Genomic DNA, 144,179 nt, shown 5'->3' on the forward strand with positions numbered 1-144,179 from the left:
TTACGAATGGATCTGTACCCCCGGGATAGATAAACCTTTTGGATCTTATTAACCAAAACCAATTAGACATTTCATCCAAAGAGTGGATTTCATTTCGCATAGCATTTTCAAATCAATTATTTTTTATATATCGCGATGGAAACCCGTCCTTAGTTCAGATTGCAGGCTGCAACTCACCTGCATGAAGCTGGAATCACTAGTAATCGCCGGTCAGCCATACGGCGGTGAATTCATTCCTGGGATAGATATGGGCGAATTCATTCCTGGGATAGATATGCCCAGCAATGTACGCATTAGGTTCAGCAATAATGACATCTCCAAACATCCGAAAACTAGCTGTTACTCTAATTGTAGGAGATGTAAGGATACAGCTTTCCACAAAATTCTATATGTATCTAAAATTGAGTTCTAAGAAATTAACTGCATCTCCTTTTTATATTAGATACACATTTATTTTATAACAGATTACGTATAATTTACATAAAAGGTGCAAATAAGAGCTAAATCTTAGTATTACTAAACCTATGATAAGAGAAGAGATAAAAGAGAAAAAAATCTATTTAAAATGCTAAGAGAGAATGATGAATTATTATATCATAAATTATTGTTTAGTTACTATAGTAAAATAAAGAGACTTATTTTAAAATAAGTCTATTCATATTCCACAAATAAACAAAGAATAAAAAATTAAAGCCAAACCTTTTAACATTTAAAGTAGGGCCATAATGCCGCTAACCCACTTTATAAATAAATTTGAACGGTAGTCTATTTTGGTACAATATTTATGAAACAAGACTTAGTTTGGTCGAAACTTTACTAAGTAAAGCTATTCCCGATTTAGAAGAGAATAAATTATTACGAAGATGCTAATAATTATTGCAAAATTGATAATATGAATACTGTAAAATTGGATGATGGAGGTCTAGCTTGCCATTCCATGGGTATAATCCCTAGAAATTTGCAGCATATAAGCTAGGATAAACTGCATCTAATGGTACATGGATATTCCACTTTTTATAACAAAACTCGGCCAAACTGTTGTACTGGCGTTGACGCGACTAGAAAATATAAATCTCTGGGAAACAAATTCTGCAGTTGATGTCATTATGATTTCTCGACATGATTTCTCTTTTCTTTCTTTCTTTTTGTTTTGAGAAAAATGCTGCGGATGATTTCTTATCAATACCGAACAGCTATCACTCACAATTCATCAGCCAAACAACACCCAGAGAAGAACTCTGCTGTATATAAATAAGAAATAGATAGATCTGTACTGGTTCCGCAGTAACACAAACTAGCTTTTCACTCAGTAATGGGTGAATATAGTTTGAAAATAATGGATAAAACACAAGTACGATCAAACCAGCAATAACACATTGCGATGACTAAGAATTAGAACTCATCTTTTGTTTCTCTGATATGAAATGAGCCAGAACAAATCAAAGGCAGGCAAAAGCAATGATATAATGGAATCATGTACCCCCCCTCAGAACTTTTGACGGCTCCTTCCAAAGGAAAATATCTGCCAACCAAGTAAAATATGAATAATGAAAATATAAAGAAAAGAAAACAAATTACGCTACCAACTACATGGGTCAAGGAGATGGCTGCACATTTTATAATAAGATCAAATTTATTCCACCAGCATCACCTTCTGATGAATTAGTAAAGAGAAACAATACTTACCATCAATTCCAAAATTGTATTAGGGTGTAAATGTCGAGCTTCCCATAGGTGGAACTGCAACGACTTTCCCTACTGCTACTGTTTTTCCTGTAAAAGAATAAAACTATCATTAATTGACACAGACCACTGATAATCTTCTCCGAAAAGAGAAAAAAGATTATTAGTGAAGCACTCTTAAGTTGCACCTTCGGTTCGAAGAGTAAATCTTCCCAGTTGAGGAAAATCAGCAAAATTCTCAATGCATATCAAGTTATTCACCTAAATTGAAAATTTCAGTACAGAATTAGTACTAGTAAGTACTAATGTTCACACTCGTTTATATTCATTGTAAGTGACACATACCTGAATGCGGCAAACAACAACAGCACCATTCTTCACAAAAAGAGGCTTCCTCTTTGGCTTCTTTTTCTTAGGGTCAGTTTCTTTCTTTTTCTTCATATCAATTTCTTCTATAAGCTCTACAATCTCACACTCCTCAACAACTGAATGGATATGCAACACTGCCTTGTAGCCAGCAGTAAAGATTGCCTGGCACAATAAAAGACCAGAAACAACTTTTATACAGATAAATAACCAAACCTGGAATTCTTACAAAACAAGCAAAACTAGGAATAGATGTTCACAAAAGTCAAGCATGGCAAGTGAACCAGAATATCTGATCAAAATTGTTATCTGCAAAGGAGCAAACTATAGATACAACTGAGTTAAAAAGGCCAAGTAACAAGAGAAGGTTTTCAGCTCTGAGGTGAATAACAATATTGTAATGAGTTTGGTACTACTATCTGAAAGAACTGAAAAATGCTGAACTGTTTGTAATGACACAAGAACATTTCAAATTTTGAAAATATGTTTGTAAAGATATAGTATAAAAAATATTTAAAATTTCCTCGTAAAGATATTTTAGCAACATTTAAACATCATGTATATTTGGGAGATTTTAAATAAGGTCATAGAAGGATTGAATTTAACCCTAATTAGATCTCATCCATATCAACAAGGTAGACACATTTCAGTTACATCCAGATCTCGAGTCAACACATCCAATCTCAGATTGGTAGTATTCGGGGGGCTTACATTGTCGAGCAGCTCCAGAATTTGCAATTGGGCATTAAATTCAAAAACAGCACCAACCGGATTTGCTGCATAAAATAGGCAGTTCTTGTGAATGAATGATACAAAATACTATAAGCATTATCAATTGCAAAACAGTGAATGCTATAAGCTTCCATATGCTGAATTTTATCCTCATGAAAATAAATAAGAAACAAAGTAATATTCAATAAATAACTTAGTTATATCATGCCATTTCAATGGTTCACACACATACATGGAGATGTACGGATGCATATTGATTGCAACAACACTTGCCAAATCTCTTAATGAGAATGCCATCTATACCGAAAACTAAAATGAGCAAATATCAGAACCCGTCTAAAAGGAACCTAGGGCAAGATTTCCTAGTTTGGAGGTAGTACCGATACATTCATGAATTTTAAAAGAGGCCACCAAAAAGAGGTCTTCTTAAAACAGTAAAAAAGACAAGCTTCTGACAACTTACCGACACTTGAAAGAACAAAGCCAGACAAGATATCCTCATCATCAATCCCAGACAACTTAACTCGAACATTTTCAGCAGGCCCAGCACGTCTTACTTTATTTTCATCATTATATATGGAAAGCACTTTAACATTAGCCTGTAGATCAGCAAATTCACCATTAATTTCCCTAAGCACATCCAGAAGAAATTAAACTAGAACAGAAAAGATATAAACAAAACGTACTTTGTTAGGCATGACCAACAAGTTATCGCCTTCACGAATGCTTCCAGACTCTATTTTTCCCATGACAACTGTTCCCATGTCTTTGTATTTATCAATTATCGGCATTCTGCATACAAAAAACTGTGACAAGTTAACACAAATAGGATAAGTAGGAGGCAACCCATTCTCTTAATAAAATATAACTGGCTTACACCCACTTCTCCCAACACACGAACACCAAAAAAAAAAGAAAAAAAAAACAGAAAATGAAAAGGGAACAAGTGGGTGACGAAAAGGCATCTTGAAATTTGGGCAACAAATGGATGCAAAATATGGATCATGTAAACAAATAGGGATTTTTATATAATTGCTGCCAAAACTTTCAAAATATCATAATTGCCACCAAAATTAGTGAGCCCTTTCAAAAATGACACCCCTTCAATTAAATCTGACTAATCACAATTAAAACAAAACTTACATTAAAAGAAAAGATTATTTTGCCTTTGTATAAATTGCTTGGGGGAAATTATATTTTACTCCCTTGTTGTTAGGCCTAAATTCATTTCACCCTCCCCTATAATTTCAGTTGTCACTTTATCCCCTTTGTAATATTCAAACTAAAACTATTACTTTTTCTATCATATTTGACAAATCTACAGATCGAATTTGAAGATACAAAGTTGTAGATAATTAGATAAGTTTTCCACACATATTAAAATTACTGATCAGATTTCGAATAATAAATATATGAAAATATATGTATGTTTTCGTTATATCTTTGTCATTTGAAATCTAATCAATATTATTTTAGATGTATAGAAAAACTTACCCAATTATTTACAACTTTGTCTCTAATAAATATTTTCAAATTTGACCTCTAAATTGGGCAAATATGATAGAAAAGTAACGATCTCATTTTAAATATAACCATAAGGGGATAAAGTGACACAAATAAAACTATATAGGAGTGAATGAATTAAAGCTTAATTACAGGAGGTAAAATGTAATTATCTCAACTGCTTAAATGGTACTAAAGCTATATAATGATACCAATATCATAGTAGAAGAGAAGAATATCTTCTTTTGTAAGAAAAGAGTCGGTGATAAATATTTTAGCTTTAAAATTCAAAGACATTTAGTTATCTACATGTATTTGTTCACCTTAACAAGTAATTGCTAGGAATATTCTATCAAAAACTAACCAATATAACAATTTTGAAAGAGTTAAAACTTAAAAGATTTTTAGTAGCAATTATGATATTTTAAATAATGTAGTGGCAATTATGATATGTTAAAAGTTGTGTGTCAATTATGTAAAAACCCAAACAAATATAAAAAAGTAGAATCATTCTTATACCTGAGTGGGCCTTTAGGATCTCGTAAAGGAACCTCGATGGAATCCAGAACTTGAAAGAGGCATGGACCATTCCACCAATTACAAACACTTTTATCTAATTTTGTCTTCATATTGGAACCAACCAACCCAGAGATAGGAAGAAATTGGACATCTGTATGGGTGTGCATACAAAAAGGAAACAAGCAGTTATATCATGTTATCATGAATTGAAGTTATATATCAATACTGGCTGATTTATTTAAGAAATCATTCACATGCTGCATGTAGACTTAGAACAACAACATACTTTAATATCTATGAGAACACCTGAGAATACAATATTTTTGTATGAGGATTCACATAAATCTTTTCTACATCTAAGGAAGCATGTAGTAATTATTAAAGGACTGACCTTCTCCTTACTAGTAAAATGAAAGAAAAAAAATGCTTCAGCTAACAAGAAAAACCCTCAAGTTAGTTTCCAAAATTGTTACTACTTTGCTACCTTGGCATCAAATCAAATGACAAGATCACACCCACTAAGAGGAAAATAATTAATTCCACTTGGTATACTATAAAGATTTATCTAGCCTATTCTGAAATATCGATCATTGATTGCAGAGGACATAATTCTCCTTACAAATGTATCAAGGGACAAAGGAAAACCACCAATAAAAGTAGAAAGTAGCATTTATCTGCAAATTACAAAAAGATAATGACCACTGATAACCATTGGACCTTTAGTCAACAACCACTTGGGGAATCGGGTATATAGGTTATAAGCAATTTCTTCTCTATAAGGGATAATTACACTTAAAGACATTGTCTCCCTGTAGGTGGGGATAATAGCTTGCTTCACTTTTTGCCCCTCTATGGTGGTGATTATGGGCAAATCTGAGATGGATGGGATACTTGTACTTGAATGCCACCTTCTTGAGTGCCCAAAATGGAAAAAAAAAAACAATTAAATATGGCTCTTGGCCTAGAGATCTTCTTGCGAAGACCCAGTTCTCTAGCGGAGCCCAAAAGGGGAAATAAAATAAACTTATTGCTTATTTCTACATGCACCCCCATCTTTTTTTTTTGTATATATTGACTCCTAAACTATGAAAAATCTCTCACCTCCCTGATAATTAATAAATGGTTTATTTTACTCTCATCTTTCTTTCCTTTTTTCCTCTAAAATAAGGGTAAAATGGACCATAGAGAGTCTAAAATTGATCATGTGACACATGATACTTTTTAATGGAAGAATCTAAAGAGGCATTTCGGAGGTTTATATAGTTAAAGGAATCGATGTGTCAAAAAAAATGAGAGTCCGTAGAAATGAACAATTCAAGGGGTCTAGGTGTTCCTTAAGTACTATCAGTAAATTGCACCTAGATGCGGTCATTACTTATTCTATCTTGTTAATCTCTTTATCATCCATTTCCTCATCTCATCATGCTCTATTTCTACGTATGTCATTTTCTAATTATCCAACAATCTGCTCCATAAAGCTTATCTGGTCATATAGAATTTCCATACTATTGATTAAAAATGACTTTCATATTTATAACTTAGCGCCTTTAACTAGAAAATACAAGATTGTTAACATTATACAAAAACAAACTACTGAGAGATGTTAAAAGAAAAGCATTGGCTAAAATTTGTTTTGGAACCTATGATTTACTACATTAAAAAAAGGACTGTGCCCAATGCTCAAAAAATTAATCTGGGAATGCTTTGTGATGCGAACATCAATGACATTACACAGGCACATATATCAATGCAGCATCAGTGCAGTTCATCTTTCAAAAAATTAGTCTTAAGTTAATTATTTTTATTATACATTTGTCATTTATGGTGTTTAAGATTATATTTATTTTTTTGCAATTATTTAGGGTGTTATTTGCTTATTGTCATTTGTAAGGCCTATATATATGCTAGCCTTTTAACTCAATCAGAGTTAATTCAGAAATAAAAAAAGATTAGAGATTTATCTCCGATTTGAGTTTTGGGTGTGAAACTCTAGTTAAGAATGGATGTATAAAATTCGATTCCTTTTCTTTTTTTAACTATAATCTTTCATAAAATCCCAACGATCCCATTGTTTCACATCATTTTGGTATTAGAACAATGACTTTTTAGGATTCAAATTTTCTCCAAACTACCTTTTCAGTTTCTATTGCCCATTAATTTACCCATGCTACCCATCTTCCCCAACCTTTATCACCATTTCCACTGGGCATAAATGGCCCACCTTTCAGGTTCTATGTCGCTCTACATGTCCTTCGTTCATCACTTACATCACGAATGTCGAATCATCACAAACTCCACCACATGTCAAGTACGATGAGTTTCAACTCGCATGAGGAGATCACCGTTGTGGAGGAACGAGAAGAACCAGCCATCATTACAAAATTGTAAAGCAAGATCAAACTAAATGTGGAGTGTTTGTGCAATATTCAATAGTCCATTATCACCTAAATCAACCTTCTTCTCTATCATAAACTCCTCATAGACAGCAACTTCTCCACTGACGTTGTCGCTGCAAGCAGTGCTCTTCATTGATGCCACCACTGCTAGTGTAGCTTTCCACAAATGCCGACACTGCTGACATCGCTCCACCACCGCCAACGCCATCTTCTTTTAACTCCACCACCTACCATCGCCTGCTTGTAGCCACCAACCCCCATCCACAGCTATCGCGTCCCCATCAACTTCTCTCGTCCTCATGATCGGTGCCCTTTCTAAAATTGAGAATTAGTCTTGACATCAGGAAAATTTAGATTTATAAAAACCTAGCTTGAAGGAGTGAAATTGTGAAGCATATCTCTAAGGCTCTAAGCATGATGATATTTGGCTTAATTAAGGTGACTTGGAATGGTAAGAGCCTTATAGGCTAGAGCAATATGAAGAAAGTCTTAGTCCATTGCTTGAATTCACTAAAAACAAGTCTTATCATATAAAAATTTTGGGTGTGAAACACTTATCTGAGGGTGGTATGAAACACATCCCTAAAATTGATTATATTTGGCTTGATTGAAGTGACTTGGAGTGTTAGAAAAATATGGGATTGGAGTAATATGAATACTGCATGGGACACAGTTGAGTTCTCTCCCACTCGGAGAGAATGATGTGGGCATCACTGACATATTACACGGACACATGTAAGTGCAGTTCCTCCTTCAGAATATTATTCTTAAGTCAATTATTTTTATTATACATCTGTTACTTATGGTGTTTAAAATTATATTTACTTTTTTGCAATTATTTAAAATGGTATTTGCTTATTGTCATTTATAAGGTCTATATATATGCAAGATTCTTACTCAATCAAGGTCAACGAAGAAATGAAATTTTTTGAGATTTACCTCCAATGTGAGTTTTAGGTGTGAAACCCTAGTTGAGAATGGAGGTGATTCATTTTCTCTTTCTAACCATCATCGTTCCTAGAATCCTAACGATATCATTGTTTCACATCACTTTGCCTTATGTATTACAGAAGCCTTACGTATCACAAAACCAAAGTACCTCAATTCCAAAGCAATTGCCTCGGGTACATGAAGCTTACAATGTGCCAACCATTTGTACACTTCACAGAAATATGAGTGATGTGCATACATTATGGTTGTTCTACTCGTCCTTAAAATAGAAAAGTAGATAGATTTGGTAGACATTTCCTTATGCCTTTATAATTTTCTACTTTTTTGTGGCAAAGAATCTTGTTATATAGTTATAAAGTAGACAAGACCATTATTTCATTGCAATGGTCTTATCCACCAGAAATCTAATAGAAAGAAATCAAACAAAATTTTTGAAATTTCCCTTTTATAATTTAAACTGAGTATTCAATTATTTAACAAAATACATGAAGCTCACATACTGAATTATAAGGGTTATGCCATCGTCAGTTTGAATATATTGCTACTTAGGTGAAACACTGTGGCATCTATTTTGGGCAGCTACCTGGAAATCAATGTGGCCTAATTCATAAAGGCTTCTCGCCAAATTTATTCAATGTTTATAATTTTGAAAAATAAGATCCCTAATTCAACATTGATAATCTGCATAATCTGAACAATCCTTAGATGGTGTCTTCACTGAACTTGAATCAACTTGATTAAACTTGAACAAGTGCTGCATAATGGTTACCAAATATCATATCTATTAAAAAAGTCACTCTTTGTGGAAGCATTTCGAAGCAAATGCTTCCACAAGGACTTTAAGAAAGCATAAGCACTCATTCCCTCTGTAGCTCTCAAGTCTCAGCTCATCAATAAAAAGTTATCAAAGACTACTCAAATATCCAACTCCATGACAAGGTTCAGAGTTCGAGGCTCAAACTGCTACCCTACGACACAGGTTCTTCAATTTACTAAGCAAACAGTCTGTCATCTGAAAAGCAATTTATTAACATAAACAATAAAGCTTTAGCAGCACAGTTTTTGCCTAAAGCAAACATTTCTTCCTTGCTATCAGAAATAATTAATTGAAAACTAAACACTGGAGTTTCATAATGATATACTTGACGATATCATCACTAGAAAAATAAGTTATTCTACTTTCTTTGATACTCCACTCATCTTGACCAAATCTTAAAAATGATACCATATAGTTTATAGATGTAGTAGTAATAATAATGAAAGACAAATTGATCTAAAACATATTAAAGAAGTTATTATTCAAGTTAAGCATATTGAGACTAAATATGAGCCAAAAAGCATATCAAGCAAATCAAACTAGAAACTTCTAGATAACTGATTCTTTCTCTATATCTGCATGCTTCAACAGGAACTCCAATTTAATGAAAATAAAGATATGCTAAAGATGCTATGCAGCACAGTAAAAATGAAAAAAAAAACTGGTGCCATTGTGATAGCTTTTACCCAATATGATGACAACATCAAAGGGTGATAAGAAAACAGAAGAAATGATTGGTTAAGGGGGTGAAGGCTACCTTTTTATTTTTTTTCTCAGAAGACTACTAGAACTCAAAATAGGTAAATAAATAAATAGCACCAAGGAACTGCATCAAACAATCAACGAACATTTGCATTTGGTTGCATAACTAACATTAAACAGAGAAAGAAAAGATATTGAGATATATCATAAGAAATTAGGTCATCTTACCTTTTTTAACATTGTAACCTGAAGACCTCAGAAAAGGCACCATCTTAGATTCTATCTCATCATACCTGACAGGAAATCAAGGATCCCTACCTAATTTTCCAATTACTTCCAAAGATGCTGAAGAATAAAAAAACTGATGAAACAAACCTTTCTTTAGACCATTTCACAGTAGGATCGTCCATTTTGTTGACAACGACAACCAACTTAGCAACACCCAATGTTTTTGCAAGTAGGACATGTTCACGGGTTTGTCCTCCTTTTTCATATCCCGTTTCAAACTCACCTTTACGAGCAGATATGACCTTTACAAGAGATATAATAAGACTGGTTAATGGATAATTGAGTTGCAACATAGAGAATAATTTATGTCCTACACGCTTACCAGAACACCTATATCAGCTTGAGATGCACCGCTTATCATATTAGGAACATAACTTTTGTGGCCCTGCATTTAAGATAATTGGCCAAATGAAAAATAATCAAAGAAAGAAAGAAATTAGAGAAATTTGTACTTAATATACTTTTTTGGAGTTTTTTGATCGACTCCTCTGTTTTGATTTTCATGTCCAAATAACACTACTATCTACTGGACAAAAAGAAAGTTAACTCGCCTACTGGGTTACCTAACCAAAAATGAGAAATTTCAAATATATCCTCACCTTTTATGATCACCCCAACCTGATAGGCTTTTACAAAACCAATAGGCCAATAATTATCCAACATGATAGGCAACTTTTTCTCCTCTTAAACATAGCACAAGAAAGGTAGGTAGATGACTATTTTTTGAAGGATATTTAAATATTCTGACTCTTTCATTAACTGTACCATCCTCAATTTCTAAAGTTAACACGGGGTATTCTAAAGGGGGGGGGGGAGGGAGAGAGAGAGAGAGAGATGAAAAAGGTAGGGTCTGCAATATCCCCAAGGAATTAAATAACACGCCAAACTTAAACCTTGGACATCTAAGACTCGATAGAATAATGAAACATAAAACATGATAGATCGGCAAACATGGACACCACAGACACCGAAAAGAAGACACAACAGCAAACAGATCCTCCATGACAAACTGGAAATAATAGCAACGTAGCAAGCTAGCAACTATAGATGAATATATATCACTTTGTCTTTCATGGCAAAAAAATAAGTACGCAGCAGGCACAAATGATCAGTCTGGCCAAGCACATAGATCTTCCTGACCCTCCACATAGGCAGGTCTTTTGGAACCCGGTCATTCCTGGATTGAGATTTGCCAATTAAACTCAAGAAGGGTTAGCGAGCGCTAAGGGTCAACCAACCCAACCTAACCTTACTAGAGTTGGAATATATATCAAAGACAATGCTCTAAAAGGCATGGGGCATAAGGTGGTGCATATTTAGGAGCTTATAGGTTCATAATTAATAATAGTGAACTTCATAGGTATCCATTAAATAAGTAGGAAAATACCATAGCAAAATCTTCAATAAAATGTGGGATACCTACATTCTTGTCTATACACTATACAGAGATCTAATAATATCTGAAAATAGGAAACTATTGTAGTTGAAAATGATAAGGTTAATGGTCAAATAAGCTTTGGGTGATCTTATCCTGGATTGGCCCTAAACAGAGGAACTACCCATAAGTAACAGAATCCTAGTTGTTCCTGAGGCTCAGAGACACAATCTTTGTTTTTTGTCTCATTGTCTCATCCCTGAGATTACCCAAGGTTCCACTTAGTCAGATGCCCTACTCTCATTGCAAAGATCTACTGTGTAGCTAGCCATGAAGTTCAACTCAACACACTTAAATATGTAACCAAATCAAATGCTTAATGTAATAACTCATATATGAAATCATCTACAGAATGTCAAAGCACATTCCAAAAAGATGGAGAGCTACCGGAGCATCTAGAATTGTGAATCTTGTGCTTTCAGTCTCAAAATGAGCTCTTCCAACCTCAACGGTCTTCCCCTGAAGTACATAAAATAAAAAAATAGTAAGCAAAAACAAAACACTGATAGCAGTGATAATCCAGGTGATGATGATAAGTAATACAACTATAACAGAAAATACACACCGCTTTATATGCATGTGAACTAGAGTGACCTAAAAGAGTAAACTCAAACTCTAATAAGTGCACCACGTCATGTGTGCAGATGTGATTAACCAAAATAAGAACACTCAGAAGATCGAAAGATACAAAGTTCAAGTCCCAACTCCCAAGTTTTATGACCATCTATGCGTAGCGTAGAAAAATTTAATGAAAAGATAACTCTAGTGACCACCACAAAACCACATAAAGAGAAAAGTCAAAAACAACAGTGAGATGAACTAAAACAGTATGAGAAATTGCTGGCAGTAAATAGACCTTAACGCGCTCCTCCTCGTTCGTATCCATAATATAAGCCATGTACCTACAAATACGGAAGAACAATGAAATCATAAGAACCACACTGGTATTTTACCCTAGTCCCTCATTCTCTGGATATTTGAACATGAGAAGCAACTGAAACTACAAAAAATAGCCCACCTGATAATTACAATATAACTTCAAAACTAATTATGTGCTTGCAATTAACCATATGACTATCATGGTTAAATCATACAGTACCCATGCAAAGTCATATCCACTCTTTAGCCCTCAAAATATATACTATTTTTACATGTAAAATACCTTTCATTTTGTGGTTAATCATCATCTGACAAGTCACAGTAGTAAAATTACTAGCCAGCAATCAGGAAAAAAAAATTTGAAAGCTGCTCAAGTGGAGTATCTTGCATGAATGCTACAAAAGAACTAATTTCTCTTTTCAGCCTTTAAAAGGTTATCTTCTAATTAGCTATAGTGAATTAGCCAGTGCATAATAGTATAATGGGAAAATTGTATTCTAACCCCTTCTTTTGCCTAATTTATTTTGAACACTCCTTTATCTCCAATCTTAATCAGCCATTCTTCCTTGTCATAGGCCTTTGAAAAAGCCCCAGGTTGTCTTTAACTCAACAGAACCTGACTAAATGGCATCTCATGATGAATACTGTTCCATTTTCAACACCCAATTTCTGAAATACCAAAAATCCCCAAGGATCCCTGTACTAATTTGCTTGCTTTAGCTTATCAGTATAGGGTCCCAACTCTAGAAAATACAATTAGCATGAGCTCATGACAATGTAATGTTCAACAAATCTACAGGGCAAGACATATTGTAGGAAATTCTGAGAAAAAGGAACCTATTTACCAACAGTGAAATGAGCAAATAGTTTGCACACCCACTTGTCCAGAAAAATGTTTGCCTGCAGTAGACAGGTGGATAAGAGGCAATCTAATGACTAGGTGCTATCGTGTTAAGTGGGTGCTAGACTAACGCACAGAAATAAAGGTTTCTTCAAAAGTAAACTAGAAAAAAATTGATGATTAGAAGAACGTTAGTATCAGGACAACGAATAGAATAATATCTTTGTATCTCTACTAAGAAGTTAAGAACCATATCAAGCCTTTTAAAATTCTCAGATCTAACATCTACAATGAACTTCAATTTCAAGATTTACCTACACTTAAAAGAAGATAAAATATACTGAAGTGGACACCCCTAAACAGACCTAAACACATACTCAACCTAAGGCAGTGCCTAGGCTGTGAGATTGTTGTTTTCTTAAAATAAAGGCCCATAAGAAAATGGCACGTGTATGTAATACACAATATAGAACACTTATAAGTTTATAACTTTTAGTAAGAATAAGGGATTCAAACAATAAATTTTCATCTATAAATGGAAGAAGACTTCAATGATGATAGAACATAAACAATATTTAAGCAGCAAGTTAGAACTGCTATGATTCAAGAACAAACATGCATCATTTATTCAAACAAAAATAATCATACCAGCTTTCTCGACTTTTGTCCTTTGCTTCCTTCTCATACTTCTGAATTGTCCTGTCATCAACCTGACCACTTAGAAAAAGAATCTGCCCTCCAGTTGTTGACTTACCAGCATCTGTATCCATAGATAAACAGTAACAGATGAGCACTAAAAATATTGTAATTTCAGTATTTCATACAAACATAAGCGAACGTGAAAGTCCAGAGCTCACAATCTGTGAGCATTTGCATGGTTAAACGAAGCACAATCTGCAGAAAGAAAAGATCAACCGATTTGCATCTAACTTTTGCACAGATTGAAGCATTTTGTTAAAAAAACTTTTAACAGAAAAGATAAAATAAAACCAAAAAATCTCTGCAGAAAACAGAATTTATGTTAGAAGTCATAAAAAAGCATAGAAACACAAGATTGTTAAAAACGAGTTATTAGACAATTACAATAGCAACCAGCAAGCAATGATTTAAAAACAATATAGTGTACATCTTGGGGTATAAGAGTCAATGTTTAAAGTTGCATTCAAAATTGATTATATGGAAAGTTGAAATCAAATTTACTTCAGTCAGAATTATCCAAAACTGAAGATGTTTCAGAAGTATCATTTATAACTGAGTTCCAACTGAAATGGCAAAAGTGACCAGATTCCAGCTGAAACTCAAACTTTGTTTGGCTAATCTCATGCATTAGGCTGATAAAGGCAAAAAAATTGAACCATGGATCAATGAAATCCAAACAATTTGAAGTCTGGAAAACACATTAGGCATGTAATCACAAGATTTCATTTTGCTCGTGATGAATTTGGGTTTTCTCCCATTTTTAGAGTTGAATATGTAGAGAGCCTGCCCTTTTTGATTTTATTGGTTAGTAAGATTATGAGTCCATCTAACATCATTTAAGTTTAATGTGGGTTCAGTATTAGTTTGATTAAGGTTCAAAAAATCAAAATCGGGATCGGCCTTCCAAAAGAACGATACGTATCGGCCAGATTGGCCGTATTGGTTGCCCGGATCAAAACGGTTTTTTTTAATTACGTAAAATTCTAAATATTATTAAAAAGACAAAAACATTTCTAAAAATATAGAAAAAATGACAAAATAATAAAATAATAATAATTATTCACATATGAATCCTAAAAGTTGAAAAAAGATATTAACTTACTCAAAAGTCAAAAGTTCGACAAATATAGAGCTGCCTCTCATAAATCTCTATGGTAATCCTCTTCATAATTTGCAAATGGGTCCTAACTTTAATAATTAACTATTATTATTATTATGATTGTTTTTTCCTCATCAGTCGTACTCCTCTATTTGTGAACTGTATCTGTGGCTTGTTTGTTAATCTTAGCTATATCACATAATAGATAAATGAATGAATAAATCGTCATCATCATCTTTGCCTCTGAAGTACATAAAGGTACCACTGCTCCTTTCAATATCTATTTCTAAAATTTCTCCTCTTGTATCACTTGGCATGAGAGGAGAGAGAGAGACATTTATTGAAAGGAGGAGAGGAGTACCTTTTTGGCTTTTGCATTTCACCCTTCTTACCTACGCCAAAATGGTCCCACTGCTCTCGATCCGAGTCGACCAATTCTATACAATCCGGGCAGATCACAATCATTTGACTAGGATCGAGCCTGGATTGGGATTGACCGATCCTGCTAACCATGGTTTGATTTGAGTAATTTTGTTTTACTTACTACTCAACTCAACGGGTCAACTAGTAATTGGCTAATGATATGGGGAACGGGGTGAAACTGAATTGGACACGAACCAGATAGTGGCAAAATCATATCCATTCATTATTGTTTTTTTCCCCAAAAAAGAAATCTAGAAATTGGCTTATTGTTTTTTTTCCCAAAAAGAAATCCCTACCTTTAAAAAAGACCCATTTAAGTTAATTTTAACTCACATCACTTAACATAAACAAATCTAGAAAGAAATACTTGATCTTATTCAATGTGATATTTTTAAATTTCTAAGTTACCCTCATAAATACCCAAAAGACCTCATGTAATGGTTTTACCCTCACAATTATATAAGTTTGTTTAGTTCTTCCTACTAATTTTTATATTTCTATTTTAGATTACTTATATCAATGGGTATTCAAACTATTATCTCAACAAGATTATTTGATAATTTGAGAGTATCAAACTATTATCTCAACAAGAGTATTTGATAATTTGAGAGGTATAATTACTTAGTTTGTAATGCGATAATAGTAACAGTAGCATAGTTTGAAGTTTCACCGGAGATGGAATAATAATGGCCAAAACATAATGAAAAGTAAAACCAAATCATTCTATTTTGGTCTAAAATATTCATTTTTTTCTAGGGGTCAAAACTGAAAACCTAAACTTCAAACCATGAACAATGGGGCGTTAGTTGGATAACTTTTTGTAAAAGACAGGGTTCCTTATAGGAAAAATGATAAGGTAGGGTTTCAAACCATAAAAAGTCCCTAATGTAGGGGTTTCTTGAAAATTTCCCTATATATATAAAAAAGGTGTTTGTCAGATTCCCATAAAAATGCATAATCAAATCTTATTCTAGTTTCATGTCACTATTTCACTATCTCCATTGTACTTTAAACTACATGGATAAACAGATATAGATTCAGATATCATATTTCAACCCATATCAGTATCGACCTAGGACACAAAACTCGGATAGGACCCCTGATTCAAATCTGATCAGATATGACCCGACCCCTTTCCAGACCTGTGGACATCATCTGCACCAAACCTATCTAGTAAAAGATCAATCTTTTGACACAGAAGTTGGGTTAGACCTAATTCATGAAAGGATTTGTAAGGCTATCAGGAAAAGTAGCCAATCTTTTGTCATAGGAACTAGATACTTGTGGGAGCCGCACTTGGATGCCAAAGAACCTCAAAAACCTACATTAGATACTGCTATTTCTTTTGAGGCTTGTATGGTTGCAATTACGCTTGTCAATCTAGGTTGTAGCTCGCAAATAACTCGTGTTAGGCTCAAACTATGTCTTGAGATTGACTTGCTACTTTAATAAATGAGTCAAATACGAGCTACTCAAAGACAAGCAATCTTTAACTCAAAACTCAAATCTAACGGTTGAAATTTGGTTAGTAGTGAATAGGTATTCTAGCCATCAGATTGAGATCTAATAGTTAGATCTTTTATTCCCGCGCTAAACGAACTTGGCTTAGCTCACCAAGTCAAATGAGCCAACCATAAGCCGGCTTGAATTATTTTCGAGCCAAACATGAGCTAGGATTTTAGCTTGTTTTTTCAACTTGTCTTGTGCTCAAGCTTGATAAATTTAGTTCCAAGCCGAACACGAGCAAAACCTAGCTTGCTCACCCCTAGAATAAGGAGGGATGACTCGTACTAATTCAAAGAAACGGGCAGTATATTGCAGTGATCCCCTAAAGTTTAAAATGCAATAATTAGACCCCTAAATTACAAGGGTTGAGATGGAGAAGATGTGTTAACATAAAATATGAAATTACTTTTTTCTCCTTATCCACATGACATTGTTCTACATTTCTATTAGTTGATATCATATGGGATGTAATTTGATTGGGCAAGGATGACAGCAAGACAACTTTACTCTCTCACATCTCCTCTTCTCTATTTTGAAACCATCTCTCCCATCTACCCTAATCTTATATCCTTTCTCTCCTTTTCATTTCGAAATCTACTCTAAACACATCGCCCATCTTGTAACACCACCTTGCAAGTCACCATATCTTGGACGAGATTGCCAACATCAGCCAAGATCAATCTCCATGCCATCCAACACACCGACAAGAATGCCCTTGTCAACATCTCCCTCCATTTCCTTGATGCACGACAATGTCTCGATTGCAGAGTTGAGAAGTAGGAAAAATAATTAAACCCGTGGAATCCACCAACTGAGGTGTCGGAATCCACCGACATTGGAATCCACCAACAAACACTAAATATGTGAAACGATTACAAGCCTTTATATAGGCAAAATAAAATAAAAGACAAAAAAATGAAAATAGCCTTAGAAGGTGGCTAGTCACAGCACTCGTTAAGCCAAAAGACCACGGGTGCAACCATTTTGTGCCTACGAGAATAAACGTGACGAAAAGTAGTGTCCCCACCAACTCTCCCGGGGTGGAAGAAACTCGACTTAGTCGTGTGACTCTAATAGTACTCCAAAATGTTATGGTCAAGCTAATGTAACTCCTCGCGAGTGATCCACGTACAATTAGACTCTGGTCGCCCGTGCCATCGAACGAGAAAATGGTGAACCCCTCCTTCTGTAGTAAATGTTATTTGATCATCCAAAATAGTGTCTATTTTTTCTTGTTATGTGGATGGGAAAGAAGAAGTGGTATGTGGCACATCAAGGATGTCTGGAAGAGTAGCAGATGTAGCCTAGGGTTCGGTAGGAATGTGCATAGGTGGTTGGTAGGCTGCTAGATCCTCAATATTAAAAGTACAACTAATGTCGTAATCAGGGGGAATATCAATGGCATAAGCATTAGCATCTACATGTTTCAGAACTTGAAAAGGTCCTGCACTACGGTCATGCAACTTTCGAACAGCTCCTGAAGGGAATCATTCGAGTCTGAGACAAATCATAACATGATCTCCAACATCGAACTCCTTGGCACGTTTGTGCAAGTCAGGATGTATTTTATACTGGCGATTGCTCGCCTCAATTCACTTAGTAATCTCCTAATGCAACGAATGAACATGATGTGCAAATGCTTCAGCAAAACTCGATACTCTAGCATGAGATGACATAGGCAACAGATCTAAAGGTTTGCGTGCTTTAAAACCATGAACAACTTCAAATTGACTTATGCCAATAGACCTATTAATGGAGTTATTATATGCAAATTGGGCTATAGAAAAAATGACATCCCAGTTTTTGTTATGATTACCCACGAGACAGCGCAGAAGATTTCCAAGATTACGATTAACGACCTCGATTTGACCGTCGGTTTGCGGATGATAGGCTGTAGAGAATTTCAATTTTGTGCCAACCATGTGCCATAAGGTTTTCTAAAAATAGCTCATAAAGCGAACATTCCGGTCGAAAACAATAATTTTTGGAAGACCATATAAATTGACTATATGGGCAAAGTATAATTTGGCCACATGTGACGCATCAGAGGTCTTAGCATAAGGAATAAAATGGACCAAAGTTGATGCAAGACAACGTCTCGATAGAAGAGTTGAGAAGAAGAAGTAGGGAAAATAATCAAACTCATGGAATCCACCAATTAGGGTGTTAAAATCCACCGACATTGGAATCCACCAACAAACACTCAATATGCAAAAACTCTCAAATGTTCATTAATCTATAAAAGATGATTACAAGCTTTTATATAGGCAAAATAAAATAAAAGATAAAAAGACGAAAATAACCCTAGAAGGTGGCTAGTCACACCCCTCATTAAGCCAAAGAGCCACGGGTGCAACCCTTTTGTGCCTACGAGAATAAACGTGATGAAAAGTGGTGTCCCCACCATTCCTCCTCAACATTAGCACCTCCATTAGCCTCCACATCACCACCATATGTGAAACATGCAATGGTCCCTCCCTTGCATCGCCCTCTCCATCACCGCCTTCCCCGTCCTTGTCAAGTTGAAGCTCCTCTCAGTTGACCTTGGCCACATAAACATGTTCTCCACAATGCCTCCATAGCAATCCCTAGTCCCCTCGACTCCTCCATATCTTGTTTTCTTCTTTTGCCTCGCTGCATAATCTCCTTCCTTGCATCCTTCCCCACCTCGCTTCAAACGGAATAAGTGGGAGCGATCGCCATAAGGACAACTAGTGGCTACTATCGATGACGTCTCTTATTTTGCTTATGTTTCCCATCAGCTTTTTTTCTAGCTTCTTTGCAACAGCTTGAATCTAGTTTTGGCCTATTCGACAATAGTTCAAAATCCATCAAAGTTGGCTACTATTGATGATCATAATCTGGTTTAAATTGTAATGTCATCAAGTAATGTTGAGTTGTGAGTTTGAGATTATGAGATGTTTTGAAAGGTTTACGTTGGGGTTGAGAGGGAAGAATGGTTTGGATTCAGTTTAGGGATGTAAAGGAAAAAGAAGAAATGAAAGGTATTTCGATCATATAATAAAGTAATTTTCTATTCTAAAGGCATAATTGTCATAAAATTGACTAAGGCCCCTCACGCAGCACAATATTTTGGGTCAAAAATAGAAATGCAGGTATAGCGCAAAACTGCAACACCCGATTAGCTTAAAGGTGTTTTGGTTGTCGCATTTTAAACTTTAAGATATCATGCTGTTATTAGGCTATAGTTTAGAGGGTGTGAGTGTATTTAAACCAATGTAACAATATCGATTATTTTTTAAAATATTATTGATTATCTCAAACTTAAATTATATTGTTTAATTCGTTTTACATTTCAAAATATAAAATAGGACTTGATATTAAATAGTTATTTTTTTAACAAAATCAAACATTATAGAAAAGTTTTTAATTCAAATTAATTATAATTTATACTAGAAAAAGAAATAATAAATAAAGGCAACATAAAATGAAAATGTAGAAAAATAAAAGTAAAAAATAAAAAAATAAAACTTTTAATACAGTAATACTTTAAATTAAATAAATTTTGAAGAGTCCTAATAATAATGGAACATTATCCAACTGAATATGGTCTATTTGAAGATAATCTAGTTCCTGAAAATTAGGGGAAATCAAATCCAAGTTCATAAAGAAAAGGAAATCCAGCACCTCACTCAATTCTAATAAAGCTTTACATAGATTTAACCTAAGTTCACTTATAAATATAACCCAACAGAAACCAAAATACAGAACCAAGTGAATCACAAAATTAAGAGTCAGACACCTCTCTACCTTAGCATAGTACTAATCTATTCTTACCTCTTGTTCTTTCTCTTTTCTCTTCCACTTTCTAAGGAATAATTTTTTCAGTACCCATCTAACTTATGTACTTATATTTTGTCCCTTGCAACTTGGCACCAAAGTTTAATGTCTCACCCAATATGCGCATATTGTGCCAGCATGAATATCATGGATGTGTCATGAATTTGCTTTAAGAGAGAGAGAGGATTTAACTTATGTACTTATATTTTGTCCCTTGCAATTTGGCACCAAAGTTTAATGTCTCACCCAATATACGCATATTGTGCCAGCATGAATATCATGGATGTGTCATGAATTTGCTTTAAGAGAGAGAGAGAGAAGCATCATGATGTGAATGCTAGGATTAGCCATCATGTGAGAAGAGGAAGAAGATGATGATAATACCTCAAGTCAACTATAGGTCTGACCAAACTAAAACTTTACTAACTCTAAGGTACTAGGACTCCAAGTCGGGCTAGAATCGTTCTAACCCAACCCAAACGAACTTGAAACAGTATTGACTAGGGTTAATAGGATTCTTAGTCCAGATCTGGTCCAAGATATAATCCTCCTCTTCTTTCTCTCTCCTCATCATGATGCGATGCAGGCTATACTCATATACTCAGTTGTGAGCATTAAAGATACAGTCTATCAAAGAACACATGTATTCCTTGTCCTCTATTTTTCCTCATGTCTCCATCTTTCCTCACTCTGCTGCTGCTGCCTTCTTTTCTTCTATTACTGTTATCACTGCCTTGCCCCTATATACAGATGAATTGCTGATGCAAATCAAGTTTGTCCATGCCGTAAAGTGAAGAGAATATGCAGGTTCAATCTCTACACATAGATCTCTCTTCTGAAGCGACTTTTCTGTCTTTAATGCTTCCATAGTTGCTTCCTGTTGAATCTTGTTTCTTTCAAACCCTAGACCTCTTAACTAAAATCAGTCAGTTATTCAAGTGGTTAATTCTTTTAATTTCATCATTCCTGCATTAGCTTTCAGCTTTTATGTCATTTCTATCTAGTGGATTAAATCCCGCAGTAAGAGATGTTCTCATTTTCTTATGGATCTGAATAGTTTGATCAAGTAGTTTGCTTTGTTTGCTAAATTTTAATTGATTTCTTTGAATATATAAAGAATGTATAGCAACCTAGTTTTACTATCCATTGTTATCAAGAATTAACCTCATTTGCATTAGAATTTGGAACTAGTATCTTCATGTTAAACCAATTAGTTGTATGTGGTATTGAAAGCAATGAGATATAAGTTATTTCTAGTTAACATATTTCACTTTATATGCATGGTGCAACATCCTTATTCGTTACGAACTAGTATTGAAACTTCAGTATTAACTTCCTATATATTCATGATGTATCATGGTAACTAGATGTATACAACTATAAGTTTTGTATATTAATAAATATGTGCACATTCGGTAGTTCAATCTATGATTTATCATTCATGGATGTTGATAAGATCCTTCCATTTAGCAGCACCTTAGAATGGCATAGCCTTAATGTTAATGGCAAGGTTGTAGATTAAAATCGACATCCATATAAAAAGTTCTAGCCATCCATCAAATTTCTGACAAATTTCTATAGCTTCTCCAATACTCCTTGTTAAAAATCAAAAGTATGGAAACTGTCAAAACTGCCAAAAGAGTGAAAAGAAAATACTTTTACTGAGTTTCCCCGACAAAAACTAAAACACTTTGATAGGAACTTCCACCACAGAACAAGATTGAGAAGTGATTCAAATAAGTCTCACATAAAACAGGAATCAACAAATATAGAATGAAAAATTCTGCAAAACTATCTAAAAACTTCAACAAAAACAACCAAGCAACTTAAAAAAAAAAGCAAGAAAGGCAAGAGTGTCAGGATTAAACTGACAAACTTACCAACATGACCAATGAAAACAACATTTAAGTGTCTTTTTTTATCATCTTCCTGCTCATCCAACTCTTCAACTTCCTCAGTTGTAGCCAACTCCTCATCTTTCACTGAAATTGCATAAGAAGCAATATTAACAAGGGGAAAAGAAATAAAAAGCAACTGACTACCCACAAAAGTTATGGAAAAACTCCTTCAAGGAATATATATGAATAAAGATATGGACATAAGGCAAGTGTCCAGAAACCAAGCTTTATCACTAACTGAATTATAAAGAAAAAATGGAAGAAGACTATCAATATAGCTGGTCGATGCAACATATGTTTGACATTCCTGTCCTAATAACTGTTAAAAGTATGCAATATAGAAAAGTACAAAACTACCTCTTGCTTCCAACTGCATTGACTGAAGACTTTCTTGAATTTCATTAACATCTAAAAATGAACAAGACATAGTTAGCATCAGAGGATAGTGAAGCCTGGCTAAGAAAAACTACTAGAATGCTAAAGCTCATCACAATTGAAGGAAACAGAGCTTAATTATAAAGTACTAGAGTCAACGAAGCACGAATACGGATACAAGATACTGATTTAGCGATACAGATACATACAGGGATACGGCAAATTCTCAAAAACTAGGATATGATATGTCTAGGATACGGCAATGAATAAATTATATCAAAACAATTACATTCTAATAACAATCTATACAAGTTTGTGTGCAAAAGAAGTTATATTCTAATGACAACCTACACATAATATTATTCAATATTTCAATATATCTATTATCTATAATAAGCATTTAATAGTAAAAATGAGAGCAGTAGATATCAAAGACAATTAGACAAAGAATACATCAAAGTACAACAATTAATGCACCAAAATGATAATAGTATATATCATTGCATTCATATAATCATTTATCTACTAATTTAACAGAGAAAAGCAGAGAAAACCTAGTATTTTCTCTGTTTTACAGAGAAGTCTTGTTCTCTGAAAAAGAGAGAAAGATTTAGAAAATAAAAGAAGAAAATAAAAAGAAACGGAGGAGAACGGTGTGAGTGAGAGGGGAAAAATTTAGAGAGGAAAACTGGCGTGAGAGAGTGAGATCGGCGTCGAGGGTGTCGTCATCGGCTGGTTCGTCGAGAGAGAGAGGTAGCGGCGCCGTCGGTCGTCGGGAGAGAGGGGCTAAGGCAAGTAATTTTTTAAAGAGGAGGATAACAAAAAGGGGGGGGTGATCATCAAACTTTTCGGAACATTAAATTACCACCTCTCTGTCTTTATTTCCAAAACAAAGGAGCATTACGGGGGACAAATAGACATCAAATTTGAAGAAAAAAAACATAACATCTCTAGCACAGAATCCACTTAAATCAAAAGATCCAATATATTGGAAAGAAACAAGAACAGATCCAAGAACTCGAAATCAAAAAGGGTTTTGGACCTTCCGAGGGGGCGGCAAAAGGGGCTCGCGTTTCGGGGGCAGGGGGTTGGGAATCCTCCATCAGTTCGTCGTCCTCTTTGCTCCAATCGTTTTTCTCGCCGCCGTCGACGAGGGCAGGAGGGTGAGATGCTTCCTCCATTATACGCGCTGTCTAGATCGAGGAAGGCTCTCGTGCCTGCTGTGTGTCTAGGGTTTTATACGATACGAAGAATCGGGAGAACTGCGACGGCAGGAGGCAAAGAGATAGAGGCGGTTTTAGCTACAAGGATAGTTGCCCAGTTATGTTTTCTGAGTTTTTTAGGTTGGCAAACCCCACTAAAATTCAGAATCCTAATATTATTATAGTTAATTTTCATAAGTATACCCACGTTCCTATGAGATAGAGTTCAAATTAAATTTGATTCTCTATCTATACAGAAGATAGAGTTCAATTTAAATTTTTTTTATCCTGTATCTCGATATATTATCAAATTTTAATTTAAACCAGATCTTAAATTATTAAAAGATACATATAATTTTTTTAAATCAAAATTATAATTAAGAAATAAATAACCGCATGTTTAACTTAGTTATAACTTTCAATTTTTTAGTGATTTTATTATATCCTTAAATATATCGAACAACAAGATCTCTTTTTTTAATTAATTTTTTATTTCTGAAATTTAATGTAAAATATTCATGCAATAGAATAAATCTACTTTTATGTTTAGAAAAAAATAAAATAAATATTATTTAATATATAAGAATAAAAGGTTTATCAACTCTAGTTTGCGAGGCACGCCGAAGCATAATTATCCTACAGAAAAGTTGTATCATTTTATGTAAGTTTACCTACCTATTTTTTCTCCAAAGTACAACCTAAAACCTATTTTTGATGTCGTCATTTAATATATTTCTTAGACACTTCTATATGAGAATAGTATTGTATTTGACAGACATATTTTTTAGACACTTCTTAGACACTTCTATAAAAGAGAAATAGCCAAAGTTTTGTATTTGACGTGAAATTTTATGATAGACAAAGATATATATGTGTGTGTGTGTTTTTGAGGTTTTTTTAATTTCTCCGATACTTGTAATCCCCAAATAAATTCAACTTATTAACTCTTTAACCAAATAAATTCAGCTTATTAACTCTTTAAAGCAGTCTTTATAGATGTTGCAAAACTTTTTTGAGTATTAACCTTTAGTTAATAATTTAAATTGAAATATAATTCTAAAATTAATAACATTTTACTCTAGAAAGATAAGGAGGTTTTATATTTATTTTAAAAGTTAAATATATTTTACCCTATATACTTATCCTTAAAATCACTTTACCTCTATGTACTTCAAAAAGTCTCAAACCGATCCTTATACTTATAATTAAAGTGAAACTGTTAGTTTTTTTAGCTAAAATTATTTAAATGACATCAAAATGACTAAAATGCCACTATCATATTTGTTAGAGAAGATATGCAAATTTTGATATAATACAATTAAATTATTAAAATAGTTATGATACTTAGTTAAATTTAATAGAAAAACTAGCAGACTCACTTTAGTCATAAGTATAAGAATTGGTTTAAGACTTTTTAAAATATAGGAGATAAACTAATTTTGGGCATAAGTATAGAGGGTAAAATATATTTAACCCTTATTTTAAATGAGCAAGTTGCTACAAAAATATACATGGTTTTGCACTTTGCAAATTCACTCTTTTTATTTTTCAAGGGTGATTTACATAATAAATCAATATCATTTTCCTTCTTGTACTCCTACCTATTTGTTATCATTTTTTTTTATAGTTTCACCCATTCTAAGTATAAAATATGAATAGTTCTATTTTCACCTCTTAAACTGTCACAATTTTCTATAGTGACTCCTAAACTACTGAAAATATCTCACTTAAACTTTCCTTAAGGTTCATTAATCTATTTCTATTAATAAATTATCATGTGATAATTATATGACAACAATATGATGAAAATATTCCTTGTAAGCATGTGCAAATCATGAACAACTAAGAGAAATTTTTATGATAATGAAAATACCCTTTATATAGCCTCTATTTATCTCACGATCACTAGCTCCTCCATCGAAATAACCACTACACATACCTCCTCCTATGCCACCATTGGTGCAAAACTCTCCACTCTTTACCCTACACACTGCCGCTGCCACTACCACTGCCAACTCCACCACCACCGCCACTAAATCCTCTTCCTTTTTGTCCAACCCCTCTTACACCACCATTACCAACTCCACCTTCGACACCAAATACTCCACCCTACTCATTACCACTGCTAGCTCTACCAGCTATCACCGTGGCAAATCCTCCTCCTCATGCAACCCCTCCTACGCCACCACCATCAACTCCACCTCTGGCACCAAACCCTCCTCTATGACCACTTCCACCACCAACTTCTTCACTGTCTATTCCATTCTTTTCTCCCTTTTAAACTAAAAAATGCTAGAGAAATATCTCCGGCTCCTTTCCTCTATTTATGAACTCGCATTGATATCTAATTTTGGACCAAATCCTTAACCTCTATTATCTTCTTCAATCTTTGTTGAATCCTTCAAAACTAATGTAAGTGATATAATAGAGAAGATCTTGCTTTTTATTTATCTTTTTGCTAGCTTATCAATGGATTTTTATTAGTTTATCTATTTTAATTATGACCTATAAAATTTGTAAGTTTTGTTAGTTTGAAATATAAAATTATATAGGCTTATGTTAATTTATCTGCAGATTCTTATTTGTAATTGGAATATATAAAATATTATTATTTTTTATTACTTTATCTATATAGATTATACAAGTTTATTTATGCAATTATGATATGAGGAATTCTATAGGTTTTTGTTAATTTATCTATGGAATAATGCATTATTATTTTAGAATTCAATGTTACTATTTTCATATTCCATTGTTAGTATTTATGGAATCCAATATTAGATATTAATCCATAGATAATATTTTAACTGGATCATTTATTATACAGATATTTTATATTTATTATGAGTCCTATTCACAAAAGAAGTAGACTAAAGAACTCAAAGAAAGAAGATGAATCTGAATCACAGTTGTCAGGACAAGATTGAAGGTTATTTTGTAAAAGTTTATATTGTGATCTATTACAGTTTGGAACAAATAAAAGTTTATTTTGTAATGCTCTATAATTTGGAACAATAAATTTTTTAATATAGTATAATTTAATCTATAGTTTGACAGCCTAGTTTGTTTATAAGATAATATGTAATTTCACACATTACAATTTAATAGCCAAGATTGTTTAAGTTTGTTACAATTTATGTTTTCGCATATAATAGTGTAACTCAAGTTATATCCAAGAGTATTTATAATTTATATATTAACACTAGAATAATTCAATCTATAGTTTGCTACCTTAATTTATTTCAATATATATATTAGTAATCCATAAATATATTTATGGAATCCATAATAATATTATTGGATTCATAAATAATATTCTCATAATCCATAGATATAATACGAAATCCACATATATTATTGCAGAATCTAAAGATAATATCCTGAAATTTACGGATAATATTTTAATAATCCATATACATAATTTTAGAATTTGTAGAATGTGACTTGTTTAAATCACATTAAAATAATATTATAATAATCTATGTATTTATGAAATCGGCAAATATTATCATAGAATTCATAGATATTATTATGAAATCCATAGATATTATCGCGTAATCCATATATATTATAATGGAATCCATAAAATCTATTTTCAAAATCTATAGATAATATTTTACTAATCCGCAAATATAATTTTAGAATCCATAGATAATAGCTTAGTTAAATCACATTATACAAATGTAATAGATAAATTCAAGATGCACATCAATATATACATGAAGAAGTAGATTGACAAGAATAAAAAAGAAAAACATTTGAATGCCATGATGAATGTTAGAGCTAATGGTATAACAAACACTTAGTTATTAATATCATTTGGAGGTATCTGCAAGATTTTATATTGTGCCTAATAATTTTACATCTAGAATATTTTCCTTCTTATATTTGTACTTTTGTATTCGAATGATCTTCTGTTCTTATGTTTTCACATCAATCTAATTTTACTATTAGAGATAGCAATTTAATATTTGAGAATTGAGAACATGCCCTCTAGTGCAAATTCTCTTGTCCGTCAATGTATTAGATTTAAATTAAATTGTTAAATAAATTTCTTTCTTGAAATAATTATTATAGAAATAATGAGTTGAAATGATTATCGATGAGATTTTTATCTTAAAGACAAATAAAAAGTTTGTTGAACAATAATCTCGAAGAGAACAAAATGGAGTTGTTTGTTGCTGCTGTAGAGAAGAAAAGGAAAATAGTAAAAAGTAATTGTTGTTTATTGCTGCAGAAAAAAAGAAAAGAAATTTAAGTAGTATTTAGTAATTTCCCTCCATATTAATGCCATCTTTTCATGACAAACATAAAAGACAAAATAAATAATTAGTGCCTCAGTAAAGATGGGTAGACTTGATCAAACTGCCGAGCCCGCTCATGCCCTGCCCGGTTTGGACCGAGCTAAGCCCAGCCCGAACCTGGTTTAGGCCCGGCCCGAGCCCGAACTACCCATGGGCGGCACGGGCCAGCCCCTTGCCCGCTCGACTCGGCCCGGAAGCCTGCCCGATTAGCCCGCAACTAGTCCCGCCCGTTTTGCTACAGTAGCCCACCTCTATAGTAATTTGCCCGTTCTGCTATAGTAACTTGTCGTTATGCTATAGTAAAAACCAATGAAAAATTTGGTATTGTACCGTTTTGCATTATTTCAAGCACACCTTTAAAATTTTTTAATTTATTATTATTATTTTTTAAATGGAGGAACATAAATATTTTTTTGAAAAATAAGCTAATAGTAAAAAAAATTCTAAAAATAGCTAAAATGTGGGTTGGGTTAGCCCGGGCTAAACTATTCTAGCCCAGCCTGAACTCGGCCCGGCTCAAGTGATTCGTGGGTCGGGCCGTGAACAAATACTTAAGCCCAGTTGGCCCGAAAAGCTCGACCTGAACTCGGCCCGGCCTGCCAGATGATTATGTCTAAAGATGGGAATGATTATTCTTGTAAAAATACATAAAGTTTTTATAATCATATATACATAAAATGAGTAAAATGCAATTGGTAAACTGAAATGAATAAGAGCGGAAAAAGAAAATTCATATTGATTTTTGGTGCAAATCACCTTGTATAGTTTGCAACCATAGTTCACTAAATATTTTCTGTGATAAGGAATATTTTTTTTTTGATATTTGGTTTACAGTGAATTTATTGCTAGCCATTAAGTATTACTTAAATATGATATTAAGGAAATAATTTAGCTTAAGGTATCATGTATACATAAAAAAATTATTGTAAACTTTGAAGGTTGTTTGTTAATGTTAATTATTGGCGTGCAACATACTTGATATGATTGCAATTTGAGTATTGTTTATAATATAGATAATGGTATGCATATATTACTAGCATAAATGATCATGATAGCTAATATTGGTTATAATATATATATATATATATATATATGAAGAATTATTTATCAATATAAAGTTACTTAGTTTCTATCTCAATTGCATACAATTTTGTATATCAAATATAGATTTTAATTTACATATCTAGTTAATTTTAATTCATATTCTAAGATTTGTGTGTGTGCCAAAGTGATATCAAGATGCCAAATATATAATTATATCAAATAGATGTGGTATTAATAATACTTATACTCTAAAAACTGACACAAATATTTGTTCCAATGGAGAACAAATGTGATTTAGGTTTAGAGTAAGAGTAGGATAGTTACAGTTCTATATTTTATATCCTGAGAAAGTTAAGTGACAAAAAAGTGTTATTCTCTTTAGCTTGAGAAGTGAGGCTTATTATTAGTTTCTATAGGTAAAACCGTACCACCAACTTGAGTAAATCTAATCTTGATTTTAACTCAATCACAAAGGAGGTATATACAATGTCACCATCTATATAAGTAAATAAGGATTTCTTATATATATTTGGATTCCCTTAGAATGTTTCTTAGTACATGATTTGAAATTTTTTCAGCTATTTCTCCTATTTTAGTTTTTGATACTAATAGTAATATTCCTAATGTTAATGGCTCAAATTTTACTAAACTTAAAATAATATTGAGAGATCATATAGTCACTAAATCTCTTATTGTGTGAATTCCATATGACATATATTTTGATATAACTCTCGGTAAATTGATTCATGAGCAATAATCCATATTTCTACAACTATATAGTTATTTCTGAAAACGGAATGTATTTACATTTGAAGTTTATAGGGATATTTAGACTTATTTTGGACACCGACCTTCATTTAAATCTTATACTCTCAAGTATTTCAGGAACTTAATTTCTATTATCAAATTAGTCCAAGTTAGTTATTAATTTAATTTAAATAAATGTGGTTTTACCTTTTATTTTGATTCCCAATTAATTAGTTCTGAAATATTGATTGATGGTCTTTATAGATTACATCTGGGTAGTTCCTATCCTATTACAAAACCTATTTAGTTCTACATAGAATTGCTAAGCGTGGAAGAATAATTAAGAAACCTTTCATGTTATAAACATAGAAGGTTAGAACATATTTCACAAGAAAGAATGCATTGATTAGTCAAAGATAGAATCTTATCTTCTCTTGACTTCTTTGATTTTGGGATATGTGTGGTCTATAAAAAGAATAAGCAGCGTAGAGTCTTCAAAAAAAGTGTGAAATGACATCATGGAATGTTGGAGTTGATTAGTACAAGCATTTGTTACCCATTTTCTCATTGCATAAAGTGGGATATATATTTCCTCACATTTACTGATGACTACTCTAGATATGGGTTAAATATATTCTCTCTCTAAGAAATCAGAGGCTCGTTAAAATTTTCAAAGAAAGTACTAAAAATGAATTGGATAAATGAATTGAAGTAGTCAAATCAAATCGGGTGGTGAATTTTATGGTAGACACACCAGGTTCAGTTACAAGTCCTTTTGAGTAGTTTCTAGATGAGTGTAGCTTTCAAGTCTAATACTTGGCAAACCAAGTTAAAATAAGAAAAAAGAAGGAACCTAACCCTAATGAACATGGACAGGAGTATGATAACTAATTGTTCACTTCCTTTTGTTTTGTAGAGCGAAGTCTTAAAATTGCTATTTATTTGTTAAACAAGATTCCTTCTAAGGTTGTGTCTAAAACTCTTTGTGTGTGAAACCTAGTTTAAACTCCCTTCACACATATGGATGCCTACCAGAGACTAAGCTATATAATCTACATGAGAAGAAGTTGGACCCAATGATAGTTTAGTGTATATTTTATTGGATATTTGGAGAGATCCAAAGGGTATGTATTTTTTTGTCATTTACTCTCATCCAAATTGTAGAAATTGATATAACCAAAGGGTATGTATTCTATTGTCCTTTGGATACTCGGAGAGATCTAAAGGGTATGATTGAAATGGGAGAAATGAAGCATATTTTATAAGTTTTTACTATTATATTGGTAGCCTGATATACTCTCAAATGTGTACACATCCATATTTCATACAAGAGGAGTACATCTTAGATACCAAAGTAAGCCAAGCATAGCATATTGGAAGATTGCTAAAAATATTATTAGGTATCTTCAGATTAGTAAAGACTATATGCAGACATATAGAGTCAGACAATCTTGAAGTCATTGGGCACACAAATTTAGATTTTGTTCGATGCTTAGATGACCACAAATCAACATATGTGGCGATCGCATCCGATGAGATAGGTGAGAGGGGGAAGCTGAGTAATCCCTAGTGTGTGAAGATTCAAGATATAGTCAAATTTGAACATTGCAAATGACAAGTATTTTTGAAAATCCCAAAAATCCAAATTATAGCATATTTGATGTGCAACCTTGATTTTTGTGATTTAAGGTTCTTTTTGCCTTGATTGATTTTATTTCTGAAGTTTTATGGTGTTGATAGATTTTGAGCACATTGCAATTTGTTTTGAAAAAATTAGCCTTTTTGGCTTGGTGTGCACCAAAATAAAAATGCACGTCGACCTCAGAGCTCATCAAACTGAAGATCTAGCTATTTTTAAACCAACCCGAGAACCCTAATTCTTCATTCTTCTCTTAATCACAACCTCCATGTGCGCACCTTGAGATCTCTCTTTCACTCTTCTACTGATTCTATCTTGGATCTTCACAAATTAATGATATTTTTTATCATAAAACACAAGATTTCATTTTGATTTGTGTTTTCTTTGGGATAATCTAAACTATAACTCATTTTCACAATGACACCCCCACACCGATTTTATAAACTATTAGAAATATCTCATTTGAACCCTTTCGTTAAGAGTTATGCTACTTTTATCACATGGTAATCATGTGGTTGGTATATGCCAATTTTATCCCTCATATACATGTGCAAATCACATGCAAGTGAAAAAAAATTTAGGTGGATAAAAATACCCCCTCCTCTTCCTGCCCATTGCCGCCCTCATCCTCCTCCCTGTTGTCCTCCTCTCCAAGCTTGACGTTGCCATGATATGATTTAGACCACACTGAGTCATTTCGTACATGGTTACAACCTATGTACCATTTCTTTGTTTTGGTTTCTTAGTTTTTTTCAAAAAAAAATAAGAATTTTAGTTATCTCTTTCAAACGTCTACATACGTTTGCACATATAGAAATTATTCATTTGAACGCACGGAGGTTGCGTTCGAACGCCTGCATATGTTCACACATATAGAGAATGTGAATTGCATGTTCAGATGCGTTTGACCCCGTTCGAGTACGCGGAGGTTGGGTTTGAACGCCTGCATATGTTCGCATATACAGAGAACGCGAATTGCGTGTTCGAACACGCTCGACAAGAATGCATTATTTCTAGGTTTATCATTTATTACTTTTGCTTATTAGGTTAGCCTTTTAATATGTGGAGGGCAACTTATTTGGGATAATCAAGGAATATTGTATTTTCCTTTCTTCTTCCTCTATTTTAACTCTCCTCCCTCATTGCTCAAACCATAGTCGCATGTCACCTCAACGCCAGTTACTCCTAATCCCCCTCGACTATCAGGTCCTTCCTCCTTCTTGGGATCTCGACCATCTTCTCCCCCCCTCTTTCTTTATCCAATAGTACCTCATGCCACCAATCTATCACCACCATCACCACCATCACCCATCATCTCCACCTCCACCGTAACATTGCTTATTTTTGCCTTAGCTGTAGTTAGAATTTGTAAAGGGCATGAATATAACACACGTAGGTAGGAAGATATGGAACGATCTCATCTAGTTTCATAATTTTTTTGACCACGAAAGAATATTTAGATGATATTTTTCTCTGATTGTGTGGACTGCTTTCCTATATCCAAGCTTGATTGGAAAGTTGAGGCTCAATTTTCAAATGCCTAAAGAAAACCATTTTACCACCTCCAAATCCAAGAGACCCATCAATGGCTTATTCTATCTAAGACGTCCTGACCTAGGAATCCACCAGCCACCAAACACCCTGCAAATCCAAGAAAAAAAACAACTTATAAAGACCCCTTCCTCCATCCCCAATTCCTCCATCTACAGCAAGTTGCTAAGAAGGAAGCTCCCAAAGCTAGCACCATTGTTGTCTCTAGGAAGCACAAGGCCTACTCATTTGAGATAGTCCCGTCTCCTCTCTAAACCCTCGTGACCTGATCTACTTTCACGACCTCGTCTGCCACGTTTGCATCACCTACGAGTGCTTGCGAACCCTATTGATGAAGGAGGACGATAAGGTTGAGACCTTGAATTTCCTCACAGGCTGGACTCGCGTTGACCTCAGTGCTGCCACACTCATGGTGGTCAATGAAGACTACATTGTCGATGAATCGGTTGCCAAGGCTGTCACCTTGATCCTCTTTAGCTATGCTGGCTAGTTCTTGAAAGACGTGGCCTTCCAGTGTAACCTCTAGGAGAATTATGCAGCATACCTAGTGACGGCGAGGAAGGGTTTGGCCCATGCGGTGCTCACCAACCTCGAGCTTGGGATTGAGAGCATCGAGCGCCTATTTGAGGTGGGTTGGCGACGGCGGCAACCGACACGGCAAGTGGATGGCGATCAGGCTCAATCAGCTATTAGGGAGGAGATAGTATATTGGTGTTGGTGATCAAGGAGACAGAGAGGAGAGGAAGAGAAGTGAAGGGGCATGAGGGTAACGAAGGAATTTAAAAAAAAATAAAAATGTTCAATATTAGCTAAGCCACTTAACTATCCTATCATTATAAGTGGAGGGACAATTTGGTCAATTCTCTAATTCCGTCAACGACATCAATGTAGTAAGATATTTCTGATAGTTCATGGGGTTATTATGTATAAAAAAAGTTAAAGGGGTCATTGTGTAAATGAGTAATAGTTGAGGGAGTGAAAAGGGAATTATTCTTTTATTCAAATTTGGATTTTTTTATATTTTGGTGCTATTCTTAAGGATTTTTAATGTCTAATCCAATAATGGGCATGCAGCAAAAGAAATAAAACACTACCTCTAAGGTCTTTGCATCCATGTAGCTAAAAAAGAGATCACTAAATGCACAAACTTTAGAAGGTTTTGAGTGAAATGGATCTAATTTTGTTTAACCTTGGGGAGTTTGACTTGTCTAAATTGTTCGAGAAACACAATAATCGGAGAATGTTGTGAATCGAGCTTGAGGTGAGTTTATTTGTAGAGATGGTGGTAGCGATTTAGAAGTTGATTTAATATAGATGATAAGATTTATAAGATAGGAGCAGAAGGGATAATAGTGATGATGGTGGCGTTTGGTAGATTTATGATTTAAAAAAGGAAGAATGAGGAGAAGATGGTCGGCCTAAAGAAGAAGAAAGAAAATCAACGGATGATGAGGGCGGAGCTAGCCGGTGGCTAGAGTTTGAGGGAGGAGGGAGAAAATAGCCGACCCTACTGGACTAGGGGGATCAACAGTTGAGAAGGAATGAATGTCATCGACTTGACAGCCTTGGATTGAAGGAGAAGGTTGAGAGAGATTGAAACGCTCCCATTCGGCACGAGCATGTGCATGCCCATGCACTCCCACGTCACGCGCGACGCATGCAATAGGACGAGCGGTGCCATCAAGATGAGAGATACACATATACTCACATAATCTATCCTAAGATAAATTATGCTATCATCCAAATAAATAATTTAGCATATGAAGAACATAATCCACTATAATCATACTAGATGACTACATAATTTGGTAGGACCCACAAAGGCCACAATAAACCATCAAAATATAATTAATACAACTAATACAATACCGTCCAACTTGTACGATATTTCTTACAATACAAAACACAGTCTAATAGTAGAAAATAAAATATACAACATCAATACAACTTAATTTCTATATAAACTATCTTATATATCATCTCACATCTATAGCTCACTTCATTTTTGCTCCAAAATATTTTCTTAGGATATCTTAAGTCGCTATCACATATCATATATCTAAGAGAGTTAGAAAAGAAATAAATTGAGTTATGAGCTAAAGGCTCAGTGAATAAATCTTATCCTAAATCAGTGATACCAAATAGAGAGTTAATCGTACACTAGATAATATGAATAAAAAATATTATGCTATGAATGAGCATATAAATATATTCTCAATAATATTATATCTATAGTAACTATTATGCCATGACTGATCAAGTATACTATTCTCAACAATATATAAATAAATCACCAATCATACCATCATCATAACACTCTAAAAAATAATGGGATTCGGGATCTAAAAATATTTAGATAATATATAGTTAACCGTTTATTCAATTAGAAATCATTCATATAAAAATATGATGGTTTAAACGATTTATTAATTATATATATATAATTATGATTACCTTAATATGTAGTTACTATAAATTATATTTATTTACTAAAGACTTTACTTTCTAATTATGTATTATGCCTACAATGATTCATCTTCTTTTGATATAAAACATAAAATGGATCAAATATACAATAATATAATTAAAAATAAAAGTGCATACCATATCTAATTATAATTCAATTATATTATAATTACTACTTTACTAAACTAATCACTAATTATACATATAATAATCATTATCCATTAATATAAAAATAATTATCAAAACTTAATATTTAACAATAAGGTGTTAGAAATGCATTGTCTATATGTAGGTATACATGAACATTAATAGAAATATATATAATTTGATTACTTTTAATAAAACTAGATATATTAATCTAATAATGATAAATAAGCTACAACTTTCAAAATACTTATAATTACAATTAATTATAGTTTCTCTACATATGCCTAGCTAGTAATTATATTAAAGAGTATATCTTATTGAACAATTTAATTGCTCGATCAAATTAGAATTAATAACACAAATAAAAGAAAAAGGAAATAAACTAAAATTCCTCAGCCATTGTTACAATGCTAGGCCGAGTCCAGCAATATTGCCGGGTCCGTACCTCCCTCCCCTCCTCCCTTCTTCTTCTTCTTCTTCTTCCTTTCTTTCTTTCTTTTTCTCTTCCCTCCTCAGCTTCCACTTCTTCATTTTCTGCACAGTGCTGGGCCGAGCTCTGTAGCAGTGTTTTAATTATTTAATTATTTATTTATTTGATGTTATTTATTTAGGTTTTTCCTTCTTAATTAATGCAAATAGATTATTTAGACATTAATTATTTTAATAATAATATATTCTTCAATATGTTTAGTATTAATTGTAATTTGTATAATCAATGATTAATTAGGTATAAATATAAGTAATACTCATATTTATTTATTTATATCTCTATTAGATTAATATATAGATTTGTAAATTATAATTATCAAATTTATATACCAATATTTTTATGAGATACATTTTAAATAATTCTAATAATTTATTATACATTATTATTTTGTAACAAATAAGATAATGACTACATAGTCCCTAATTAATCAAGATATAATTTAATTATAATTAGTTTTTTTATCTATATTTATATTTTATTTATAATTAAAAATCTAGCAAATTATAAAAATAAGTAGAAATTCTAAAATCTAATAAATCATCATATTTTACTCGAACAGATTATATTGGGATAAACAACTAACTTTATGTTACTTAAATATTTTCAGATCCCGAACCCCTTATTTGAGACCTCGTGGACTTTGCTAGCGATGAATGCCACTCGGTTAACTAACGAGCGTGAGAGATGCGTGGTTTGTGTCTTCTGATCAGATTGTGAGTAGTCTTATCCCACGCCTTTCTCAAATTAGGTTATATTATACATTTATGTACATGCATGTTTTGGCCTCCAACATGATTATATGATTTTATCTAGAGATGATTATAGTCGAGCATATTTTATTATGCATTCGATTATGCTGATTTAGAATATGATACATTGGTGACATATATAGAGATGATTAGAGATGATTCTACTGTTATGATTGTTTATCGAGTTAATATGTAGTATAAGTATGCATGTAATAGACTAGCATAAGTATGCATGTGTTGACGATACAGTTGGAGATTACATTGCATCATTTTCTCTTGATTCCTATTCCACCTAAATTCCTGTTATGCATTGACTTATTATCGTACTGGATATATGCATATGATCTGTCATTTAGAAAGAAAACATGAAATGTGATTGATAGGATAGTTAATAGAATGCGTGAGGATACTCGAGTGGGCACGAGGGTTAGGACGCGCTTGGTGGATCATTGATCGCTCGACATGGTCGCGATCCTGTTGGCCTTACGTCCGAGGTCATTAGTCTGTGTGCGCAGCAGACATTCGGACACATGCCGTTCGCCAGGGCATATTTGGCGAGTTATCCTCACGAGATTTCTATAAGCTAGAAGGGTGCCCGGTCTGGATGGATGTTGATACCCTTAGCGGATGGCAGGGTATGATTATATTTGAGATACTCCTTGCGGATGGCAGAGTATGCTCTGAGCCTTCGGGCATGATGTTGAGACCGGATACCGAGTATTGACTGTGCACAGTGGTCTAGTATGATGATATTATAACGAGATGTCGGTGATGATCGTGATGTTAAGAAATGCATATGATTTTATTATTATCTGACATACCTGATTATTGAGTGGTCAATATACATCATATATAATTGTATCTGATATTATATCATTGTCATGGTCGGCATGTATCATGTGTCATATTTGATAGAGAGTTATGATGATCATATGACATGGAGATCTGTTTATTTATTATCGAGGATTGTATATTTTTATTAGTATGACATATTATCTACTTTTCATTTATGTATTATTGAGGATACATTCATATACTCAATAATGACATGATACTCTTTCTGATTCATATTATCCAGCACTTGATTTACTCTCTGTTTGGCATCACTGATTCGGGGTAAGGTCTATTCACTGAGCCTTTTGCTCATGACTCTCTTTATTTCTTTTCTAACCCCTCAGATTTATGGTACGTGATAGAGACTTGATATATCTTGAGAAGATATTTTAGAGTGATGATGAGGTGAGCTATTGATGCGAGACGGTATAAAAGATAGTTTAACCAGACATTGAGTTTATCGTTGTTTGTTATATTTGTACCTTATTGTATCAGATGATGATTTGTATGGTATATGTCAGATTTTATAGCACTCGTGTATTAGCTGTTTAGTTGTATCTTGATTGTTTATTGTGGCCTGTGTGGGTCCTGCCAGATTTTGTAGCGGTCTAGTGTTTATTATTGTGGACTTGGATATTCATATGTTAACATGTTTATTCGGTTAAGAGTATGATTTATTTGGTGATGGATTATCATATATGGATAGGTTAGCAAGTTTTATTTAATGATGTCATGATTGTATGTGCATAGGAGTGTATCTGTGCGTGACGGGCCCTGCCCGTCCTGTCGCGTGCACCGTGCGTACCGTGTGGGCGCGTGGGCGTGCACGTGCCCGTGCTGGGCGGGGCGTTACAGTTCAGGTGGTATCAGAGCTTAGGTTTAAGGATGATCTGGCAAGCTATCAAGTATAGTAGTTGTCGGTTTATTTTAGGGCTACCCTAGTAGTCAATCTTGATGAGTTTGATATTAATTGGTTGAGATGGGAATCTACGTTGTGATGTTAAGATTATTAAGTCTTGATACTTGTCGATATTGATAGAAATAATTTGTGATATTGGTATATTGAGAATTTATCTGAGCGATTAATGAATAGGAAGAGGTATTATTAAAAATCATGTATTGATATTGATATTGAGGTGTCATAGTCTGTGGAGCATAATATTGGATATATAGAGTTGTTCATATGTTGTGATAAAGTGTAGAAATTTGTAAATATGTGGAGATATGTATTTTATACAGAAGAATTATTATAAGTAGATTTGAAGTTATTCTGAGCAGATATAGCAATATCACAAGCGAAAGAGAGAGTAAGAGAGAGGTGATAGAGAGAGAGAGAGGAGGGTAAGAGAGAGTAAGAGAGAGAACGAGCGAGTTAGAGAGAGAGAGCTATAGAGAGAGAGGCGATGAAGGAGGTAAGGTGGCAGCTACGGCGGCGTCGAGCCCGCCGCAGCTAGCTGGCCCGACCCTGTTGGTCGGGCCGGTGGTTGTGGGCGCACGTGGCGCCCTCAACGTGCACCCACAATTTGCATGGCGCGAGCTCGTGCTATGCAACATCAAATTTTTTTAATTTCTTTCTTTTTGTCTCTTATTTATTTAATTTATACATTATTATTATTATTTTATTTGTATTTATTTATTTATTTTTTTAGGTTATTACATTATTATTATTATTATTATTATTATTTTATTTATTTATATTTTTAGATTATTACAATGATAGCCTAGATTGGAAGATATAGAGATAACAAAAACGAGAGAGAGGAGGAATGGAAGGAGGCTAGAAGAAGAAGAAAATAGAAAAAAGATAATAATCTTTCATAATCCCTAAAATAGCTGTCTTCCACACTTTTAGAGGTTAACTAGACATGATCAAATGGCCTAGCCCGCCCGTGCCCGGCCCGGTTTGGACCGGGCTAAGCCCGGCTCGGACCCGGTTTAGGCCCGGCCCGGCCCGAGCCCGAACTACCCATGGGTGGCACGGGCCAGCACTTTGCCCGCCCGACCCGGCTCGAAAGCCCGCCTGTTTGGCCCGCAACTAGGCCCGCCCATTTGCTACAGTACTTTGCGTTCTGCTGCAGTAATTTACCACTGCTATAGTAAATTTTTTTTTTGGTATTATACCGTTTTGCATTATTTTAAGCACACCTTTAAAAAATTTTAATTTATTTTAATTTTTTTTAGATGGAGGAATATAAATATTTTTTAAAAAAATGAGCTAATAGTTAAAAAAATTCTAAAAATAGCTAAAATATAGGTTAGGCCGAGTGATTGGTGGGTCAGGCCGGCTCGGCTCGACCAGCTAGCCCGATCTCTCACGGGCCGACAGGTGGTTTAACGGGCTAGACTATTCTAGCCCGGTCCGAGTGATTGGTGGGTCGGGTCATGAACAAATGCTTAGGCCCGGTTAGCCCGAAAAGTCCGGCCCGGCCCGCCTGATGATCATGTCTAAGGCTAACTAAGATTTAAAATAATCAAATTAAGTCTAACACAATGATCTTAGTGTTGGGCATTCCAACGTCGTTGGACTGGCGTGCGAACAGCATTGGACGAATTGCACTCTCAGGTTTGGACATTCAAACTATCGGTGGTAGCCGTTCGAATGCCAAAACCCGAGAGTAGTCAGTTGGTTATAGCATTCAAACCCTAGATGACTTCGTTCGAATGCCAAAACCCGAGAATAATCAGCATGTTTTAGCGTGCGAACGTCGGGTTGCACCGTTTGAACACCAAAGCCTAAGAGCACTTATTTTTCAATGAGGCTGTTGCGCTCGAATGCTGGCGACAACCGTTCGAATGCCAAAACTCGAGAGCAATTATTCTTCGATGGAGCTTTGGTGTTTGAACACCATCTTGTGTCGTTGAAACATTGTAACCTGAGATCACTGCTATTGAAATAAAAAATCGAAATGATAATTTGGTTTTTCCCAACAAATCCAATGTCCTCAATAAGGTGATCCAATCGGGCTTGGATCACATCAAAGTGAAAAAAAAATTTAGGGAAGCCGTTCTCCGTTGCCTTGGGTGGAGTTGCTGGTGGCTGTAGCAACTCCAACAGGTCTCCATCTGCCCAAAATAGAGGCAGTTATATCATCTGCTGTAAGGTGGCACTGAGTTGGTGTCGAATCCCATCAAGCTGTATGTGTGGCCCATTTTATTTGTAGTCTAGCCACGTCTCCGTAAAGTCAAAAGAGATTGGATCCAAACTATAGAGCTATAGGGTGCCAAGCATGACATTTGCTTCTTGGAGAGCCAATGGGTGAAGATCCATTATCGACAAGTATTCTTTAATATTCAATGTGATCAAGATTGAGAAGACCCTAGGCTGATTTGAATCTAGGTAATGGAGGTTTGGGCTTGGATGCAAGGGGTGATCCTGATTGGCTCAATATAGTCATAGGCAAAATAGGGCTACTCGGACGCAGGTCTTTGGTTTTCTCTAGATCCTCATTGTATTCCAATGACATCAAGCATGTCGATAGTCTTGTTCAAATCCCACCTCATTCGCTCTGCTTGGCTAAAGAGACAACCCCAACCAAGGAGTGCCTTCCCTCTTGCTTGCCAAGCTACTTGGATTGCTTCATCTGCTGGGTCAACGCCTACTTGCGGGGTGGACCCTTAGGTGGCATGGGCATGGTCATCCAACATGCTAGCAGTAACCTCTACTTCACCAAAGCTACCCTCTTCGAAGGTTGCGAAAGCGTTCTGAAGGGTGAAGTGCTAGAGCTCTCCTCAAGGATGGCCCCAAGTATTACACCGAGTGGGTTATTGTACCTGTCATCAAAGAATGTCTTAGGTGTATGAAAATGTTATCCTTGTTCCAAATCTCCTTTATGAGTGGGACCAATAACGTGGCTGCTCACGATTTAGCCAGTCTAACTCTCAAAAACATTTGTCACACTCAGACTAATCCACCACTGTAATATTGTAAACCAGTTCTTATTGCAATGAGATCGTCTATGAACCTTTATAAAAAAGAAGAAGTCTTTAATGCCTTCCGGTTTGTGTCGCATTATCTCGCGGGGTTAAAAAAACTGCTGCCTTTGAATCCATTAAACCAACTTAAGATTTCTAAAATTTTTCATAATCATATTTTCACTTGTATTGATTAAAAACTTATGATTCTGTAAGCATTCTAATTAGGGGAGAGAGAAAAAATTGGGATCTATCTAGTTGATTAGCCACCATTACCATCATGCCCGTAGCAATCTGATTTAATCATAGGGTCCTATAAATACAAGAGTTGTCAACAAAGAAATACATCATAAATACTACGTATGCTGGGTGAAACTGAAAGGAGACATGTTTTATTTAATATTATTTTAATATCGGGTCCAAACTATTTACAGTTTTAGATTTCTCTCCAACTAATTGGAGACTTCCGCCGGACTGTCTGAGAAGCTCCGTCGCGTCGCCCTCATACCATGGAAATGGGTTACGAAGGTGTTCGAGAGAGGCTACACCATGTAGCCTCGCTCCGTCGGTTTCTTGGCTCGCGTCGGTCACCATTGTCGACGTCGATCTCCTCAAACCCCTCCAACTCTTCCTTCTCATAGGGAGCCTAGTGCTATCGCTTGTTGGGGCCTTCGAGGTCGCCTAGTTTGTGATCGCGCTCATGACCATCGCCATCGACCATCGATAGTTCGCGCCTCTCGCCATCGACCATCGATGGTGCGCGCCTCTCGCCATCGACCATCGATGGTGCGCGCCTCTCGCCATCGACCATCGATGGTGCGCTCCTCTCGGCCAATAGTCACCTCCCTGCTTGCGTTTTTTACTTCTTCTCCATTAAGAGGGAAGAAAGAGCCTTCATTGGGACCAAAAGATCCTAAACCCGTACTTGGTTTAGGCGAGACCGATGTTGGTTGGGCTTGGTGGTTGAGCCCTTTTCTGGCCCAACCTGAGGTGGAGTGGGTGGGCTGCAATTAGCAGCCCAACCTATTTTATTTGGGTTTGGCCCTTAGCTCAGCCTGAGCTATTTTAGTGAGTGGCTTTTAAGGACTGCAGCCCACCGCAAGTCCTAGGCTTCAATTTGACCCAAGAGTAATTAATTAAACATTTAAATTAAAGTATAAAATTATTTAGGGATAAAGAAGATTTTTACTTAGATTATTAATTTGACTAATTTCACGTGGAATACAAGTGAGTGAATTCACTCACAATTTTATTTATTTCATATTTTGTGCATTATTCTTTGTGCTTATGCTATACTTCGTGCTATAATCTACAATGTGCAATGCCATACTTTATGAAATGTATATCTTGGTACATCTAGTAGAATATTAGTTGTGAGTAGGTATGACTAACAAAATAGCCTCAAAATAGATTGCTCCGCAAATTTCAGTAGTGAGTCTATTTAGAAGTTTACGAAATATTTTAATTTAGATCACTACGATAATTTTCTTAGGTGACTCTGACTGGGTTATATAATAGTCCTAGGTTAGATCGAAGTACTATCTACAGTAACTTTAATCTCTCTTAATAGTTAGAGGAAAAGACATAGTGCGTTTATCATTGTGTTTATCACTTAGTAACACCTCTTTATAATCCTAATTGGATGATTATGAGAAAAATTCTCGATTGTATTTTGAGAATGACTTTTAATTAACATGAATTCATGGGCACAAATCCAAAATGAGGATTATGACATTTATAAAAATTAACAAGTTTCACATAATGAAAGTAGAGCATGTTATCAATTTATTATCTGTATTATTATTACTCCTGCTTTATTATTCTTATTATAAGCATGCTTAGTCTTGTTAGTGTATTAGAAATTATTGATCTTTAAATTTTAAAATCATGCTTTAAAGATTATGATTATGATTAGCTCTTTGCTAGATTTATCAACTAAGCTAAAGTTGTTAGCTTATTAAATCTTCCGACAAATTTTAGATGCTAAGAAGCATCGCAATCAAATGAGGTGCACTTAGAACGCACTCCCCCATTTATTTCTCCTTAGGATTTAAGTTTCTCGCTTTATCGCTATAGTTGTTTGGAATGATTTGATGGGATAATTCCCGTTCCACCCTTCGAACTACCATTATTTTTCTAATGACCCTTTGAACTACTAAAAATATCTCACTTCACCATTTCATTAGGTTTATGTTAATTATTTCTATCTATAAGTTGCCATGTGTTCGTCACGTGACAACACTGTGATCACTATTTTAAAAAGCGAAAAAGGCGGCTGTCCCGCCATGTTGAAATGCGCTTGTGAGAGGCGATCGGCGCTTTGGCCCGCCAAGTCGAGATGTAATTATTAGTGAGCGGGTCAGGTTTTATAGTGGATCAGTTTAAGAACTAACCAATATAAAAAAATGCAAATGCCACTACTCTCGCTCGTTGATCTCTCACTCTCTCTTGTTGCACACTAGTAAACCCTAGAACAAGAACTCTTCCATGGCCGGCGTTTGCGAAGGCGACAACCATAGCTAAGGCGATGAGTGGCCAACGGCATTGGGCAGCAGCATGCGACACTCTCTCCCCCGCAACGGTACTCATATCTCTCCTCTCTCTCCCACAATGGTACTCATCTCTCTCCCCTCTCTCTTTCAATCTCTCTCTCCTAATATGAATCCAATTACTCTCTCCCAATATGAATCTAATGGGTTTACTGTTTTCTTTTTCCGAGCTTAAATATTCCTAATTTTCCCTAGCTTAAGTTTTCAATTACTCTTAATTTGCTATGGTATATAGTTATAGGAATTAATTAGAAATTTAGAGGAGTTAATTGCTAATTGGTTTATGAATTATTGAATTAAGATTACAAAAAAGGAATTTTTTTTTCACTATCATGCATTATTAATTGGGGAATTACTAATTGCCTGCTATTTAAGTATATAATTTTTTATTAGAGGATTTTGAAATGTGTTTCATGTGAATAAACTAGAGTTGTTAATCAGATATCAATTATCACTCATAAGCAATTAGCCAATTACTGTTTTTAACTTAGTTTTTAAAATGTGAGTAGTTAGTAATTAGTAACTAATGTAGGAAGTAAAAGTGTAAATTGTAGAATAATAATTACTAATTACTACTTTGTTACGTTTTATTGTTTTCCTGTTTTCACTTTTAAGTTTTATTGGAGGAAACTAATTCTATACAATTTTTTTTAAATGTGAGTAATTTGGATGAATTAAAAATGTGAAATATGAATTGTGTTTGTTTGTTTTTTTTTTTGCCCAATTTTATTTACAGATAGTTAGACATGGCCACTAATTCCTCTCAAACAGCATTGGCTGGGTCAACATCATCCAAATTTTTTGTGCCAATGGGCTCTAATGATCTAGGGTGGCAATATTGATACCTTCTAAATAAAAATAATGCTAATATAGTGAAATACATATTTTATGGGAATGTCACAAATGGAGGAATTAGTATAGATTCAAGAAGCATATTGCACATATTAAAGGCGATGTTGCACCTTATTTAAAAGCTATTGATGAGGCCAAAAAGGTTATTAAAGAGTATATAGAGGGGAATAAAAGGAAAAAGGACGATAAATCAAAAGAGAAAGCAAAATTGAGGGCATAAGTAAATATACTTGGAGAAAGAGAAGATTAAGAAATTTTAGATGTTGGAAGTAAAAGACCAAAGAGTAGAGGTCTTTTAGACAAATATTCCTCTGTTGATCCAAAGTTGCAATTAGAAAGTGGGGAAGAATAAAAAAAAAAAATAAGTATAAAAGATACTTTTGGAAAAGAACATAGAGATAGAGTGCTAATGTACTTAGCTCATTGGGTTTATAAGTGTGACATTCTCTTTAATGCGATCACTGATAAATTATTTTATGTATTGATGGAAGCAGTTGGTCAGTATGGTCCGAGTTCAAGTCGGCATGTATGCATGAGTTACATGAGTTACTCTTGAAGAAGAAAGAGGTAAAAATATATGATGATTTAAAGAACCACAAGCTACATGGAAGAAAAATGGCTGCTTTATTTAGACTCACATTTGGATAGATAAAAAAGGAAAAAGCATTATGAATTTATGTGTTAGTTGTGAGCTGGGGGTTAGCTCAATTGATAATTCTAAAGATTCACATATGGGAGAATACATCCATAATATTGTTGTTGATGGTATCAAGGAAGTGGGAGAGAAAAATGTGCTTCAAGTTGTAACTTATAATGCTGTTGCTAATTTAGCAGTTGTATGGTTGCTAAATCAAAACTATCCTCGTATATACTGGATATCTTGTGCCGTGCAGTGTATAAATTTGATGTTAAAGATGATTTTAAGGAATGAAGGATTAAATGTTCAATTAAACGTGAAGAAAAGTCATTATTTTCATTTATAAACATCACAAGACATTGAGTTTGATGCATCATTGTACCTAACCTCTATATAGAGAAGGGTGAGCTTCTTTGTTTAATCATCAGGGCATTGAGAAATTATTTTAATCTTAGTTTATCTTAGGAATAAGAGTAAAATAATTTAGGAGTAGAAGTAACTTAATTATAGCCGTTTATTTTCTTATAATTAGATCTAACTTAGAATCCTAATTCTACCTCCAAACCTTAGCCATTTCACCTTTATGAGCCACCCTATTTTATAGTCGTTTGGCACTGTTTTATTTTTTTTTTATCTCAATCTTCGATTTATGTGAAATGAAAACTATTGGAACCCTAACCTCTGAAGCTACCATCACATCAATTTTCATAATTTTCTTGCATCCAAATTCGTTCAGGTATGATTTGTAATATTGTTATTAGTGTCAACATCCCAACTAATGGTTAACACACGATCCGAGACAAACAATGGAGGAGCAACCATTGAGGACCAAGAACTCATCTCTATTCCTTTGGGTGTTTGCCGGGCACCATCGGTATAAGTGATAGTGATATTTAAAGAATTTTCGATCGAATTAAAGATGAACTCGAAGGAGATACAAACCGCCCTTAAGGAATCGATCCAGGCCTTGACAGAGGCCCTACTAGCCACCCTCAACTGCCCTACGTTGCCAACACTACTAGCCATTGCCGAAATGACCTCCCATAGTGAGAATAATTTAAGCCTTGAGGGAGGGGATGAGCCTGAGCCAACTTGTGGCCTTGACCCCTCTATAGAGGCCCCCTCCACCATAGATCATCCTAGCAATTGCTACAATGCTAGAGCAGTCGCCAGTCATGGTTGCAGGGTCATTTTTCCCGTTCGTGGTGGAATCCAGGGCCAAAAACCATAGGTTTCCACTAGCAGTGATCCAAGCGCTCCTGACCTAAGCTATTACATCCGAAACCTTTTCTCGAACCACCTGCACCTAAGTCATTGCCTTCAATAGCGCCAACATTGGCAGGAACACCACCAATGACGATGATTAATGTTGTAGCAAACTTGCAACCAGTGGTTGCGGGTTCGATGCTTTCACCACCACCAATGGCCACGATCGACTTCCTCTGGTCGACTATCAACTGGTGGTAGCCGCCACAGCCGCTAGCGATTGTTGGGTGGCCAAACCCGATGGTTACCAAAACAGGGGCCTATCCCTTCTTTGGGATGGCCTCGTTAGTGCTTCCTACCATCGTGACCTTTTAGTAGTGGGACCAAGGGTCCCTTTTGTAGATGTTGGTGGTTGGTGGATGGTATGGATCATGCGTCCATTCCCGACCAAGCTTGGATTTAGGGAAACAGTCTGCAGTCAAAGGAGAATATTCTTCAAATATTCTCTCATCATTAGAAAATTATGAAACCAGTGGTGATTATTCTATATCTTCTTGATCTATGTTTTTTATATTCACGCTCTTCACAGATTCTAATTGCACCTAGGTGAAAATACGCAATATTGCGGTGAAGATAAAGATGGCGGGTGATGGTGATAATGGTGGTGAAATTGGTGGCATGTGGTGTTGAAGGGATAAGGATGAGGGTGAGAAAATGATCGAGATCCCAAGGAGGAGGACAGACTTGACAGTCGAGGGGGATTAGAGGTAATTTGCATTGAGATGACATACGGCTAGGGCTTAAACGAGGAGGGAGAAGATTTAGAATAGAAGAGAAAGGAAAGAAAATTTAATATTCATTCATAATAATCCATTAGGTTGCCATTCACATCTTAAGAGTCTAACCTAACAAGCCAAACTAAGAAGTACTAACCCTAGAAACATCGCATTCTCGTTGATCGCGTTCGAATGAGGTCGAGAGCATTCGAACATGCAATTCACGTTCTTTGTCTGTGGGAACGTATGCAGGCATTTGCACGCGTGCGTTTGAATAGGGTTGAGCTTATTCGAATGCACAATTTGTGTTCTCTGTTGGTGTGAACGTATGCTGGCATATGCATGCGTGTGTTCGAATGGGGTCGAGCTCGTTTGAATGCACAATTTGCGTTCTCTATCAATAATAATGTATGCAGGCGTTTGCAAAGGGCATTTGCATGCGACCTCTCTGCATTCGAACGCGTATTCAGAATCCTTAATTTTTTGAAGGAAATAATTTTAAAAAAGGGCCCATAAGTTGTATCCATGCACGAGATGATTTAGTGTGGTTTGAATCACATCATTCCACATCCGCTCACTTTGTTCTCAAAGTGCAAATCCAGGATAACGGTCCATCAATGTTGCTTCGGATTCTCACGTGGCTTGCTCTTGTGTTCAACCGAACCAGCTCACTAATACCTCTATGACTATTCGTCCTTTGCGGCTGACCCTCCTTCATGCTAGGATCTAGGGCTATCAAGCTCGACGAGCGGCTCGAGCTTGGCTTGGCTGAAGCTCAAGTCCGACTTGGCTCGGTTAGAGTTGAGCCGAGCTTGAGCCACTAAAACTGTCTTAAAATTAATATCGAGTCGAGCCTAAGTTGGAGTTGGCTTGCTCAGGCTTGACTCAATAGGCTTGGTATAAAAGGGTGCCGCCTCGTTCTTCGCCACGGTGCGCCTCTTCCTCCTCCTCCTCCTTCTTATTCTTCTTCTTCTTCTTCTTCTTCTTCTTCTTCTTCTTCTTCTATAGCAGTAGCGGTGCTGCCTCCTCTTCCTTTGGCAGCGGGAAGCCATCGCGGTGCCGTTGCCTCCTCCTTCGGCAGTGGTAGGCCACCACGGTGCCACTGCCTCCTCCTTTGGCAGTGGCAAGCTGCCGCGGTGCCCCACCACCACCTCCTCCTCCTCCTCCTCCTCCTCCTCCTCCTCCTCCTTCTTCTTCTTCTTCTTCTTCTTCTTCGGCAGCAGCAAGCCGCCGCGGTGCTGCCTCCTCCTCCTTCAGCAATGGCAAGCGATTGTGGTGCCCCGCCTCCTCCTCATCCTCCTCTTTCATCTTCTTCTTTGGCTCAGCTTGGGCTTGATTTGGCTCGGCTTGATGATAGGCTTATTTCAGGCTCGAGCTTAGTTTGGCTCGGCTCGGGCTCTACTCGACTTGAGCTAAGGCGAGCCTGCGCCCAATTCTAAGGCTCGACTCATTTACACCCCTACTAGGATCTTCTTTGGAGTGAGCTCAACTGCCTTCTATTCAGGCTTGGCTCGTTTACACCCCTACTAGGATCTTCTCTAGACCAACTTGGGCTCTCAAGCTAGATACATGGAAGATCGAGTGATCTCGGGACGACTCAGATTAGTCCAGCTTATATGTAACCGCTCCCACCTTCCCTAGAATCTAAAATGGACCAAAGAAGCGATGTTCTAGCTTTTGGTTCTGAATGGTTTGTATTGAGATTTGCCGATATGGTCGGAGTCAAACATAAACCCAATTGCCAATTTCATAGCTTCTATCCTAGTGTTTGCGATCATACACTTGCTTCATTTGGTTCTATTTAGCTACTATGTGAAGCTTGAGCCGCTTGAGTACTTCATCCCGTTCCACTAGCACCTCATCTTTGTTGGTATGGTCAGGTGCGCTCAGTCGGTTATAAGATTGCAATGTTAGGGGCACACGTCCATAGACAGCTTCGAAGGGGGTTATCCTAATAATGTTGTGGTGAGTCATGTTGTATGAGTATTCCGGCCAAGGTAGGTAAGCTAGCCATCTCTTTGGTTGCTCCTCGACGAAACATCGCAAATATTGCTCAAGGCAGCAATTAACAACTTGCTGCTTGAAGTACTCTTGCCAAAAGTGAGTCATAAAAATCAGATCATAGTCTAAAACTATTGACCTTGGCATTCCATGCAACCGGGCTATTTCCTTTATAAAAATTTCTTCTACCTTCTTTTTAGTGTACAGGTGTGCTAGAGCTGAAAAGTATGCACTCTTCATCAACTAATCGACCACCATCATTATCACTATATGTCCTTTGACTTGGGGAAGTCCTTCAATGAATTCCATCATCACATCTTCCCAAATTTGCTTCAAAATGGATAGGGGTTGCAGTAGCACCGTCGGTTTTGTCGAGTCTGCCTTGGCACATTGACCGATTTTACATACTCAAACATAGGACAACACTTCTATTCTCACTCCTGCCTATACACAATTTTGTGTTAACCTCTTATAGGTTCTAGAGGTTCCCTCATGCCCTACCATAGGAGTGTTGTGGAAGTGGCGAATCAAAGTCGTAGTTTAGGTTTAGCCGGTACTCGTACCCGCCCTCGGTCTAGTAGTAGACTATTCTTCACTTCTAACCCAGGATAACTGGCTAGTTCTTCCTCTACTTTCTTCATTAGTTTCATCATCCCGGGATCTTCCACACATGTAGCTTTAATCTCTTAAAGAAAAGGAAAGACCGGGATAGAAATCATCGCTAGGTCGGCCGGTTCGGGTTGCCGCGATAGTACATCGGTGACCCGGTTCTCAATTTCCTTCTTGTATACCAATTCGTAGTCGTAGCCTAACAACTTTGTAACCCACTGCTGCTGTGCTAGATCGTGAATCCATTGTTCGAAAAGTAGGTAAGACTTTGTTGATCAGTATGCACCACGAATCATAGCCCGACGAGATATGGTCTCCATTTGGTGATAGTATGGATAATGGCTAGCATCTCTTGCTCATATGTAGACATCATCTGGTTCTTTATCAACAATGCCTTGCTCATGTACGCCATTCGCCTCCCTTCTTGCATGAGGACAGCCTTATTTCTAGTCCTTGATGTGTCACATTCCATCACAAAAGGTTTGGTGAAATTGGGTAACTCCAAGACCGGCGCTGTGGTGATTGCCTTTTCCAATTCTTCAAATGCCTTTGTTGTTGCCTTGGTCCACTGAAACTCCCCCTTTTTTAATAGTGATGTCAAGGGGGCAGCGATCTTGCCATAGTTGGCAATAAATTGGCAGTAATAGCCTATCAATCTAAGGAAGCCCTGCAATTCTTTCGGTGTCTTTGGAATCTACTATTGCACCATGTTATGCACCTTAGAGGGATCGACTTCCACTCCTGCCGTTGATATGATGTGGTTGAGATACTCCACTCTTGGCTGACCCCATAAACACTTGGACTCCTTCACTTTCAACTCATTGTCTTTCAAAATCTGCAATACTTCGCGAAGGTGCACAAGATGCTCCTTTCATGAACGAGTGTACACAAGGATGTCGTCGAAGAAGACAAGAACAAACCATCTTAATAGTGCCCTAAAGATGTCATTCATCAACCCTTGAAAGGTGGAGAGGGCATTAATGAGTCCGAAAAGCATGACCTTGAACTCATAATGCTCGTCATGTATGTAAAATACGGTCTTATGCACATCTTCAGGTCTCACTCGAATTTGATGATAGCCAGCTCACAGGTCTAACTTGCTAAGGTAAGAGGCCCCCGAGTGTTCTTTAATGACAGGAATATGATACCTATCTTTCACCGTGAAAGTATTGAGTGCATGGTAGTCCACACAACATCGGTACGTTCCGTCCTTTTTTTATACTATAAGCACCGGTGATACGTATGAGCTCCGACTTGGTAGGATGATTCTCTTGTCCAGCATCTCCTTGACAAGCCTTGTGATCCCCTCTTTTTGCACAAATGAGTACTAGTAAGGCTATACATTAGCCGGCTTAGCTCCGGGAGTAATCTAAATGCGGTGGTTTTTGGGTCGAGTCGGTAGCATGCCGTGTGGTTCTTCAAACAACTCGCTGAATTCCTTTAGTAAGACAGATAGATCAGCGGATACTTCTTTCTTTGTCTGGTCTACTTGACTCTGGATTAATTACATTAGAAGTCCATGGCACCTAGCCCTTGGCAATCCCACCATTGGTTGAAGTTGGGCTCCAAGTTGCGGCCGAATTTTGTCTAACTGCACTCGTTTGCCACTTCGTTTGAAATCCATCCTTATTTTTGAAAAGTCAAAGGTCACCGGGCCCAAACTTTGCATCCATTGGGTCTCTAAACATCAGCCCCTTGTAAGGCCAAAGGGGGTGAAGATCCAAGGCAAAGGAATTGCCTTGAATCTTTAAAAGAACCCTTCAGCATACGCTGTTCTCTCGGAGCATCGTGCCGTCTCACCAAGCTACATCGAATCTAGAGGTAGCTTCTATAGCCATTCCTATCTTCTTAACCACACATTCATCTATGAAGCTGTGGGTGCTCTTGGTGTCGATGAGGATCCTCACTATTTGATTCTTTATAGTCCCGTCGATGAGGATCCTCACTATTTGATTCTTCATGGTGCCGTCGATGAGGATCCTCACTATTTGATTCTTCATGGTGCCGTCGACTTGAAATGTCTTTGATGCATTAACGTCAGTGTAGGCATGCATGAAGATCTCAGTGTGGACCTCCTTGTTGCTCTCTAAGGTCTCGTAGACTTCCACCAAGTCCTCTAGTTCATCTTCCACCACTTTCTCTTCCTCCACATTATTAAGGTCTGATACCAAATCGATAAGCTCTGATACTAAATGATAAGCTTTGATACTAATTGATAGGGTCTAGAACCAAAGATAGGCTACGCTAAGATTCCTTCAAGATTTGAATGTATTAAAGGAATCAGTTCGTGCAATCGTGGAAAAATATTCTTCAGACATTCTCTGGTAGTTAGAAAATTATGAAACTATATGGGTTGAATTCGTAACTTCTTGATCTATAATTTTTGTATTTATGCTATTCGCAGATTCGAACTGTAGTAGGGACAAAAATACGGAATAACGTGGGTGATGGTGGTGGTGACGGGTGAAGTGGATGTTAGGATTATGGATGGGTATGGAGATGAGGGTGGATTGTGGAACGTGTCCGATCGCGTTCGAATGCACTCAAAAAGCTCTATCTTTGGATGTGCGAACGCGATACAGGCGTTCAAACTCACCCGACCGCGTTCGAATGTACAATATGCGTTCTTTGTATTTGCGAACCTGATGCAGGCGTTCACAACGGCGTTCGAACGCAATCCCACCTGCGTTCGAGCGTTCGAACGCGACCTACAAGAATTTTATTTTAATAAAAATAAACACCTAATGCAATAAGAAAAGATCTTAACTAAGTGTATCACACATCCTCTACTTTGTCCAACAACATCATCGTGGCCGTTGGTCGGGCATGTTTGTGCCCGGGAGTGAATCGTTTATCACAATAAAAGTACAGCCTTTTAGCTTTTCTTTATTCAACTTGGGCTACGGTAAGTCTTCTCATGGTAGCTCAGTGAGGTCTCCTCACCTCTAGTTGTGGCCGTGGAAGCAATCTTGCACCTGTTGTCCTCAGCGGAGTCGCTGACATATAATGTGTGGCTGCGGTTTGTCGAGACACTTCTCTAAACTCCATGGTGCTCTAGCCCCCTTTTGCTGCCAATCGAAGCTCCCGAAGCTTCTCTTCCATCAATTGAGTTGTTGCAAAAGTATCAAGCAATGTGGTTAGTCAAGCAACCTTCACTTTGGCTTGAATGTCCCGCTTAAGGCCACTAATGAATGTACTTATGAGTTGGGAATTCGACCAGCCCCACACTCAATTGCTAATATGCTCAAACTCCTCTTGATATGCTCTCACCGTAGTCCTTTGGGTTAGCTTGGTGAGAGCAACTTGGAAATCTTCATAATTGGAGGGTCCAAATCGCACGCAAATAGTATCAACGAACTCCTCCCACGTTCAATAAAGTTGAGCTCAGTTCGTGGCCTTATACCATCGGATGACGGTGTCTTTGAGATGAAAAGATGCTAACAATACCTTTTGTGCATTAGGTGTTCACTGTTACTCAAAGAATTGTTCCGCTCGATAAATCCAATCGAGTGGATCTCCTCCGTTGAAGGGTGGAAGTTGAGGCAAATAGTCCTTACACGGATGCCGCGTTCTTCTTCATGTTAGTTGGGCCTTCTTTCCCTTGGATTTAATCTAGCATCCCTAGGATGATATCGAGGGGTCGCTGGTTCTTTATAATTTGCTCGCTCGTCATCGTCATCGTGATGAGGTGGATCTGGTGCTTAGTCGCGATGAAAAGCCGACAGTTGTACTTGCACCTTTTGAGCAATGTAGGCAGCAAGGGCCCCCTAGCATGACCACCCATGCAGTATTCATAATTTTCCTCTGGCCTGGCATGGAATGGTGGAGGCAGTATCCCTTGGCAAAAAGGTAGTTTCATCGATGGTGCAACCCAGGCTCAAGTAGGGAACTTGGTTGCCATCGTACCCCTTGGTGCGCCCAAGAGGACTTGACTCATTATTTCCATTGACGCTTGCATATCTCGTTGCGTTTGTATCATGTCTGCGAACATCTTATAAAATCATATCTGAATTGATTATAGAAGTCGTTGGCGAATTCTCGTCCGGTGAGTTTGGGTTTGCTTCAGATTTGATAATATCTGTGGCCTCTCCCTTAATGGAGGTGCCTTCATTGGGTCTCGAGACCATAGATCTGGTTGTTGGCATGGTGTCCGAGGAACAGTGGCTCTGATACAACTTGGTATGGATCATGTGTTCGTTCCCGATCAAGCTTGGATGTAAGTAAGCATTCCATGTGGTTGGAGGAGAATATTTTCAAAATATTCTCCCGTAGTCAGAAAATTAATAAATTAGTGGTGAGCGTTCCATATCTTCCTAATAAATTAGGATGTCCTCGGTGGCTTCCTTTGGCGCCCCCATGGCCAGAGCCACCAAGTGGCCCCTTACCTTGGCCGTCGGCCAAGGCGAGGTAGATTCTCATCGCTGGCCACCTCTGGTAGCTAGGCTTCCCCTTGGCTAGCTTTTGCTTGTTGAGGGGAGCGTGTCGGTTGGGGGGGTGGGGGGCAGCAAGGTTTATCGATGGTCGGGTTCACTGGCAGCTCCCCCCCTTCCCCTCCCCCCCGCCCCACCGATTGGGTTCTTTGGGTGGTCACTGTCTTCCCCATCGGCTAGGTAGGCACCATGGTGCCTTCCTCCACTAGTGGGATATTAATCGGCCTTTTGGCCCTAGCTGCCAGCGGTGGTGGCCTTTGGTAGCCATCCTTCTTTCCTCCCTCTTTTTGGCCGAGCTAGGCTAGGTGAAGTCCAACCCTAGTTTTGGATGTGGTTTGGTTGCATGCAGCCCAGTCAAAGGTTTTGGTGGGTGGGGTTGTAGGTAGCCTAGCCCAAATTGGGGGTGAGCTAGGTTATAGCCCGACCCAAGTGTTTTTTCGTTAAGGTTGGCTTTGGGCCAATTTATGGTGGATTTATTTTTGGCTTTGTGTTGGTCAAATATAGTAATTACCCTCTAATTATCCCTTTAAATTATTTGAGTCATTTTAATTATTTTTAGAGTTGGTAACTATGAGCCTTAATTAATCATTTTTCTCCTCCTCTCGGTCTCGTCATGATCCGGCTGGTTGGCGGCCTCGTGCCTTGCTGCCATCAATCCAGTGAGCTTCTCCTCCTCGCAAGGATGCCTTTGGTGGCTTCCTTTAGTGCCCCCATGGCTAGAGCTGCCGGGTAGCCCCTTGCCTTGGCCGGCGGCTGAGGCGAGGTGGATTCTCACCACCGGCTGCCTTTGGTAGCTGGGCAGCCAACCCTAGTGCTGGATCGAGTTGGGTGTGGCCCAGCCCGTGTTCATTTTTAGTGCTGGCAACCATGAGCCTTGATTAATTATTTTTTAGTTGATAGTAATGTTTGCTATATTAATTATTTTATAAATAAATTTTAATGAGTAAGATCGTGGCTTGAGAGTGCTGTTATAAATAACACATAATAGGAACTAGCTCCAATTGGAGTTTAATATTTGCTGATTATAATTTTGGGTCAAATAAATTTTATCAAAAGAGTTGACGGTCTAGGTTGTCTATGCGATCTTCTATAATTTTTATAATAACAATTTGGGCGATAATTTGAGGAGAATACTTTTTATTACGTTTAATAACGTGCTAGGCCTTGGTATAGTTGTGCCAGCTCTACCTAATTAATAAAAATAGGAATTATGAGATAGACCTACCCAAGCCTATAGTAAACGTCAGTAAAATTATTTAACTAATTAGGGACAGAAATATTGTGCTTATGTTTTTTATTTACTTTTCTTATCGAGGTGGACTCTGTACCCTATGGGGATGATCTCGTGGCGTAGTTGCAGCTAGTATCAGAAAAATGGTTCAGACAAGTGATACTTCTATAATCTAGGAGTAGTCTAGAGAATGAAACAACTTACCTTATGATATTATCGTATTCATATCATGCATATGCATACCTTCTCCTTATTATTATTATTGCATGTTAATATTACAATTCAGTAAGATTTCACATATTATGATTTCTATGCAGATTTATTGGCTGTGAACATATGTGTTAGCACGTAAAACATGATAACAATATATTTTCCATTATGCTTGTTGTGCTATATAATACTATGCTATTTGCACACGTGCACAACCATAAAGGGGGTAATTATTGCGTCTCGACAGTACCCGACACCTCTCTGGTCAGGGTTAGGGGCGGGGATATTATTATACCTTTATACAGTAGAGACCACGCCTAAAGTCTTAGTTTGTTGATCATAGATAACCCGATAGCCGTTTAGCCAAGCGATGGGCGATTTAATGTCGATCGACAAGAGTCATACCCTTTAGGATATTTAAGATAGGGAGAGAGAATGGTAGAATGTCGTAAATCTAGCGGTACCCGATGATGCAGGGTGAGGGCGTCCATAAATGACGGCTAATGATTTTCGTAAAGTGGTGCAATGATATGGAGTTGAGAACTCAGATTGTACCAATACTAACCTCTGTGATGGGCTTATGATTGAGATTCTTAGTCTGTATTGGCGGACAATTGATTATGCTGTTCGCCAAGTGATGGGTTGGCAATTCTACCGTTAGGTCTACCCTCCATTGGGGGATGTGTGTGGTCGGGTGTAAGTGATGATATGGCATTCGAGCGTAGCTCTACAAGAGCCTAAGTTACAGACTTGATAGTCTGAGAGGATGCATGTTATGTGGTGTAGCATTGACATGGCCTTTAGGCAAAGCTCGGCGTGTGCTCGAGTTTGAGGACTGGATTATCTAAATTGATGTATGGTAGGTTATCAATTACTATGCATGTGCACAATGGATGAGCATGACGAGTATGTCATACTGATTCATTCTATTTGATCAAGATGCGTATATTCATATTTACTTATTGATGCATATTTTATTGCACTACTTTTAGACTATAACTGTGGATATTTGCTAGGCTTTATGCTCACCTGGTGGAATTATTTTTAGATTAGTACATGACCTCCGGGCCTGTGGAGGATCTAGTGAACATCGGCTTTTAGTCTTCTAATTCTTATTTTTATTCTATTCATGTAAATAATCTAAATGGCTTGTAGCTCTTGAGTGGACATTGACTCATATTTTATGGATATATATTTTGGCTTGTTGTGACTTAATATTATGGGCTTTTTTTGCCTGTATTATTTATGAAAATGTTGAATTTTCTCTTATATTTTGTGTTGAAACATTGACTAGCAGATCACGTGGTACTCATATAGGTTGTACACACGTAAGAGGCACGTGTTTGGTGGCGGGTGTTACACAATATGTCCAATTCTAACTTTTCTCCATTATTTAATTTATTTCTTTTCATCCCACCTTCGATTTACGTGAAACTAAAACTATTTGAACCTTAACCTCTGAAATTACCATCATATAAATTTTATAATTTTCTTACCTCTAAATCGGCCGAGATTTAATTTATAACGACAACTAAGGATGGCCACTGATCTTGTTTTACCCTTTCATCATAATGGGGGCCAATCTTTCAAATAGTTTGTTATATTTATTAAAACACTTCCATTTTAATGAACACTTAAAATTTCTCCAATCACTTTCCATTACCCAAATTTACCTTCTTCCGCAATAAGATAATATTTTTGCATAAAAATAAATTAGAACCATAGTAGGCAAATTACCATAGTTAAAAAGTATAACTACAAAAATTATAGCATATTTGCATTCAAATATCTAATCAAAGCACTACATTTATGTTCACAATTATTCATACTTTATCTTTAGTGTCAGTTGTGATAGCTCTCCAATCTCTGTAGTCAGTAATAATCTTCCATTTCTAGCTATTGTCTTAATAAAATTGCTAAGTTCTATTGCTGATTTCTTTTTAGTAGACTGAAAACGCTCATTTAATTCGATAGCACCTTATATTTTCTTTTCCATATGTGTTTCATCCTTGTGTCACCTCGTTAGGACATTGCTTATTAGAAGAATCTATATAAAAAATAAGATAAATAATTCATGAATTATAATTTTTGGTGTTAAGCATATGTAATAGATATAAATAAAAAAATGATAATATACAGTTTACCATCATGTATTCCTCATTTGATATATATCTACATCATTGACTAGAAAAATATTGTAATTACAGTGAAAATTGTAATTTAACAATTTTGTTATATTTCTTCTTTGTGATTATAGTGAAAATATTTCTATTGTAGTGAAAATATTGTAATTACATTTTACCATCTTCTGTATCATCTTCTTTGTGAAGACAATTTTATTATATTTCTATTTATAATAAAAATTATAATTATAAAATATTGATTGTTTAAGGATATTTTTTTTTCTCTACTGAACATATATATGTCTTCTTTTGAAGACAAACTTTGTTATGTTTTATTGAATTGTTGAAATTACAATATTTTTACTACAATAAAAATATTTTGCTATTTTTTAGATATTTTGTTGATCTAGCAAGTTATTTGAAGTATCAATTCTAATATCTTTATTTTTATAATTTAAAAAAGTTTTAAAATATTTTCCTGCTATGTTTATATGCTGGTCAAACAACATATGTCGACATTTATATATGTCAGCACATAAATCTTCTGCGGCATATAAATATGATGTTAAAAGCACTTTTATCGGCATTTACTAAACGTTAAACAACAATATTTGCCGGCGTATCTAAATGTCAAAATATAAATATTTTGGGCATATAATCTGTCAGCTAAAGTTATACTTCCGGCATTTCGTAAATGCTAGTACATGTATTTTGTCTGGCTTGTATTTAAATGTTACACTTATAGTTTTCCTAGCGTTGATAAATATTGGCCAACCAGCTTTAAACCTATTTAATTAATCAATAGTAAAAATATTAACTGGCATTTATAATTGTTGGCTAAATTATTTGTGCTGGTGACTATTTATGTTAGCTAATGTATTTATTGTGGCACTTAAAACGCTAGAACATGTTACTGACGACGTATATTTGTGTCGGAAAAGAGCTTTCGCCCAGCGTTACTAATTAAACACTAGCACAAACCTTTACCAACTAAGGCATACATAGTATTTGTATATACGTCGATAAAATTTTACTTGGCGTTTAAACAGTTTGTTGCAATGTATAAAAACACTAGCAAAAACCTATTTTAGCGTAGTGTATCTGCATCATTGATTGGAATCAGTGCATCATTTTGTGATAACTTTTGCCCAGAGGAGTTACTTTGCATTAGCATTACCACTTGACATCTTTAGACTTGATCAAACGACCCAGCTCGCTCGTGCCTGACCCGGACTTGGTTTAGACTCGGCACGGGTCAAACCTTTGCCTGCCCGACCCAGCCCTGAAGTCCACCCGTTTGGCCCGCAACTAGGCCCGCCCATTTTGCTACAGTTGCCCGCCCGTCTACTACAGTATTTTGCCCGTTCTGCCACAATAATTTACCGTTTTGCTACAGTAAAAATATTTTGGTATTTTACCGTTTTGCATTATTTTAAGCACACCTTTAAATTTTTTTTATTTTTTTTAATTATTTTTTAAATGGAGGAACATAAATATTTTTTAAAAAAATAAGCTAATAGTAAAAAAAATTCTAAAAATAGCTAAAATATGGGTTGGGCGAGTGATTGGTGAGTCAGGCCGGCCCGGCCCGACCGGTTAGCCCGATCTCTCACGAGCCGACGGTGTAACAAACCAACCTTAACAATAAAAAATAAAAAATTAATTAATTAATTATGGGCATGACGTGGCCGACCACAGTGTGGCCGGCCTCGTGCCCATGCAAGCTGATTTTGCAGCTTGCGTGGTGAGGCGCCACGCGCCCACTGCCGTTGCCGCAGCCAACCGGTTGCGGCCAGCTGGCCACGGCGGGCCCCAGCGCCGCTGCTACCCCTCCTCCACCGCCTTCCTTCTCTCTTTAAATCTCTCTCGGTCTCTCTCTCACTCTACTCTCTCTCCACTCTCTTTTGCACTGCTTCCTCTCCTCATTACCGACGTCAGCCCACCACCACCTCCCCTGAAGCCGCCGCCATCGGTGAGATCCCTTATTTCCCCTGAAGCCGCCGCCTCCTCTCCCTCTCTCTTTCTTGCCCCGAGCTCGGGCTCGTCGGAGCCGAGCCGCCGGCGAGAGGCCGGCCGCTGGCTGGCCAGCAGCGGCCGGTGTCCTCCCCGCCGGTCCGGGTTCGCACCTTCCTCCTATTCCTTCCCTTCTTCTCTTCTCTTCTTTTTCTTCTTCTTCTTCTTTCTTCCTTCTTCCTTTTTCTTCTTCTTCCTCAGCTGCTTCTTCTCTTCTTGTTTTTCTACAACAGTGCTGGGCGTTGCAGACGGATAGTAATGGGCTAAACTATTCTAACCCGACCCAAGTGATTGGTGGGTCGGGCTGTGAACAAATACTTAAGCCCGATTGGCCTGAAAAGCTCGACCCGAACCCGGCTCGGACCGCCCGATGATTATGTCTAGACATCTGCAATAAATAAAGTTTCTATTAGAATATAAAAAAAAAAATATAAATGCTATATTGATAGTCATGAAGAATATAAATAAAAAATCTAAGAAATTAGATACACAAAAACATAAACGATACATTATTAGTCCTAACATTAGAAATAATACAAGTGATTATTTTTACCTATTAAGAACTCAAAGCGTATATTTTATAATTTCAATATCATCTTCAACATTGTAATTACTATCAGAATTATCTTCGGGCCTTGTTTGGTTAATGAGTGGAGTATCGTCAGTTGTTCCTGAAACATCATCTCTAACACAAATAATATTATCTCCTAGCATTGTACCATCAAATCCATAATCAGTAACAAGCATCTCTGTATTCTCTAGTGACATATCTTTGTTTATTTCAAATAAATCTCTAGGTTTTATTCTTACAACCACATGCCAATTTTTCTATTTGAGAAGCCAATACAGAAGGTTCATAACATATATGTTGACTACTCAATAGCCTATTAAAATTTACATAGTTAATCCAAAATCATCCATGTTTACTCTCCTATTCTTTGATCTAACATCCACCCAATCACACTTGAATTGAACAAATTTAAAATGTCCATAGTAATTAAGTTCAATAATCTCAATCAATCTGCATTAGTATGTAACATATCCTGTAATTAGGATTTTCTCTTTTGAGCTTGAAAAGCTTGACATCCTAGCTTTAACTACAACTCCACTATTTTTGAGTTGTTATATTTCTTTGTTGTCTTTCCGCATGAAATCTGAATCCATTGATAAGGTATATCTTATTGCTTTATTTTTTGACCTAATGCTAACCATTTAACATCATCTCTTATAAGCTCAGGACTAGTCTTGATTAGTTGGTCAACCTATTTGAATAAAACAAAAGGAGTTAGTAAGACATTAAATTGTCGATAATATTAATTAATAGACATACAATCTAATATTATTATACTATTACTTATGTGAATTTAAAACCAATTAGGAAACTTCTCATTATGAATCCTCTCAATTTCTTTCTTTTTGCACATGGTCTTTGTTTCTTAATGACATCGATGTGTTTCCTTCAAGTAGCTCTACATATTAGTTTTTATTCAAAACAAGAAAATTAAAAAGTATTATCAGTTTACTTACTCAAGAAATGGAGCTACTACTTCGTGATTGAATAGAAATATAATGTGCTTGTGCCTATGAAATGTGGTCCAACTTTATCATCTCACCATTCATTCCCTAAAGGACGACCAAATTGTATAAAAAGAGATGATAAATCTTGTGAGGCAATAATGTGTCATCATTATTTCTTTGTTGTCTATTTGACCTAGTTTCTACACCTTCTGAGTGACGTGCACAATTCCTCTACGAGTTACTCCTCTTCGACTGAACTCTTTGGACAACTTCTATTGCGAATATAAGACTTTATCCTAAACAGGTACTTAAGATAAGCCAACATAATTAGTTAGTAAGCATTATATATATATATATATATATATATATATATATATATATATATATATATATAATAAATTGTACAACAAATCTTTAAGTTGGGTACATCCAACGATAGTGTACTAGTCTAACAATTTTAGCTTCTCCGGCAAGATGTATAGGTAAATGCACCATCACATCAAAGAAAGACGAGGGGAATATCTTTTTAAATGGAGTGTGATAGCTATTTAAGATTCTAACTCATCGAAGTCCTCTGTCCAAATAACTTTTGAGCACAACTCCCTAAAGAAATTGCATAGTTCTATGAGAACCGAAGTTACATTCTTAGTCTCTAACTAATACCAAGGATTCGAGTTATATAAGAAGAAACTTCTGAGTTACTTGGGTTTTGTAATTGTAGTGCCTTAAGAATCGTGGTTGATCTCATTGCTCGGCTATAGCATATGAACTTTTTAATTTAAAGGAAATAAAAATAAGGGATAATTCTATTTCATTCTTTGAAGTACAATCATTTTTCAAAGATAAACCTTTAAATAAGGGCCATAACATATAAACTTATAAATAAGGACTATAGCGATCTTTCTTGGACTATTTTTAGTAAATTGCTCCTCTAAATACCATAAATGAAATCAAAGAATTAACTAAATTGCTCCTCTATTTTAAACAAATAAAATTTTTTTTTGAGTTACACGTGACTTTCACATGTACTTTCACATGTATATAAAGGATAAATATATTATATTTTTATCACGTGATTATCACATAATAACTTATGAATGAAAAATAATTAATAGAAATATAACTGATGGAGTGAGGTGATATATTTTTAATAATTCATGATAAAAAAAAGTGTGATAGTTCGGTGGTAAAAAAATAATTATCCTTAAAAATAAAGAGGGTATCTCTTCTACTGGAATATTCTTTTTTGTTTTGTATTACATTAGGATATTCCAAGGGCCATCGTAAAGCTAATGATTTCAAGTCACCGTAAGCAGTGATATCATCTCACTATCTTGCCTCTCCAAAAGAAAGTCTTTTGGTGGCCCAGGAGGCCAGGAGCCTTTTTATTCAAGATGCATTATTAGGTACAAGTTGCTAACCATATGACACGCACTACCTTATCAAATCAAATAAATACATCACCCCTGACATATTAAAGTCCAAAGAAGAGCACCATCACTGCGTCATCTCTAGCAAATGGTTGTTTATTTATTTCTTAACACGACAGAAGATTAGAAGAATATGATTAACTCACTTGCAAAGAAGAAGGAAGCAAAGCTCCATGAAAGAGTTTGTGGTGGGCCATTTGGAAGAAAAGGATTGGAGGAATCCCACTTAACCTTTCAATGTTAAAATTCCCCTAGAAACAAAAGCTTCAAAAGATTTTTGTTATTCTTAGAGAGGCAGTAGGAGGTGATCTGGAAGATAATTTATTATGTCAAGCAAAGTTTAGTTTGGTGGAATCCCACTGTCACCTTTGGGGTGGGGGGGGGGGGAATCACTGGTACATGCCACTAGTTGTCTTTTGTGGGGGGAATCACTGGTACATGCCACTAGTCTTTTGTGGGGACTGGGAATAAACTGCTACATAACATCTGCAACTTGCGTATGGGGTCTGCAGGTGGAAATTAGGGAGGATCGATGCATGAGTACTACTGCCTGCATCTTGGCTCACTGTTCAACACTTTTCTTTTTTGTAAGCTAGGACTTTTTTTTTTGTAGGACAAATAACTTATATAGAAAGAAGAGTGTACTTTCATCTATAAAATATAAGAAGTTAAAATTGAGCCCACCAACAAATTTAGGACGTCTCCGTCAGGATGAAAAATATAATAGTATAATTTTAGTTATAAATACATAGATCAATTTTAGACTTTCGCAAGTATAGAAGAATAAATTTTTTTAAGGTTGTGTAAAATTTTCAGATTTTCTTTTTCCTTTTCTTTTTTCCTTTTAACGTATCAAAGTGATCTTTCTTAAATCTTCAAAGTACGTTGTACAATAAAAGCATTCCCTTCACATTTTGTCTTTCTCCTTGAAGAGATAAATATTTCTATTTCTATTAAGACTCTGAAAATCGAAATAGTTCTATTGCATGTTTGAAATGATAAACTTATTTGGAAATCGGAGTAGTCTAATCTAGGTTCAAGGACCACAGTCTTTTGAAAACTCAGCTCAAAAGGTACAAAATGATGAGCAATATCCGCCATGAAAGTCCTTTTATTTTAATATGTTTTGATTATGAAGCTTTTAAGATTCTTCAAACAATAAAGCACAAACACATCTATCTTTCATAGTTAGTATGAGAATAAAAGCATGCTTAATTGCTTACTTGCATCATTCACAATCTACTGTACAAAATTCTCTCTGTAAACCTGCACCTTTTAAAGAGGGCAACTTAGGTTTTCCAGAGAAGGCCCAGCACCGGCAAACTAAGCAGCGGCGGCCGCTGCACAGACAGGAAGATCCTTCTCCATGTTTGGCGGCTGGCGGAGAATCGGATTGCTCTCAAAGAAGTTGACAGGCTTGAGATCAAAGCTTGAGAACACTGTAGGCATGATAGGAAAGTCCTCCTGGCATGGTATGTGGTGGAAACCTAGGGTGTACCACAGAACAATATCCTTGTTCTCAATTGGTCTATCCCTGTACACCAAAACAAAAAACACTGGATTGGAGTACATGTAACCATAAGATAGATTTAGATTTATGCAGCCTTATCCTCACACCAAATGGCATGACTTGTAAGCGAAAAGAAGAGGAAAGAAGAAAAACAAAGATTGCAAATATAATATTGATTCATTTATACCTCTCTGACCAAACTGCTAGAGTATCCTCCCCTTTGCTCTGGTAAGCAAAAAGTCCTCCGGCCCATTCCTCGCTCTTGTTGTAGCGTGTCACCCATATCTAGCATATAATCACCAAGAGAAGAATAGAATTGAGAAGTTCCTTTCTCAAGGAAGTGGAGAAACTTATCAACTAAACGTTATTGATCCTAAACTTAGATCGAAGAGAGTTTTTCTTTTAACAAAATGCTGTAGCCAATGATCAGTAGACATTACCTGATTATTAGTGAATGCACCTCTATGTTGTGGAGGATCCTGTATATCTAGCAAGCTGGCGGCGGTGCCGCCGGGCACCACCTTGTACCCTACCGGGTTCCCGACCCTGGTGGTCTTGGATGGGTTGATGACGTGGAACTCTGCCGGGTCATACAGCTTCAGCCTGACCTGCGCCTCTTTCTCCGTCTTGGCGACGTGCCTGGTGGCCTTGAGGTAGCTCTTCCTCGGGGACTCGCCGTTGGTGTCCTGCCGCGCCATCTTCACCTTGACAAAGGAGTTATCGACGCCGTCGACGTCCATGTCAAGGTTGAAGGTGATGTAGTGGTCGTGGATGACGCCGATGACGTTCTCGGATAGGAGGGTGCCGTACATCTCCTCCCCGTTAGGAACTTGGTTCATGTGTGAATAAGCTGATCCCTTCACCATTAGTATTCCGCTGAGCCCAACCTGTCACATATTTTGCAAATTAGTCCAAATCTGTGATGCCAGTAATATTAATACCTGAGTATTAGTTTTCTAGCATCTTGTGCATAACAATATTATTTGAAAGAAAAATGATCTAAACTGTCTTATCTACATATTATTCTTCTAAATTTATATTTGTGCGTACACCATACAGAGAGTATAGAGCTCACAAGCAGCAGGCTGACAATTATGCTCGTATTATTTATTTGTACACTTGACCCATTAATTATTTAGTTCTACTTATAGATGGAAAACGTAAACGCCTAGCTTATTCTAAACCTTTTTCTTCTTCTCTTTTCTTAAATAAGAATAAAACAGTTCTAGAACCACCCTAAAATTAATCATGAGACAAACAAGTTAAAAAAAATATCAAACTAACAACCAAGAAAAAGGGTATTTGAGAGTTTCTGCATAGTTAAAAAAAGTTAATGTGCTACAAAATAATTAAATTAGAAAAAAAAAGGGAATCTATTTTTAAAAATGAACAATAGCTAAGAGATCCAAATGCAATTATTCCTAGTCTTTATTGATATTTGTCTACTTGCAGCATAAAAGATTACTAAAGAGTAAGATAAGACATATCCTTCATAGACATCAATCAACAAGCAAAGAAATACCGCCACGTATCACGATAGATTTGAAACGTTCAAAGCGTTGGCTCGGACCCCTATGAGCCCTTTGCGACCATCGTTCAATAAACAAAACAAACACAGCGAAACGAAACAAAACGAACGAAAGAAAAGATAGATAGATAGATAGATACCTTGATCCTTATGAGCCCGTCCGTTTGAAACTCCCAGTCCACTATGTAGTCATAGTTGGCTACCGACGCCGCCATCCTTGCCACCAGCGTCACCTTCGGCCTCACCTCCCTTATCTGCATATTATTTTACAAAAACCACCCAAACTAAACACCAAATCCCAAAAAGAACCAGGGTACTTTTGCAAAAATAGCCCTTAATTAAAATGCTCTCACCTCCATCCCGGAGATGGGACACTCAGAGTGGCGCCACGCGATATCCCCTGCGTACCGCTCGAACAGGCAGATCATATTCTCCCTCACGTAGGGCCTCCCGTCGGCCGCCACGAACACCCCGTCGATGTAATAAGCGCCACGTGGGCAGTCGTTGAGCGGGACGAGCGGCATCGCCTGCAACCCGAACCCGTACTCCCCCGCGTCCATGTACGTCTTAAAATACCATGCGTCGGTGGGGTCCATGTACGGCACGAATAATTCCGACGCGAATCCCTTGTACATCACCTCCCTCCTTATCCCGCTTTCCGGGTCAATTATCCCGACGGCGGATACCACTATCCCGGCTCTCGCGTCCGCCTTGATATGGAAGTCCCATCCCGCCCACTTCACCCAGTGATTATCCACAACCTCGAAGCTCGGGCCCATCGGCTGCTCTATCGATATCGGTTTGACCTTATTCGCGGATGTTCCGATGACTTTATACCGGTAGTCGGTGTTTGCCGATTTGGGGATGGGGATATCCTTCCCTTTCTCGGATATCTCGAGCACCTCCTTGGTATCCATGTCGACAAGGACGGTTAGGCCTTCGATTGGACGCATGTAAAAGTTAGCGGTGCCCTCAGTGGAGTAACACTGGATCTTTATGAGCCTTCGACCTTCTTCTTGCTTCCCGAACCAGCCGAGTGAGATGGGGAGGCAAGCGAGGTCTGATAAGCGGACACCGCGGGCTTGGATAGTGCGATTGAATAGGGGGTCAGATAGCGGGGTCCAGATGGAGGTGGTCATGTCCTCTAATGTGAGGGTGGGGAATCCCGATGCGGGGACGGGGAGGTGGGTGATGGATCTGTCGGATAGGTCGAGGGAGAGGACGTAGGCGGCGGAGCGGAATCGGACGACGGCGAGGGCGCGGCGAGGGGGGAGGGGGGAGGAGCCGCGGCGGAAGGAGAGGACTTGTGGTTTGGGGGGGTCGAGTAGGGAGAGGGAGTGGATGGAGAGGGAGGAGGGGGAGGAGGAGAACGGGGGGTGGGAGAAGAGGAGGGAGCAGGCGAGGTGGATCTCTTGGATAGTTAGGGGGTCGAGGGGGTGGACGGGGAAGTCGGTTTCGTGGGAAGTGGAAGGGACATGAGAGGAGAAGGGATGGGATTTGATGGTGGGGTTGGGGAAGCACAACGGGGAGAAGCGGGTGCAGAGGAGGGAATTGGGTCTCGGTGGGGAAGTGAGGTGGGGCCCGGAGAGGGTGAGGAGGAGGAGGAGGAGGAGGAAGAGGCAGGAGAGGGCTAGGAAGAGGAAGCGGAGGGAAGTGGATTCCATCTCTCTCACTCACTCTCCCTGTTCTTCTTTCTCTCACTTCTGTGGTGTGGTGGTGGCAATGGAGTTGAATTAATTTAACAAGGGAGAGGAGAAAGTAGGGAGGAAGTGGACAAAAAGTGACGTGGAATCCTGGGTACTCTGCAAAGTGTGATGTTTTGTCACTATTAGGACAATCCAAGGGCCATTGTAAAGGTAATGATTCCAAGTCACCACAACCAGTAACATTATCTAACTATCTTGCATTTACAAAATATTAAGAGTTTTATAATAAATAAATTTTTTATACGTCAAATATATAAAATTAAAAAGATTAATTTTTATAAATAATATATAATATATTATTAGTAATAATATTAATATTTATTATTTAAATAAGTAAATTAAAAACTGTAAATTATTTAAAAAAAATATGCGGGTAAACGGATATCCAATATCCGAATTCGAAAAATATATCCGACCCAAATTCAAATCTGTATCCAAATTTTTTTAAAAAACTCTATCCGTATCCGAATTTGTATTCGAATCGGATAAAAATTTTCAATTCGATTTCGATTCGGATCGGATAGCATATTTTTCGACCCGTTTTCACTCTTAAATATGCATAATTAGGTACAAGTTGCTCACTAGATGACACGGACTACCTTATCAAATCAAATAAATACATCACCCAGCAAATGGTTGTTTATTTATTTCTTAAAAAAATTTCCTTTCATATTAAGCTCGAAATTACACGACAGAAGATTAGAAGAATATGATTAAAGCTCCAAACCTTGCAAAGAAGGAAGCAAAGCTCCAAGAAAGAATTTGTGGGTGGGCCATTTGGAAGCAAAGGATTGGACGAATCCCACTTTAACCTTTCAATGTTAACTAATTTTTGAAACATAGGGCTTTATTTAAAAATTCCCCTAGAAACAAAAGCTTCAAAAGAGTTTTGTTTTTCTTAGAGAGCCAGTAGGAGGTGATGTCAGAAGATAATTTATTATGTCAAGCAAAGTTTAGTTTGGTGGAATCCCACTGTCACCTTTTAAAGTCAGCTAATTTATTTTCTTTTGTGCGTGGGGGAATCACTGGCAGATACCACCAGATGTCTTTTGTGGGGACTGGGAATCAATTGCTACATAACATCAGCTACTTGCGTATGGGATCTGCAGGTGGAAATTGGGGAGGATCGATGCATGTAATTAATCTAAGGAGTACTACTGCCTGCATCTTGGCTCTCTGTTTAAAACTTCTGTTTTTTGTAGGCTAGGACTTTTTTTTAAGGACAACTAACTTATATAAAAAGAAGAGTGTATTTTCGTCTATAATATATAAGAATAAGTGAAAATTGAGCCCACCAACAAATTTAGGACTTTATTTGGGACCTCTCCATCAGGATGAAAAATATAATAATGTAATTTTAGTTATAAATACATAGATCAATTTTAGACTTTTGTAAGTATAGAAGAATAAAATTTTTTAAGGTTGTCTTAAAATTTTCAGATTTTCTTTTTCCTTTTCTTTTTTCCTTTTAACGTATCAAAGTGATCTTTCTTAAATCTTCAAAGTACGTTGTACAATAAAAGCATTCCTTAACATTTTGTTTTTCTCCTTGAAGAGATAAATATTTCTATTTCCGTTAAGACTCTGAAAATTGAAATAGTTCTATTGCATGTTTGAAATGATAAACTTATCTGGAAATCGGAGTAATCTAATTTAGGTTCAAGGACCATATTCTTTTGAAAACTCAGCTGAAAAGGTAAAAAATGATGACCAATATCCACCATGAAAGTCCTTTTATTTTAATATATTTTGATTATGAAGCTTTTAAAATTCTTCAAACAATAAAATAGTAATGTTGAAAGCACAAACACATATATCTTTCATAGCTAGTATGAGAATAAAAGCATGCTTAATTGCTTATTTTCATCATTCACAATCTACTGTACAGATTTCCTCTCTGTAAACCTGCACCTTTTAAAGAGGGCAAATTAGGTTTTCCAGAGAAGGCCCAGCACCGGCAAACTAAGCAGCGGCGGCCGCTGCACAGACAGGAAGATCCTTCTCCATGTTTGGCGGCTGGCGGAGAATCGGATTGCTCTCAAAGAAGTTGACAGGCTTGAGATCAAAGCTTGAGAACACTGTAGGCATGATAGGAAAGTCCTCCTGGCATGGTATGTGGTGGAAACCTAGGGTGTACCACAGAACAATATCCTTGTTCTCAATTGGTCTATCCCTGTACACCAAAACAAAAAACACTGGATTGGAGTACATGTAACCATAAGATAGATTTAGATTTATGCAGCCTTATCCTCACACCAAATGGCATGACTTGTAAGCGAAAAGAAGAGGAAAGAAGAAAAACAAAGATTGCAAATATAATATTGATTCATTTATACCTCTCTGACCAAACTGCTAGAGTATCCTCCCCTTTGCTCTGGTAAGCAAAAAGTCCTCCGGCCCATTCCTCGCTCTTGTTGTAGCGTGTCACCCATATCTAGCATATAATCACCAAGAGAAGAATAGAATTGAGAAGTTCCTTTCTCAAGGAAGTGGAGAAACTTATCAACTAAACGTTATTGATCCTAAACTTAGATCGAAGAGAGTTTTTCTTTTAACAAAATGCTGTAGCCAATGATCAGTAGACATTACCTGATTATTAGTGAATGCACCTCTATGTTGTGGAGGATCCTGTATATCTAGCAAGCTGGCGGCGGTGCCGCCGGGCACCACCTTGTACCCTACCGGGTTCCCGACCCTGGTGGTCTTGGATGGGTTGATGACGTGGAACTCTGCCGGGTCATACAGCTTCAGCCTGACCTGCGCCTCTTTCTCCGTCTTGGCGACGTGCCTGGTGGCCTTGAGGTAGCTCTTCCTCGGGGACTCGCCGTTGGTGTCCTGCCGCGCCATCTTCACCTTGACAAAGGAGTTATCGACGCCGTCGACGTCCATGTCAAGGTTGAAGGTGATGTAGTGGTCGTGGATGACGCCGATGACGTTCTCGGATAGGAGGGTGCCGTACATCTCCTCCCCGTTAGGGACTTGGTTCATGTGGGAATAAGCTGATCCCTTCACCATTAGTATTCCGCTGAGCCCAACCTGTCACATATTTTGCAAACCAAATATATGACGGCCTAGATTAGCTTCTTGTACTATGACAGTACTATTTGAAAGAAATACCATCTAAACAGTAGTAGTTGCAAATTATTCTGCTTAACTAGATTTGTGGGAATTCGTCATTATAGGTAGGGGTGTTAAAATAAGCGAGTGGCTCGTGCTCCGCTGAGTTGGAACTCGAGCTCGGCTCGCTATATATATAATCCTTATTCAAGTCGCTTTTCTTATACAAATAAATATTTATATTATTAATAGCATTGATTGAGGAGGATGAGTTACACCGAGATCCTTGAGTTTAATCTCCATCACATCATATCATAGACCACCATCAATGTGACTCATCATCATTGTCCACTTGCCTAGATGTATGGCTTCACCATGAACGTGACATGCACATAGGTCTGCCTCATTCATCTCATCACAACATTTATATAGATGCCCATCACATTCATAGAACTGCAGTCCACTCAAACACCGGATGAGCATCCGTGCCAACCATCCTTCGTCCACTTAAGCACGGCTGCATGAGTACCCCTCCAAACCATCCTCCTCCTATTTCTTTGGCGGACTCCTCATCCTCCGTTCGACAAGCCGCCGCCTTCACCTTCACCTCCACCTCCTCTTTTTTCTCTTTTAACAAGCCACCACCTTTAGCTCAATCCTACTCAATCTGGCTCAATTAGACTCAACTTAGGCTCAAGCTTAGCTCAAGTTTAGCTGAGCCGAGCTTAAGCTAGAGTCGGCTAGCTTGCACTCCTAATATTTATAGGTACAAAACTCTCAAGCAAGTTGACAATTATAGCCATATTTCAAGAGCAGTGGGTAGAGTTATTTTACGTGCAATCCTAAACTAATGCAGTTTTCATATATATCCACTTATTTATTTTTTTACATTTTAAAGATATTATGTGAAAAATAAATAAATAAATGAGAGGTTCTATATAAATAAACGCAATAGTTCATCAAGGATTAAAATATGGACTATTGCCTCTGTAAGTACAATTAATGGAGGGTTGCCTAGTATTTTTTTTTTAATCTTTTGCATTTTTCACCTTTATGCTGCATATCGCACTAAAGAGGTGTAGTTTTTTTACATGTATAGGTACAAAACTCTCAAGCAGATAAATAAGAGTAACAGTGAAATCAGTTACACTTTTTGTTAGAAACAATTCGACAGGTGATTAAATTTGAAAACAATAGAAATTATCTCTACCGTGCCTCCCATCATTCAACAAAACAAACAACCGAAAACGACACGAAATGAACGAAAGAAGGGATTCATACCTTGATCCTTATGAGCCCGTCCATTTGAAACTCCCAGTCCACTATGTAGTCATAGTTTGCCACCGACGCTGCCATTCTCGCCACCAGCGTCACCTTTGGCCTCACCTCCCTTATCTACATATAATTTACCAAGAAAAAAAAATTACCTAACCTGAAAACGAAATAAAAAAATTTAAAGTATCAACCAACTCTACTATTATGGATTCGAATCTATCTCCAAATAATATTATGGGGCCTAAATACATCTGTAGCTAGAAAAAGTTGACTATTTGTCTAGCCCGTCTTCCAATTCATAAATAATAAAAAAATAACTCTGCGAAATAATTTTAAAAAAAAGTACTTGGCAAAAGGAACCCTTAATTAAACTGCTCTCACATCCATCCCGGAGATGGGAGACTCAGAGTGGCGCCACGCGATATCCCCTGCGTACCGCTCGAACAGGCAGATCATATTCTCTCTCACGTAGGGCCTCCCGTCGGCCGCCACGAACACCCCGTCAATGTAATACGCGCCTCTTGGGCAATCGTTGAGCGGGACGAGTGGAAACGCCTGCAACCCGAACCCGTACTCTCCCGCGTCCATGTACGTCTTAAAATACCACGCTTCCGTGGGGTCCATGTACGGCACGAATAACTCCGATGCGAATCCCTTGTACATCACCTCCCTCCTTATCCCGCTTTCCGGGTCGACTATCCCCACGGCTGATACCACTATCCCGGCTCTCGCGTCTGCCTTGATGTGGAAGTCCCATCCCGCCCACTTCACCCAGTGATTATCCACAACCTCGAAGCTCGACCCCATGGGCTGCTCTATCGATATCGGTTTCACCTTATTCGCGGACGGCCTGATAACTTTATAACGGTAGTCGGTATTCGCCGATGTGGGGATGGGGATATCCTTCCCTTTCTCGGATATCTCGAGCACCTCCTTGGTATCCATGTCGACAAGGACGGTTAGCCCTTCGATTGGACGCATGTAGAAGTTGGCGGTGCCCTCGGTGGAAAAGCACTGGACTTTGACGAGCCTTCGACCTTCTTCCTGCTTTCCGAACCAGCCGAGGGAGAGGGGGAGGCAGGCGAGATCGGATAAGCGGACCCCGCGGGCTTGGATAGTGCGGTTGAACAGGGGATCGGATAGCGGGGCCCAGATGGAGCTGGTCATATCCTCCATGGTGAGGGTGGGGAAACCCGAGGCGGGGACGGGGATGTGGGTGACCGACCTGGCGGAAAGGTCGAGGGAGAGGACGTAGGCGGCGGAGCGGAAGCGGACGACGGCGAGGGCGTGGCGAGGGAGTAGCGGGGAGGAGCCGCGGCGGAAGGAGAGGACTTGGGATTTGGGGGTTCGAGGAGGGAGAGGGAGTGGATGGAGAGGGAGGAGGGGGAGGATGAAAAGGGGGGGTGGGAGAAGAGGATGGAGCGAGCGAGGTGGATCTCCTGTATAGTTAGGGGGTCGAGGGGGTGGATGGGGAAGTCGGTTTCGTGGGAAGTGGAAGAAGCACGAGAGGAGGAAGGTTGGGATTTGATGTTGGGTTTGGGAAAGCACCACGGCGAGAACCGGGTGCAGGAGAGGGAAGTGGGTCTCGGCGAGGAAGCGAGGTGGGGCCCGGAGCGAATGAAGAGGAGGAGGAGAAGGAGGCAGGAGAGGGTTAGGAAGAGGAAGCGAAGGAAGAGAGTGGTTTCCATCTCTCTCTCACTTCTTCTTCTCTTAACTCTGAGTATGCGAGTGGTGATGATGGAGTTGGGCTTTAAGGAGGGAGAGCAGGGAGAAAGTGGGAAAAAGAAAAGTAACGTAACGTGGAATCTTGAGGATACTACTGCAAAATATATATTTCCTCTAGTTGCTCCGATGTTGGAAAATGGAAGTACGAACTAATAAAATAAAAGTTGGAGAAAGTAGACTAAGACAGTGAGTTTGTCCATCTCTTGAATGCCATGTAAGTTTCTTAATTCTGGATGTACCAACCAGCTTTTTATATACAATATATTATTATTAACTATCATAATTATTTATTTGTATTTAATACTTTCAACTTTTAGATAATACTAGATGAGTTACGACTACTTACTCAAAATGGCTTTTCTAAGATGTTTTTGACTTTCTTCACTTTAATTTATCAACCATATGAACATTTCTCAGTAACTAACATTTTAATCCTTTTTTTCATCTTTTTTTCTTCTGATTTTATCTATTCAAAGAAAAAATAACAAGAGGTCAAAATATTACAAAAAGTAAATGAGAAAATTTATCTGAAACAGGTAACTGTTAAAGGGGTCTAATAAACTTATATTTTATGTATATAGTTAACTTTTAAATATATGTAAACTTTGTACTTGAAGAACCTTTCAATTTTTTTATGTCTTAACCAATGAAAAGTTTACAACTTTATATTAAGGTACAAAACCTAATGCAATCGTGCATATGATTCACTATTTTAGAAGTCATGCATGCCACATGGGTTTCTGGAAAAAAAAAATTATAGAAGACAACTGGTATTTTATTGTTATTATTATTTATCACCTATCTTAATCAGTATTTATTATTCAACATTTATATTTTAATTTTAATTATAAAAAAATGCCCCAACGTTAGTCTTTTTTAATTGAAGGTAATCATATAGATTAATTAACCGTATATGTAAATTAACTTATCAAAATTCCTACGCTACGAAGTAAAAAAGGAAAAATAAAAAAATAGGTCACGATTCAGTGTTTTATGAGCGGTAATTTAAGTAATTAAAATTTTAAAAAGTTATATTAATGAAATATTCTTCATTTTGACAGGGGTTGTTAGATTAAACTTAATTCAGGGTGTTTTTAAAAATTAAACCCATGGGTCGAATGATCAAAATAGATAAGGTATGATATAAATAATAAGAAAAATAAAATGTAGTGTATTTCAATCAATTTCCCTAAAAACATGCAAATATAAATGTCTAGTAGTACGACTCATGCCAATCTATCTCACTTATATTGCTGGTCACTAATTGTAGAGAAATGTTTCAATAATTGATTACAGTTATCGAATATAAATAAGCAACCTAGCTTTATGTAGCCAACATATCTCCATAAGGGATCACCTAAAAGGGATGCAAAAAGATCTAATTTTAACGCTATATAAGAAAGCATGTTTAGCCCTTAATGGTCCTATTATACCATAATAGTAGCAAGCAAGTACAATTTCATAAATATCCACCACTAATGTTATTTCAGGTACTCCTTGGTTCTTTAGATTGTCTTCTGAGTTACTTCATATTTTGTCTTAGTTTCATAATCCTTATGATATCTTGTAGATACAAAAATAATTTTAATATTATATGAATTTGCAGCATAACCAAAACCATATATGACTTTGTCCCTACTTTGGGCATTCAAGATCTCATCAAATTTCGTCGTTCCTTTTAGGAAGGTTACATCTCTCATTAAGCACTCTCGTTCTTCTTCAACATCCTTTAATTTCTCTTTTAAGTTCATTCAACTAATTCATTGTCTCAACCAAATGATCATGCTCTTCTATGTGTTTGTCTTGGAACTCTCTTTTTTTTCAAATTCATCACCTTTCAAAATTATGAAGTGTATAATGAGTTGTATTTCAATCATGTTCATCTGCATTCAAAAAGTTATTAGAAAGTTCAGTAAATAATAAAGAAGTGGTAAATAGCTGAATAATTTCCTTTTGGGGGTTCAGGATCCTCATCCTCAAAATCATTAGTATTGTTGCAAGTGACTTATAAAATCTTGCCATTTTTCTCAAGGAAATCTAGGCATTCATATGCAATGTGGTCCATACCCTTAACATTTATAATATTGAACTACTTCTCCTTAATTTTTATTCATAGACTTTGAGCCTTTAGAACTAGAGACAACGAAAAATTTATGAGAATTATTATATTTCTTTATGTTCAAACGCGGTCACTTAAACTTAAAAAATCTTGATCATGTTTGAGGTGAGTTCAAATATCACTTTGAGCTCCTACAACTTCAGAAAAGCATTCTATGTATTTAAGAACATTTGAAGCTATGTTTGAACACCTTGCAAATGCCTTGTGTACACTTTTAAGAAAATTTATTTTTCGATTCAAATTTTCTTTATTATTTGCTTTGATATTCTTCATCAACCTTCATAACAATTATGCATATGGTCATACAAAATTTCTAGACATGGTTACATATTGAGAATATTTTGAAACAATTGCTAATGATACTGATCGGCTTAGTGGTACTTAAGGCTAGAGCTGAGGATAATATGCGACCAGGAGGTTAGTCGTAAGGTGAAGGTAATGATGAAGTGGAGACTAAGTAGTTGATAGAGTTACCTTGGCAATAGATGATGGTGGTGGCTTGCATATGAGGCATATAGGTAAAGGCTGTGATTAGCCTATAGTTGCGACAAGAGCAAAGACAGAGATAAAAATAGTTAAGGCAAAGAGAGACAAAAGGGTAGAGCTTAGAGATTAAAGAGAAAACTATGGCCAAGAGATATAAAAATAGCTAGAAAAAAGTGGCATATTCAATAAATTAATGTAAGCCTAAGATACAAGACATAAGACATTATTTATAAAGAATAAAATAAAGAATCCTAAAATCCAATGAGAAACAAACTATTAAAATTATCTGTACTAGTCTAGATATTTCTTTCGAATTTTATCACCGTTCCACCTAAGATAGAATCCAAATATGAAAAAATAATCTAAATACAAAAATATAGATCATGACATCATTAATCCGATCCTTTCAGTTTCATATTTTCAGATGTTGTATGACTATTTTATGATTATTTTCTAGAACTATGTGGCTATGAATTCCTATAATTCAAAAAGTTAGGCTAATTTTGGACAAAGGCTCAATTCTAATTTGGATCGTATCAATCCACCACACATTCTTTCACATTATCCTTAAGGTGAGAACTATATCAAAGACTCAGGTGGTTGAACCAACTTATGCGTGAGTAGTTGATCCCACTCGCAAGCGTCCATTGTAATTGCATATAGCAAAATCAGATCTCGTTCATCCATTGGGGTGGGAGAGGGTCAAGTGATCCCGTTCATCTGTAGCTCCCAAAGATTCTTCTTTCTTACCTTGACAATGTCATATATGTTGGCAAAAAAATATGGACAAAACTGCCTTCATCTCGGTTAGGATGTTGCGGTTGAGTACTACCATGAAAGTGTCACCTAGGACCTATTGGTCATGGGCTCTAGGTGGTGGAAGCAATTGAATTCGACTAACAAGCCGAGGGCAAGATAAAATCATGGCTTAATAATTTGCACTGGTTGTAGCTCTTGAAGTAGAGCTAGATCATTCCGTGCAATCGACGATAGTCAACAAGCATGGCTATTGACTTTGATTCCAATTCGGGTAGTAGGGCCAAAGGCGATGGTTGAATTTGATATATATCGGTCCGAGATGTGTGAGGCTATAGAAAGGGTTGTGGTGACGGTAGAGGTACCTACAATGATGGTGCTCACAGCTAAGAGTGGTCTTTAATCATGCCGAGGCAATAGTGGGGCTGATCGCTAAGGGCTACACATAGGTGTGACCATGACAAAACCTATTTGGTAATCCAATGGTAGAACCGAATTTACTATTGTTTATGATATCTTGAATCACCTTTGTGTACTCCGTAGTTATCACCTTCCAATCAATGAGACTAGAACACATTTTGGCCATCAAGGACTTAATATCTAGATCATTCAAATTCTATCCCGCGGACATGGCTCTTGTAGTGGGCTTGCCAAGGAATGTTAGCTTTAATACTAAATGATACTAATCAACTTAATGGTACACAAGTGTAAGGCTAAGGATATTATGATACCAGTGAGGGAAGTTGGCCATAGGATGGAGGTGATGATAGATTGAGGCTGAGTAGTTGATGGAGGTGGCTCGAGGCATTAACTGGTGGTGTTGGATTATGCATAGGATTGTCAAAATAATCAAGGCGGCTCAAGCTCGGGTAAAAAATGAGTTGAATCGAGCTAAATATTCAAAATAGGCTCAAAAATAATTTCAAGACAAGCTTGATCATGAGTCGGTTTGATCAAAGAAGCTCGATAAGGTTCAAAATAATTATAATATATATATATAATGAGAAAATATATACTATATTATAATTATATTATATTCTAATATTTACTTAAATGGATTGTTATGTATTCTAATCTTATAGAGTTTAGTTCTAAATTTTGATTCTATTAGTTTATATTTTTTAATTAGGCATTATTTTAAGCTTGATTCAAGCCTAAAATAAGCTTAATCAGTCTCAAAATTTTAGCTTGAATTGATTAAGACTTGGAATTATTTATTGATCAACTCATTTAGATTTGAGCTTAGCTCGAGCTCAAAATTAATTAGCTTGAGCTCAAAATTAGATTAAAATTGAATCGAATTGAAATAATTTCAATTCAAGCTTGATCACAAATATAGGCTCAAAATTAATTTTAATTCAAGTTTGATAAGAGCCAGGCTTAATCAAGTTGGGCTCGAATTACTCTCCTACTTGTAGATGCGGTAGATAGTTAAAAGCTATGATTAGACTACCCTTAAGAATCATTTAATTTATATATATGCAATTTTCCTTTATCAGATTAATTGTATTTTACTCTCTTGTTGTTTGTGGCTCAATTTCACAAATATATCATGTATTTTTAAGTTAAGCACTTAACTCAGATATGATCTTAGTTTAAGTACAACTTTTTTTCATCGTATTTAATCATACTAGAGATTGAATTTGACAATCCTCACTGGAGACAGTTGTGGAGGATCACATATGCTTTCCGATGTATCTAAAATAATGTCAATAATATTTTAGAGGATAAAGATATTATAAATATATTTATATTTAATAGATTTATTATATATATATTGGTATTAATTTAGATATATTAGAAAGCTCATCTAATTCAAATTTGACTTTTAGTATGGTTAAATATGATAAAATAGATAACAGATACACTTTAGTCAAAACTATATAGGAGTTAAGTATTTAAGTTGAAAATAAAAAGGAGCTTTGTCAATTTAAGCCAAACCACACATACACAGGTAAAATAAAATTTCTCTTTTTTTGTTTTAAAAGACATATTCTTAAACTTTGTAGCTCAAGAATTTTTCAAAATTTATTTTTTGTGCGTGTAAGAATCTTTCAATTATTAAGAACAAAATTGCCAACCTTCAGATCTAATGGTCTTCGCTAGTATCTTCGCAAACCAAGATACTAGCAACACGACAATCAGGATTGCTTTCATTTTCTGTTTCTTATCCAGATTACAACGTCAGATCAGGAACAAAAACCTGATGCAGACCTGCATATAGAGTCACTATTTTAGAAGTCATGCATGCCGCATTGGTTTGTCGCCATCACAACCAAACGTCAAAGTGGAACGAACTATGCCAATTTCTCTCACTTGTATTGCAGGTCAATAATTGAGGAGCAGGATTTTAATTTAGAGAAGGAAATTAAAGGGCAGTACCTTTTGGATCTTGATCCATGATAATTTCTTCTTATTAATTTCCTTCTCTAAATTAAAATCACTAGTGATAGGACATGCGGAAAATCAATTCATTCAACACTTTGAAAAAAGGAAAGAGTTATTTGTACGAACCAATCGGAGGAGCGGAGATGCCAATTTTATTATTCTGATTTATTTTTACAATGAATCAGACTGTATTTAATTAGCCAATATTATAATATTGATACTGCTATAGCAGTTGGGTTTGGTTTGTGGGCATCTCAACCAACTAGCAAATGTAACTAAGTGGTACGATACGACCTCTCACTTGTATCGCAGGACAATAATTGATCTCAAGAGCAATTAAAGGGCAGTGCCTTTTGGATCTTGATCCACGATCACTTCTTTTATTAATTTTGACAATGGGTGCTTCACTAGTGATAGGATAATAATATAATTATCCTTCTTTCTTTCGTTTTACAATGGCAGTGGGTAATTTTGATACTGCTTGCCAGTTGGTGCCAACAAATTCCACTTCCCACATAGGTGGAAAGGGTGGTTAACTCATATAATATAGAGTGTAATCTGGATAAGAAACAGAAATATATAATTAAAAATATAGAGTGTATTTTTATAATTTCTCTATCGTTGCTGCAACGGGTGATACTTATCTAATGATTAAAAAATATTGATCTTTTCATAAAGAAATGTAATCGAAATCTTTTTTTATTATTATTTATGTATGCATTACCGAACAATTACTTCGAACCAAACACTGTCGAGACCTGCTCAAGCCGTTGCGTTGCCAAGCTGTTATTCCAAGCTAACTGCACTATCGAGCCATCAACCAAATCGAGCCAAGCTATCAAACCACCAACCACCAAATAATTTCTCCACAATACTGTTTGAGGTTGGAGTTGAACTCATGACCTCCTTAGTCATGATCAAGTACCTACGAACACTAGAGTTGATTAGTCGCAATCGAAATCTCTTTCCTTGTTAAAAGAAACGGCAGTCGAAATCGCTCTAAATACAGCAAGTGTTTTATTAAAATAAGGAGACAGAGATTTGAGAACCCCAAGCCCAACATGATTATCAAGGTGATAAATATTTTAATAGAATAAGGAGACAGAGGAGTGCAGTCATCTCTCACAATAGGCATTACTCCTTAGAAAGATCAGATACGGATCGGATAGTACTCAACTCATATCCGGATCCATATTTTTAGTTCGGATACAGATATTGAACGGATAGCAAAATTTAAAATCATATCCTACTAAACAGATACGAATAATTTTCGGATAGAGGATCGGATCTTAAACGGATATTGATTAAATTTAAAAGAATTATAATATTTTATTTAGATATAATTAACATAAAAATATTAAGAGTTTTACAACAAATAAATTTTTTGTATGTCAAATATGTAAAATTAGAGAAATTAATCTCTATAAATAATATATAATGTATTATTAGTAATAATATTAATATTTGCTATTTAAATAAGCAAACTAAAAATTGTAAATCATTCAAAATAATATGCGGGTAAATGGATATCCGATATCTGTATCCAAATCCGAAAAATATATCCAACCCGTATTCAAATACGTATCCAAATTTTTTTTAAAACTTTATCCGTATCCGAATCCGTATCCGAATCAGAAAGAAATTTTCTATTTGAATCCAATCCGAATCGGGTCGGATAGCGGGTCGGATCGGAGTTAAACCGACCCGTTTTCACCCCTAATTACTCCACAATTTCAAATACACTATAGGGGAAACAAGTTGGACAGATAGGTAATTGAGGTGCAGTGTTGATAGAGATTAGGGAAATTTGCTAAAAAAAGCTACAACATTATGGATTATTTTTAAAGGTTCGGATGGAAACCTCCCAACCTCTTAGTTTTGTTTTCATTTCATTATATAATAAACTTGCAAATATTACAAATTTTAAATGGATTCTCAACATAGTGAAAAAATAATGGAATTTTGAGATCCTTCGAGTACAACAATTTTATTTTTTTTGAAGGAAAGCTGGTAGACTAGTGTATTCATATGAATGACAGGTTACAAATTTCATCCAATACAGATGGGCTTCCAATTGTCCCGATGACTTGTGTAATAGATTCGAATCAAAGGGTTTAGAGATAACCATTTGTTACAGTCTTGAAAAAGTTGTAGAGTCGTCCAATCTTGGTAGTTCATTATGTCTGCAATAATGTTTACTGCCACCTGACAATCACTGAAGTTCTACTTGTCCATGTCATCCTGTGCATATTCGGGATAACCTAACCTTCACCATAGAGGGCATTTTGGTAAGTCAAAAGGTACTTAATCTGTCCAAGCTTAACCTTCTTACCCTAGCTGGAGATATAAATCCCTATACCACCAATAGAGGTGCCTTCCCGAGCAGCATCAGACCAACATGTTAGGGAATTATCAGTTGGTTGAGAGTCCGAACTGAGCAAGTAACCTTTGTCGTTGAGCTTATGCTAGTCTAAAGAAGTAGGCAATATGGTAGTGGTTGTGACCCTCATAACAACAATCATAGGACTTAGGTAGTTGAGGTGCAGTGCTGATAGAGACTAGAAAAATTTGTCAAAGAAAGCTGCTACATTATGGGTTATCTTTAATGGTTCGAATGGGAACATACCAACCTATTAGTTTTGTTTTCATTTCATTATATAATAAACTTGTACATATTACAAATTGTAAATGGATTCTAAGATCCCTCAGGTATAGTAACTAATCTCTCAACATAGTGAAAAAATAATGGAATTTTGAGATCCTTCAAGTATAGTAATTTTTTTTAAGGAAAGTCGGTAGACTAGTGTATTCATAGGAATGACGGGTTACAAATTTCATCCAATACAGAGCTCGCCCAGGCCACTATCGAACATGAGCGTGCGGCATGGCAAGCTAGTAGATGGGCTTCCAATTGTTCCGACGACTTGTGTAACAAACTCTAATCAAAGAGTTTAGAGATAACCATTTGTTACAGTCTTGAAAAAGTTGTAGAGTCATCTAGTCTTGGCAGTTCGTTATGCCTACAATAATGTTTACTGCCACCTAATAGTCATTGAATTTCCACATCTCCACGTTGTCCTGCACATATGGTAGGAATTTGGTGCCTTCCAGGATACCCCAATCTTCACCATAGACCCCAATCTTCACCATAGAGGGCGTTTTTGCAAGTCGAAAGGTACTTAATCTGTCCAAGCTTACCCTAATTGGAGATATAAATCCCTATACCACCAATAGAGGTGCCTTCCCAAGACCAACACGTTAGGGCATTATCGGTTGGTTGGGAGTCCAAAGTGAGCAAGTAACTTTGGTTGTTGAGCTTATGCTAGTCTAGAGAAGTAAGCAATATGGAAGTAGTTGTGACCCTCATAAGAACTACTGTAGGACTTAGGGTGCCACCTTTGGAAATAGCTTCATAGCGAGCTTTCCAAATTTTCCAAGAGATTCTAAAGCACACAACAACTTCCTCTTTGGATAATCTTCTGTTGATCTCAATGACCATAGTTGTGACCCTCATAAGAACTACTGTAGGACTTAGGGTGCCACCTTTAGAAATAGCTTCATAGCGAGCTTTCCAAATTTTCCAAGAGATTCTAAAGCACACAACAACTTCCTCTTTGGATAGTCTTCTGTTGATCTCAATGACCCAATCTTCGAAAGAAGAAGAACATTTCTCTATCTTTAAACAGAGAGGGCTAGAGAACCAAACTGCTCGAGCATTTCAATGTGGTTGGAGCAAAATGGACAGGTTTCCTCTATGTCTCAAGTCCGCTTCTTAATGGATGATTGGAGAGAGAGTGCACCAACCAAAACATTTCCGAGGAAGACTTTAACTCTTGGTTCAATTGAACTGTTCTTCCATATCATCTTTTAGAGGTTGGCTGATTTAGCGGTAGATGGGTTACACTCCCATAGGTTTTCTAAAAGAGTTTTGTCGGCCGATCGGACTGAGAATATTTCAGTTCTAGCTGAGGTCCAAACCAGGGAGTCGTTGCGAACCGCCAAGTCTGAGCTCAAATATAGGTTGCCTATGTATCGAGATGGGGCAGTGGGGTAAGGTAATTAAAGTAAAAGGCCAATATTAAGATTAGGCATAAGCATAATAAACTAATGCATCCAAAGATGCTGAATGACGAATAGAGGCTGTTTTGCTCGGGTGGGGAAGCAAATGACGAAGGGGAAGATAGAACCAATTAGAGGGATGTTCCAACTATGATTTAGTATCAAGTCCTTCAAGACCCCTATGGGTAATAAGATTTGCTTGGAAGCTAGGGATCCTCGCACATAGAAGTAGTTGCATCGCTGCCCATAATTACATGATAGATGTTGGCGAGACTGTCTTTCAACTAACTGATGGAGCTCCACGTCAAGGTACCGTTTGCCTTAGCTTGGCTTACTAGAGTGAGGATGAAGGGTAATATTTAGCCATCAATGCCTTGACCCAGTTGGAGGTTGGGTTATTGACTATTCTCTAGATAAGCTTGAGGATTAGAGCTTCAATTACAAGCTTTGGTTGTTTGAGGCCTAGTCCACCTTGGAGTAATAGTTTTCAAAGGCTTTGCTAGCTATGGAGATGGAGTTTGTGGTTGCCTTCTTTTGCCCCCTATCAAAAATCTCTTATGGTGGTAGAGCTGTATTGTTGATAACTCGAAGAGGAAGGAGAGCTGATGTCATGAAGTAAACCGGTAAATAGTTCATCAATGATTTGATCAACACAAGTTGGCCAACTTGGGAGTGTAATTTTCCTTTCCACTGGGAGAGTTTCTTTTGGATCTTATCAGTTAGGAATTGGTAGTTCTGCGCCTTGGGTTTAGACGGGATTAAGGGGTTCCCTAGGTAGCGATCTTCCTCACCTAGCTTCTTAAGTTGGAGGATGTTGAGCACCACTTGACATTTGGTTGGGGTTGTAGTTTTACCAAAAAGAATAGCTGACTTGTTAGAACCGTGGCTATGCAGCTTGATTCTCCCCTACATGCATTAGCCTGAACTCCTTCACTGAGCATAGGACGCCGTATTTAGGAACCAACACTACTGTGGTGCAATTAACTCCTTTCTTACAACATTTGGTAGCAAAGAAGTTTCTAACAGATCGACAAAGCCTATCCTTGATGTCTGGCCAGAATAACTTAAAGAACTTTGTCGTTAGGCTATCCGACCTCGATGCTTTGTTTGGGTTGAGGGTTTTGAGTACATCAAGGATCTCCATCTCTTCAGGAATGGCCGTAAGTCATGTTGTTCACTTAGTAGGGATTCTCCAGGCATACGATAGGATTTCTTAATAAAGGATGAGATGGGTGTAGGGTCTAATGAATAGAAGACACTTTTAAAATACCTGACAAACTTAGCTCTAATACATTGGTCGTCATGTGTCCATACTTCTCCTCCCAAGTTGAGGTAGTGAATATGATTTCTTCTTTTCCTAGAGAAGGCGATGGAGTGAAAAACTTGCTATTGTGGTCAGCCCATCATATCCAACTCATCCTTGATCGCTACTTCTAGTAGATTTTATTTTTTAGCATAAGGTCATCATGTCAGCTTTGCAGTAGCTTTTCCTTGTCCCAGTCTGCTTCATCTCCCTTGTTCAACTAGATTAAGCTTAGTTCATCCTCAATGGTTTTAATGGCCTTCTAGATGTTGTAACTATTCTTGTAGGCCCAGTTCTTAATCTTCTTAGATTAGCTTGCCAAGCTATTGGTGAACGAAGCAGGAGTGTAGGTGCTGACCTATTCTGTTCTATAAATATTTAGAAAATCGTTAGATCATGTCCACTAATGCTCAAATCTAAATTTTCTAGGATGTTGTTTTGCGACCTTAAGAGGAGGCGAGGATTATGGTCATTGTTGATGGCAAGAAGGTGGAGAATTTTTGCCAAGGGGTGCAGGGCTAGCAAGTTAGCCAAGGTAAAGGATCTGTCAAGCCTTTCCCTGACTCACTTAGTATCATTTTTGAAACACCCACCTCCAAAAATTATGATTTCTTCACATGACTTGTTAGTGTAATATTCTTGCAAAATATCTAAAACAGATCTAAAATACCATAACAAACCAAACAAATAATCTATAATTACAAGTATCACAGGCCTCAACAAGCCTTCAAGATTACATGTCTATATACAAACTTAAAATATAAAAATTATTATAGGGACTAAAGTCCAACTATGAATAAATAGAAGAAGCAACAATAATAAAAAAACTAAATCTGCTACTCCTTAATGTCAGCATCCTCCACATTTAATTCTAAAATATTTCCATAAAAAAGACAGTGAGTACACAGCCCAGCAAATATAATCCAATAATAGTTTATGAACAATGTAATGCATGATAAATACTAATACATTGTAACAACCTAGCTCTTTAAAAAATAATTGGGCACAATGCGAACGACCACATTGTGGTTGGCATTGTGCCTAAGCCGAGCCTAGCAGGTGAGAAAATTTTCTCACCTGCCGTGGCAAGCCATGGGGCCGCCACGTGTCGCTAGCCTGGCCAGCTGGCGTGGTGGGCCCTGTCACCGCACCCACCCTCCCCCACCGCCTATCCCTCTCATGTCCACTAATGCTAAAATCTAAATTTTCTGGGATGTTGTTTGGCGACCTTAAGAGGAGGCGAGGATTATGGTCATTGTTGATGGCAAGAAGATGGAGAACTTTTCCCAAGGGGGTGCAGGGCTAGCAAGTTTGCTAAGGTAAGGGATCTGTCAAGCCTTTCCCAGACTAACTTAGTATCATTTTTGAAACACCCACCTCCAAAAATTATGATTTCTTCACATAAAAAAATCTCTGTGACTCTCACATGACTTATTAGTGTAATATTCTTGCAAAATATCTAAGACAGATTTAAATAACAAACCAAACAAATAATCTATAATTACAAGTATCATAGGCCTAAACAAGCCTTTAATATTACATGTCCATATACAAACATAAACATAAAAATCATTGCAGAGGCTAAAGTCAAACTATGAAGAAATAGAAGAAGCAACAATAAAAAAAAAACTAAATCTGCTACTCCTTGATGTCCGCATCCTCCACATTTAATTCTAAAATGTTTCCATAAAAAAGGCGGTGAGTACACGGCCCAGGAAGTATAATCCAATAATAGTTTATGAACAATGTAATGCATGATAAATACTAATGCATTGTAACAACCTAGCACTTTAAAAAAAAATTAGGCATGACGCGACTGACCACATTGTGGTCCACCTCATGCCCAAGCTGAGCCTAGCAGGTGAAAAATATTCTCATCTGTTGTGGCAAACCATGGGGCGGCCACATGCGGCTTGGCCAGCTGGCATGGTGGGCCCTATCGCCACACCCACCCTCCCCCACCACCTATCTCTCTCTCTCTCTCTAAATTACTCTCTTTTGGTCTCTTTATCTCTCTCACTCTCTCTTTCTCTCCCTATTGCCGACGCCAACCTACTGTCGCCACCTCCACCGAGCATTGGTGAATATCCTCCCACCTCCTCTCTCTTCTTCTCTCTCTCTCTCTCTCTCTCGCACCTAGGCTCGGACTCGTCGGAGCTGAGCTACCGGTCGCTGGCTGGCCAGCAGCGGCCCCTCCGTGCCATCCCAAATCCAACTTTCCTTCCCTTTCCCTTCCTTTCCCTTCTCTGCTTCCTTTTCTTTCCTTTATTTGTTTTCCTTTCTCTACTAACTATAACAAAGAGCTTTTCCTTTTTTTTTTCATTTTGGCTTACTTATTCAGGTAAAGCAGAGGAGTTAGATAAATAATTATTAATATATATATATATAATTATTAACATAGTTATTAGCTAAGTATAATTAGTATAATAACTGATTAATTATAATTATCAGTATCTGTATATAAATATAGCTATAGCTTATACATGATTATTAGATTACTATGTATAGATATATTGATAATAACTATGATATTCATGTTTATATTATATATAACTATTTTAGAAATTTTATTATTATATACTGTTTTGTATAAAATGAAATACTAAGCTATGATAATTACTTTTATATAAACATATAATAATTATTTTATGTATAACTAGTGACTAGTTAAGTAAAAGTCATAATTTCCAAATAATTGAATTATACTTAGTTATTTTATGTACATGTATTTTAATTATATTATTGTATATCTAATTCTTGTATGGTTTTATATCAAAAAATATTAATTATAGTTAGAATAAGGTTATCATAATTATATATATATATATAATATAAACCTAGTTATTTAATAAAATCTAATAAATTATTATATTTTATACCAATGAATTCTAAATGTGATAAACGACTAACTTTATACTACTTAAATATTTTTAGATCCCGAACTCCTTTAATTGAGACCCTGTGAAGACTACTAGCGATGAATTGACACTTGGTTGATGGATATGAGGGATACGTAGTTCGTGTATTCTGATAAGAAGTGAGTAGTTTTATCCCCTAGACGCCTTTCTCAAATTAAGATATATTATATAATTATACGCTAAGAATATCTTAGAATAATCATACCCTACCATACACTAAGAGTATCTGAGTAAGTAATCATACTCTGTTATACACTAATGATATATCAATGATAGTTGTACCCTATCATACACTAAGAGTACTACCATTAGCAATCACTATACTCTGTCATATGCTAAGAGTATGTCTAGTATCAGTCCAGACTAGATATCGTTCCAGCCATCACATCACATATACATGTATTTTTATTATTTCCTATATGCATATATCTAGCACTATAATAGATCATTCAACTTAAGAATTTAGGTGGTAAATAAGCTAAGAAAAAGATGATGCAATACAGACTCCAAACATGTATCTAACACATGCATACTTCTACTAGTCTATCACATGCACACTCATGCTAGAGATCATCTCGACATAAAATCATAATAGTATAGTCATCTCTAATCATCTCTATATATCATTAATGTACTCATATCCTAGATCAGCCTAATCAAATACATAATAAAATATGCTCGACTGAAATCATCATTAGATAAAGTTATATAATTATACTGGAGGCCAAAACATGCATATATATAATTATATAATATATCTTAATTTGATAATGGTGTCTAAGGGATAAGACTATTCATAGTCTAATTCCTAGACTGATGGGGTTCTACGGTACCAAATTGATAGGCTCTGATACCAATGATAGGTTACGGAATAATTCTTTTAAGATCTGAATTTATTGCAGGAAATAGTCTGCGCAAGTGAGGGAAAATATTCACCAAATATTCTCCCGTAAAAATTATGAAACTAAGTGAAATCGATCCGTAACTCCTTGATCTATGTTTTTTGTATTTATGCCCTTCACAAATTCGAACTATAACTAGGACAAAAATACGTTATATTGCGGATGATGGTGGTGGTGATGGATGGAGTAGAAGTTAGGGTTATAGATGATAATGAAGATGAGGGTGGATAGGTGATGTTGTTTAAGGGATAAAGATGAATAGGAAGAAGTGGTTGAGATCCCAAAGAAGAGGGAGGAATCGACAGACGAGGGAGATTAGAAGTTAGGAGAGACCTTGCCAACGGTAGAGGGTAGTAGGTTGATGAAGAGAGAGGAGGGAGATTAGGGTAAGAGATGATAAAGAGGCAAGAAACCAATATTCCAATAGCATAATGAATTTGACCGCCATCCACATATTTATAGAGGCTAGCTAACAAGTCCTAATAACAATAAGTAACCTTAATCCTAGAAAATTTCCGCCGATCACGTTCGAACGCACTCGATCGTGTTCGAATGCACAAAAGGAGTTCTTTGTATGTGCGAATGCGATGTAGGCATTCGAATGCGCTCGACCGTGTTCGAATGTGTATTTCGCGTTCTCTGCATTTGCGAATCTGATGCAAGCGTTCGCATGGGCGTTCGAACGTGACCTACATAAATTTTATTTTAATAAAAATAAATAATTAATACAATAAGAAAAGACTCTAATAAGGTATATCAAAGACACAAACTATGTATTGCTCACTTCCGTCAACCAACCGTCACAAATCGCTAGTAAGGTCCCTAGGGTCTCAAATAAGGGGTTCGAGATAAATATTTAAGTAGTATGATGTTAGCCGTTTATCCAATTAGAATTCGTTTGTGCAATTAAATTTTATTAAATAACTAGGTTTATAATATATATATATATATATATATATATATATAAGTATACATGAACATTAATGGAAACTTACATAATTTTTTATTATCTTTAATAAAACTAAATACATTAATCTAATAATGATAATTAAGCTATAAATACCAAAATACTTATAATTACAAATAATTATATTTGTCCTACTTATGCTTAGCTAATAATTATATTAGTGAGTATATATATACATATATATCTTTAAACTAATTAACTGCTTATTTAAATTTAATGCAAATACAATAAATAATTTAAAATAAAAGAAAAAAGAAACTCTCTATTACAATGCTGGGCTGAGCCCAGCACTCTCTGCTATAGTGTTGGGCTCGGCCTAGCACTGTAGATAATAGCAGTGAGAGAGGAGATCAAAGAGGAAAGGAAGGAAAGAAAAGGAAAAAGAAAGAAAGAAATGAGGAGAAGAGAAGAGAAGAGAAGAAGGAGAAGAGAAGAGGGTGCAGACTCGGACCGGCGGGGAAGGCACTGGCCTCTACTGGCCAGCTAGTGGCTCGCCTCTCACTGGCAGCTCAGATTCAGCGAGCCCAAGCCCACGAGCTAGAAAAAGAGAGGGAGAGAGAGAGCGAAAGAAAGGGAAGTGATGAGAGAAGAGAGAGGAAGCTCACTAGCGCTTGGTGGAGCTGGCGACGGTGGGTTCCAGCGGTGGCACATCCATGAGAGAGAGAGAGAGAGAGAGAGAGAGAGAGAGAGAGAGAGAGAGAGAGAGAGAGAGAGAGAGAGAGAGAGGGAGAGAGAGTAAGGGAGAGAAAGAATAAGAGAGAGAGAAAGATTGAGAGAGAGAGAAAGATTGAGAGAGAGAGAGGGAGAGTTTTAGAGAGAGAGAAGGCGGTGGGGGTTGTGGTGATGACTGCGGTAGTGGCGAGGCCCACCGCACTAGCTGGCTTGGCCAAGTTGGCCGGGCCGACAGTTGGGGCATGTGGCGCCCTCAATGCATGTCAGCCTTGTTTGCATGGCACGCTCGTGCCATGCAACCAATAAGGTTTTTTTCCATTGTGCTTCTTTTTTTTAATTTAATTTAATTTATATATTATTATTATTATTATTATTATTATTATAAATTTGGGTTATTACAATTGAGTTGTACCATTATGGATATTTGTACTCCATTGTATATCTAAACAAGAAGAATTCTTTTCCCCTTCCCTCATTTCTCTGTTGGTAAGTGCTGGGTTGGCCTGACCTATGTGGGTTGAGCCTAGTCCCTTTTCTAGGTAGTTTTAGCATTTTAATTATTTATTATAGATTAAGGAATTAGTGCAGACCTAGTTTTTGCGCAGACCTCTCTAGGACCAGCACTAACCCCAAAGTGAACCCAATTAGAGCAAAGACTTCTCATCATCGGGGAACTTAACATATCTAAGTAAGTGGACTATCTTCCCTTACTGTTATGAACAGTTATGATGTGAGCTTGTATGCTAGAACAATTTCCATATGATATGGTAGTTTTAGTATTAATGATGATATTTTCCATTATATTTGTTGCTTGACATTTTAGTACTCTGCTTATATAGAATGTTTACAATATTGCACCTAATTATCCTATGATGATAGCATTCTCAATTATGCTTATCAATGTGTTAATATTCATCTTACATGATAGCACATCACTTGCACACCAGCTCTACCTTGAGGGGTGTGATTTATTCATCTCGATAGTACCTAAAATCTACCCAACCATGGTAAAAGGTGTGAGAACTATGCTATAATATTATATAGTAGGGTCTATGCTTTAGGTGGAAAACTAGGGTTTTGACTTTTATTTTCCACCACAGCTAGGGAAGATGACGATAGGGTCATCACTAAGGGATGCTCTAGTGTCGTGTTGATGGTGGAAATGTTTGTAGAGATGACAGGATCTCCACCATGGTCAAAGGTGGTGCTTTCGTTGAGGTTTGGGCCGACACTTGCCTCCCTCATGGTTTGGACTTTCATGTAGTAGGGAGGTTGTAACCTCTGTGGCCAATGGCGCTGTCAATGTAGGGGAGTGGTGTTGGGTAAGGAGGACTGCTGCTATAATGCCCTCCCCCGGCACAGGCACGTGTACGCTCACGCGGCCACACGGCACGCGCAACACACACAACATGACGTGCGGGGCCCATCATACACAGATACACCTATACTCAACATAATTCATTTCAAAGATCAATCATACTATCAATCAAATAAACATGTTAACATATGAATATCTAAGTCCACAACAATCATACTAGACAGCTACATAATTTGGTAAGGGCCCACACAGGCCACGACAAACCATCAAGATATAACTAAAATCACTAATACATGAGTACACTATAATCCAACTTGTATTATACAAATCATCATCTATATAATGGAGTATAAATATCAAATAATGGTACAACTTTAATATCTAGATAAACTATCTTCTATACCATCACACATCTATAGCTCACCTCATTTTTGCTTTAAAATATATCCTCATGATATCTTAAGTTGCTACCACGTACCATAATATCTTAGGGAATAGAAAAGAAATAAAGAGAATCATGAGCAAAATGCTTAGTGAATAGACTTTACCCCTAATTTGCGATGTCAAATAGAGAGTAAATAATGTACTAGATAATATGAATCAGAAAGACCATCATGTCATAAATGAGTATATGAATATATCATTAATAATATATAAATAAAAGATACATATCATATCATAATTGATAAAAGTATATAATTATCGATAATGAATAAATAAATCTTTATGTCATATCATCATCATAACTCTTTCTCTCTCAAATGTGATACATATGATGCATGTCGACCATGACCATGCTATGATATCAAATATAATCACATATTATGCATATTGACCACTCGGTAATCAGGTATATCAGATGAAAATGAAATCATATGCATTTCTCAACATCTCGATCATCACTGATATCTTGGTATAATATTATCATACTAGACCACTATACATAGTCAACACCCGGTACCCGATTTCAACATCATGCCCGAAGGCTCTGAGCATACTCTGCCATCCGCAAAAAGTATCTCAAACATAATCATACCTTGCCATCCGCTAAGGGTATCAGCATCCATCTAGATCGAGCAGCCTTCTAGCTGATAGATACACGTGAGGATAACTCGTCACATATGCCATAGCGAATAGCATATGTCTGAATGTCTACTGCAAACACAAACTAACAATCTCGGACGTAAGGCCATATGATCGTGACTATGACGAGCAATCAATCATCCACCAAGCGCGTCCTAACCCTCACGCCTACTCAGGTATCCTCACGCTTTCTATCAACTATCCTATTAATCAGATTTCATGTTTTCCTTCTAAATGACAGATCATATGCATTTTATCTAGTACTATAACAAGTTATGCATATTAGAAATTTAGGTGGAAAAGGAGTTAAAATAGATATAATGCGATGAAATATCCAATAGTACATGTATCACATGCATACTCATACTAAAGATTATCTCGACATATAGTTATAATAGTATAATCATCTCTAATCATCTCTATATATCACTAATATACTCATATCCTATATCAGTCTAATTAAATGCATGATAAAATATGCTCAACTGAAATCATCTCTAGATAAGGTCATATAATCATGTTAGAGGCCAAAACATTCATATACATAATTATATAATAGATCCTAATTTGAGAAAGACGTCTAGGGGATAAGACTACTCACTATCTGTTCAGAAGACACAAACTACGTATCCCTCACATCTGCCAATCAAGTGTCAACTCATCGCTAATAGAGTCCACGGGATCTCAAATAAGGGGTTCAGGATCTGAAAATATTTAGGTAGCATAAAGTTAGTCGTTTATCCAGAATCCGTTCGTGTAAAATATGGTGATTTATTAGGTTTTAATGTTATAAATATACTATTATTATTAAAATGCTAGTGATGAAATAAGATTAAAAAGATTACTCTTTTATGTTTATTAAAATAGTGTAATATGTAATTATAAAATAAAAGGCTAAATATGTCTAATTATACATCAGAATATAAGTGTAGGCAAAAATATAATTACAACTAATTTATGATTCTTACTATTTCTTAATTATATAATATAAGAAATAAGCAAATAAATATACAAGCCTACTATTTTATTCTATACAAAAATAATATAACTAGATCGATAGAATTACATACTAGCTATATATAAATAATGAATATTAGGGTACATTCATAAATCTCAAGACTATAATTAATGAAGCTAAGTATTAATCTTTCATACGCCAGTAAGCTTATATGAAAAAATAGGTATATTTAGGTCTTTATAATATAATTAATCATTAATTATAATTAGATAATAATTATATTTCCGTATATATATAATTAACTGCAACTAAATACATTAGTTAACTTAAAATCCTTAATTAACAAAAAATTAAGAGAGAAAAAGAAAAAAAAGAAACTACTACACTGCTGGGCTCGAGCCCAACACTATAGCAGCCATGAAAGAGGAACCGAGGAGGAAGAAGAAGAAGAAAGGAAGAAGAAAAAGAAAGAAAGAAAGTAAGAAAGAAAGAAAGGAAAAAAGAAAAGAGAAGAGAAAGAGGAGGGGAGGGAGGGAAAGTCGGGCCGGCGGGGAGGGGCTCGGCCGCTGTTGGCTAGCCAGCTGCTACTCGGCCGCTGTTGGCTAGCCAGCTGCTAGTCTCTCGCCGGTGGCTCAGGTTCGACGGACCTGAGACCACTAGAGAGAGTGAGAGAGAGAGAGAGAGAGAGAGAGAGAGAGAGAGAGAGAGAGAGAGAGAGAGAGAGAGAAAAGAAACAAGGAGAGGGGCTCACCTCGACAGCGACGATGGCGGTAGGCCGGCGTTGGCAAGAAGGGGAAAAGAGAGAGAGTGAGAGAGAGAGACCGCGAGAGGGAGAGAGCAACGAGAGAGCATTTTAGAGAGAGAGAAGAGGAAAAATAAAAAGAAAGGAAGAAAGAGAGGCGGTGGGGGGGAGACCGGTGGTGACGGCGGGGTGGGGCTTGCCGCGACCAGATGGCCAGGCTTATGACGCATGTCACTCCCATGCAGTGCCAAGCTGCTTAGGTGGCAGTGCATGGGCATAATGTGACCGGCCACGTCGTGCCCAAATTTTAATTTTATTTTAATTTTTTTTAATTTTAATTTTAATTTTTTTGGGGGGATAGGTTGTTATAGCTGCCAAGGTTTTAATGGTCCTTTTATCCTCTCAGTGCTCTTCACGTAGGATCTAGCAACCTCCTTAGAAAATTCTTTAAAAAATACCTTTGCCCACGTGGGTGGTTTGTCATTGGCGATTGCTAGTGGTTGCAGTGGCACTGGATAAGCCCTAGTCGGTATGGAGATGAGTTCTTAGTCCTCCATAGTTGCTCCTTCGAATTACCTTTGGATCACGTGTTCATTATCTTCCGAGGAATATTGACTTTGATACCAATGTTACAAACTAGATCTGGATAGATTCAGATGTAAGAAAATTATGAAAATTTAGGAGGTGGTAGTCTTGGAAGTTAAGATTCTAATGGTTTTAATTTCACATAAATTAGAGGTCAAGATGAAAATATATTTTAATAAAACAGTAGAGGAAGGTCAAAATATGATAGATTGACAAATATCCAATGTTGCGGCGGTCGTCGGAGAGTGGCAGACGGTCAAGGGTAGAGGTGAATGGCTGTATAGTAAGGTGGCTGCTAGAGAAAAGTGGTTAGGGTTTGGAAGCTTTAGAGGTTCTACGGTTATGATATACTCTTAGAAAGGTAAAGACATTATAACAGCTACGTTAAAATAATAAATGCGATAATAAGAAAATAACTAAATAAGAAGCCAACTCCTCTATATATAGAAATCGAGTACAATGAGTTGACTTACCTTGAGGGCTTACATAAGAGATAAACATGAATTAATTAAAAGATAAATATAATCAATCCATCGAACCCAATATCCTCATGATATGATCCAATCTGACCCAATTTGCATCACATGTTGAGCATCAAACTTATCCATATTTAACGTATGATGTAGATTGATTACAGTCGCAATGAGAGCTTCTATAACAACTTAATGAGTTGTTCATTAGGTCTCTCTTATTTATTTGGTATTGTAGTTTTTTGTTTTAGGGCATGTTTTTCTCCTTATTGTAGCTAATTTTAGTATGTACTCTTCTATTCAGGAACTCAGCCGCTTTTGGTACTATTGATGGAATTGTTGTGACTCGTGGGCTTTACTATTATTTCTGTTATTCTGATTTTATTTAGTGGTGATGTGTATGTTGCTAGCTCTCCCACTGAGAAACCTCACGTGGAACGCACGTGGCAGATTGCAGATGTTTTATCTTTTGTGCAAATTGCTTAAATACTTTTGAGAGGCAAAAGTACCAAGAGTTAGAACTAAAGTACAAGGATAAATTAAAGTTTACCTCTCTATAATTAGCTCGATTTTAATTTATACCTATGTACTTCAAATTTAAGTATTTATTCGTCGTTTTACAATTGTTTATCAGTCGCTAATAATATATGAAAAGACTTAATTACCCTTATAAAAATATTATATCAAGATAGTTTGGTCATTTAGTAGCTTACTTATAATGAAAAATACTGATGATAATAAACCAGCTTTAGTTTTAGGCAAAAAAATTTAAATAATAATTTGACCTAAACTAGGGGATTAACTTCTTAAATTTGAAGTACAAGGGGTAAGTTAAAAGGATAAGTTTAAATTAGACCAAACCACAAAGGTAAATTATAATTTGCCCTAAGTATAAATATGACTCACTACCCCTTGTGAACCAAGTGGTTCATAAATACAATGGGCTGAATCGATTTGCCCTGATCTGATTTACCAACTTATGTAGAACTCCTTAGGTTTACTGTTTACATCTTGTACCCCTCAACCATAGTTCGCTATCACTTTCACTCCTTTTAAGAAATAAAGTGGGCAAATATACCTCCTAAACTATTTAAATATATCACTAAACTCTCTCCACCAATATTTTATTAGAATTTGATGTAAATAATCTTAAAATTTGACTTACTTAATAGAGTAACAAAATTGCCCTTGTCTTCATTCTATATTATTCTATCTTCTCTTTAGTAGTCTCCTTGACAACTTCTCTTAATGTTGAACTTTAAACTGATATTCTCTAATTTTTTTAAAATTAACTTTCGAACATGATGAGAAAAAGAAAGTAAAGATATTTTTATTCATCTAATCTGTTAATTAATTCTTTAATATTTTCCTAATAGAATTTATAATGGAAGGTACTTAATTATATAATTAGATAATTTAGGGGTAATGACTAATATCCGTATATGTGTTCTTTTCATGAATGATTTGAAACGATAGCTCAAAGGGTCAAAATGTAATTAATCCTAAATCCCTAATAAAGCCTTCCTCGTCTTGCACTCGACTCGCATACTACTCCTCGTAGAATAATGACAGGCTCTCTTCTCATCTCATCTCTATCCATTTCCCGCTTCGCTCTCCTTCTCAATCCCTCTCTTCCATTCTATAGAAGCAAAGCTTCCTCACTCCGTCGACCCCTTGCCTCCACCTTTCTTCTCTCTTGGAGCCTCCCCACCAAATCCCTTTCTACTATGCCCTCAGCTTCCAGTATCCGTGCTGTGGACTCATCGGTTCACACTTGCGACCGAGAGGATTTGATCGTTCTTGGCATCGAGACGAGCTGTGATGACACTGCCGCTGCGGTTGTAGGTTTCTTGAAGCATCTGGATTTCTCTGTTTCGTAATTAGTGAAGAGAGCTTTTCTTTTTCTCGATTTAAATACATTTGGATGTTTTCTTTATCTTGTTCTCAGGTCAGAGGGAATGGGGAAATTCTTAGCCAAGTTGTGTCTTCCCAAGTAAGCTCGCATTTTGCTGTATATTTAAATATGAAATTATGTAATAGATGGAATTGACTCAGACTGGTAGTCCATTATCTTGATCTTCTCACTATTTCTATTTGTTTGTTTACTAGTGAGATTATCTCAATTTCTAGTTGAATTTGTATTTTTCTAAATATCTTGTAGGATAATTTATTTTACTCGTGGTATTCTAATTTATAAATACAGTATTATGAATAACTATAATATGCACCTTTTGTATGAATTCATTTGTCCATAAAAGAACCACTGGAAGTTGTCTGAAACATGGTAGATACCCTTTTTCTCCAATCGACACTATGTTCTTTGTAACAGCCAATGTTATGGATAAGTGAGGTCAGGGAACAGAACAAAGCACAAGAGAAACAGAAATAAACAATATAATGTAAAAGCTAGGAGGGCAGAAATAATGAAAGGTTGTTCGGACATTATACAACTGGAATTCTTGAGTTAAATTTGTCTATGACAACAAACTGCATTTGACTTATGTAGGATAAGTAGAAGTGATTTGTTTCAAGAAGAATGTGCTATAAGGATGATAGGAAGCCAAAAAGAAAAGAAATAGAAAAGAAAATAAAATAAAATTACTGCAAGAAGTGAAAATAAATTAATGGATAATTTGGCTGAAAATTTTGTTGCTTCAATACTAAATACCAAGCAACATCTACAGTCTCAAGTTAATTGCTTCTTATAAATAAGTTTTTCTAAAGGACATGTTGAAATACGGGTTTCATTTATTTGGCCAATTGACCACCCAAAGAGAATAACATTATTAGGTAAATATAAAGGGCTCAAGACAATGGCCTTTAGGCCTTAATCTATTGATTGAAATACAGACATTAACATGAACTTGAAAATTTAAGTTTCAGGGAAAGGTTCGAGGTACTGCTTTCGTTTTGGTTTTAACCAAGCTTATGGAGTTATGACTTCAGTTGTTTCTGGTTCTGAATCTATTGACCAGCTGAGAAATTCTATCATAAAAGACTGAAATTCAAAGAATCTAAATTCTAAACTGTACAGTGTTGTCAAGGATAAAGAAGTCTTTCTGATTATCAAATTGATAATTATTAATATTCACAAAATAAGATAGCACGACTATGCAATTATTCATTCTTTATGGCTTATTGTGTCTTATGTTCATTCTTTAGTCTTTACAGTCTATTATGTACTTGTTGTGGAGATAATTTCTCTTCCAAAAACTTATATTCTCAAGTTCACCATTCCAGCATCTTCACATTCACTTCTCTTTCCACACCTTTCTCCCTCCCCAAAAGTCCAACCATACTAGTTCACTCAAAGTTGTTCTTGAAGCTCATCTTTATGTAGTTGTTCCTTTTATTTTATGGTGCTTGTCTTTTCGTGGTAGTTTCTTTTTTGACATGGGATATAGTATTTAGATTTTGACATTTTGGCCTTTAATGTTCACCTTATTAAGGCAGATTTGCTTGCAAAGTATGGGGGTGTTGCTCCTAAGATGGCTGAAGAAGCACATGCACTAGTAATTGACAAGGTTTGATTTCTTATTTAGTCAAATAGTTGATGCAACATTGTTTTCAATCTACTTTTCTAATTTTTTTTTTTTAGTTTTGCAGGTTGTTCAACAAGCACTTAATAATGCAAATTTGATAGGAAAAGATCTTTCTGCAGTTGCTGTAACTATTGGCCCAGGCTTAAGTCTTTGCCTGAGGGGTATGACAAAATTCTCATGACTGCCTTTTCATATTCTGAAGTTTTGAATATTTAAGTATTCTTATTCTCATTATTAGTTCTCTTGATATTTGATTGTTGAACTGGCAAAATACTACAGATACAATTATAAAATAAAAATATTTCTTAGGAGATATTTAGATATATTCAAATTAATTAAGGAAATTATTCATGTAGCTTCTTTTACAATACTTTATAGTTTGTCTAGGTTTATTAGGAATGAATCATTTACATTTATGCCACGGAAGCTAGTTTCAACTGATCACAATCGAGATTGGTTTTGGCCTAATATTGACCAAATCGGCCAATATTTGATCCGTTCCAAGTCGGGATTGATCGTATTGGTTGAAACATCCCGAAAGCAGGAGAGAGAAAGGGAGAAAGAGAGAGAGAGGAGTGAAAGAAAAAAAAGAGCTCGTCGGAGAGAGAAAGAGAGAATATAAGAAGAAAATAGTCTATCTAAGGTTGATGGAGCTGGATCTGCGTCGAAACGTTTTGCCGAATATTGATGGAGGTTGAAACAACATCAAAGAAGCATCGGCTTAGGGGAGAGAGAGTTGGAGAGGAAGAGTGAGAATGCTAGGGAGGGGAGAGAGAAAAAGAGAGAGAGAGAGGGGGAGAGAGAGAGGGAGAGAGGGAGAGAAGGAGAGGGAGAGAGTTTTTTTTTTCTTGAGTGAGAGAGTAAGAGAGAGTAGTGGGACAGAGAGTTTGATAAGAGAGTTATTAGGAGAGTGTAAAATTTTTTTTTATTTGTATAAGAGAGGAGAGTGTGAATGGTAGAAAGGGAGGGAGAGATAGAGATTGAGAAAATAATATTTATTTTTTAGTTTCTAGACTTTATATATGATAAATTTATATTTATATCTTATTATTATTTTTCTAAAAGTTTTAGAAATTTTCTCTTTATAAAAATTGTTAAGAATTATTTTTAAAATACAAGCCAATACAGATGGCCACTACTGCCAATATGGCCAATACATATTATTTTTTCGGACAGCTGATCCCGATCCTGATTTCAATACTTGGAATCTTGATTAATGCCATTTTGCACACTTTTTGTGAATCTTTAAGTCATTATTAATATCCTTCAGCAACGGGGGTAAACCTTTATTCATCTTGCTCTCTCTAGAACTCACATTGGTGGGAACCTTCTGCACGTGAAGTCATTTTCTTTGTCCAGCTAATGTCAAACTTTTTGTGATATTAAACTTTGTACTTATTTGATAATTCCTTTGTGTTGCGATCACTTTGTAACATATATAATGTCATACACGTAGAAACAATTTTTTTTCATTAGATATGCATAAGGATTGAGAACTATGAAGCACAAACAGCTTTCCTACGGGGAGGTGTTCGTGTTGGACACTTCTCAGACATACGGGTCCGAAGTATCCTTAATTAAAAAAATATAAAAAAAATATTGGACACAGGAGGGATATGGGGGGACATGAATGGGACACCGATAAGACTAATATTGGTGTTAACTGGTCGGGTTTGTGTCCTTTTTATTAACTCGGATCCAAACCCAAAATTAATTACCCCAAACCCTCACCCCTTAGAGGAAATCTCTCACTCTCTTAGCCCAAAGTCCTCACCTGCAACGGACGAGCGGCTGCGATGGATGAGTGTGAAGAACGAGCCGGGTGCGATAGAGTGACCATGGCGAGCATGATGAACGACTGCGACGGCTGTGTAGCTGAGCAGCTTCTTTGAGGCCAACTGCGATGGACGAGATTCTCTCTCCCTCCCTCCTCTTCCTCCCCGCAAGCAGACCTTTCTCTCTCTCTCTCTCTCTCTCCCTCCCCCCTTCTCTCCCTCTATGCAAGCAGACCTCTCTCTCTCTCTCCCTCTCTCCTTGCAAGCAAACCTACTCTCCTTTAAAATGATCTCACTTGCCTCTTTCTCTCTCTCTCCTTTAAAGCCTTTAATTTTTCCCTTATTTTTCTTTTGATACCAATAGGACTTAAATTTAAATTTTTATTGTTTATATTAATTCTAATTAGTGTGATAAACTGATAATGTTATAGGAAGATAGTGTGATAAACTTTTTTTAGATGTATCAATAATAATTATATATTATTTATTTATTTATTTATTTCTCCGTGTCTGTGTCTTATTTTTTCAAAATTTGCCATGTCTCTGTGTCCATATCGTGTTGTTTTCATGTCCCGTGTTCAAGTCCGTGCTTCATTGATTTGAGAAAAATAATGAAAATGTTGATATAGTATTTTATTTAGATTTGTTCCTTGAAGGCTTGTAATATGATAGTTTCGATGAATAATCATGTGTAATTCTTAGTAAGGCAGAGTACATATAGATAAATAAGTGCAAACTATAAAAAACCAGATGACCATGCAAACCTGCTCTAGAATTTTAAAATTTTCTGCAATTACTGGAAATTGCAGTCTAGCTTTAGAACTCACATAAGAAGGGAGAAGTGTGAGTATAGAGTCTGTAGCGTGCAACAATTACTTTACTTTCTCATTGAGAAAGCTGAAAATTTCAACATGTTATTGGTCCATGGGTGGGGTAAGCAAACAGGTGGACCTTACTATTTAAATTGTTGGTGACCAGTAGTTAGTTATCGACACCCATAAATTGGATATAGCACCCTGTTAGGAGTTTGACCTTACTATTTAATCAATTGAATTGAGTTATCTCTACCACCTGCAACAAATTAAGCTCCCTTCAAACCTTTTTACACAAATCGTATTTACTTTATATCATTTCAGTATTAAAATTTAATGTCTGGAGATATAAAAATCACATGCCATAGTTAGATATAATTGAAGAGATCTAGTCTTCTTCCTGATCATTGGTGGGGCTTATCCCATGAGTTGTCGACTTCTAGGAAAGGGTGATATAAACTCTAAAGTTGATCATTGATCACTCATTAGTTGGACCTGCATCCCTTTAAGATGTGACCAATTATATGCAAAACATCCTGGACTGCTATTATTTTCTTTGATTCATATGGAGGTGTTTGTTTCTGTAATAGATTCTTGCACATATTCATAATCATGTCAATATGGGTATACAACTTTCATATGTAGTGATCCATTTTTCTTATGCAGTGGGTGTTTCCAAAGCTCGGAGAGTAGCTGGAATGTTCAACTTGCCTATAGTTGGAGTTCATCATATGGAAGCTCATGCATTGGTTGCTAGGTAAGCTTCCATACACATGCATTGGTTCTAAAACTGCAAACCAAACCGAAACATTCGAGTTTGGTTTGGTGCCAATATTAAAATGAGGTCTGCGGTAAAACGTTTCAGTGCCCTAATTTGGATCAAGATGTTTGATATTTTATATCTCTCTGATTAGATATAGGGATATCATCAACATAACATTCAAAACCTAGAAAGATTATTTTTTATTATCTTACTTTTAACACCTTTAGATATAGCTCCCAAAAATGGAAAGGAACATTTCCTATTCTCTTGTTTTCATCACCTTATTTTGCATGTATTAATATCTCTGACAGTTTGGAGATAGTGACATTTAACAAAATAGTTGTTAAGCCATCAATTGATATGTTGGATTCTTGTGAAATTTATGTTTTCTAGGTTATTTATTTTAAGGTTTAATTACAGTAACACCCCCTGAATTATAGGGTAGTATCACAGTCACCCCTTGACATTTAAAACGTTACAACCACACCCCCTAAACTAACAGGGGGTGTAACGGAGGTGACGGTGATAACGGAAAATGACCGATTACTCTTTTATCCCTATCCCTATGATATTTTTCTATATTTCTATTAGTTGTTATTAGAGAGAATACGTAATACCCATTTTACCCTTCATAAAAAACTACTAATGGCATATAAAAGTAGAACTAATTTACCCTCCCCGAAGCTTGGCCCCTCCCCAGCCGCCTCCCACGCCACCACCGACGCTCGACTCAGCGACTTCACCACTCTCCTCGGCGTCATGCTCGGTGAGTATGAGACGAATCTGAACCGCGTCGAGTTTGTCGACCGGTTCGCAAACGCGCTAGCTAATCGGCCGTGTTCGAGTCTCTCGCGGCAGCGATGGCTCTCGACTCGCTAGAGTGATTTTAGGTGGAGCGGTTCATGCTCAGGCATCGAATCTTGAGAATGATGGGCCAGGGAGAGGGAGGGGGAAAGGTTGGTTAGGATGGAGGAAAGTAATTGAGCCAAAATGAAGAGGAATGACTATTAGAGACTCCTTGGGCCAAAATGGAGGGGAAAGGATGGTCTGATTGATGGTGAACTGCTTCGTGCTTTTCTTAATAGTGTAAGACAGTGTACCACTAATTGTAAAGAATAGATCAGGTTAGAGAATCTCTGTGAATCGATATTCTGATTTTAGTAGTTCTTTATGAGCTTAGGATTTGTCTCTATTACATGGATTGTGTTCTAGTTTCGGATTGGGGTTGAGTAAGAAAGTTTAGATTTTGATTGGGTTGGTGAAGAAAGGTTCTGGGTTTAGGAAATGTTGGGGTTGACTAAAAATGAGAGATTTGGAATGGGGTGAAGGAGGAAGAAGAAAAGAAATGAAGGAATGAGAAGAAAAAAAGAAGAATGAAGGTAGAAGAAGGGTATTCTGTCTTAATATAAAATATTTTTATATTCTAAGGATATATATGTCAAATTTCATATGTGAACTACACGTGACTATTTTTAGTCAAAAAATAAGACGCTGGTATAACGGAAGGGCAATACTGTAATCCCTGATTAGTTTAGGGGATGTGGTTATAGCGTTTTAAATGTCAGAGGGTGATTGCGATACTACCCTATAGTTTAGGGGGTGTTAGTGTAATTAAACCTTATTTTAATGCCCCTTGCAACTTCCTTGGAAGTTGAATCTAGAAAGTAGAAACTACTGACCATGGTTATCGTGCCAACCCAGGCCTACTTACCAGGGCAGCAATAGTTGTGCTGACCATGCATCGACATAGTTATTAGAAGAATCCATGATTTCCGTATTCCCTCCTCCCTCCCATATCAGCTGATTAATGGGCTTTTGTAAGCTGCTTATGTGCTTGTGATTTTCGTATGCTCATAAATCATCCAAAACAAGTGAGAAAAGAAATATAGGGCATGATTTTAGTGTATGGCTAGAAAAAATATCCATTTTTTGAAATTTGGAGAACCATGAAAATCAAGATAAATAAGTGAAATTGGTTGTTATTGAAGGGTGACCAGGTAGACTTATCTTTAGTCAATTATCTGAATATACGATACAAATTCCAACTACTGGTGGAAATTATAATCAGATTCAGAAAAGTTAATTTGCTTGCTTACTCCAAAAATTGGCTTACATAAGTGAAGTTGGTGATTCTTCTATCTGGGAACAGAGTACCTTCATAGAATATCAGATTAGGTTTACTAGTCTTGGCGGGTCATAATTGAGTCCAATCTAATTGAATTTAGTTTATTTGAGTTATGTTTTACTATTTATTTGAGTCATTTTTGTATATTTTCATAACTTTAATATTTGAACTTAACTTTATCTTAATTTAAGGTGTATTGGGTCAACAGTTAGTAATTGGTTAGGTCTTTTGTCATAACTATGAGGCTGTGGTCTCTTTTGACCAATTTCTACTAATGTGACTGAATTCTCATACAATCCTTACTAAAAAATTTGGGATTTAAATCTCTCCCATCTGTCTTAAGAGAGAGTATATTTTTTTCAAGAAATAAAGGAAAAAGAGTATTTTTTTTCATGTTCTTCAATGGATTGATTAGTATGGGGACAACCACCCAGGATACTTTCTGGTGAGCAAAAGTGGGCCTAATAGTTATTTTCCTCTTCCTTTTCTCTCCTTATTTCTAGTTTCTTCCTTTATTTGGCTCCTTTCAATTTATTTGTTTGGTCCTCATTCCTCAGTGTTGCTTCCACAATCTGTTCATCTATTTTCTTTTCCTTTTATGTAGTTTATGTGGATTTTTTCTTTTGAGCTGATTCACCAATGATTTCTTGGGCATTGATACTTTATGTTTGCATGTTTCCTCTAAAGGCAGTATAAGTAGCCCTAACCAAGTTTCTTTTGATACTTCTAGCATAGAAACAAAGACCAAATCTCAAAACACAAACGTGCAATACTTGTTCTATTGCTGTCAGTCTTTATTTCTGTTTTTCTTTTCTTTTCTTTTTTCTTCTTTGTTGATCCAAGTCTTCCTCTTACTGCTCTGCATCAGAAAAATTATTGCCAGTAGGCTCAGAGCTAGATTGTCCTATTTGATTCCTGTTATCAGAGCTAGTGATCTTGTATCAATGTTTGGGTTGTATATGCATAATAAAGAATAAGCTTCAGCCTCATACTATATGCAATATAAGAATAAGAGTGTGACCCTAATCAGCTAATCTGGTGCTGATATCCCATTTATTTATTTCTATAGTTTATGACTTGTGTCTTAGTTGGTTTTGGCATTCCCAGTTGGCTTTTTCCATCAATCTGATTATAATAAACTAATCTTGTAATTTCCTTTTCTCCTTGAAATAAGCATAAAATTCTCAAACTTCAATTTCCTCCATGACATCTAGGTTGAAGATTCCAGAAATTGAACTAGACAATTGATAAAGTCAATAGATAGTGGATTGGCTTCATGTTGAAATTGTTTGGTATGCAATGGAATGTATTTTTCTTATGCTTATTACTTCCTTCCAGGCTTGTACAGAGGGATCTGCATTTTCCGTTCTTGACTCTTCTTATTTCAGGTACCCTATTTTTGTTTGTTACATGATATTTCTTTGCCAAAAGCTCTATGTTCTATCTAAATCTGATTTCTTTTATGCATCATGAATGAGTTGTTCCCACCTAGTCCAAAATATGATTATATTCTTCTTGATTATTGAAAGACCTTCATCGTCTTTCTTTGCAACAAGTATAGTTAATATAGTGGAAGTTACCATATTCCTTTTACAGTTTTTTATAAGCATACTGGGTCAATTATTTTGTCTTTTCATACATGCGAGCAGCCATTAATTGGCATAGTCATTCAACTATCTTACAAATATGCCATTTTCCTTGTCTTTTGTTTGCTTTTTAAATTTTATAGCCATTGATGCACTTAAGTCTAGTTAGTCTAGTATAATAAATTGATTTAATTGTTTCATATTGTCATACGTTTGTTATGTATCAGTGACTTATATCTATTATTTGTATAACAATTAAAAGTATGTAAAATCTGTTGATGCACTTCTATTTATCGCATTTTTGTTTGAGGAATGCCAACTATTCTTGATGTATGGATGTGAAGGTTTTTTACTAGCTTTACATAGTTCTTATGTCTTAGGAAGTATACAACATTAATAGTCTGTTCAAAGAAGTTATATGTTGTTGGTTGAGCAGATAAGGATTAAGATAATGAAAGACATTGTGATTGATGGAAAATCACAGCATTTAACTCTGTAAGGAAAAAGAAAGTATATGAAGTACAATTTTAATTGAAACAGGATTTATATCTTCTTCTTTCTACAGGTCAAGGTAATTATGTATGTAATTGTCAATGTCCAGTATGCTTTATTTGCAACTGTTAGGTTTCATCTCACGTTCTTTTCTCTAGATGCTATTTTTCGCAGTTGCTCTTGGCATGCTATTATAATATAGACTTTCCTTATTGTTGGTTCCTAGCAATTTGCAGTTGGGTGTCTAACCAGGTGCCCTAATCAGGTGGACACAATCTTCTCATTCTCGCTCACAGTCTTGGTCATTATGTGCAACTTGGGACAACAATAGATGATGCAATTGGAGAGGCATATGATAAGACAGCACGATGGCTTGGCCTCGATATGAGAAAAGGTGGTGGCCCTGCTCTTGAAGAACTTGCTCTGGAAGGTGATCCAAACTCTATTAAATTCTCAGTAAGTTCTTTACCGATGGTTTTGTATTTCGATTGGCAGTGATATCGAGATATGAAACAAGCGTTTTCTTGTATAGTACTTTATAAGTTTATAGTATATACTAGTGATAATATTGTCATCATATGCTTTTTTCTGAAGATTTTTCTTTATTTTTTTTCTCTTTTCTATCTCAGATCCCAATGAGGCAACATAAGGATTGCAATTTCTCATATGCAGGTTTAAAGACTCAAGTTAGATTGGCTATTGAATCTAGAAATTTGTAAGAGATTACAATGATAAAACCTTTATTCTTATATAATGCCTATATGGTAATACCTACTTAAGTATTGAAAACACTTTTAATGGTACTGCTACTCAAATTATTATGTCATCTTTTTCAGGAGTATATTTGTTATTTGTTGACTTGTTATGTGGTTGTATATTAATTTCAGATGCATAAACAATATTCCCATTTCTTCTGCAACTTTGGATGAAAGAAGGTTAAGGGCAGATATTGCTGCATCTTTTCAGGTTTTAGATTATTGATACTTCAATTTATAGCCCATCAATAGGCTTTTCAAAAATTTAGTATCTTTATATGAGCTTAAGAACAATGCATTTGGGTTTCTGCAGCGAGTTGCTGTACTACATTTGGAGGAAAGGTGTCAGCGAGCAATTGAATGGGCATTGAAGATTGAACCTTCTATTAAATGTTTGGTAAGTAAATTTGTTTATTTAGGGCTAAAATGGGGCTTATGTTTGACGTCCATCTCTTTGTGAAAACTTCTAGGTAGTTTCGGGAGGTGTTGCATCAAATCAATATGTAAGAACTCGTCTTAATCATATTGTGGAGAAGAATGGCCTGAAACTTGTATGCCCTCCTCCAAGCCTTTGTACCGACAATGGTAAGGAATTTCTCTAATTTGTCTTTCTATGCTGATTACCTTCAGAGTTGTGTGCAACTGGTTATTAAAACATTTTTCTGGTGGTTACATATTAGTTACAATGGTGGGCAAGTTGATTAAACACCACGTATAATGGCTGATTAATAAAACTGTGAGCCTGAAGATTATTTGGTTGGGCTATTTTGAGGTTATTCCACTTTTTTTCCTAAGGCCATGTTTGTTTTGAGTGTAGGGACCTTTAAACTGGTTCAGTAATCAAATATCTTTTTATCTTTTTCATATCTAATCAAGTTTACTCTCTAAAAAATTAAGACTAAAAAATAAGACTAACTAATTGAGTTCGGGCCTTAGTCTCAAACCAAATAAGACCTAATGTTTCTTGCTTGGCCAATTCTGAATCATATTCATCAAAACTAAACCATACTAGTATATTCACAATCACTGCCGTTTGGCATGGTTTGATTATGTATGTTTGGTTCATGAGATGTTCCTGTTTCCAAGATCTTTGCTTGTGTAGTAATGCATGCATTGATGGTTTGCATTTAAATACATGTTCTCCTTGGCTTGTTAGATTTGATTAATTGAAGTACTGATTTGGAATAGGTGTGATGGTTGCTTGGGCTGGGATTGAGCACTTCCTTTTAGGGAGATTTGATGCTCCACCTCCTGCCAATGAGCCTGAAGATTCCCAGGTTTTAACTGGAACTTTTAGATTGATATTGTCTTTTATCCTTTATGTTTCACACTTTGATGTTTGATAAAATTCTGTTTGTTAAGCTTCACCATTTTAGGTGCTTTCACTAAGTCAGGAACCTGTTCTTGGCTATTACATTGCATTACTGCTTCATTTGTTAATGCTCTTCAACTCTTTGTACAAGCTCATTGTGCTGAGGTAAAAATAAATTTGTTCAGAGATTTTATGATAGTGCCATATGCCTATATCATGGCTGCCAGCAGCTAGATAAATTGACGATGTCAAACATGAAGATGTTCCGGACAAACTATGCTTGACAGGAATGGGTTACACAAGAAACATCCATACTGAAAACAAACCAACTTTAGATGGTATGGCCATGGTAAGATTGTGGGATTAAGGGGCTTATCAATTTTATATTTAGGGTCAGCTTAGGCATGGGTAAATTTGTGAAGGAATATCTCATACCAACAAGGCAAATCAGACACTACCCCTGTTAAGAAACATCTTGTGCAGTTGGATCCTTAAAGATTTGTTACAAAAGCAGATAGTATGGTTATTTTCATGTTTTTTTTTCCAACTTACAACATGCTCTCTTAATAGAACTCTAGCAAAATTTTGGCTTAAATATTGCCTTCAAAGAATGTATAAATTTAAATTGTGAAAGAAGCTTTGATGCAGGTCTTCAATATCTTATGGTAGATACCAAGATTCTAAAACTTGGTATCGAAAAAATGATATATAATGACCGTATCGACTGTATCGGTCATATCAGCAGCTCATACCTTTAAAATTTAAATATTATTTTAAAATGCTGAAAAATTTCTAAATATTTAGAAAAAGCGACAGAAAAATAGTAAAATAAAAATTTCTCTCTTAAACTCGGTTAAGCGTGAGGAGTGGGAGAAGAATGTGTAAGAGATAAAGAGTAAAAGTTGGAAGTTACAAAAGAAGGTAATTAGAGACATCAATTATTAATGTTCTCTAGGTCGGATGGGACCTAAATCTTAAAAAAAAAAAAATTCAACTAGTTTCAGCCAAGTTTCAGCCAGTTTCAGTAAACATGCCTTGAGGTTCATAATTATACATGTGGCTTCATGACCAGAGTTTGTCGTTTGAAGAGGCATCTATAATTTATTGGCCTTTTTCCCTTTACTCATCTAGGAAAAATAAAACAGTTTCTTGCATTGGGACTTTGCCTGTCAAAAGAGTTGCTCTTTAAAGGATTGATGAACATTTTATCCAGACTCAAACTTTTCCTTTATTTGGAACCCCGCATGTATGGAACGATAGAATCTTGAAGTGTGCATTTCCATCCTAGTGAAGCATTTGCAGTCCCCATTAGTATCTAGCATAAGAGCCTCTCGAGATTCAATTATCTATTTCCAGATGTGCTTTACAGAACCATCTAATGTACATCTTAGACACCTGGCGGTAATCCATTAATATGAATATTATAGCTCCCTGCGTTATCCATAAGAACACGTCTTTACTTCAGTATATGCTTTTCATCTATTCCAAATAAATTAGTCCTCTTCCTGACCTTCTGAAATAACATCGCTATGAAGTGTCTCCATATTTCTGCAGTGTAGCTTCTCTTAATTCAGCAGAGCAACTTAAACTTTAGTGTTCTTAGAGTTGATGTCACTCTAAGAATTCCTAACTTGTAATCCAACTACATAAGAATTCTTATTCATTTTCCCTTTAATTTGTGATCGAGGTAAACTCTTTGTTTCAGCCCCAAATTATTAACCTATAACATTGTTTTGGGAACTTGAAATATTCATTTTACTTTCTTTCCCTTCAGCAAATTGTGTTTTCCTTGATGTTGATCTTGCATTACTTGCTAATTACTGTAACCAAAGCTTGGTATGATTGTCCAACAGCAATCATCATATATGTATGAGATGCAAGGAAAGCAAAGTCACTTAACAAATGCTTAGAAGTTCTATAACTGATGTAGGATTTTTCATATTAAAAGCAGGATCGGCAACCTTGGGCTGTTTTTTTTTTTTTCATCTTTCCCATGTTATATAAGTACTGTAAGGTTTATTGCACTCTTCGGAGTTTGTATTGTATCTTTTATTATCATGTTTATCCTGATCACATACTCTATTACATCCTAAAATTAATGAATAGCATTTATCCAGATCTTATGATATAATGCCCTAAACTTGTGTTCCTAAAAACAGTGAAAATTTGAAATGCAAAATAATGCAATGAGTCAGAAATAAGAATTCAGACTCGTGAAGCAGGGTTTTTTTGTTGATAAACCCCCTGCTTTTAATATGAATTAGGATGAAACAAAAAAACTGGTTGACAAAAACCAAGTAAACATATATCGAGCTTTATTAATTCTAATAAGTTCATATCATAATAGAAACCTGGTTATGTTTCTCGAATTAGTTCTTTTCGTTTCTGGGTAAGCATACTCAGATAGGTGCAGGTCTTCCAAAATAACTTTAGCTTCTTCTTTCCCTTCAGTTTGGTGCAATTCTCTTAATATTACCATTTTTTATGTTTGGAGTTCCTGTATTTTTAATACATACTAACTATTTGCAATAGAAATGCTACAATCTCCATTATGTTTAAAAGTTACTGTGGCACTTCCTGCAATAAGAGGATTATTCTTTTCCATTTTCCTAGTAGCGTTTTGAGTAATCCATCAAAATGAACCCTGTACCACAATTCATTAGCAATGAACCCTGCTTTCTCTCATATAAGTCTTGGTAAAAGGTCAGATAAAAGTTCTCAGCCATTTGGTCTGAATAATTTCAATAGGATGCTCCTGCGATTGTGGCTGTGAGCAGTTTCTTTACCTTTTTGTTGTTATTTGGAGCATGTTAGGTATTGGATTGTGTAAATAAACTTCAAATACTCCTAAACACTAGTAACTTGGTGAAAATATTGGTGCTCTTCTTTCTAAATCTTGCTTTGCTTAGAATTATAGCACCTAACAGAATATTCTCTGGCACAGTATGATTTGCGTCCACGGTGGCCATTGGGTGAGGAGTACGCTGAAGGGAAAAGTGTAGCTCGCTCGCTCAAAACAGCCCGTGTACATCCATCACTTACATCCATCATTCAAGGTTCTTCTCAGCAGGCGTAGATACATTAATTGGTCCTATACTAAAACTGGTGGGTAAGACTTCATTTTAAGATTGATTCATCTGGCTGGCTTTTATTCCTGGAAAGCTTAACCTATTTCTCATCATTTCTGCAGTAGTCAACAGGAATTATATCATTTTAAGTCAGCTAAATTACAAAACCTGCGAATCAGTCTACTTGCTTGAGAAGTGAAGATTGTGCTTTTTCTAAGGAGTTATGTAACATCCGAGCAACCAAGGGAAAGTAGGCTTCTCTGAAAGTGTTGATTCTTATTTATTGTTAAATGCCCATGTATCTACATAATTCATAGAGTTGTACATATAGTTCAGTTTTGACTAGTTTTGGCAACTTGATGCCAGGGCAATCTTTAAGGTGATGGTAAGGTTTACGTATTTCCCATTCTAAGGATGTTGTGCACATATTTGTGAGTGTTGTTGTATGTGCAAGGAATCTACTGCAAACTTGAAAGGAAAAAGAAACTTAAATAATACCAAATTACTATTAAGATTGCTCATCTGAAGAAGTTAGTCTTAACAGCTGTCGTCATGATTTAGGCATGCAATTTTTGCTTCTTTTTTTTTGTCTTGATAAAAGATTTGGGAATTATTAAGTTTCCACTTATCGTACTAGAGTATTCTACCTGACACTTTAGGCTGTGCTTGGATGCTAAAGTAGCCTTCCTTGTTAGGTGATAAATTATAGACAAGTTGATTTATTTGAATAAGAGAAAACGAAAAGAAGGTATAGAAGTGTCATAAGTACAGTTTTCGAATCTGTGGGCAATTTTTCTTGAGTGGGACTAACCAACCTCACTAACCCAAATGGAGAGAGGTTTGGTAAGGTTGAATCCAAAGAATAAAAGTAGGTGTTGCCTTTTAGACGTACCTACCGCTCTTCACACCAAACCCAATAGATGTGTTAAAAATATATGACATGCCTGAGAGACCTTTTGGATCACTCAAACCTACCCTTAAATAACAAAGGTTCCCGGATATTATATATAGAGCTTCGATGCAACCACGATTCTAGCTATAATGTATTGATTGTGAGAACAATCTTTCTTACAACGGGAAGTCTCTTTTGTACATCTTATAAACTCTAACTCTTCGAAACCCATAAAATCTTGCGCAGGAATTCCATGCAGGAAGATTTAACGCGTATGGTTAGATGCACGCATTTGAGTGTTGCGGTTGCATCCGAAAGCAAATATAGTTGATGATTATGATGGTGTAATTAATTATGATCATATCTGTACATGCAATAAATACATTAAAATACATCTGAAGACACGTCTAAAACAACACATGTAGAATTGGCTCTTTCTGAATTCATCTTCCTTTATTATGTTAGCTGCTGTAGATACCATAGGAAGTTTGCTGACATAACATTGTGTCGCACATATGCAACAAACAAAAGGTGGAGTAATTAGTTTGATATGGGTTGCATATGGAGTATGCTATAAAACATCAAATTCTCATGTTTTTGTTGATTACTAAATAAAAAGTCATCACTACTGATTAGTGGGGTAAGCACTTTGGATTCTCCTCCTCTCTCCATGAGAATTTTCCCCATCTCTTCTCAGAGATAGATCTCCATTGTACTCAGCTGCCCACCTTCTCCAATTTCCTCTCTCTCACTTGGCCCTGCTCCCCCTTCTCTCCTCTTTCTGTACCCCCACCATTGCCCTTACCTCTCTACTCCTCTTATCTACTCTCTGTTGCTATACCTGTCAACCTTCGAAGCTGTTCTCCTGCCGTAGGCTCAGTTACCCCCGGCTTAGTTCATCTGTCACCCTCACTCAGCTTCATAGCTTAAAGCTGCAGCTCATTGCGCTACCCCAGTTATGGCCAACACTGAGGACAAACTCCTTAAAAGATTCTCCAATCTTCTCATAGGAGATACTATGGAGGATGCCATTACCCTGGTGGAGGATAATGTAATATCTTCAAGAAAGCCCAATCTCTGCCTTATGGGGAAACTCATCAACAGCAAGCCCCACAATCCAGCTGGTCCAAAGGATGCGTTCATGTGAGCTTGGGTTCCTGAAGGAAAACTTGAGTTTTATCAAAGGGGGTAAGAATGTTTATTTAATGGCTTTTGAACTCCAGATCGATAGATGGAAGGCCGGTATGGTTCGCCATGGTCTTTAATCGAGATCATTTTGCTCTCGCCTACTTTCAACCGAATAGTCCAGTGCACTCATAGCCCTTCACCTATGCCGAGTTTTGGGTCCAATTTCATGCCATTCCCCTGGAGTACCTCTCCACTAACACAGCTCGCGCTCTACCCGAAAGGGTTGGCTACTTGTTCCTTCATATTCCCTTGATGAAGCGAAGTGGTCAAGATTTATCCGAACCTGTATCAGAGTTGACATTTCCAAGCCTCTCACTTCATCTCTTATTGTCACCTTGCTCAATGGAACTATCCAGGAAATTGGCGTAAAAAATGACCACTTCCCATGATATTACACATTTTGTGCTTGCCTCGGCCACAAGCAGTCGGAGTGCTCTCAACGGGGCAAGCTCGAGATGAAAATTACTGGTGATTTCCCTCCGCATATCCATCAGAAACACTTCGAGATGCTGAAGCTGAAATTCCTCCACCTAAGTGCTGCGCAAACCTCGCATGAGCCATGATATCTAAAATGGAAAGGCAAGTACCTTTTGTCGACCGATAAGGATAAGGCCCATGCAAGAGATCGTCATCCCCAGCATTGGCTTCGCCGGAAAGGCATAACGGCTCTAGTGAGGGTTTGGACGCTGCATACCTCTCTTCGGCAGACGATGTAATGCTGTTGTCAACACCGAAGAGACTTCTTACTTTAGTGTATGATGTGACGTCTCTAGCTTTCCCCTCCGTTCACGTCCAATTGCCACCATTAGTACATCCCCTATCTGTTGGCCAACCCATTACCTAATGCTCCCAGACTATCAATTCTACCGCCAAATCCCATCTCCATGCTGACACATCGACCCCTCTTCACCATACTCCAATCAGTTCCATTGTCAATCATTACAACCTTACTCGAAGTAGCTATCCCCTCTAACCTGACAACCCATCCATCTCCAACTATCACAAGACGATCAACCTGATGTTGTCTAAGCAGAACAGTCCCACTCAAAATCCAAAAGACCCTCGGATATGCAAAACCCCATTATTTTATGTACCTATCCTTACTCGCTCTACTACCAATCATATTGAAAAATGGCCCCACTACTCATGTTCCCGTCCATACTCAACCACCATCAGCTCTTCGAAAAGCGTTACTATCAAAACCCTAAAAGAGTTCATCAGCTCTCTCTCATTCTGCTGACTCCCCTCAATCAACTGGTGTTGGAGATGCTGGAGTTTTGCTGAGAGAAGTGATGGAAGGGGATGGGTATTCTTATCTATGCCTTGGTTTCTCCATGCAGCAACGCCAAAGCGGGCAGCGCTACTCCGTTGCCGGCAAATCAATAAAGATCATGGCCTAGAATTATCGGTGCCAACAATTTGAAGCACAAAAAGCTTCCTCCATAATATAGGTTCCTCGTTGGCCTTTTGTCTTAAACAAAGTGTAGCAGTGAAAAGTCCAACGTCATTATCTCTTCACTACCCTTTCGCAATAGCTTCGTCGTCGGCTCTCAGGGGGGTTTTGATAGACTTTGGTTGCTTTGGGATGACTCCACCTCGGTGCAAGTTCCGGAAGCTTCTCCTCACTACATCATCACCAATATTGGTGATTCAACCTCAAACACTAAATGGATTTTTGGCGGCGTCTATGGCGATCTAGCCACGGCCTAGATGAGCAACTACGGGATTGTATAAAGTATAAACTACTATTCCACTAGCCCTTTCCCTTTTGCTACATGGGTGACTTCAATGCCATCACCACTGCGAATGAAAAGCTTGGTGGCACTGTTTCGTCCTACTCCCGCTGCTTTGCTTTCAGTAGCTGAATTAACAGCGCTGGTCTTCTAGATTTTGGATTCGCTAGCCTAAACTTTACGTGGTCAAATTGAAGATCGAGACTAGTTCGTGAAAGACTATATAGAACTCTACCTTCCATTCTTTGGTATTTGAAATTCTCCACCGGACAGGTATACCACCTCCCAGCAATTAGCAATGACCACAATCCACTACTCTTGATGTTGCACCCAAAGATCAGACGTTTTCCTCGTCGCTTTCGATTTGAGCATTGGTGGACTCAACACCACAATTTCATTTCCTTCTGTCAGCAAAGTTGGTCTGCTAGCTACATTCCTGGAGATCCTATCTCAAAAAATATGTTATCTTTAACTTGCAGGATCAAGCAATGGGCTTGTTCCAACACCCACAACCTCCAAAACAAAATCGAGTCTATTGAAAATGAGATTCTCTTCTAGAGAATTGTAGGAACTAAAGTGAACCTAAACTGGAGACAGCGTTTTAAACACGAAGATTTTCTCCTCAAAAGTGAGATGTTTTGGAGACAGAGTTCTCACATCAAGTGGCTTCAGCATGGCAACCGAAACTCAAAAGTTTTTTTTCACTCCACTGCTTCCTACCACAAGAGAAAGAGATTCTCCATTTGTTGATGGAGGACGGTAACTGGACTTATGATCAAAGGCAAATCAAGGATTTATTTGTCTCGCATTATAGGAATATTTTCAAGACCACTAGCCTCACATCTATCAAGGACTTATATCACCTGAATTGGAACTCTCTTCCTAAAGTCCCCTTGGACGCATTCGACAACCTCTGCAGGTCTCCCTCTAAAGAGGAGATATCCTCTATTGTCAAAAACTTAAGCCCTGATAAGGTTCCTGGACCTAATGACCTAACAGCAAGGTTCTACCAGCTCTTTTGGACAGATAGCTACTTGGGTAACCCTAGAGATAGCTACTTGGGTAACCCTCTCCTCCTCCCCTCTTCTGAACATCAAGCCTATCGTTTCATTCGGGAAACAAATCAAGTCTAGGCTAGCCTTGTGGAAGTGCAACCTCCTCTCTCGTGCAGGTCGGCTTACTCTCATCAAATCAGTGCTGAGCGCTATACTAGTCTACTTCATGGCATTAGTTGCCTTGCCAAAACTTTTACTAAAAGAGATCAATGGTATTATTAGGAATTTTTGGTGGGGATTCAAAAGTGGTGGCTACCACCTTTTCCTCCGTAAATGGGAGCTCGCTGGGTGGATTAGGAGTCCAACAATCACTACTCATTAACAAGTTGCTCAATTTAAAGCTCACCTGGCATCTCCTTTCTAATCCATCCTTTGACTGGGCTGCCCTAATAAAAGCCAAATACTTCCCTACCTGTTCTTTTTGGCAAGCCAACTTTAAACGCTCGGGTTCAGTTGTATGAAATTCCATTATCAAAGTCAAAAACATCTTGTCCAAGCATGTATGTTGGTTGGTGGGAGATGGTTCCTCAATGGTAACCACTGAGGATACCCAGCTGCTTAGTTCTATAACAAAAGTTTGTGACCTCATTAGCAACGACAATTGGAACAGGAGGCTAATTGACAGCACTTTCCCATCGACGGTTGCCTCTCTCATTCTCAAATCCTACATCAGTCCCTACTATATTTCTCGGCTAGACAAGCTTTGCTGGACATCTGTGAAAAATGGCACCTTCTCTACCAAAGCAGCCTCTGAAACTACCTCATAGGGTGAATGGTTGAGGTCATCATCGGGTGGTAATAATAGGAAGCTCTAGTCCATTATCTAGAAGGCTACAAATGTACTACCAAGGGTGAAAACCTTCCTCTGGAGGTGTTTGGTCAGTGCCATCCCAATTAGAGGGATCCTTCATAGTTGTATCCAAGATATCGATGAGTGTTGTCCCATGTGCTCAACTAGTACCGAGACTATAGACCATCTCCTCCTCAGTTGCCCATTTGCTCGAGCAGTGTGGCTCTCCTGTTACTTAGGATTAAGATTAATGAATCTACCCTCCTCATTAGATTCCTGGTTGATGGCTATCCACTCACTACTCTCTGAAGAAGAAGTGGTCTACTGCTTTCATTTGTTGTGGTGCACATGGAAAGCCCATTGTCAAAAGGTCTTCAACACCAAGGTTGCACACCCTCGGGATGTTGTCTTCAATACTAGCAAGCTCCACATGAAATTCTAGATAAAGCTTAGTTGTACCCCCAGCTAGGTAGTAGATTCGTCACTAACGAACGAGACTATCGTGGTGGCCAGCGTAGCAAGTTGGGTTGATGCTGCATGGAACATCATGATTTGTGGTGGTATAGGTATCTGCATTCAGCATATCTCCCTCTCTACCTCGCTGGCTGACTCTATCTTCAGTGAATATTGCCCAAGCCCCATACTTCGTGAAGCACAGGCCATTCTGATAGTCTTGACTGAGGCCCTTATTGTGGTCCAATCCATATTTGTCATGGGTTGTGCTGTAGCCCAACTCAAGTGGCTATTTTGGATAGTTTGGGCTTCGAGCCCAACTTGGTGACTTTGAGTTAGTTATAGCCTAGTCCATTGTCTTAGGCCGGCCCAAATAGATTAGTTGCTTTTTCATTATTTTAATTTACATTAGTCATCTTATTCACTTATCCTTGTCAATTGAGCCTTAAATATTAATCATATTTAGATGGCAGTTTTATTTGTTATAGGAATTATTAAAAATCAATAGTAATAAATAAAATAGTAGTATGAGTGTACCTCTACTAATTACTTATAATGAGAAATTATTTGTAACTATAAATTATTTAATTCATGCTTTAATAATCAATGAAGTAAGCTAATTAAATATTGTCTATTCTAATTTGCTTTCAATCGTCACTAATTAAGGGAATAGTGATCATGATAATAATTGTATATTTTTTTATCATTCATAAGCTTGAAGGTTAGATATGAGTTGGACAAAGTGTCAATCCTACCTAGATTGGAAGGCACATAGGCCCCATCAAGTTTTAGCTAATATAGTAAGCTGTCTAGTCTAGGCTTCAAGTCATGTGCGTCATCGAACAATTACACTAAGTTATCACGTTGTTAAGCTCCTTCTCTAAGTCAACCGTATTGTCAAGCCATCAATCGAGTCTAGTCGTTGAGCTAAGCCACCAAACTACCAAATAATTTTCTCCACAATAATTATTTGGGGTTGGAGTTGATCTCATGACCTCTTTGATCATGGGAAATGATACCCACTAATTCTACTATAGTTGGTTAGTTATGATAATTGTATTAATATACCAATTATACCTTATTAATAAACGTAAGGATTTTTAAGTGGACATACCCCAAATCCATAATGGCTATTCATGAATTATTTAATTAATTAATTTAGGTAGGCTTATGCTTATGGTTATTACTTTCATTATTGAGGTAGATTTATTATGGTGCAAAGATGACCTGTGGCACAGTTGGAATTGATTAATTTGGAAGTGATGTCACAAGTAGACTTAATCAAATGGCCCAGGCCACCCTTGGCTGGCTCGACCCGGCTTGAACTCGGTTTAGGCTCGGCCAAGCCTGAGCCCGAACTACCCATGGGCTGCATGGGCCAGCCCTTTGCCCACTCGACCCGACCTGAAAACCTGCCTGTTTGGCCCACAACTAGGCTCGCCCGTTCTACGACGTACTTACCCATTCCTGCTACAGTAAAAACTAACTAAAATTTTGATATTGTACCGTTTTACATTTTTTTAAAGCACACATTTAAAATTTTTTAATTTATTATTATTATTTTTTAAATATAGGGACATAAATATTTTTTTAAAAATAAGCTAATAGTAAAAAGAAATTCTAAAAATAGCTAAAATGTGGGTTGGGCCGAATGATTGGTGGGTCGGGCCGGGCCGGCTCGGCCCGACCGGCTAGCCCGATTTCTCACGGGCCGACGAGCAGTAACGGGCTAGACTATACTAGCCCGGCCCGAACCCGGCCTAGCCCAAGTGATTGATGGGTCAGACCGTGGACAAAAACTTAAGCCCGGTTGGCCCGAAAAGTCTGGCCCAAACTCGGTCTGCTCGATGATCATATATAGTCACAAGTGAAACCTCCATAGTCTAAGAGTAGTGTAATGAACTCATCGCATTCATATCATACATGTACATATATTTATTTACGAGCTAACATGATTACATTATTTTACTGCTTTATAATTATGCATGAATTATTGGCTGCATTTATAGGTATGATAATTTTGATGCACATGTCGTATGATTTATGATGTTGATCACTGCACCACTTGTACATATCACTACATAGTTAAGTCTTCTCTCGATAGTGCCTGTTTACTTGCTCAGCTCAAGGTAAGAGGGCAGAGTGTATTATATATTACTTATCTCATTATCAGCTAATGCCTAGGGTCGTGATGTTAGGAGAGGACTATCAAGCACTACGTGCACTGATTTGAATAGGCATAACACTGCCGAGTATGAAGATTGAATACTAAGTGATTTGAAATTACTATTGGGAGATAGGGGTCATAGACCTACTAGTACCCGATGATAGAGTCAAAGTGTTCATGAGCTGTGCTCTTAATTTCCATTACGTGTGATGATACCATTGTATGCGATGATTCTATTGTGTGTGATAACTTACTATAATGGTGATGATATAGGCTTGGGATATGGGCTTACGATTGGAGTCCTTAGTTTGATGACCACAGACAACTGGTCATATGCAGCATCACCACGCATATACATGCGATATTATGACTAGATGTCTATCCCTCCTCGATGTGTGAGATGATGTGCATATGTTTATTATGTGATGGATAGCTTTTGGAGCATATAATGATAATTTATGCTGACTCTATGAGCTTGAGATAAATAATTTGATAGTTTGAATGATGTATATTATGTGTTCTTTTCTTAATAAATGTTGAAAAAACCCTAGACACAAGTATGTATTTAAATACTAGGCAATGATATCACTCGTTCGCTTAAGTAAAAGTCCGTAGAAAAATTAAGAACAAAAGCAGAGATCAACGCCAAGATTTTAACATGGAAAAACCTAAACGGGAAAAAACCACGGATCCAAACTCGGATCAAAACCAATCACTAGAATAGTAGCAGTTACAAGACTGACTCACAAAACAACCTGTCGATCCAAACGACTTTGTTCCTCTCAGTCTTGCTCGCTAGAACTCACGATTCATTGCTTCTCGTGATTGAAGTCCAATCTCAGTAACCCTCGAGATTGATCTTTCGTCTAGATAGCCCTTAAGACGAAAGATTAAGTTTTGTAGATGAGTGGAATCTTGATAGTTGAAGAACCGATGTAGCCTCAAGAAGTCTCCTTCGATAATGCTTCTTCAACCACGCTCAAGATAGGGCATCACAATCCTTATATATGATCTCGAAGATAGAGCCAAATCCAAGTCTTATCCGTACTCACGAAAGTCCAATTTTATCAAACTTCGTTGTAGCCTCGTAAAAGAGCTTTCCAACAAATCTAGTTACAGGCGAATCGGAGTTGGGGATCTCGAGATATCGTTCGTTTAGTAGATGAATGTCAGGATGCTCTATTTTGGATTCGTGGATGTAGGCACGAGATCCTAGGTAATGGTGGATGGTGGTGGACCGGCGTTAATGTGATGGCACCGGTGAAAAGTGATGGTGGAACGGTTGTGGTTGATGGAAGGATTAGGGCAAGTGTTGGATAGATTGGACGAAGGGGGAGAAGAGGGCCACCCCTAAGGGACTAGGGTGATTAGTCGGACGAGGGAGGTTAGAAGCGGCATCGCCGGGGATTGAGAGAACGGGAGCGAAGAAGACGAAGGAGGTAAGGCAAAACTCAATCTCAATAATCAATGATAATTTTGGTTGCCCTACACATCCTTTTATAGACTAACCAACAACTCACATTAACCCTAAAACACAATTTTCGCCGACCGCGTTTGAACTCACTCCACCCGCGTTCGAACGCGACTTACAGAAAACTTAATTTAAGGGAAATTAAACACTAAAACATGAAATAAAAATACTCCTCAAGTGAATCCATGCTCGAGACGACGTCGGTGAAGTCCGAATCGTATCATATGTCAAGAGTATATTATTGAATCTAGGAGTGCATCAAATTGTTTTTTATATGACAAAAACTCTCGACAAATCTGAAACTAAAACCAAATAAAATTTCAGATAAAAGAAAACCTAAAACGAACCAAAAAGAAATAATAAAAATGAAATATGCAAACCAAAACACGCAAACCAAAACAAAAAGAAAATCAATCCAAAGCATAAATTCCTAAAGAAGTACGAAGATACTCAAATCTCTGTAAATCCAAAGGTTTTGTAAATAGATCACCCAACTGTTTCTCGGTCTCAACATGTTCTAGTGCTATTGTTTTGTCTTCAACTAACTCGCGTATAAAATGATGTCGGATATCAATATGCTTTGTACGCGAGTGTTGAATAGGATTTTTCAAAATATTAATAGCACTCATGTTGTCACAATAAAGCAGCATAGTATGTTGTTCAATGTCATAATCTTTGACCATATCTGTTTCATCCATAGTAACTGAGAACAACAACTTCCCGCTGCAATGTACTCGGCGTCCGCAGTAGATAAAGATATTGAGTTTTGTTTCTTACTGTGCCAAGCAACCAGATTGTTTCCAATATAAAAACATCCACATGAGGTACTTTTTCTATCATCACATGAACCTGCCCAATCAGAATCCGTGTATCCAGATATGATAGCTCCTGAGTTATACGTAAATCAGATACCTAAGTCAACTGTGCCACCGACATATTTTATAATACGTTTCACAGCAAACAAATGTGTCTCCTTAGGTTCATACTGAAACCTAGCACACACACCAACACTAAATGCAATGTCAGGTCTACTAGCAGTTAAGTACAAAAGACTACCAATCATGCTCCTATACAGTGTCTGATTGAAGCATGTTTTGCATTTTCTAAACCGAATTTAGTCACAAGATCCTTAGCATACTTGGTTTGAGCGATAAATATCCCTCTTTCCAACTGAGTAATTTGAAGTCCCAAAAAGAACTTCAACTCACCCATCATGCTCATCTCAAAATGACTATACATAAGATCTGCAAACTCTTTAGCTAATGATCGACTCGGTGCCCCGAAGACAATGTCATCCATATATATTTGTGCCACAACTAAACTCTTGTTCGACCGTCTAATGAACAATGTCTTGTCCACTCCCCCTCGAGTGAACCCCGCATCCACTAAACAAATGGTCAACTTCTCATACTAAGCTCTTGGAGCTTGTTTTAGCCCGTAAAGGGCCTTTTTCAGTTTAAACACATGAGAGGAAAATTTTTGATCTTCGAACCCTTTCGGTTGTTCTACATAAACATCTTCATTCAGAGTATCATTCAAGTAAGCATTTTTCACATCCATTTGAAACAATTTAAATTTTAAGTGACAAGCAATAGCAAGCAGTATACGAATAGATTCTAATCTAGCAGCAGTAGCAAATGTCTCATCAAAATCTATACCCTCAACCTGAGTATATCGCTGTGCTATGAGTCTAGCTTTATTTCGAACTATATTGCCATGTTCATCACTTTTATTCCTGTAAATTCATTTCGTTCCAATGACATTCACATTCTTAGGTCTAGGAACTAAATATCAAACATCATTCCTAGAAAATTGCTCTAATTCCTCATGCATAGCATTAACCTAAGAATCGTCTAACAATGCTTCCTTCACATTTTTAGGTTTAAAAGAAGATGTATAATAAGTAAATGATACCTCACTTTGGATTTGTCGTCTTGTCTTAATTAGTTCATTTACGTCTCCGATCACTTGTTACAGTTGATGATCTAATTTCACTCTGGCAGATGGTTCCAGTTCGTTGCAGTCATCTTTGTTCATTTCAACTTTGTCCTCGTCCTGATTCTCAATTTCTAGATCAAGCTCCTTTTCTATTTCTTCGTCATATGTATCTGGTCTTAGATAAACATGATTTATCACATGTACCGCTGTATTGACCGCCTCTGCCCAAAACCTTTGAGGAACCTTTTTAGCGTGAATCATAACCCTAGCCATTTCCTACAAAACTCGGTTCTTTCTTTTCACAATCCCATTCTGTTGTAGAGTTATAGGAGCTGAAAATTCATATTGAATACCAAGAGAATCGCAAAATATGGAAAAATTTTCATTTTCAAATTCTCTACCATGATCAAAATGAATCCTAACTAGGGTAATAAAATTTTCATTCTGCAATTTTAAGCATAGGGATTTAAAAACTTCAAAGGTTTCAGACTTCTCACGTAGAAAGGCAACCCAGGTATATCTGGAGTAATCATCGACCATTAAGAATATATAACGTTTACCTCCAAGACTTTCCATTTTTGTTGGACCCATCAAGTCCATGTGTACTAATTGGAGCACACGGTCGGTGGTAGCTGCATTTACCTTCTTGTGTGAAATCCTAGTTTATTTTTCAATTTGACACGAGCCGCACACTCTTTTTGACATTTCTTTCATCTTAGGTATTCCTCTTACCACTTCTTGTTTGGACAGAGTAAATAATTCCTTGTGATTCACATGTCCAAGACGTTGATGCCAAAGATCTGCAATGTCAAAAGAGGCACTGTTACATTTCAGTTTATGTGATGTTCCAACAACATAGCAATTATCAGATGTTCTAGATCTATAACATATAACATTACCACCATGATCTAGAATAGTACAATCATTTTTGGAAAATTTTACTCATAATCTTCATCACAAAATTGACTGATACTTAGAAGATTTGCTTTCAAGCCCTTAACATAAAAAACATTTTCAAGAATAGGAACCCTGGAGAACTTACCTTTCCTTTACCTATTACCTTGGATGAATTACCATCTCCAAATGTCACAACTCCCCCTTCATGTTTTTCAAGATTAGAAAATAACAACTTGTCACCCGACATATGTCTTGAGTCTAAATATTACAAATCAGAATTTAAAGCTTTCAAAGCTGTATGCACAACATAACATTTCAAATCACTTTTATTGACCCATATGGCCTTTGTTTTTATGCCATAAATAAAAGCAGTTCTAGGTCTTTGCAAAAATTTGCAATGAGGTCGAATATGCCTTAGAATGCCGCAATAATAGCATGTCGAAACAAACCATTTTCTACTCACCTTTTGTCGAGGAGTGTGACTAAAGTTTACCTTTGGTGCCGTTGACGATTCACCAGTTTGTAGATTCACCTTCAGTTTAGAAGTATTTCTCCAGGATTGCTTTGTAAATGCAGTTGATGACTTCAGATATTCTTCCTTTTGTATACCTGTAAAAACGAAGACAGTTTTATTATTATTTGAATTACTAGTGTATCCAACACCATACTTGTCTTTTCCAGAGATCTGAGCCTTTAGGATCTCTTCAAGTTTGTTCTTCCCTTTTAAAAATGTCACTTCCTTATTCAGTCGCTCTAGTTCAATTTCATCAGCCTTTATTTTATTTTTTGCATTGTCAAGTTGTTCAGAAAAGTCTTTGACACGTTCAAGTTCCAATTTGTACTTCTCCTCAAATTGAATTCTTTCAAGTTCGATTACCTTGAGTCGTTGATGTAGTCTAAGATTGCTTTTCTTGAGTTTAAATGACTCCAGGTACAGGTCATTATATGCCTTTTGTATTTCAGATTCATCTTCTTTAGCTGGTAACATATCCTGATCATCTGTACTATCAGTATCAACAACGGAATCAATTTTAAGTAGAGAAGAGGCAAAAGCAACAAAGTTTTCTTCATCTTTTTCAGAATCATCATCAGATTCATCTGAGTCATCCAAAGTAACTTTCATAGCTTTACCCTTCTTCTTAAGGCGATTAGGGCACTTGAGCTATGTGTCCAAAACCATAGCATTTAAAACATCGAACTTTATTCTCAGAATTCTTATTTTTCTATTTGACATCGTTGTTGCTCACAACTATGTTCGAACTCATAGTATTCTTTTTTTTCACAAATGCTTTGCTTTTCTCAAGTTTTTTAGCATTCAACTTGTTTAGCTTCCGAAAGAATTTATTAACCTTTTTGACGAACATGGCCAACATCTCAACATCTAAATCACCTTCATCATCAGACTCCTCTATACTTTGTTCAACTGTGGATAGGCAATCCCTTTGGACTTCCTCAGTTTTGAAAGGCTGGACTCAAATGTTTGTAGATTTCCTACCAATTGTTCAACTTTCACAGAATCAATGTCCTTACTTTTCTCAATAGCTGTAACTTTCGCCTGAAACCTCTCTGGAAGATACCTAAGGATTTTACAGACAATTCTATTTTAATGAATTTTCTCTCCTATGTTGAAACTGGAGTTGACTATATCACTCAGCTTTGCATAAAACTCATCAAATGTCTCATTGTCCTTCATACGTAGAGTTTCAAAACTAGTAGTCAACCTCTGAAGTTTAGAAAGTTTTACAGCCATAGTTCCTTCGTGAGTAGTTTCTAAGATCGTCCAAGCTTCTTTTGCTATTTTATAAGTAGAAATTCTTCTAAATTCTTCCGAGGAAACACAACTAAAAATTGCATTTATTGTTTTGCTATTCCATCCAACTTTTTCATAGTCTGACCTATCCCATGACTCTATCGATTTATCATCCACCATGTACATTGGTGGACTCCAACCGTGTACATTGGTGGACTCCAACCGTTCACAACTGCAAACCATACTCGTTCATCTATAGACTTCAAGTAAGCTCTCATCCTAGCTTTCCAATATCCATAATTTGATCCATCTAGGATAGGAGGTCTAATAGATGATGGTCTATCTCTATGAAAATCCATGCCTATCTGATCTCTCTCAAAAGGTGAGAAAACCTGCTCTGATACCAATTGAAAAAACCCTAGACATAAGTATGTATCTAAATACTAGGCAATGATATCACTCGTTTGTTTAAGTAAAAGTTCATAGAAAAATTAAGAATGAAAGTAGAGATGAACGCCAAGATTTTAACATGGAAAAACCCAAACGGGAAAAAACCACGGATCCAAACTCGGATCAAAATCAATTACTAGAATAGTAGCAGTTACAAGACTGACTCACAAAACAATCTATCGATCCAAACGACTTTGTTCCTCTCAGTCTTGCTCGCTAGAACCCACGATTCATTGCTTCTCGTGATTGAAGTCCAACCTCAGTAACCCTTGAGATTGATCTTTCGTCTAGATAGCCCTTAAGACGAAAGATTAAGTTTTGTAGATGAGTGAAACCTTGATAGTTGAAGAACCGATGTAGCCTCAAGAAGTCTCCTTCGATAATGCTTCTTCAACCACGCTCAAGATAGGGCATCGCAATCCTTATATATGATCTCAAAGATAGAGCCAAATCCAAGTCTTATCCGTACTCACGAAAGTTCAATTTTATCAAACTTCATTAGTGCGTTTGAACGCGGCCCGGGTGCGTTCAAACGACATGACTTGAACTCATGTGCGTTCGAACGGGCCCGAGTGCGTTCGAATGCGACAACTTGAATTCTTCAGGTTGCGTTCGAACGCGTTTGTAAACGTAGCTCTCGGTCTGTGTGAACGCAGTACCCGCGTTCGAACGCGTTTGTGAACGCGGCTCTCTGTCTGTGTGAACGCAGTGCCCGCGTTTGAACGCATTTGTGAACGCGGCTCTCTGTCTGTGTGAACGCTGATTCCGTGTTCGAATGCGTTTGTGAACGCGGTATGAACTCGACGGCTTTTCTTCAATAATCTTACAATTCTTCAAACTAGAGATATTCTAGACTTGTGTAAAGCTCATATACATGAAAAAAATACACTTAGAATATTTTATACACAATTGCCAACAAATAAAAACCTAACAAATGTGAACTATAGATATGAGCATGTTGCATGGACACATTATTATGATCATATTAGCATCCAAATGTATTATGTGGCATCATTCTTTACACTACTTTTAGACTATAGAAGTGTATATTGGCTAAGTTTTATGCTCACTAGAGATACGATTCGAATTTCACCGATGTCATCTCGAGCATGGATTCACTTTAAGAGTGGCTTTATTTCTTGCTTTAATGTTTAATTTCCAAGAAAATAAGTTTTCTGTAAGTCGCGTTCGAACGCAGGTGGAGTGAGTTCGAACGCAATTGTGAACGCGATTATGAACGGGTTGTGAGAGTGTGCATTGTGCGTTCGAACGCCCCGTTTGAACGCACTGTGAACGCCTATATCGCGTTCGCAAATCTAAAGAACTGGGAAATAGGCGCGTTCGATCGCACGTTCGAACGCTTGCATCACGTTCACAAATCTAGAGAAGAGTGAACTCGCTGCGTTCGAATGCAGTCGGGAGCGTTCGAACGCGGTCGGCAAAATTGTATTGTTTAGGGTTAATTTTGAGTTGTTTGGTTAGCCTCTAAAGGGATGTGGATGGCAACCAAAAGATTATTACTGAAGAATTGAGTTTTGCCTTGTCTCGTTCGTCTTCTTCACTTTCGTTCTCTCAATCCTCGACGACGCCGTTTCTAACCTCCCTCGACCAGCTATTCACCCTAGACCCTTAGGCTCGGCCCTCTCCTTCCCCTTCTTCCAATCTATCCAACACTTGCCTTAACCTTCCATCAACCATAACCTTTCCATCACCACTTTTCATCGGTTCCAACCACCATCATCCTAGGATCTCGTGTCTCCATCCATAGATCCTAAACAGACCACCCTAATGTTCATCCACTAATTGGACGATATCTCGAGATCCCCATATCCAATTCACTTGAAACTTAATTTGTTGAAAGTCTGGGGCTACAACATATCCAAATTTCACATCGATCCGACAGCGGCATTTTTCGGGATCTTATTTCAAATTTTCGTGCCAGATCTAGTCCAAATTAGAGAATTGGAAGAGATCAAACCTTACCCCAAGGGGTGATCACATCAACTAGCTTTTGATAGAAATATTTTTAAATTAGTAGATGACCCTGAATCTGCGGAGGAGCTAGTGAATATCTATTTATAATTTTTTTTATTTATTTGTTGTAAAATAAGTTAGATGGACTGTAGCCCCTACGCAAGCATTTGCTCCAATGAGGTGTATTAATATGTATTTTGGGGCTTATTGCAGCTTGCGATTTTTTGGACTCATTTTAGCTTGTATTATTTGTGAAAATATTAGATTTTATCTTATATATTATGTAAAAATATTGACAAAAAGGTCATATGAAAATAGTATAACTTCTACTTACATGAGGGGCAAATGCATTTAGAGATGGGTGTTTCATAAAAGGTGCTATAATAATGGATTAATGTAATGGTCTGATAAGATTTGGAACCAAAGATAAGCTACATAATTATTCCTTCAAGATCTGAATGTATTACAGGAATCAGTCCATGCAATTGTGGGAAAATATTCGTCAAATATTCTTTTGTAGTCAGAAAATTACGAAACTAATTGGATTAGATCCGTAACTTCCTGATCTACAACTTTTTTCACAGATTCGAACTATAGCTGGGATGAAAATATGGAATAATGTGGGTGATGGTGGTGGTGACGGGTGGAGTGGATGTTAGGGTTATGGATGGGTATGGAGATGAAGATGGATGGTGGATGTGATTAAAGGATATAGATGAAGGGAACAAAGTGGTTGAGATCCCAAAGAAGAAGGGTGGCTTGACAGTCGAGGAAGATTACAAGTTAGGAGAAACCTTGCCAATGGTAGAGGTGGAAGGATGGTGAAGAGGGAGGAGGGAGATTAGGATAGATAGATGATAGAGATGCAATAAATCAATAATCCAATAGCATAATGAATTTGGCTGCCATCCACATATATATAGAGGCTAGCTAACAAATCCTAAAATAATATCTAACCCTAATTCTAAAGGATTCCCGCCGATCACGTTTGAACGTGCCCGATCACGTTCGAACGCGCCCGATCACGTTCTCTGTATGTGCGAACGTGATCCAGACATTCGAACGCGGGTGTTTGAACTCGCCCGATCGCGTTCAAACGCACAATATGCATTCTCTGTATTTACGAACATGATGCAGGCATTCGCAAGGGCGTTCGAACGCGACCTCACCTCTGTTCTAACGCGACTTACAGGAATTTTATTTTAATGAAAATAAACAACTAATGCAGTAAGAAAAGATCCTAACTAAATGTATCAACCCACCATGCTTCTCCCACCTTTGCCCTCAAGGTGAATAGTCGGGGAAACGCTCCAAGATATCAGTCTCCAACTCCCATATAGCCTCATCGAATGGCTTGCCAAGCCACTCAAATAGAATCTCCATCTCCAATCTGGTACCATGACGTCGTCGTCTAGCAAGTATTCGAACTGGCTCTACAATCTCTATCTCCTCCAATGGCTCTGGTAGAACTGATTCAATGACCTCATGATCTCCAATCCGCTTCCTCAGCAATGATACATGGAAGACATGATGCACTCTTGACCCCTTTGGCAGCTTCAAACGATATGCAACCGGACCAATACGCTCTAACACCCGAAACAGACCAAAGTAGCGATGTGCTAACTTTTGGTTTCGCATTGGACGTAAGGTCACATGTCGATACGGTTGCACCCTCATAAACACCCAACTACCGATGTCAAACTCCTGCTCCATATGGCTACGATCATAAATTTGCTTCATGCGATTTTGAGCAAGTTTAAGATGAGCACGCAACCTCCTCAATGTGGCATCTCTATCCATCAACGCTAAGTCCACCTTCGTCCGATCAGCAGATGTCACTGGATCATAAGCGCGTAACGTTGGAGCTGTGCAACCATAAACCACCTCAAATGGACTCATGTCAATGCTGTTATGGTAGGCGGTATTGTAGGACCACTTTGCCCATGGTAATAACTCCAACCATCGTCTCGGCATCTCTCGAACAAAGCACATCAAGTATTGCTCAATGCCTCGATTGACCACCTCGATTTTATCGTTTGTCTATGGATGGTAGGCCGAATTGAAGTTCAATCGAGTCCCCAACAATATGAAAATCTCAGTCCAAAAGTCACTCATAAATACACGATCACGATCCGAGACAATTGTGCGTGGCATGCCATGTAACCGAGCAATATCTCTAACAAAAATTTCAACCACCGACTTAGTTAAATACAGATATGACAGTGCCGAAAAGTACGCATACTTGCTCAATCTGTCAACCACCACAAAGATAACAGAATAACCATGTACCAGCGGAAGACCCTCTATAAAATCCAAAGAAATGTCTTCCCAAACACGGTCCAGTATAGGTAAAGGTTGTAGTAATCCGACCAGTTTCAGTGTAATTGCCTTAGCCCTTTGATAGACTTCGCAAGCACGGACAAAACTCTTTATATCCCACCTCAATCCTGGCCACGTACAACTCTAAGATATCCTCCTATAAGTCCTCAAGACACCCTCATGACTAGCCTTTGGAGTTTGGTGGAAGTGCTCTAACAATTTATGCTGCAATCCATCATTTGCGAGCACCCGAATGCATCCGCAGTCCAACAGCAACCCACATCGGTTCTCCAACTCTAGATGGAGCTCTAGATCATCCATCACCTCCTGCAACAATCTCAAAAATATCTGGGTCAGATGTACACGCATACCTCAGCTTGTCAAGTAAGGGAAAGGTAGGAGAAGAATAGGCTGCAAGCTCGGCGGTATCAGTTTGGCGCGATAGTGCATCCGCCGCTTTATTTTCTGTTCCCTTCTTGTATTATATTACATAATCATACCCCAATAATTTTATAACCCATCTTTGCTGTGTCGGAGTGTGTATACATTGTCCCATAAAGTATGGAAGACTCCTTTGATCGGTTCATATAATAAATTGTCTACCGATCAAATAAGGCCTCCACTTTGTCATCACATGCAGAATTGCTAACATTCCTCTCTTATAAGTCGATAATTGCTGAGATTTTTATGACAAAGCCTTACTAAGATAGGCAATGGGACATCCTCCTTGCATTAGTATAGCTCTTATGCCAACACACGACGCATCACATTCCACAATGAATTCTTTGGTGAAGTCTGGTAGCGCTAGAACGGGTGTCATTGTCCTTGCTGTTTTTAGTTTTTCAAATGCTAAAGTGGCTTCATCCGTCTATCTAAAAGAGTCCTTCTTCAACAAAGAAGTGAGAGGAGCAGCGACCTTGCCATATCCGACGATGAATCGGCGATAATATCCGGTCAGCCCCCAAAATCCTCTCAATCCAGTGGTAGTAGTAGGAATAGGCCAAGTGGTCATACATGCAACCTTTTGAGGATCCATCGCTACACCATCCGTTGAAATAATGTGGCCTAAATACTCTACTTGTGGTACTCCCCATAGGCACTTGGACTTTTTGATCTTCAATTGGTTTTGCTTCAACAAATTCAACACGTCCTCCAAATGCCTCCAATGCTCCAATTCAATCTTGCTATATACTAAAATATCATCAAAATATACCAAGACATACTTTCGCAAGAGAGGCCAAAATATATCATTCATGAGGCCTTGAAAGGTAGCTGGAGCATTGGTGAGACCAAAAGGCATCACTTGGAACTCGTAATGCCCGTCCGAAGTCCGAAACGCAGTTTTGTGCGCATCCGTCCAGTGAATTCTAATTTGATGATACCTGGCACTCAAGTCAAGCTTGATGAATATAGTTGCCCCTACAAGCTCGTCCAATAGCTCCTCTATAACCGAAATATGATACCGATCCTTGACGGTAATAGCATTTAGTGCCCGATAGTCGACACAAAAACGCAATGTCCCGTCCTTTTTTTGCACCAATAGCATGGGGGATGAGTATGAGTTATGACTTGATTGAATGAGTCCTTGCTCCAACATCTCGGCTACCATCTTTGAGATAACTTCTTTTTGCACATGTGGATACCGATATGGCCTCACGTCCGCCGGTGCAGCCCTGGGTACAATCTCTATGCGATGGTCCACCGCTCTTCTCGGTGGCAACTCCTATGGCTCCTCAAACAGTCCAGAAAAGTTATCTAATAAATTAGACAATTCAATGTTAGTACTTGAACTTGTTTGAGGCTCATCTCCTGCTGGTCCTAATTGAAGAAGATAGGCCAAATCATATACACAAGGCAGCCCCATCATAGGCTGCATCGCAGGAATCAGCGAAGACCGAACACCATCCTGCCGCACATCTTTGTTTCTTTGTTTAAACTTCATCCACATGCTCCAAAAATCAAATGTGATGGGTCCCAAACTCTGTAACCACTGAGTACCAAGGGCAATGTCCGCTTCTTGCAGCGCCAACGGATACAAGTCCACAATGATGTCGTGTCCTTGCACCCGTATATCGACCCGAAGACACAAGCTCTCCGCCTTAAGTTTTGTGCCGTCTCCAATAGCAACGTCAAATCCCGTGGTTAGTTCGGCATCCAAACTCAATCTCCTCACTAACCTTTCGTCTAGAAAGTTGTGTGTACTCCCCAAATCAATGAGGATATGCACACAATGCTTTCTAATGAGTTCGTCTACTCGTAACGTCCTCGGCGCGGAAGTACCCGAATATGCTTGCATCGATATTTCAGCTTGGATATCTTCCTCCACGCCCTCCACAACGACCTCCTCAGGACACTCTCCATCATTAGCAACCTCATCATCCTCCTCAAGACCATCTATAAGCATCACACTCCAGATCGGTTTAGAACACCGATGATCGGGGGTGAAATGCTCATCACATCGAAAGCGAAGGCCCTTCGCTCTTCGCTCCTCCACCTGAGCAGATGTGAGAGTTCGAACGGGGGGTCTTGTGCCTCCTCTAATATCGGAAGAAGATCTTAAAGGTGGTCGTGGTCTAGTACTCGCAACCACTGTTTTTGAAACAGCAGAATTTCTAGCCGGCGTTCTAAGTGCAAATTGTCCATCTCGGTTGCCCCAATTGGTTTTCGCTGCCATCTTTAGAGCCTAATGTTTTTGCTCCATCCTCACGACCTTCTCAAAGGCCTCCTCAAGAATAGTAGGACATAGAGTACAAACATTTGCTTGTATCTTCTCTCGCAGCCCTAAAATAAATGTGCTCATCAATGTCTGTTCGGGCCAAGGTGGCTCACAACGACTACTAACTCTCTCAAACTTAGCTTGGTACTCCAATATAGTCGTCCTCTGAACCATCTTGCTTAATGTGGCAGAAAAATCTTCATATACTGCTGTCCCAAATATGCGTGTAATCCTCTTACAAAAATCAGCCCATTTGGTAAATCCACCACCACGAAGAATTAATCTATACCAATACAATGCCGTTCCTTGGAGGTGACAGCTTGCCATTTAGACTTTTGCATCTTCCGCTGTACCTTGACAATCAAAATATTATTTAACTTGAAACACCCAATCCGTTAGATCACCGCTTAGAATTTTGGAAAATCTAAGCATGCGGTTCTCCCTCGAATAGCATTGTCGGGTTCGCGAAAGATCATTGGTTCAAATCTAAACCTTTGTGCATGTTGATCACGTTCTCTAAATCCTCGAGCACGTCTATCACCATCTCCATAGGGATCAACCTCATCCTCATAGTGCCAATCCTCCTCATCGATGTAGCGCACCGGTGCCGCACGCCTCTTGGGTTCCACCATCGCCGGTCTTGGGTTTTACAACGGAGGTGGGGAATGATGTGTAAGCATAAGTTAGAGGGGATCATTGACACTCATATGATGCACCTAGACCTATGGGGTATCAGTTCTATGAGGTCCCACCGCTGGTCATTCTTGAAACTTCGATCGCTGTCGAGGAGATAATGAATCAAATCGGTTCATGACATATTCCTTGAAATCATTATAATCATTTTGAATTGAGTCAACTCTATGCATCAATGTATGGAATATGCCCCTAAGTTCATCCATATTCGTACTCGTGGACGTTGGTTGACTTGGTCCTGCCGCGGTCACTCCAAAAGAATCGGCCTCACGGTTAGGGTCATCGTGGATTGAGTCTTCCCTTGTCGGTGTGCTCTCCATATGTCTCCTTATTGATGTCATCTTCCTTATTTCAACCATTAATGGAGGTCTGAGGTTTGCCTGCTCTGATACCAATTGTTAAATTCTCAAACTAAAGATAGGTTACGCAATGATTCCTTCAAGATCTGGATGTATTATAGGAATCAATCCACGCAACTGTGGGAACATATTTGTCAAATATTCTGTGATAGTCAGAAAATTATGAAACTAATTGGATTAGATCCATAACTTCCTTATCTACAACTTTCATACTACGCCCTTCACAGATTCATACTATGACAGGGACAAAAACACAGAATAACGTGGGTGATAGTGGTGGTAACGGGTGGAGTGGATGTTAGTGTTATGGATGGATATGGAGATGAAGATGAATTGTGGATGTGATTTAGGGATATAGAAGAAGGGAATGAAGTAGTCGAGATTCCAAAGAAGAGGGGTGGCTCAACAGTCGAGGGAGACTTTGCCAACGATAGAGGAGGAAGGATGGTTAAAAGGGAGGAGGGAGATTAGAGTAGATAGATGATAGAGATGCAATAAATCAATAATCCAATAGCATAATAAATTTGGCTATCATCCACATATATATAGAGGCTAGCCAACAAGTCCTAAAACAATATGTAACCCTAATACTAGAGGATTTTCGTCTATCGTGTTTGAACGCGCTCGATCGCGTTCGAACGCACCAAAAGATGTTCTCTGTATGTGCGAACACAGGCATTGGAACTCGCCCGACCGTGTTCTAACGCACAATATGCGTTCTCGTATTTACAAACCCGATGGCAGGCATTCGCAAGGGCATTCGAACGTGACCCCACCTGCGTTCGAACGCGACTTACATGAATTTTATTTTAATAAAAATAAATAGCTAATGCAGTAAGAAAAGATCCTAACTAAACGTATCATGGTCCCTTTGGGTCGGGACCATCACAAGGTGTTTAGCGCGGTGTGGCTCTATGGTATGTCAAGAGAGATGGCCACCCTAGAGAGGAAGATGGCATTCGGTGGAGATGGTGGTCGAAGCTAAGTTACAATACTCCTAATGCAAAGAAAATAGATACTGATATTGATTGATTAGAGAGAATGCTCTCCACACCCTTTATTTGACAACTATCTAAATCAGTTCAAATGACTTGATTCAACTAGATCAGCTCTCGCTTGTTGAGCTCAGGTCTGACTAATCCCCTAGGAACAACTACATGCTGAAATAAAAGATTAAATTCTTGGGTCTAATCTAAGATACAATTTAATTAAACAAATGATTAACCAAAACTAATTAAATTAAAATCTCAAGCCCTTATTGCAATTTTGCAAGCCGTCTTGGTTCGAACCCATTGTTGCCGTGTCTGCTACTTCGGCTCAAGCTGTTAGGAAGGTGAAAGAACTCATCTTTCACAAATTAGAAATAATTTTTACTATGCTAGAAGTGAAGGTAATATTTTATGAATTAATGAAATGACAGCCAAATGAATATAATATTACTATTAAGTATCTATTTTCGTCAAAGCAAGTTGATTATTTTATCGACATTATTGAAGATGAACATCTCTTGTTAATGTTTGGAGTATGCTCATTGTATAAAATAAACTATATAATTATTTGATAGTAGATTATAGAAGCATGGAGATGGAATATTCGTGAATTCCCCAGATATATCAGTAAATATATATCTATGGATTATGAAAAAATTTATCTCTGATTTCATATATTTTTTATGAATTCTGTAGCTATAAATTTGGATTTCGTACATATATTTTCGGATTGTTGATATAGGTTGTCTAGAGTCCTCTCTATGTATATATTATTTCCTCCATTGTTATACTACTCTCTATGTTGAAAGAGGACAATAGCATATAGTATAGATGTGAAGTTATTTTAGTTATTTCTATTGGTGAAGTGAAAAAGAAAGAGTTTGCTGCAAAATTCTTCATTGGTATTGAAAAGAACAAGAATGGACTAATGTTATATTGCTGCAGGAGAAGAATGGAGAATTAATGTAGTGGACCAGCCTAATGTGGGTTTATTTGAGGTGATGGTGGTGGGTGGTTCAGTGGTGGGGTCATTGGAGATGATGAAAGCAAAAAAGAATAATTGAGATGATGATGATGGTGCAGAGTAGTTCTGTGATTTAGAAAGGAAGAAGTGGGAGAAGATGGTCAGACCTATAGAAGGAGGATCAGATCGACGAATGAGAAGGGAGGAGTTTGCCGATAGCTAGAATTTGAGAGAGGGCGAAGATGGCCAACTTTAGTGGACTAGGGGGATCGATAGTTGAGGAAGAAAGGAATGACATCGGTTTGACAGGGTCGGCCTTTGATTGAAAGAGAAGATTGAGAGAGATAAGAGGTATGAGAAGGTAAAAAATAACAATATTTTTAATGCCATAAACGTCACTGCTTGCCACATATTTATTTTGAGGCTAACCCTAATAACTCAAAATTAAATAAGCTGTAAACCTCAAACAACAATTGAAATAACTTGTAACAACCTATCTAAAAAAAAATCATTGCATGGCACGACACAGCCAACCATAGAGTGGTCGGCCTCGTGCCATGGCCATGCAGTGGTAGGAAGGGAGGGCACCACGCACCCCAGCCGCCGGCCCGGCCAATCTAGCCGAGCCAGCTAGCGCGGTGAGCCCTATTGCCGCCGCCGCAGCCTCCCTCCCCACCGCCTCTCTCTCTCTCTCTCTCAAACTTTCTCTCTCTTTTCCCTCGTGTCACCGCCGGCTTGTTGCCACCAGGGTAAGCCTCTCTCTTTCCCTCTCTCTCTCTCTATCTCTCTCTCTTTTGCCCTTGGGCTCGGGCTCGCTAGAGTTGAGCCGTCGACGAGAGGCCGACCACTGGATGGCCACTAGCGGCCGATGCCCTCCCCGCCGGCCCGGGTCCGCAACCCCTTCCTTTCCCTCCTCCCTTCTTCTCCTCTTCTCTTCTTCTTTCTTCTTTCCTTTTCTTCTTCCTTTCTTATTCTTCTTCCTCTGCTTCTTCTTTTTCTTCCTAGGCTTATATATTTATTTATTATTTTATAAAGTAATAACTACATAGTCCCTAATTAATCAAGATATAATTTAATTATAATTAGGTTTTTATCTATATTTATATTTTTATTTATAATAAAAAATCTAGATAGTTATAAAGATAAGTAGAAACTCTCAAACCTAATAAATCATCATATGTTACATGAACGGATTTTAATTAGATGAATGACTAACTTCATGCTACTTAAATATTTTCAGATCCCGAAGCCCCTTATGTGAGGCCCCGTGGACCCTATTAAAATGAGTTGTCGCTCGGTTGTCGGATGTGAGGGATACGTGAGTGATGTTTTCTGATCATATATGAGTAGTCTTATCCCCTAGACACAATTTTCAAATTAGGATATATTATATATTATGTACATGTATGTTTTGGTCTTCAGCATGATTATATGAGTTTATCTAAAGATGATTACAGTCGAGCATATTTTATCATGCACGCAATTAGGCTGATATTCGATATGAGTATGATGATGGTATATAGAGATGAGTAGAGATGACTATACTGTTATAATTTTATATCCAGTTGATCTGTAGTATGAGTATGCATGTTGTGATAGATTAGCATATATATGCATGTCTTGACTACATAGTTGCAAACTATATTGCATTATTTTTCTCTTAATTCCTATTCCACCTAAATTCCTATTATGCATTGATTTGTTATTGTACTGAATATATGCATATGATCTGTCATTTAGAAAGAAAATATGAAATGTGATTGATAGGATAGTTGATAAAAAACGTGAGGATACCTAACTAGGCGCAAGGGTTAGGGCATGCCTGGAGATGATTGATCACTCGACATAGTCGCGATCCTGTTGGCCTTACATTCGAGGTCGTTAGTCTGTGTGCGCAGCAGACATTCAGACACATGTCATTCGCTAGGGCATATGTGGCGAGTTATCCTCACGAGATTTCTATCAGCTAGAAGGGTGCCCGGTCTGGATGGATGTTGATACCCTAGCGGATGGCGAGGTATGGTTATATTTGAGATACTCTTTGCGGGTGGCGGAGTATGCTCTGAGCCTTTGGACATGATGTTGAGACCGGTACTAGGTGTTGACTATGCATAGTGGTCTAGTATGATGATAATTTTTCAGAGATGATATTGATGACTATTGAGAAGTGCATATGATTTCATTATCGTCTGATATACCTAATTATCGAGTGGTCATTATGCATCATATGTGATTACATTTGATATCATAACATGGTCATAGAAGGCATGCATCATATGTGTCATATAGATAGAGTTATGATGATTGTACGATATAGAGATTTGTTTATACATTGTCGAGAATTTTATACTTTGATTAGTTATGACATGATATCTACTATACATTTATATATTGTTGAAGATACATTCATATACTCATTCATAACATGATATTCCTATGTGATTCATATTATCCAATACATGATTTACTCTTTGTTTGGCATCACTGATTCGGGGTAAAATTTATTCACTGAGCCTTTTGCTCATGACTCTCTTTATTTCTTTTCTAACCTTCTCAGATATGTAGTACATGATAGTGACTTGAGATATCTTGAAAAGATATTTTAGAGCGATGATGACGTGAGCTATAGATGCGAGATGGTATAAATGATAATTTATATAGAAATTGAGTTATACTAGTAATTGATATTTGCACTCTTTTGTATTAGACGATGATTTGTATAATACAGGTCGAATCATAGTATACTCTTGTATTAGTTATTTTAGTTGTATTTTGATAGTTTGTCGTGGCTGTGTGAGGTTCTGCTAGATTATTTAGTGGTCTAGTGTATATTATTGTGGACTTAGATATTCATATGTTAAGTTGGATTATGTGAGCATTGATATATTAGCAAGTTTTATTTGATGATGTCATAATTATATGTGCATAGGAGTGGAGCTGTGCGTGACAGGCCCCGCCTATCCTGTCGCGTGAGCCGCATATGCCATGTGGGCGCGTGGGCGTGCACGTGCTCGTGCTGGGTGGGGGTGTTACATAACCTAATTGGACTAAATTAGCATCTGAGCTTTCAAGCACCTCGACGAAGGTTGTTCTCTAGTTCGGGCATTCGAATGATGTTAGTTGGGCATTCACACGCCATTAGCTAGATGTTTGAACGCCTCAATAAAGGCTTCTGACGGGTATTCGAATGTCTTTGGATATGGTTCGAGCACTTTGACGAAGGCCGCTCCCGCCTGACGGTGTCCAAATATCATTAGATGCAGTTTGAGCACTTCAACAAAGGCTGCTCTTAGGGCCAGCATTTGAATGTCGTTGCCTTGGTGTTCAAACACACCTCGACAAAGGCTATTCTCAGATAGAGGCGTTCGAATGTCCTTGATTTGGTGTTGAAACACTTTGATAAAGGTCGAACACCATTGACTTGGAATTCAAAACACCTCAACAAAAAGCTGCTCTTGGATTGGAGCATTTGAACGCCGTTGATCGGGCATTCGAACGCTTCGATAAGTCATGTTCGGTAATTTGAATATTATTGGTGGGGCATTCAACCACCCGAGCTCTTGATCAAATCACATTAATTAATCTTCTCTCACCACCTATCTATTTAAAGTATACATTACATTCTCTTTTCGAATGAGTATAAAAATAGAAAAATATAAAAAAATAATAACATTTACTATTGAAGGTCATAGTTATTTGGTCCCGGCGTTAATTATTTATAACTGAAATGAGTAAAGCTCAAAAAAAAATTAAATAGTCAGTAAGACAAATAATAATTAGTTTATGGTGCAAATGTAACAACCTAGCCTAAAAAAAAATTTAGTTTTGCATGGGCACGACGTGGTTGGCCACAGTGTGGCCGGCCTCGTGCCCATGCAACTGGGCATGGTGTGGGGGTGTCATGCACCCCCTAGCGTGGCCGTAGCCATCCGGCTGCAGCCAGTTGGCCATGGCAGGCTCCAACGCCGCCGTAGTCGCCGCCAACCCCCCCTCCCCCCCACTGCCTCTCTCTCTCCCTCTAAATATCTCTTTATCTCTCTCCCTCTCCCGCTGCCAGTGTCGGCCTGCGACCGCCGCCGCCGCTACCTCCACTAACACGGTGAGCCTCCTCTCTCTCTCTTTCTCTCACTCTCTCTCTCTCTTTCTCTCACTCACTCTCTCTCTCTCTATCTCTCTCTCTCTCTCTCTCTCTCTTTCTCTTTTTCTTACTTTGGGCTCAGGCCCGTCGGAGCCGAGCCGCCGGCGAGAGGCCGACAGCTGGCTGGCCACCAGCTGCTAGTGCCCTCCCCGCCGGCCTAGGTTTGCACCTCCCTCCTCTTTCTTCCCTTCTTCTCTTCTCTTCTTCTTCTTCCTTCTTCTTCTTCCTTCTTCTTCCTTCTTTTCTTCTTCTTCTTCCTCAGCTGCTTCTTCTCTTCTTATTTTTCTGGAACAATGATCCATTATCCTTTTTTATTTTATTATTTATTTATTTAGGTATTTCTGTCTTAATTAATACAAATAAATTTAGACATTATTTATTTTAATAATAATACATATTCATCATTATGATTATTGTTAATTAAAGTTTATTGATGATTAATTAGGTTATAAACTATTACACATAAATATAGGTAATACTTATATTTATTTATTTACTTATATGTATATTAGATTAATAGATAGATTTGTAAATTATAATTATTAGATTTATATTCTAATATTCTTATGATATACATTTTAAGTAATTCTATTAATTTATTATATATTGTTATTTTTGTAACAAATAAAATACTAGGCTTATGTATTTATTTATTATTTTATAAAGTAATCTTTAATTAATCAAGATATAATTATAGTTAGGTTTTCATCTATATTTTTATTTTTATCTGTAATTAAAAATCTAGCTAGTAATAAAAATAAGTAGAAATTCTAGAACCTTCTAAATTATCATATATTACATGAACGGGTTTTAATCAGATAAACGACTAACATCATGCTACCTAAATAATTTCATATTTCAACCCCCTATTTAGGATCCCGTAGACTTAGTTATCGAGGCTTAATCATTGTTATAGCAACGTGAACGAGTGGTTGTTTGATATTTGCAGTAGTGGTGAGTAGTCTTATCCCCTAGACGCCTTTCTCAAATTATGATATATTATATCTTATGTACATGCATGTTTTGGCCTCCAGCATGATTATATGGCTTTATATATAGATGATTTCAGTCAAGCATATTTTTATCATGCATTTGATTAGGCTGATATGAGATATGAGTCCATTGGTGACATATAGAGATGATTATACTGTTATAGTTTTTATGTCGGGATGATCTCTATCATGAGTATGCATGTGATAGGTTAGCAAAAGTATCATGTGTTAGATACATGGTTAGAGTCGGCATTGTATCATTTTTCTCTTGGCTTCTTTACCATCTAAATTACTGAGCTGCATGATCTGTTGTCGTACTGGATATATATGCATATGATTTATCATGTATAGGAAATCATAAAAGTATATGTGTATGTGATGTGATGTGATGGCTGAAACGGTATCTGGTTCAGACTAGTACTGAACATACTCTTAGCGTATGGCAGAGTATGGTGATGGCTGATGGTTGTATTTTTAGCGTATGATAGGGTACAACTATCATTGATATACTATTAGTGTATGGCAGGGTATGATTACTTTCTTCTGAGATACCCTTAGCATATGATAGGGTATGATTTATCCATAGAGATATCCTTAGCGTATGGCAGGGTATGATTTATCCACAGAGATACCCTTAGTGTATGGCAATGTATGATTATGATAGTGAAAGATATGTGGATTATATCTGGCTCTGACATATACGATTATTTAGTGGTTGGCATGCATCATGCATCATCATTGATGTGACTAGTACCATTGGATCATAATTGATATACATGATATGTTGTTATATTTGGTGATGTTATATAGTAATTTTATCATGTGATATATTTTTGGTTGAGGATATAATATGCTCATTCATGAGAATTGATTTCATTCATATATATGTCATTGAGGATACATACATACATATTCATACATGACATCATGCTGCTTTTTTATTCATATTATTCAGTATATGATTTACTCTCTATTTGACATCACTGATTCGAGGTAAGGTTTATTCACTGAGCCTTTTGCTCATGATTCTCCTTATTTCTTTTCTAACCCCCACAAATAATATGGTACGTGATACCGACTTGAGATATTCCGATGAGATATTTTAGAAAGATGAGGTGAGCTATAGAAGCGAGATGGTATAGAAGATAGTTTAATCAGATATTGAGTTGTACCATTATTTTATATTTGTACTTCATTGTATAGATAATAATTGGTATAATACAAGTCAGACTATAGTGTATTATTGTATCAGTTGTTTAGTTATACCTTGATGGTTTGTTGTGGCCTGTGTGGGATCAGATTAATTAGTGATCTAGTGTATATTATTGTGGACTTGGATATTCACATGTTAACAGGTTTATTTAGTTAATAGTATATTTTATTTGGTGTTGGATTATGTGAGCATGGATATCTTAGCAAGTAGTATTTGATGATGTCATGATTATATGGGCATAGGAGAGTATCTGTGCATGATGAGCCCCGCTCGACCTGTCTCGTGCACCGCGCGTGTCGTGTGGGCGCATGCGCATGCACGCGTTACAGCAAATCTCCCCATATTCAAACCAAACCATGAAAAGCCGAGTTTTTCACCAAAATTTCCAAATATAAATCTCAGTACGCCCCTAATAAATCTTAGCTCTTTGCAACATCCAAAAGATGGTCAAAGTTATCAATTAATCTTAAACTAAAAACCTGGCCTAAACTAACCACCAATAGCCAGCTCTAAAGCTTCCCAATAACTTCCCAAACAATAAACCCATTCCCTTCCCCAAACTACATTCCCACGGAAGATACCTAACAACACGTGGAATGATTTCCTACTGCTTCGAACGGTTCTGATCCTCTCCCCCTTCCCATCCAACGGTTAATATTCAATACGTCTTCCAATTTCCCTTTTTAGCCCATCGAGTC

General features: G+C 37.1%; 4 protein-coding genes across 6 annotated transcripts; 1 reads left to right on the forward strand and 3 right to left on the reverse strand.

Moving 5' to 3' along the window:
- Positions 1 to 1,228: 1,228 nt before the first annotated feature.
- On the reverse strand, positions 1,229 to 24,322 carry LOC140783462 (uncharacterized). The gene is made up of 17 exons (XM_073130353.1): positions 23,956 to 24,322; positions 22,896 to 22,946; positions 22,521 to 22,622; positions 13,761 to 13,872; positions 12,249 to 12,294; positions 11,780 to 11,851; positions 10,280 to 10,342; positions 10,045 to 10,199; positions 9,898 to 9,962; positions 4,804 to 4,954; positions 3,468 to 3,573; positions 3,245 to 3,380; positions 2,761 to 2,825; positions 2,029 to 2,214; positions 1,872 to 1,944; positions 1,687 to 1,773; positions 1,229 to 1,522 (listed from the first exon to the last, which is right to left on the reverse strand). Exons 1-16 carry the CDS (start codon positions 24,092 to 24,094, stop codon positions 1,706 to 1,708), a joined length of 1,590 nt encoding a protein of 529 aa, XP_072986454.1. The 5' UTR covers positions 24,095 to 24,322; the 3' UTR covers positions 1,229 to 1,522; positions 1,687 to 1,705.
- Positions 24,323 to 64,777: 40,455 nt separating this feature from the next.
- LOC140784258 (amine oxidase [copper-containing] gamma 2) lies at positions 64,778 to 68,374 on the reverse strand. Its single transcript, XM_073131549.1, has 5 exons — positions 66,975 to 68,374; positions 66,762 to 66,875; positions 65,534 to 65,980; positions 65,281 to 65,378; positions 64,778 to 65,117 (listed from the first exon to the last, which is right to left on the reverse strand). The coding sequence occupies exons 1-5, from the start codon at positions 68,283 to 68,285 to the stop codon at positions 64,907 to 64,909; spliced, it is 2,181 nt and encodes a 726-aa protein (XP_072987650.1). The 5' UTR covers positions 68,286 to 68,374; the 3' UTR covers positions 64,778 to 64,906.
- Positions 68,375 to 70,159: 1,785 nt separating this feature from the next.
- On the reverse strand, positions 70,160 to 74,494 carry LOC140784259 (amine oxidase [copper-containing] gamma 2-like). Its single transcript, XM_073131550.1, is given in 6 exon segments — positions 70,160 to 70,500; positions 70,664 to 70,761; positions 70,917 to 71,363; positions 72,666 to 72,779; positions 73,041 to 73,999; positions 74,002 to 74,494. Coding segments are annotated over 6 exon segments (2,175 nt in total). The 5' UTR covers positions 74,348 to 74,494; the 3' UTR covers positions 70,160 to 70,289.
- Positions 74,495 to 97,649: 23,155 nt separating this feature from the next.
- LOC140783299 (probable tRNA N6-adenosine threonylcarbamoyltransferase, mitochondrial) lies at positions 97,650 to 112,870 on the forward strand. 3 transcript variants are annotated; one of them, XM_073130132.1, is made up of 14 exons: positions 97,650 to 97,951; positions 98,059 to 98,103; positions 99,560 to 99,634; positions 99,717 to 99,813; positions 102,906 to 102,996; positions 106,466 to 106,515; positions 107,471 to 107,661; positions 107,835 to 107,920; positions 108,093 to 108,171; positions 108,274 to 108,357; positions 108,431 to 108,545; positions 109,149 to 109,237; positions 112,217 to 112,381; positions 112,463 to 112,870. In XM_073130132.1, the coding sequence occupies exons 1-13, from the start codon at positions 97,676 to 97,678 to the stop codon at positions 112,346 to 112,348; spliced, it is 1,410 nt and encodes a 469-aa protein (XP_072986233.1). In that variant the 5' UTR covers positions 97,650 to 97,675; the 3' UTR covers positions 112,349 to 112,381; positions 112,463 to 112,870. The 3 variants fall into 3 exon arrangements, with proteins under 3 accessions (XP_072986233.1, XP_072986232.1, XP_072986234.1); XM_073130131.1 differs by having other exon boundaries at positions 112,217 to 112,377; XM_073130133.1 differs by having other exon boundaries at positions 99,564 to 99,634; positions 112,217 to 112,377.
- Positions 112,871 to 144,179: the final 31,309 nt, after the last annotated feature.

Source organism: Typha latifolia, chromosome 3 (assembly GCF_019914945.1).
Source record: "Typha latifolia isolate L0001 chromosome 3, TyphaL0001v2, whole genome shotgun sequence".
In the NCBI taxonomy this organism is placed as follows: domain Eukaryota; kingdom Viridiplantae; phylum Streptophyta; class Magnoliopsida; order Poales; family Typhaceae; genus Typha; species Typha latifolia.

Excerpts from the sequence above, each read along its gene's own strand:
- LOC140784258 (XM_073131549.1), bottom strand. The coding sequence starts at position 68,285 with ATGGAATCCACTTCCCTCCGCTTCCTCTTCCTAGCCCTCTCCTGCCTC. Across the intron at positions 65,981-66,761 it reads ACGGGCTCATAAGGATCAAG|GTTGGGCTCAGCGGAATACT; the intron begins GTATCTATCTAT and ends AATATGTGACAG. Across the intron at positions 65,379-65,533 it reads GTGCATTCACTAATAATCAG|ATATGGGTGACACGCTACAA; the intron begins GTAATGTCTACT and ends ATTATATGCTAG.
- LOC140783299 (XM_073130132.1), top strand. The coding sequence starts at position 97,676 with ATGACAGGCTCTCTTCTCATCTCATCTCTATCCATTTCCCGCTTCGCT. Across the intron at positions 106,516-107,470 it reads CTTGACTCTTCTTATTTCAG|GTGGACACAATCTTCTCATT; the intron begins GTACCCTATTTT and ends TGCCCTAATCAG. Across the intron at positions 108,546-109,148 it reads AAGCCTTTGTACCGACAATG|GTGTGATGGTTGCTTGGGCT; the intron begins GTAAGGAATTTC and ends GATTTGGAATAG.
- LOC140783462 (XM_073130353.1), bottom strand. The coding sequence starts at position 24,094 with ATGGAGGAAGCATCTCACCCTCCTGCCCTCGTCGACGGCGGCGAGAAA. Across the intron at positions 22,947-23,955 it reads TTTTGCCGCCCCCTCGGAAG|ATGTTAATGAAATTCAAGAA; the intron begins GTCCAAAACCCT and ends GTTCATTTTTAG. Across the intron at positions 22,623-22,895 it reads AATGCAGTTGGAAGCAAGAG|TGAAAGATGAGGAGTTGGCT; the intron begins GTAGTTTTGTAC and ends ATGCAATTTCAG.